This window comes from Parasteatoda tepidariorum, chromosome 12 (genome assembly GCF_982258835.1).
Source record: "Parasteatoda tepidariorum strain Cologne lab strain chromosome 12, Ptep-v5.0, whole genome shotgun sequence".
In the NCBI taxonomy this organism is placed as follows: domain Eukaryota; kingdom Metazoa; phylum Arthropoda; class Arachnida; order Araneae; family Theridiidae; genus Parasteatoda; species Parasteatoda tepidariorum.
The window spans coordinates 1,139,214-1,283,392 of record NC_141766.1 but is presented as its reverse complement, the minus strand read 5'-3'; the positions used below and the strand labels follow the sequence as shown (position 1 = coordinate 1,283,392).

Genomic DNA, 144,179 nt, shown 5'->3' with positions numbered 1-144,179 from the left:
AGATAAACAAAAATTATTGCAAGATAGTATTTGTAAGAACAAATGATTCACCGCCAGTTATTTTAATTTTTCATATCTTGTCTGTATTTTTATTTATTTATTTTTTGTATGATTGCATTAAGAAAACAATTTTAGCTTTTAGTAACAATGTTAACATTTCCCCTCTACATTTCTATAATTTAGATTAATGTGAGAATCTCTTGTATTTATATCTTGATACATTATGTAAATGTAAGAATAATTATATTAATGTTATTCATGAAAAAGTATTGTTTGTATGAAGAATGAAAAAAAAATTTTTTAAGGTATTCTGTACATGCAAAGTTTATGTAACTCATTTAAATTCACCTACACATTTGACGAAATATGTCTGCTTTTTTTCCTATATTAATTTTAAGAAAATTTTTTTTGAAGTTTTAATTTCGTTATATACATTTTTTTTATCCTCTTAAATTCATTCTTTAGTATCTTATAAAATATGAATCTTATGCCTTTTAAACACTATTTTAATAGTCCTGTTTTGTTAAATGTTCAACACGAAATATTTTTACAATATAAGAATTAATTCTTATTAATTTTGTTTTTATGTGACTAGTCTCCTACCTGAAAGTATTCCAATTATTTGGTTCAAAACTTCTTACTAGTAAATATCAATAGATTGAATAAAGATTTAGTTGAATCATAAAAAGTGTAGTTGGTTGTTCAACTTATGTGGATTTAAAATATAATTTGCAATAAATAATTGTTAAGCAACATCATAGCTAAATCACATTTTTATTTTGTTGAATTTGAAAAAAAGGTAATTTGGAGAAGAAATATTTACCATCCGTAATTAAAATGCTTTAACGGAACTCATAACATTTATAAATTGACTAGTTATCTCTCTATACATTCAGATTCAACTTTTCTTATGGATGATAATTTCATATGAACTAAATTTTATAAGGTTAAAGGTTTGGTAATTTAAGATGCAAAAGAAGCTGGAATACATGTATAAAATAAATTATGTTTAATTAGAATAAATTAAATTCTAATTAATGTCACGTAATTTAGGCAGAAGAGAAATTTTTAAAAATTACTTGAAATTCGTTTTAAGTCAACTTAACTGATAACTTATAAATATGCAGATGGATGGTTATTTTTCTGCACTATTTCGCATAAAAATAACTAAAATAATATTCTTTTGAAATTATTACTCAGTAAAAACAATGTTTTCGTTAAAACGAAGATTCCCTTTCTAGCAGAGCTTGAAATTTTATGAATAAAGCTATCTCTTTTTGACAACATTCAAGCTACTAAAGAGAAAGTGAAGAAACGTATCTGGATCGTAATGCGTGACGTCAAAAAACGAGTGCCGTGGTCCCCTGAACTGTAACTCCTCCTTCTTTCTAGGCGGCCCTGCCTAAGCACGTGCTTAATGGTTAATCCGGCCTTGTGGGGTGGGGCGGAAGAACAAAGGTATAACGGATTGCCCTGGGAGTGGACATTCCTTTTCTAAGAAGATGATCAGATTCCCCATCCTGCTTTATTGTTACAGCTAGTAAAGGACATTCTTTCCTTATCAGTGCACTACTGCTACAGATCGTTCTTTATTTTTTTTTCTCATTCTTCGCAGTACATACTGTTTCGTTCACATCTTTTTTCAGACATGTCTCGAAAACGTAAGTCTATCTCGGTGAAAGAAAAAAATTGAAATTTTGAAGGAATTCGATAAAGGTTTACCGGGAAGATCAAAAGCTGACTTGGCTAAAATGATGGGCATTCTAGTTTCTACCTTAAAAACTATTATTCATGATCGTCTGAAAATTGAGGAACATGCTAAAGCCTGCGGATCTTCTTCATCAAAGAAAATGCGAGTGCAAGAGGGTAAATTTCCTGAAATGGAGAAGGTTTTGATCCAATTTTTCAATCAGTGTAGTGCGTCAAATATTCCAGTAAGTGGTCCAATGTTGATGGAAAAAGCTAAAGAAGTCGCCATGAAATTGAATCTCACAGATGGCGGCTTTACAGCAGGATGGTTGTAGAAATTCAAAGCTCGGAACGGGATCACGCGTCAAGTTGTAAGTGGTGAATTAAAAAAGGTTCCTGCTGATTCTGTCGCAGAATGGCACGAAAATTTGCCAAGCATAATAAGTGAGTACTTACCTAAAGATATTTTTAATGCCGACGAGACGGGTCTTTTTTATCATCTAATGCCGAATCGGACATTAGCTTATAAAGGCGAGAAATGTAAGGGAGGAAAAAAGAGCAAAGATCGCCTTACTGTGCTGCTTTGTGCAAACTCTGATGGAAGTGAAAAGAGTACTCCTTTGGTGATAGGAAAATCAAAAAATCCCAGATGTCTAAAGAATATCAGAACGCTTCCGATGGATTATGATGCAAATAAGAATGCTTGGATGACGACCGCAATTTTTACTAAATGGCTGAAAAAACTAGACAATGTTATGAAGAGGCAAAAACGAAAGATTTTGCTATTCATCGACCAATGTCCAGCTCACCCACCCGATACTAATTTTTTGGAAAATGTAAAAGTTCAATTTTTTCTTGCAAACTACACAAGTGTGCTTCAGCCATTAGATTTGGGCGTGATTAAGAATCTAAAATTGCAGTATAGAAAGCAGTTAGTTCAACTCGCTATTCAAAGCATTGCAGAGCCTAATCCCAAGAAAATAACTGTTTTCCAGGCAATGAATATGATTTCGTTGGCATGGTCTCAGGTAACTACCACAACAATAAAGAACTTTTTTAAAAAAGCCAGATTTGTCCATCGAACAACCGATGATAATGGGGGAGAGGACGTAAGCGATGATGATACAATAATCCTTGGCGAACAATAATCTATGATGAGGATTGGAACTTGCTCGCAACAGAGACAACTTTTGATGAATACATAGATTGCGATGAAGATGTAGTAACGTCAACGATTTTCTCTGTTGATGCGCTTATACAGAACACACAGTCCGAGCCACATAGTGACAGCGAGGATGACGAGGAATTTCAACAAGTTGTTCCGCCTACTTTTCAAGATGCAATGAATTCCATTGAAACACTAAGAACTTATTTTCTTTACCACAATACAAGCGAAAAAACTTTTCAGGACCTTGATTCATTATCATTGCACAGGTCATTAATTAAAGCTCAACGTCAATCATCATCTCAAACAACCGTAGATAATTTTTTCTGTAAACTTAACGTGAAATGATTAAAGTAAAAAAAAACAAATTTGGAGAATCAAATAAATAAAGGTAACGCAAATTCAAATTGCTTACTGTAATTTTTCTTCTTTTTTTCTATGGTTATCTGTTTGTTTCGCTTTGTCCAATTTAGAAATTTGTGTAAATCAACACATTAAACATTAAAAATAACTGAAAACAGAGTTAGTTTCTAGTTTTGGAAGTTGAAATCGATTATACGACGTTATCATTTATACGACGTTTTTCGGTGGTCCCTTCAACGTCGTATAAACGATGCTCCACTATATATGATCTTGGGTGCCTTATTTCCTTAGTTTTTTCAAAGCAAAATATATTACCCGGCATTAGTGGCAAATCCACTTCGACATTAGAAATATGAATTTGTTTTCAAATCAAATATCTTTTTTCAGAAGTATTGTCAGGAATTTTCGAGTTAAAAAAAATTGAAATTGTGACTAATTTCAGCTATGTCAAAAATGGTCATATTTTTGTGTTAGGGAATATCACTCGCTTGAAAAATTGATTTTTAATTCGCGAAATGCGCTTTAAATACCCATAAGGAAGCAGAAATTCCTCCTCAGGAAGTTGAAATGAAACTCATTCATTTGTAAATTCGGTACAATTTGTAAGTAGTTGCTGATTTAGCTAGTTGTGCTATCCAAGCAATTCAGAACTCACCGCGCACAGGTACAATTTGCCTATGTAAAGAACTCCCCTAGCCATTTGTCTGGAGTGGTGGCGGTTACTATGGTTAAAAGGTTTAACTAATTCAAGTCGGTGTGTTAGGTCATTGTTTAAGATAGGTTTTGACTCTGGTCAGGGAGTGAGGGAATCAAGGGAAAAAGAAGCTTGAAATGTGCTATTTCTTATTTCCATAGCAGTAGACGGCTTTAGACTTCGTGGCGAGGGGAGTTTTTTCTGTAGACAAACTATAGTTGCACTTAGGTATCCACAACTATCCCTACCAAACAAACTAACTGCATATAGGACCGGCTTAACTAATATGTATAGCAGTATTTAGTGAATTTAGCAGAGCTAGCCGAGAGATTTCCCTGAAAGCATGCAACCTTACGACAACTGTATATCTAAATTTTCTTTTTATTTTCAAAAAAAGGTTTGCGGTAAAAACTTTTTTTCAATAAAGCAGAAATATTGCAATTTTAAACCTTCCATCTTAAAAAGGATTAATAAATGATTTGCCAAGCTTTTTTATTTAAAAAAAATATTGTTTTTTGTAAAAAGAATTGCTTGTACTTTTTTTCGTAAAAATATATATATTTTTTAAATATTTTGTTCATTGTCATTATAAAGTAAACAGAAATACTAACCCTTTTCCGAGAAAACAAAATAAGGCAAATATAAACTTTTTTCGAAAAAATTTTAATAAATATAAAACGATCATTCAAAAAACATATTCCTGGGAAAGTAAACGAACATAAAACCTTGTGTTTTTCTAAGGCCCTGCGAAACTTCTCGTGGAAAAAAAATTTTTGACACAATAAATACGAGTAAATCGGATTTTTTTTAAATATAAAAATGCATTCTCGCAGCAGATCATTGTGAGACCGGGGGAGGTCATGGAAATTAAGGTTTTATGACTTCGCGCTGTCGTGCCACAGGTCCCTGGTTCGATCCTCGGGCCGGGCAGGGTTGACTCAGCCTTTCATCCCTTCAGTGGGTCGATAAATGAGTACCAAGCATGCTTGGGAACTAAACACTGGGGGTTCCGCGTTTGGCAGACCACCTAACCGGAACATCTGCTCCTGCACCCCAGAGCCCAAGGTCAAGAAAACTGAGATGGGCACAGTAGGCCTTGGCCCTCTACGGGCTGTCGCGCCACTGAGTTTAGTTTAGTTTAGACTTCATGACCAGCTGCGTGACGATGGCAATAGGGTCAGCTTTGCGAACCTACCACTTTTACTTACAACCCATAGCCTTTTTCATCTTCTCTCTAAAATTAATAGCGTGAATTCAAAAACATTTTTCACACAATTATAAAACTCACTTTACATAATTTCAATGAAAAATTTTTGAAGTCAATTTTACGTATATGGCGGAAAATACATATCAAACGTATTGCGACCAAAACATTTGGGCCATATCTTACAGACTGCGGGCACCTCCCTCGATCTTATAAGTAGAGCTGGGTCACGCACCCAGCTCTATATATATATATATATATATATATATATATATATATATATATATATATATATATATATATATATATATATATATATATATATATATATATATATATATATATATATATACAGGGTGGTCCCGAATTCATGGTACAAACTTTAATGGTAGGTACAAGACATTGCAACAATGATTTATTGTATAGGAATGTATAGTCGCAAGTGACGCTGTGAGGCGTAAACAGGGGAAATAAAAGGAAAGAGAAATGGAGTGATCGGTTGGTATCATTGCCGGTAGAGGGCAGTAGATGTCTAGCCGCCGTTGAAAATGATGCATCGCAGTAGGGAAAAGCGCCATTCACAATTGTGCTGCCGTAGACGATGGATGACTTTACGTATGCAGAAAAAGCAGACATGGCCGCAGTACGGCCGTGCAAATGGATCGCGCGGAGTATCCTGATCGACGAATGCCGGATCATAGAATTTTTCAACGGTTACATCGTCAACTTTGTAAAACAGGTGCGTTCGACGTCAACAGACATGACGCTGGTCGATTAAGAGCTGTACACACTCCAAGGCTGGAAGAAAGCATCTTGAACATTGTAGCTGATAGACCCGAGTCAAGCACAAGAACTGTTGCGCGTGACGTAGGTGTGAGTCATCAGACTGTATGGAGAGTGTTAAACGAAAATCGCTTACACCCCTTCCATTTTCAGAAAGTACAAGCATTGAATCCGGCAGATTATCCTCTCCGCGTGAACTTCTGCCTGTGGGTGATGCAGCAATGTGCGTTGCAGCCGGATTTCGTAGGTAATGTGCTATTTACAGATGAAGCGACATTTTCACGCGAGGGTGTCTTTAATGAGCACAATTCCCATGTGTGGGCAACCGATAATTCACATGCAACGCGTCCACATGCGTTTCTGTATTAATGTATGGGCTGGTATTGTGAACGACTTTTTGATTGGCCCATACTTACTACCCACGCGACTCAGTGGCGGAAGCTATCTTATTTTTCTGAAAGAAGTGTTACAACAACTGCTGCATGATGTTCCGATCGCCATTCGTAACCGCATGTGGTTTCAGCTCGATGGGGCGCCAGCACACTTCAGCATTGATGTACGGAATTACCTGAATGCCACGTTTGGTGCTCGATGGATTGGGCGTGGTGGACCAATCCCTTGGCCACCCCGATCTCCCGATTTATCGAGCCTCGATTACTTTTTATGGGGACATCTAAAGCATCTTGTTTATGAGACTCCAGTTGACTCAGATGAGGATCTCGTCGCTCGCATATCTGTAGCTGCTGCAGGTGTGCGTGAAATACCAGGCATCTTTGAACGTGTACGCCAATCGCTCCACCGACGTTGTCAAGCACGTATCGCTTCTGGTGGACGCAATTTTGAACACTTACTGTAAACATGACACTTGTCAACAACGCTTTCAATAAAATCTTTGTTTTTCCTTTCGGCCGTTATTTCTCCTGATTACGCCTCACCGCGTCACTTGCGACTATACATTCCTATACAATAAATCATTGTTACAATGTCCTGTACCTACCATTAAAGTTTGTACCATGAATTCGGGACCACCCTGTATATATATATATATATATATATATATATATATGGAAGTTAGTTTAGTGCAGCATTAGATGAAATAACGATGATAATTTAACAATCATAACAATTTAATAGAAATAAAGAGGATAGAAGGATATAACAGTTTACGTTGACATGGATGGTGAGAGCTGGCTTCGCTCAGTATCGACCAAATGCATGTGAATAAGAATTAGATTATTCTATGATATAAAATTAAGAGTTAATTATAAATTCGGGACTTCCCCAACTGGACTCGTTGGCGCCTTTCAATGACAAAGAGGATGATGCAACTTCTTTTAGTATTTCATGATTATGGATGACGCAATGTTCGCAGTTATTCCACTATGGAGCTGAAACTCTACAATATTCGGCCATCCTGCAGTAAAATGTCCTCATTTTCAATCAGAACATCTTCTAGACACAGTTACCTGAAAAAAAGAAAAAGAACGAGAAAGCAAAGTATAAAAAATAAAAAAACATTTTTTTTAAAAAAATTAACTGACCACGGTTTCATGTGGTCAGCGGAAGATGAAGTGTTTATTGGTCCATCATGATTCCCGACTTTTAGCACATCATATCTATCATTCTTCTTCCCTTTTGTGATTTGGTATGGACCGAAGAACTTGGGCCTTAATTTGAGACCAGATCCAAACTGAGTTCTCTGGATTGCAACCAAGTCTCCTACTCGATATTCGTTGGCTTTCTTCCTTCTTTTATTGTACTGCCTGCGGTTCTCTTCTTGGATCTTCAAAATATTCTTTTTAGCTTCTTCTCGAATGTTCTCTCTATCTTGGATAAATGATTCTATATGTTCTTTCTCCAACATTTACAGAATTTGTAAGTCCTCTTTTGTTTTTATTTTCACTCCGGTTAAAAGTTGGAATGGAGTCATCTGAGTACTCCGAGAAACTGTAGGTACGCTGCACTGCTGGAACAAACTTGTACCACTTTGTAGGATCTCTAATCGATAGTTTTGCCAGTATAGGTAAATGTGTCTTATGCATTATTTCCACTTGTCCATTACCACGAGGAATACCTGTTGTTATTTTCACATATTCGATACCCTCATCTTGGCAATAAGTCTCAAAATCTGTTGAAGTAAACGCAGTACCTCTGTCAGTAATTATACGTGAAGGATTCCCAAAAGTTATCTGTCGAGCTTTTAACTTATCTATTATCTCTTGACTTGACGTAGATTTGGTTGGGTAGAACCAAACAAACTTGGTAAACGCATCTACCACTGTAAAAATATGTTTAAAGTTTTTATTAGTTGAAGGCATGGAACCAATGAAATCAATATGGTAAGTATCTAAGGGAATATTATTTCTAGGAATCGGGTTCAAAAACCCTTCTCTTTTTCCTGCCTTCCTATTTACTAATATACATTCAACACAATTACTTACAACAGTTTCAACACATTTTTTCATATCTGGAAAATAATAGTTTTGTTTAAATACATCAAGAGTTTTAGTTATATCAAAATAACCCTTAGCATGTGTAGATTTGATAATGTCAGTTTGCATTTGTTGTGGGACCACTAACAAATAATTATCATGCTCAAGTTTATATAAAACATTATTTTTTACCACAAAATCGTCAATTGATTTATGTTCCAAAAGCTGTTTAATAGAGTTAATATATTCATCATTTTCCTGGTTAGTAACAATTTTAGAGGTTAATTCGTCACAAGTAATATGCATAATAGGATATCTACTTAAACAATCAACATGTTTCATTTGTTTACCTGGGCGATGTACAATTTCATAGTCAAAGTCTTCCAAAAATAATGCCCACCTAGCAATTTTAGGAGTTAATTGTTTTTTACTCATAGTCTTTTGGAAAGCTGAACAGTCTGATACTAGTTTAAATTCATTTCCCACCAAATAATTTCGAAATTTTTTCAAAGCCTCATTTATAGCCAATACTTCAAGTTCATAACTTGAATAATTCTCCGTTTGAGGAGTCGTTTTTTTACTCATATAGTGTATTGGGTGTAATTTGTTATCATCAGATTGCTGAAAAAGAATAGCACCATACCCAAATTTACTTGCATCGGTACGCAACTCAAGCTTTCCTCCTCGTTTAAAAATGAGTAGTACAGGATTTTCAGAAAGTTTTTGTTTTAAAGTTTGAAATGCTGCTTGTTGCTCTGGGCCAAAATAAAATACACTGTTATCCCGAAGTAAATCACTTAATGGTTTAGCAATTAAAGCATAGTTAAGAATAAACTTCCTAAAATATCCGGTTAAACCAAGAAAACTCTGCACCTGTTTAGTAGATTTAGGTGCAGGAAAATTTTGAATAGCTAATGTTTTTTCGGAAGAAGGTTTAATGGTACCGTTATCAATAATATAACCCAAAAATTTAATCTTAGACATCAAAAATTGGCATTTCTTTAAATTAAGTTCTAATTCATATTCGGATGCAGTTTCTAATACTCTCGTTAACTTGTTCAGTGCGTCTATTTCACTTTCTGTAGGTATAAAAATTTCATCTATGAAGATGACAACAACACCTTCTCTAAGAAGATCACGCAACACATAATTAATGTACCTCTGGAATGTACTAGGTCTATTACACAACTCAAAGGGTACTTTTTTAAACTCATACTGTCCATCAGGTGTCACAAATGAGATATATTTTTTACTATCCACGTGTACGTCTCTATGGAAAAAATTGTTACGTAAATGAAGTTTACTATATACTTTGCCACCCTGCAACTTGTCTTACACATCTTCAATTTGAGGTAAGGTGTATTTATCTTTAATTGTTTTAGAATTTAATTTCCGGCAATCAATGCATTATCTTAGGCTGTTATATTTCTTTTTGCAAGGAACTATTGGGGAACAATAATCAGAACAACTCTCTTTAATTATGTCTGTTTTTAACCATTCTGATATCTGATCATTTACTTTTTGTTTCTCGGAAAAAGATAAACGTCTAGCTCTTTGACAAACTGGGATTTCATCTTTTAAAATAATTTTCGTTGTTAACTCAGTGTCTTTAATTTTGTTTGGCCGATAATTATTAATCAACACTGGCAGTTCATTTCTAATACAAGAGTCATTAACAAGTGATAAATCAAGTTCATCATTACTAGACACATTGTTGATATTAAATAAGAAACATTCACAAGAGCAAGAATCATTAATATTGAAACAAGAACACTCATAAAAACCTTCACTCTTAGAAGTTTCGATTTGAATATTTACACTTGAAGAAAGCTGACTTAGTTTTATTAGTTGGTCGTAAATCGTTGGAGTAATTATTGCATCTACTTTAAGATCATCCGAAACAGCGGCGCTGACCTTCAACCCTGACGCATAAGGATCTATAGACATTTGGATCTCTGCAAGTATCGCTTCTTATCTATCCCCAAAACACGATGTTAATATTATGTTAGACACCGGCGGCTCACTTAGTTTTATTTTATTTGAATTAATCACCGATAATTGAGCTCCAGAATCAATTATGGCTTGAACTGGGAAATTTTTTCAAATAAATCTGAGCATATTTCAACTCGTGCTTAAAATTATTTTCTCCAGATGGCTTGCATGTATTTACACTAAAGCTTTTATTTTTTAAGTTTTCTCTGGGAGAGGTATTTTTTCTTTCTGATTTATCGCTTCTGGAATCATATGTTTTATTCGATCTCTTTGGGCAGTGACGTGCAAAATGATTAATTTCCCCGCATACATAGCATTGTGTCTCCTCTCTATTTTGTTTATTTATCGTTTGAGAAAAACAATCCGGCTGGTTTTTTCTGAAATATTTTTTCTCGCTTCGAAAGAAAGTGCTCTCCCCATATTTATGGGTATTGGAAACTTCTCTGTGAGGCATATTTTTAGATGTAATGTGAATGTCTAATTCTCGTGCTAACTCGACAGGATTAAACCAATTTTCTCCCTGACGGATTAAAATATGACTGGTCATCTCTTTATTTAATGTCTCAATTATGTTATTGGATATGATTAAGTTGCATAATGACTTAAATGTTTCAACTTTATGTAATTTGCAATAGTACTCGAAATGTGAATTTAAGCTAGTAGCAAATTGAATATTTGTTTCTTCTTTAAATTTTAAGGCATTTTTAAAGTTATTCAAGCATTCTTGGGGAGTTTGTTGAAAATCACGCATTATTAAAGCTTTTAATTTTTCATAGTTTTTTAAATCATCATCTTCAATGTATAACAAGACGCTGTTTGCTTTTTCACCCAGCATATTAATTAAGATTTCGGTTTTAAGCCCCTCATTTATGTTTTTCGTAGCGAAAGCTCTTTCAAACGATGAAAAAAATTGATTAAAATTTTCAGGTTTCGATGGAACTGGAGATAGAGTTTTAATGCTATGAATTAGATTCTCAATGTTTGTTTCGGGTGTATCATTTATTGTTTTTTTTTTGGGGGGGGGGGTAATTTTCAAATGCTTTGTTTTTCGCCTCTAATAAAAGCATTTCTTTCTCGAGTCTTTCTAATTTTAGTTTTTCACACTCAACTTGAATTTCCCTTTAAGTTCCCTGTCCGCTGTTTGTACTCTTTCTTCTACGGCGTTAGTTATCAAATTTTTGACAAATTCAGAATCATTTTTAAATATTTCGGTGGATTAAATTTTTTCTTTTAATTTAACGATATTATCGCTGCTGTTTGCGATGCCTCCTATTTCCTCTAATACTTTTACTAGGTCTTCTTTCTTTGAATTTTCATACATTTTTAAAATTAAAAATTTCCTCCCTTGATTTCTCTTCAATCATCCAATGGTAATCCAATGTTTCGTTGATTCAAACCAGTTTCGTATCCCTTTTCGTTTCCAAGGATTTCACAGCTGCACTTTCAGGAAAAGTTGACTGCCCTTCTGATTTGCACAAAATATTCCAATAGTTCCGGAAAGTTTCTGGATCAGTTCTGCTCTTCACGATAGATTCAGTTATTGCTGCTGTCCTTCGCGACAGATTCAGTTATGGCTGCTGTCCTTCGCGACAGATTCAGTTATGGCTGCTGTCCTTCGCGACATATTCAGTTATGGCTGCTGTCCTTCGCGACAGATTCAGTTATTGCTGATTTAGGAGTGTTCAGAGGTCTCTGCTGCTGCTTTTCTCCACTCGTTGATTTTTTGGCTGCACTTCTCCGCTCTTGATCAGTATGACTCCAGAAAATTCGTGGATTCCAATTGCCCTACTCGGCAGATTCATGACGGAATTTCACACAGGAACAACATTCGAGTGAATGTTACTTTGATAAACCGCTCCTCCACGAGCGTTGAATTTCAGTGATTCGGTGAACAATTCGGTGATTCCCCTACTCGGGATTTGAAACAGGAACAAAATCTACACCTCGTACACGAGAGTAGAATTTCACTTTTCTTTTTTCAATTTTCGGTGAATATCCCCTTCTCCGGATTTCAAAAGTTATTTCGCTGAAAAATCCCCTGCTCGGGATTTCGAAGTTGTTTGGTTAAAATCCCCTTCGCGGGATTTCAAAGTTCATAAATAGTTACGGCTCGTTGTTCATATTCCGGAAGCAAGCCCCCATTATTTGTGGGAGTTAGCGCAGCATTAGATGAAATAACGACGATAATTTAACGAACATAACAATTTAATAGAAATAAAAAGGATAGCAGGATATAACAGTTAACGTTGACATGGCTGGTGAGAGCTGGCTTCGCGCAGTATCGACCAAATGCATGTGAATAAGAATTAGATTGTTCTATGGTTTAAAGTTAAGAGTTAATTATAAATTCGGGACTTCCCCAGCTGGACTCGTTGGCGCCTTTCAATGACAAAGAGGATGATGCAACTTCTTTTAGTATTTCATGATGGTGGATGATGCAATGTTCGCAGTTATTACACTATGGAGTTGAAACTCTACATATATATTTATTTATTTAGTTTAACAAGGGAACACATTTTATGTTGTAATTAGGCAAATACTTGATCCTGTTTAATTCAGTTGTGAGGTTTTTAAATCTGAATATAGTTTTGCTCCTAAAGCTACAGATTTTTTTAAAATTTTTTTTTTGTCGAACTGTTCAAGTTTAAAAAACGTCATATATTACAAGGGGTCGCATAAATGTTGCGATAAACTTCTAAGGGAGCTAGGGTATTTCATCAAGATTAAAATTGCATAGTAACCTATGCCTGCCCGAAAATGACGTCTTACGTAGCTAGGGGTGCCTCCCTGCTTGACATTTCGGTAAAAAAAATTCCTAAAAAAGCGTATAAACATATAAGTTTGTAGGACCGAATGTTGTTGTTATTGTTGCCGTAGGCTATTAAGTCAAGGGATGCGATTGTTCCTTTTCTTCAGTGGTGCCATCTATGGTCAAGAATTCGACTTCTGACACACCAATACGTCACATCCGTTTATAGGACGGACCCATTTATGCATCCATTCATTCATTCACAAATCGTAGTTTTGACCTGAACCAGAGAACGATCAATTTCCTATTCAGTACAATCAGAGGTATAATTTGTTATGGGAAGATGGAAGACTTTGTGATCTCACAGATTTAACGTGCACTAGTCACAATGCACTATACGGGGAGTCTTCAGCCGGCTGGATTCGAACTCCCGTCCTCACGAACGAAGGTCCTGCCCAGCACCCTGCCACACAGGCTATCCCGGCCTAAGGACTAAATGAAAGAATAAATTAAACAAAGAGCTCTTAGACAAACTATAATTTCCCGACAATTTCCCGAAAACTAGAATTAAATCGGTGTAATTAATAAAAGTTTCAGTCTTGTACTACTTTTCGAAAAAGAGTTTTTTTAATAAAATGAAAAACCTTTTTTTTTCTGTTTCTTCAAAAAATTTAAAACAATGGTGCTTAAAAGCATAATTGACAGTGGAATTTGTTGTAGAAGCAGGCTTCGGGTATGCGTTTGAGTGTATATGCAATATCATGTGAGACCGACTTGTGATAAATTTGCCTGTTTATATTAGGAAAGCAGTACCTGGTTTTTGGTTACGTTGGTTTTTTCGGTAGGGACAGTTAAGGATCCTTAAGTGCAACCACATGTAAGTGGAGTGTTCTGAACAGCTTTGACAAATGACCAAATACCTCCGATTGTACTGAATCTGCGATCCATTTCATCTTCCAGGAAAAACATCGCTGTTCTCTTAAGAGAACGCTATACATACATACCACTGGGGAAACTTTTCGTCACAATTTCCCTTTCTCCTCCCTTTCTCCTAATTTATCAAACAAATCCGGAGCAAGCCAAGAGGTTTCAATTGCTGAAAAAAATTTCAAATATCAAAATGCAAACAAATTATTGGAAAAGAACTTCTCTATTCCAAAATTCTAAGTTATCTTCTCATAATTTATTTTTATTTTGATATTTTAAAATTTTCTTTTCAGTATTTAAGACTTCATGGCTTGCACTAAGTTTGCTTGAACTCACTTTTTCTATACTTTAAATTTCAAATTAGTTATGGAGGTGAGAGACAATTTGCGTCGAAAAGTTTCTCACGTGGTATGGCATCCCCTTAAGGATATCAAACTTGCATTTTGACGATTAAAAGTAGCCCAAAAGTATGACCTTTTTAACTTAACTAAATGACAATTTTGGAGTTTTTACTCGAAAATTCGAAATATTGAGATAATACTCACAAAAGATATTACTTGATAAAAAAAAAAAACTTTATATCTGTAAACTTTAATCTTTATATCTATATGGATTAGCCACTTTTAAAAAGCATTACGTATTGCTTTTATAAAAAAGTTGAAAAACGAAGCACCCTAATATATACAACAGTGGAAGCCGCACTCGTATATTTTACTTTTTTTTCAATTCTCTCGAGAAATAATAAGAGTTATATTACTTTAGGGGTACTTTGGACTTGTAATTTCACATACTTATCGATGAGATTGAATGCTTTCAGAGGTTTAAGGGACCGGCAATAAATTGTGAACGGAAAAAGGTGTTTTTTGACACCCTATGCAAGAAAATATAGCCATAAGCTTGTGACTTCTATCGATAACTTTTACAAGGAGTGATCAAATGAAAAGGTACGAAACGACGTAAAAACGTAACAGTTAAATATTTGCATATTCCGCTGTGGGAGAACGTAACGAGACATCTCGGGATGCGATTGGAGTCTCTGACTGGGATCGGAGCGTGCACGGGTGCCCGCATGCGCAGGAGAGAGCTGAAGCTCTTATCAAAAGCGGCGTCCAAATGATGCGGCAGTCCGTATGAGGACTGGATGGCGCTCGCGTTGCAAAATTCGATGATGGAGGAGCAGCGAGGTGATATCCAATTTACTCGAGCACAGAAAAACCATTAACTCCAATGTGTACTGTGAGACACTCTGACGCCTACGCAGGTCCATCAAGAACAAAAGACCGGGGCTGCTGTCGGAGGATGTGGTTCTGCTCCATGATAACGCACGTCCACAAGTCTCCAGAGTCACACACATGGAACTGGCCAAGTTCAAGCTGGAGACGTTGGACCATCCGCCCTACAATCCGGACTAGTCGCCCTGCGATTTCCATGTGTTTGGTCCATTGAAGAAACACCTGAAATGGAAGCTCTTCAACTCGGACTACGTACTCAAGGACGCTGTGAAGGACTGGTCTCGTCACGGCCACTGGGAACAAGGAATCCTGCGGCTTGTTCATCAGTGGGATCGTTATGCTCAGGCCTATGGTGTACATTTTGAATAAAATCTACATTTGTACCCACCGTGTCGTTTCGTACCTTTTCATTTGATCACCCCTTGTATATATTATATGCAATAGTTGCTTAAAATTTCGGAAGTTTAGCTTCAATATTTATGGAGATACGGACATTTTTATAAGGACTAATATTTTTGTCTTACTTTTTTATTGCCATAACTTTAAAAATATTCAATAAAATTTAAAAAAAAAATTGGAGCTATTTTTAATTAATAACAAAGTTATGAATTTTCGTTAAGAAAATTGAGCAGGATAAAGAAGTATTTTAAGTATTTGTTTCATACTGAGCACGAGCGGAAAACATGAAAAAAAAGCTTTTGTTTCTTCATAATTTTGCTGTGAATGGTATTTGATAACTAATAAAAGTCGAACTTGAATACTTCAAAACTGTAGAAAATTTTCTGAGTAGTGTTTGTAAATTTTGAAAGAAAATTTAAAGAAATTTTGAAATGAAAGTTAAGGGGTTTCCCACCTTTAAGGTAAGGAGTTTGTATCATAAGACAAAATTTAGTAACAGAATCTACCTTGAATCTACCTAATACCCTGCAACAATCGTCCGTACTCCAAAATGTCATGGTAAAAGGAAAGAAGACACACGTTAAAGGGGGATGATCCCCCATAATGCAAGTGTCATTTGTTATAAATTTTGTTTGATAGTACAAATTGACATTTGTGCAATAACCTTTATTATTCAGAACTTTAAAAAAGCAAAAAAAAAAAAAAACTCTTCAGAAATTTGTTGAAACGTTTTAAACTTACAAGGCATTCAAATCGGACTTTTTTTATTAGCTACTAAAAACGATTCACTAAAAAATTATGAAAACATTTTTTTTAATGTTTTCCACGCAGCATTGATGAATTACTTTAAATATTCATATTTTGCACTTTTTTTTAAAAGCATTTCTTTCAAATTTTGAAAAGATAATTTTGTCAGTAATTAAAAATATAAAAAATACGCTCTAAACAAAAGTTATTATCTGTTTCTTATTATTTTTTTAGTAAAAGCGTACAAGTTACCGACTTTTTAAAAATGAATTTTTTTTTTCTTTTAATAAAAAGGCGTGCTCACTATAAAATATGTCTAAACTAGTGTAAACTCACTCGAAGATAAAAAAAAAGTATGAAAAAAAGGGCAAGAAAGAAAACTTGTAAAGAAAAGAACCACGAAAAAAGTATAAATATTTCAGAAAATTATACATTCTAACTGATATTTTAGAAAGAAAAGAAATCAGCTTTAATTAGAGCATCGAATAAGTAAAAAATAAAAGGGGCTTAAAAACTGAAATGAAAAGTGTCTTTGAGGAAAATAAGAGTAAAAAGTTAAAGTAGAGTTGGTAAATTAAAGCCTATAAGTTTGAATGATTATAAAGGAAAATTTAAACAAATCCATAGTTATGACAGATATCAATCATAGTTGTTCCTGGTGTGTCAATCATAGATTCAGACAATGTCAGCTGCCTTCGAAAAAAAGAGAATAAAAGAAAAAAAGTGAGGTTGTGCTTATTTTTTTGTCACACTATATTAGAGAGTACGACTTTTTAAAGCCAAGAAAACTTTTTTTAATATGAAATGGCGGTGAACAGAAACAAATACAACAAAGAAAGAACGAAAAACATCAAAACACAAAAAGATGAAGAAATCGCTTCAGGAGCTCTTTCGCAAGGTTTAATCCGCGAAGTGTTTAGTTGCAATGGAGGTGTTTTCGACTTCGTGTTATCGTCATAGTCTCATCTCATGGTGTCTCCAACAACCGGTCCGCTGACCGTACAGTAGTTATAACGGTACCGGGTCGCTATTCTTTGGCTAAAGGGACATTAAATTATTTCCATTTCACAAACAGTCATGCACGACTTTCCATGGAGGAGAGATTAACCACGTCGCCTAAAGCCGCATCAATACTGCGTATGTAATTGCATTTCATTTTAAAGGCATGCTTAAATAAAATTAAATTACAATTTAATTAAAATTAATAAATCAAAACAATTTGAAGTCTAAACAATGAACGTCCCTTCAGCGGGTCGCAGTAGAATTATCAAACGTTGACCGGTCCGTGGCTATAAAAAGTTTGGGGATCACTGACATACGTAGACGATAGTATCAGGATGAGGATAGTACTTACGCTTTAGACGAGGAGGTCTACAATCTGCGGCGCTATTCGTGCACAAGAAACACAAAATTAGAACTCTAACAGTATTTCTGATATTACATTTGAAATTAATTCATCCAAGTGTTTTTAATTAATTAATTATAGTAGTTACGCCTTACGAGGCGGTCTACAAACCGCGGCCCTTTTCGTACACAAGAAACATAAAATTAGAAATTCTAGCAGTATCCGATATTTCTAATATTATATTTAAAATTAACGCATTTGTTAATTAACGTGTTTTTAATTTATTAATTATGGTACTTACAATTTACGAAGGGGTCTACAACTCGCTGCCCTATTCGTAAACAAGAAAAATAAAATTAAAACTCTAACAGTATCCAATATTTCTGATATTAGATTTAAAATTAAAGTATCCAAGTGTTTTTAATTTATTAAATATGGTAGTTACGCTTTACGAGGCGATCTACAACTTGCGGCTCTATTCGTAAACAAGAAACATAAAGTTAGAACTCTAACAGTATCCGATATTTCTGATATTATATTTGAAATTAACACATCCAAGTGTTTCAAATTTCCTGCAGCAAATGATAAATATTTATATGATAAATATTGTCTTTCAGATTTCTTGATTTTAGTTCTAAACTTTTTCGATAAATAGAACTGTACCGTTTTTTCCTCCCGCTCTAAATGCAGAAAAAATAGTAACGAAATTTAAAATTTCTATTGAAGAAGACAGGTCTAAAAACATAAAAACTGAAAACAGTTTGATTGCTTGGAGACACGTGTTTTAAACAATAGTCTTTCAACTAATCACTGTTTCATCCGAGAATGAAACAAATTTTGATTTTTTGTCTTGCTTTTTTTAGACTAAAGTTTGAGACGTTTGATTTCGAAATATTTTAAGCCTTTTCCTCTCATGAAAATCAATTTGCCATTCTTAATACTATATGTCATTCTTCATGAGTTATATATTTTTTACTCCTCTTTGGCAAGGATTCTGACAATATATATATATGAAAGACAGTCATTACGGAACAGCGCGTATAATCAAAGTAAGAGACTAAGAGGTTTTCGACCACTTTTTTCATTTTTTTTTTTTTTTTTTGCTTCAATTTAGTTTCATATTTTGCTTTGTTTCTTGTCCCTAATATCCATCATCAATGTCTATTTTTAAAATTCTAAAAATGAAATAGAACATTAAGGGTCAAAAATTAATATTTAATCGATCAAGAAAAACGTTACATAATCTGAGAGACAACAATTAAGAAAGGCGGTTGAGAATACCATCAAAACCTGCTTAATTATCGTTGATTTTGTAAATTGTCTTTTAATTCATTCCAGTCTTCTCGCGCAATCCAACAAGTTCTTGTCTTTCGTACACCCGCCTTCATTAACTGCGATTTGTCAGATTTAAGCACATTTTTTTTCCCTCGCTTAAATATTTATTGTGAGCCTTAATACACTTTAGATGTATTTGGGGTACTTAAAGGGAGACTTAATGTATACACTTTAAGTCTCTCTTTTTGACAAGGAATTTAAACTTATAAATTAAGAGTAGTCAATACGAAACATCTTGTATTATCACTGTAAATAAATAAGTAATCGCTGTTCTTATTGTATGGATGAAATTTAGTTAATTATATTTTAAAGAGGATTTATAACACTTTTGTTATTTTCAATTTTTTGTCACGTTTTTCGTCTTTTTTTTCTTCGAACATGTTAGTTCACTTTTTATTCACAAATTTATTTAATAAACATTTGCACTCTTTTCTAATTACTTTTTTAAAATAGTTCTTCTTACTTTATAATTTTCATATAAAAATAAACAAAAAACTTTGTTTTCTACTTCTATTATTACTTTTTACTATTTTTTTAAGAACTATATTTTTTACTTCAAAATCCATTATTTTCATCAGCAAAGCCGGAATGCTCCACAAATTTTAATGGGTATATATAGAGATTTATTTGAATCATAGGGAATGACTAATAAAACATTGATCACGAATTTCTAACGACATAATATAACCTCAAAAAAAAGTTCAGTTTTACTGCTTGTAATTTCAATTGTTCAATGATTTTTGTTTTTAAGAACTGGTTTAAAGTTTGGGATGTTTTAGAAAATGATGTGTTGAAAAAGAACGAACTTGAATAACTTTTGATCTAATCTTGACATTCTAAGACTCATTCTTAATGGTTCGAGGGGGTGCCCTAAAATATGTTATTAATTAGCGCAAACGATATTTTAAGTTACGAAATCAGACACAGAAACGTACTCTCGCTCTCTCCCTCCGTCTCTCTCTCTCTGTCTACCCTCTCTCTCTGAATAAACATACCTTTTTTTCAACGGATTCGGATTCCTAACGCCTAAAATATAGGGGATAGCCGCAGTATGGAAAACATGGTCCCCTTAGTTTGGCGAAGAGAGCAGTCCAAAGTTTGAACCCCTTAATATTAATTTTACTTTTTGCGTATTTCGCCTTATCTCAAGATTTTTTCAAGCGTGTTAAAAAAATTTTTGTACGCAATTGTAAAATTCGTCTTTTATCATTTTTATTGATCGTTTTATGTCCTTTATTATTTCATTTTATAACAGTCGAAAAGTTTTGAAATGTAAGGTATTCAATTTGTTGCATCATTTTTAAGGTACATAATTTAACATGGCAAAATATAAAATTTGAGCAAAACCGGTTGAATAATTCACTAGAAACTGAATTTTAAAGACACGACTTTTTTAAAATTTAATTTCTTAGAAATTAATTGAATGATTTTGCTCAAATTTTGTGATTTGCCAAGTAAAATTGGATACTTTAAAATTATATAAAAATTATCTCCCTTACAATTCAAAATTTTTTCGACTATTAATAAATAAGATAGTAAAAATAAATTAGTTAAAATTTATTTCTTGCATGGAATTATTTTTGGATAAACGAATTTTATAATTCTGTGCAAACATTTTTCAATCCATTTAAGAAATTCTCGAGATATGGCGGAAAACGCAGAAAGGGAAATTGACATTAAGGGGTCCAAAATTTGGACCTCTCTCATGACCAAACTATTGTGACTACATTCCCCAGATTGCGACTACCCCCTATATATATATTTTTTTTTTTGGAAAGGGAATCAAATCCGTCGAAAAAAAGGTTTGTTTATTCAGAGAATGTATTTTTGTGTCTGATTTCGTAACTTAAAATATCGTCTACCCTAATTAATTAACACAACATATTTAAGGTTACCCACTCAAACTATTAAGATTAAGTCCTAGAACGTGAAGATCCGATCATTAGATCAAAAGTTACTCAGTGTAGTCTGCTTTTTGTTTTTTTTTTGTTTTTTTTTTGTGCACACATTTACATTAATGTCTACATCTGTAGCATTATTACGAAAAAAAAAGTTTAACAGTTGTAAGACTAGTTTTTCGTCTTATTTCTGACTCCATTGGTTATTGACATTTTCTGAAACTAGCAATACTTCAAGCGATTTATTTGCTTCGTGATAAATAAAAACAAATATAAACTGAGTAGATATGGCTTTTTTTCATCATATATTTTAAACTCCTCGGTATATTATCCTTGTCTGGACTCCTGAAATTGGCAATACTTCAAACGATTACTAATAAATGAAGTAAAAATTAAAATAGGACTTGTATTTTTGACTCAATTTGTATTTTCTGACTCTATTTGTTCTTTGTATTCCTTCGTCGTGTATTTTTGACTCTATAGATTATTAAAATTTTCTGGGTTCTTTAAACTAGCAATACATCTCACGAGTTATTTGTTTCATAATGAATGAATCAAACAAAAACTAAATAAGTGTAATTGATAGAGGACGGCAAAGCAAAAGGTAGATTAAAGAAAACGTAATAACGCTTCTCTGCGCAAATGATAGTGCGCAAAAAATGATTTCAAAAGACATTCCGGTCAATAAGGAAGTAATAAGTAGCTTTGAGGTTAATTTGATGCTCTTTCAAATGCAAAATTCTTACCTAAATGTAACGAGGGCGTTCTCTATTTTTTTCTGGTAATGGAAAAAAAGATCTTTATGAACGCCTTTTCAAAAATCTGTAGCGGATATTTTTTCTACTACTTACTAGTTTGAGTGAAAAAAATTTCACTCAAACTTGAGTGATTTTCATCATTACTTGAGTGGTTCGTTTTCACTCAAACTTGAATGATTTTCAATCGAGTTTGAGTGATTATATATATCACTTGATTGGGTCCTTTTAACTTGAATTTGATTCTTTTATACATGGCATGCGCGGAAAAATAATTTAAAACAATTTTCATAATTTTAGAGGAAATCGTCTAAATATTTAAATTTAATGAGAAAGAGAGTACTCTTTGATTTGACAAAAATTAATTTATCATACTACAAATTTCAAAGTTAGTATTATTAACATTCAGGTTTTTTTCTTGATTCGCCTTGAATTTAAAACCTTTTTCAGTTATCGAAATAAATTTAAAAAAGGAAATCTCTGTTGTCTCAATCATATGTAGCATATGATATAACCGTAGTGGTAATCCTTCGGTCATGAAATATTTCATTTCTATGTATAGTCGAAATAACTATACTATTAACCCTTTGCACTCGAGAGGTGACTGTCAGTCACCACTGTCGCCTTTAAATTACCCACCACTCTAATTGTGAAATTTTATTCATCTTAATATTTAGTTACCTTTTCATTCAGTGATCTCCGAGTATTATGAGGTAAGTTTGTGAAAACACTTTAAAAATGTTAGAGGTTGTTTCCATTTTTTTTACTGTTAAAGGGACTTCGAGTGCAAAGGGTTAAAAACCTAGAGAAGTGGCACATTTACAGTTTCACTCCTTCACTTTCATATAATTAATAGGAAAATCTATTAAATATGCTTACACCAGGAAATCTTACTACGCATTCTGGAGAGAACTTGTTCTGAATCAGAATACTGTGTAAGAACTGGAATATAAGAGCAAAATTATTTTTTAAATGATATTAAATACAGGGAATCTATAAATGGAGTTTACCGGCCTGGTGGCGTAGCTACCTGACTGTGAACCAGTTGCCGCGGGATCAAATCCTGCTCAGGGCATGAATGTTTTCCTCTCTGTATGTACTGTTCTCTGTTGTGTGCTGTGTGAATGTTGCTCACCCTACGAACGGGTATCTATGACACTGAGGCATGGGTAATGTTGCTCGCCTCCGAGACTTAGGTTCACTGCTCCTTCTGCCGTTAAAGGAAAAAAATTAGTTATTTTGTTAATAGTTATTTGGAGCTATTAAAAATTAGTTAATAGTTATTTGGAGTTATTTTGCACGTGGTTAAATAGCGTGGTTAAAAATGGCTTTAAAATAGCTTACATGCATTAATTCATACCAAATTTTATAATAAAGCTAAAAACAGAATAAAAACAGAAAAATTCAAAATACTATTTAATTTTTTTTTAAATATAATATTTTTCACTTTTTTTGAATAATATATTTATAATAAAATGCATAAAACATCTGAAAATACAGATTTTAATGAATGGATCTTGCAAATGTGAAAGACAGTCAACTTTATTAATAGAAAGCAATTTAAATAACATCAATTATAGGCTGTATGAACAATAAATTATTTCATAAATATCTTTTACAAAAGAAGTATAGAATGATACGAAAAAATTATCCACAAATGTTTTTTACCAAAATTACACATCAAAAAAACTGAAGCATGGATATAAATTTATCATATTAAAATAAAATTTTAAAACTTTAATATGAGATCTGAAAAAATTCTAAAGCTCTTTGCAGATATAGTATATAGTATATCATAAACATTTAACACTTTCAATTTTAATAAATTTTTTGTGACAAATAATTTAAATGAATAGTATTTTATTTAAAAACGCTGAAAAACAGTGAATTTAAATGAAATGTGCAAATAACGCATTCTAAATAAAAGTATTTAAAAGAAGTATTTTGGAAATAAAAACAACAAAGTATATCTACTTACCAAAAAGTAAAAGAGTCTTCTTCAGAAATACCACTCTTAACTAGTTGTTTTAATTCTTCTAGCTGTTTTAATTCTTCTTAATTCAAAATAAAAAGTGGCATATTCATCAGAAGAAAATTAAACTTAAAATAGAAGCGAGAATATAACTAATTTAGATTGCCGAACAAAACAGTTTCATTTAGGTTTATTATCGTTTGCTTTTTAAAATAAATCTATAGAAATTTCAGCATATATCTCGAACATAATTAAATAAGAAATAAATCACTCAAGTTTGAGCGAAAACCACTCAAATATTGCTTAAATAAATATCACTCAAGTTCGAGTGAACGCAAAGCAAGAATTTCGCCTAAATATGAGGGTATTTCACTCAAGTTGAGTTTAAAAAAAATTCAAATTCACTCTTTCATTTTAAGAGAGTATATATGTATATATATATATATATATATATATATATATATATATATATATATATATATATATATATATATATATATATATATATATATATATATATATATATATATATATATATATATATATATACAATATATATATATATATATATATATATATATATATATATATATATATATATATATATATATATATATATATATATATATATATATATATATATATATATATATGGTGTTTTGGAGAGGAACGACAGTTTTTTTAGATGATGGAAACATTTAATAACTAAATGAATTAATTACATATATTATTAGATATGAATAGTTTACGAAAAAAGTATTAAATTTCAAAAACATGGGCCCTCAACCCCGTTCACTCAAACATAATCCCCGTCTGGGCTATGCAGTTCAGAAAATAAGGGCCGTGTGCTCTGTTATCCCAACCATAAGCCCCGTCTGGGCTATTGAAGTTGATTGTTCAGCAACAAAACGAAGAGTGAGTCTCTGGGTTTTAAAAAAATGAGAGGCGGTGGTGCGGGAAAGTGGTGATGATGGTGAGGCGGGGAAGTTGTGACGCTGGAGTCATGGCGGCACAAGAAGGGATGAGAGGGAGTTCTTTTCCTCATCCTCCATATATATATATATATATATATATATATATATATATATATATATATATATATATATATATATATATATATATATATATATATATATATATATATATACACTGGTTATCATAAATTAAGGAAAAATCACAAAAATAGCGATAACTCTTTCAAAAGTAAGCCAAACCGTGCAAAATTTGCATATGTTGTCCACTAAGAGTAGCTGAGTAAAATTGCAGTATGCAAATTAGTGGCGCTGCACTCGGCTTACGTCATCTGCCTGGAGCATAAAAGTCCAAGTTTGAGAGAAAGCACACAAATTTTACTGTGATTGCGACATTGAAAATCTGAGATAGCCAATTCGTAATAATGACCTCTAGGCATCATTTGCCTGAAGAACTACGATGGAGAGCCATCGGGAGACTAGAGGCAGGGCAGAGTCAATCAGAAGTGGTCAGATGGCTAAATGTGAGTCCATCTGTGGTTCATAGACTTTGGAGGCAATTTCAAACCACAGATTCGGCATCTAGGAGGTTCAGTCAAGGACGGCCAACTGTTACGACCAGTGCCGATGACCGATATTTGACATTAAGTGCACGCAGGAATAGAACCGCTACTCCGACACATCTTAGATCCTCTCTTGCTGCAGCCACCGGAAGGTTGGTGTCAACGTCAACTGTGCGCAGAAGGCTCCACGAAGGTGGTCTGTATGCGAGACGACCAGCCATTTGCGTGCCGCTCACATCACGCCATAGGAGAGACCGTTTGCAGTGGGCCCGACAACATGTCCACTGGACGTCAGATCAATGGAGGCCTGTTCTCTTTACGGATGAGTCCAGGTTTAGTCTAGAAAGTGACAGTAGACGTTATTTGATATGGAGAGAACCTGGGACCCGTTATCATCCATCAAACATCCGTGAAAGAGATGCATACGGAAGAGGCAGTGTCTGTGTTTGGGGAGGCATATCCTTAGGAGGGCGCACATACCTCCATGTCTTTCCAAGGGGAACCGTGAATGCTCAGGTTTATCGAGACAACATCCTTGATGCTTATGTGCGCCCATATGCCGGGGCAATTGGTGATTGCTTCCTGTTACAGGACGATAATGCAAGACCACACAGAGCTCGCATTGTTGATGATTATCTTCAACAGGAAACAATTACTCGCATGGAGTGGCCAGCTCGATCCCCGGACTTGAATCCTATCGAGCACGTTTGGGATGCTCTAGGGAGGCGTGTATCTGCCATCAATCCGCCCCCTCAGACCCTTGCCACGCTTGCAACTGCTTTACAAGAGCAATGGCTCTCACTTCCTATTGAACTGATAGACCGCATAATTGAAAGCATCAAACATCGCTGTTTGTGCTGTATTGCTTCTAGAGGCAATCATATTCCATATTAAAGGTACTTTTTCTATTGCAAACCGATACTTCCAATTTGTTTATTTTATACATGTGCTAATTTCTATACTACTATTAATGTCTGATAATTTCTTTTTATGTTGTTTAATACCTTACTATGTGTTGTATATTGTGGGTAAGTTTCATAAAATTCCATGTGTAATTTCTTGAGTTATCGCGATTTTTGTGAATTTTCCTTAATTTATGATAACCAGTGTATATATATATATATATATATGTATATATATATATATATATATATATATATATATATATATATATATATATATAAATATTATATAAATATATATATATATATATATATATATATATATATATATATATATATATATATATATATATATATATATATCCGTATATATATATCCGTAGAGTTACAATGGTATGTACGGCTTGAGCCTGTTTACATCATTCTCTGTTTGTATTTAATGCGGGAGTGATTGTTTTCGCGTGTCTCTTGCTGATTAACGTGTTTCATAAAAGATCTGTCGGAACCAACCGGAGTTTTGTCCACACCCCATCCCTTGTGGAGCGTGTATGTGAACTATTATAACCACCAACCTACCTTTAAATAAACCTTTTGATATATCATAATAAATAAAAACAAAAAAACACGAAGAAAATTAAGAAAACAATAAGTTTTATGCAGTAATGCAGCAAGAACGTACTTTAATACAAAACTCCCCTAGTTACGCTTTTAGCTCAATTTACGCTTTTGTTTTAATTTTTTGAAATCTGGCAATCTCGTTACGAAAATATTTTAAATCATTGTTGAAAAATTTCCCGCTCATGTAAGTTCATCTGAATTCGCTGCTCGCTTTATAGATTTCATCTCATGTTTTATTCTGTTTTTTCTTCATACTTTATTTTCTGTTTTTACGTGAGATATTTTTACTTATTGTGTTCTATTTTACTTGTAATTTTTTTGTAAAATTGTTGACTGCTCCTCACAATATTGTATTGATATATTTTGCTTTAGCTATATTGATGCAATATTAGAAAGCACTCTTTTTTGCGGATATAATCATGTGAGCTGATAAAATGATTATATCTTTTATTTTCCGGGTTTTCATAATTTAAAAAAAAAATTTTTTTTTTTTTTAATTTTTGTCCTTTTTTCCGGTTTTTTGTTATTTATATTATTATTTTTCCTTTTCCCCCTTTTCTCATTGTTCTGTAATTTTTACCTTGTTTTCTCTCTCTCTCTCTTTATATATATATATATATATATATATATATATATATATATATATATATGTGTGTGTGTGTGTGTGTGTGTGTAGTGCTTCTTCTCGTGTTTTCTCGTAAACTCTTGAGCCGTGGCGCTTAATTGCTTAATTTATCATAAAATTGCAGTTATTAATATTTGCAGTCATATTTTAATATTCTTAATATCCTTTCCTACAAGGATGACAACATAATGAATGTTCTATGCTTTTACTGAGGAAAAGAATAAGGAAATCTATTTACAATTGATGTACAAGTGGAGCAGAGCTCCTGGATAGATGCTTACAGCTTCATTTCCAAAAGATAAGTGTACCTTTTTTAAGGGTAACATATTATTTCGTTCATGTCTCGCGATCTGTAATATCCAGACACATAATATCCAGACACTTCTTTGTTAGAAGCGGCGCTGTACGATCTTAAGACCAGATGGAGATGAACTAATATCTCAATATAGTTCTTGACTTTTATGGGAATTCGGCTTCATTTAAGATATTTTACTTTCGCGGTGTGGATTCATTTTATAAATAAAGATTTCATCGCTATTCAAGGAAACTTAAGATATACGCGAAGGGCTAAGTTAAGTATGTGAAAGAGAAATTTAATGTTCTCATAAACCAGATAAGCTTATCTGCAGATAAGATATAATTCTTTTTTAGTTTAGACTCAAAAGATCCTTTTAATTTTATTAAGCTAGTATTTTAGATATATAAATATCGCCCCTCTCAAAGGCGTTGACCCGGAGGTGATCAAGCTCCACATCACATCTCATTGAGGAAAGATCAAAATCCTTACTTACCATCTTCTATTTAAACTATTTAAAATGAGTATTAATCTGAATGATTCAGATGACATGATCTGAATTACAAAAACAATCTAAAAATAAAAACAATATTCAAACATTATGTTAACAAAACATTTGAAGCTACCTCAATTGCAATGGTTTCATACTAACTCTTAAAAATTTTAAAAATAGATTACATAAAAACATTTATAAAAATACTCAATATTCCACTTCTTAAGATGTTAAAATAACATCTAATATAAAAATATTAAAATAAAATATAGTTGCAACTAAGCAACAGGCCTTAAAAATTGCTACGTACGTTTAAGTCCTTGTGACATTGGTCACTTGATTGAGGATCCATTAGCATGCTTATAAAACTTTATTATCCTAAATCTCTTACAAAAATCTGTTAAATATTCATCTCACAAAGCTTTAAAATACTCATATATTTTCTCTCTCTGATACATTTTAAAATAGTCATCCAAAATATTCTCTTTAACTAACTCCTTAAAATACTTCAAGTGAAAAAACTAACTCTCCTCTTCATTTCTATAAATCTCAAATACACTTCTTAATCTCAGTAATCACTATTCTTTCTAGTACATACCATACAACACTTTTCTTATTTTCACAAAATAATCAATTTTAGTACTCATTCCACATCCAATATTCAATTTTTTAGTACTCATTTTCACTAGCAATATTCATTTAGTACTAAAATTTAAAACTATTTTTCTTAAACATTTTTGGCATCGTTTCCACTTCTCATTCTTTGTGACTACTTGTCACTATAACCTTAATAAAGTATAGACACCTTTATAAAACACAAACATCAAAATATAAAGTAAAGAAAAATACTATTTAAAATCATAAATTCCACTTCACTTCATTCTACTTCAATACAATTCAAAAACATAAATTCCACTTCACTTCATTCTACTTCACCTTCGACACATTTGTATCTTTAATTTGGAATTTAAGATTCCAATATTTTTAAAGGGAATTTGCTTGATAAGGGACTCAGTTCCTCAAGAGGAGGAAAACAGCCCGGAATCACTGTAATCAGTGTAATGGAAGATCCTGGCAACCTTAAGTGTGTCATCATCAAGTATATGCATTTGTGGTTTAATATTTTCACAAAAACAAAAGTCCCGCAGTGGACTGATCGTTAAGACACGGTTCCCACCAGATCACCGAAGTCAAGCATCACTGGCTGCGGTCAGTGTGCGGGTGGGTGACCACTTGGATCAGCCTGCCTAGGGACCGAGGGTGTGCGGTATTGGTCCTCGTTAAACTGTTCTACCGTAAAGTGCTCGACTTCGCGTGCAGGTCGTCGGACTACCGAACCGGGGGTGTCATCCCCTCCGCAGAGGATCAAAATTGTGATGGCATGTCTTCGGATCATCCTCAGGGATGTTTCCCAGACCGTCGCCAATAGCCCATTGTGCAGCTCTAGTGCGACGTAAATGAACAACAACAACAAAAACAAAAGAAGAAAAGAATAAAGCTTCGCCCGCATAACCTGTTATCTCAGGTATGGGTAAACACTACGCTAGTTCTCACAAATTAAGGGTCGAATCTTCCAAAAAAGGGGGCAATATTTCTTCTCATCGTCATCAATATTTATGACAGTCCAAACTCATTCTTAATGTATAGCAAAATTCATAATTTTTCCTTGAATAATTCTTCTTATTAATATTATTGATAATAGTTCAGTATCATTTTTAATAAATTACAAAATTCTAATTTTCTTTATAATAAAATTATAAAAATATCACAACAGAAATTGATTAAAATTTGCATGAAATGTACTCTTAATTTTCACTTTCTGGTGCTAAATGAAATTCTTCAGCTGGATAAAAATATCTTAATTTGTAAGAGTGAACGATTTCAGTTTGATTATTATATTTATCTATCTCAAAGTTTACATTAGAAAGTTTCCTTAATATTGTGTAAGGGCCAAAGTAAGGAGAAGTTAATTTTCTAGTGTTAGGGTATTTATATTCTTCCATTATTACCAAATCTCCTTCTTTAATATCTGCATTTTTAAATTTTAAATCATATCTAAGTTTATTTTTCAAATGATGTTCCTTGGTTTTTTCAAAAGCTATTTCTCTGGCTTTTTCTACTGGGGATATAAAGGTTGATCAATAGGGGAATCTAAAGGCAAGGAGCCAAACATTAAATAAGCAGGTGGAATAGTTGTAACAGCATGAGGAGTATTATTATATCCTGACAAAACCTTTTCAAGAATTTTAGTCCAAGGAATTTTTTTAGAAAAGTTATTTACTTTAAATTTTAATCTAGTAACTATTGATTGTCCTGCCCTTTCTGATTTTCCATTACATTGTGGGTGGTGACTAGTTGTCAACAACTGTTTTACATTATGATTTCTCAAAAATTTCTTAAATCGACTAGAAGTAAAGGCTGGGTTCCTATCAGTTAATAAAGCCTTTGGGGCATAGGATGTAAATATAGGCTTCAACAAATTCGAGTACACTTCTGATGTAATATTTTTGCTACAAAAAGCCCAGATATATCTGGTACAATGATCAATTACAATGTTCAAATATTTTTTAGAAGAGTTATAATAGTTAAAACCACCTACAGAATCTAGTGATATTAACTCAAAAGGTTCCTTACAGGGTGGCATTGACTGTAACAAACCGTATTTTTTCAAGTGTGAGATCTTATTCAACCGACAAGTTTTACAGTGCTTAACATAATTACTAATGTCCTTAATAATCATCAGCAGCATTGGCACGACAGCCCTTTGTGAGCCTGGGCCTTCCTCAGAAGCTTTTCCCATTCTGCCCTTCTCCCAGCAATTGCTTTCCAGTTCTTTACTTTTAGGATGGCAAAATCCTCATCTACACAGTCTGTTTAATTCTACAGTCCACAGATGGCGCTTTGCGCATCCTAATTAATTATTCATTGAGCTTGAGAAAATAAATAGTGTATGTGTATCGATTCCTGTGTGTGGAGTGTTTCAATGGTTTCGATGTATATTTCAATATTCTAAGTCATCTCCGATTCCAGTAAATTGTGACAAATTCTAACTGATTTGTGAGATGTCTAAACGTTCCACCTTTAATTTTATAATTCCAAGTCCATACAACAACCGAGTCAGGTAAAAATTTATGAAACATTCTTTTTCCCGCTATTTGCTAATTCACAGTCCTTCCATCTCTTTTTGGGCCTTCCTCTTGGCCTTTTATTGGAGAGGGTTGCATTAGAGACTCTCAATGCTGTTCGTTCTGGGCTCATTCTCACTACATGCCCGGCCCATCTCATTCTACTTAATTTAATAGATTTAATGATATCATCGCCATCAAAGATCCTATATATTTCAAAATTATATCTTTTCCTTCAGTTGTCGTTATCGAGTGTAGGGCCAAAGATGGTTCGTAGGACCTTCCTTTCGAAGGTTGCTAATAACTTTTCTTCCCTTTTTGTTAAAGTCCATGTCTCTGAAGCATAAGTCAAAACTGACTTGATTAATACCTTATAAAGTAAGATCTTAGTCTTTCTTTTTATTAAGTGAGATTTCAATAATGATCTTAAACCATAGAAGCAGCGATTGGCTGCGACTATTCTTTTTCTAATTTCAGGATTGATGTCATTTTGATAGTTTATTTTGTCCTTAATAATATCTGACCAATAATAGCATGGGGAAATAATGCTTAACATTTTCTTTACACCTGGGTGACCATATTCTTCATGTACTTTTGAAATTAATTCTTCTCTTAAGGAGAAAGGGACTACAATTTTAATTAAACCCTTTTTACTTACAGTTAAAATATCATTAATTTTCTTAAAGTTAGGATTATTTACATTATCAAGCCTTTGATGCTCAATTAATTTTTCTTTTTGAATTAAATGTGTTGAATAGCAGTTATGGTGAGAAATTTTATTTCTAGAGAGCATATCTGCCTCATAATTAGTACTTCCTTTTTTATATTTTATCTCATATTCATACATTGATAACTTAAAAGACCATCTAAATAATCTACCGGTCAGACAACCAAATTAGAACTGCGTGGTCTGTATGTATGGTGAAAGGTGTTCCATGAAGATAATGTTGATATTTATCAAGAGCATCTACTATTGCTAAACATTCTAACTCAGTAATTGAATAATTTTTCTCATAAGTACTTAATTGCCTCGAATGGAGAGATATTGGATGTTGTGTTCCATCCGGGTGCTCTTGTTTAAGGACTGCACCTATAGCCTCACCAGAAGCATCTACATACAAATGACATTTTCTTTGTGGGTTGAAAAGACATAAAACTGGTTTGGAAATTAACGCGTTTTTTAACTCTTCAAATGATTTTTGACAGTCTTCAGACCAAACAAACTTAGCATCTTTTTTAAGTAATTTATTTAACGGCAATCTTAACTTTGCTTAATTTTGAATAAAACGATGATAAACATTAATCGAACCTAAAAACCTCTGCAATGACTTGACATTATGAGGGGGAAGAAGTTTTTTAATTGTCTTTATATTTGCAATATTAGGAGAACATTTACCTTCGGAAATTTCATAACCCAAAAACTTAATACTTGTTTTACAAAAATCACACTTAGAACCTTTTAGTTTGATATTTTCTAACCTACAAATTTCGAAAATTTTTCCCAAATGAGTTAAATGTTCTTCAAGAGAGTTACTATAAATTATAATATCATCAAAGAAGTTTTTAGCAAATTTAATGTTATGTTTTTGCAGTATTTGGCGAATAGCACGCTGAAATATGCTTGGGCTGTTCTTCCAGCCAAAAGGGAGTCTTAACCACTCATATATGCCAAAATTAGTGGTCATCGCAAATTTTTCAGTGTCACAATCTCTAATTTTTAAATGCCAAAAACCTGAACATAAATCAACTTTAGAATAATATTTTGCATTCGTTAAGTCATCAAGAACAGAATCGTTTTCAACGCCATTTCCAACGTTTTTGTTACATTTGTTTTGAGAGGGATTATAATTAGCATTTTCATTCTTTTTGTCATATTTGTTTCGGGAAGATTTATCCGAAACAGTTCCACGGTGAGTTTTTTCAGTTGATCGTTTCATTTCATTACTATTATATTTAAAATGATTACTATACTGATTGAAACCAGCTCTATATGGGTAATTATAATTTCTTCCCATATAATGCTGTTGATCAGTCTGATATCGGAACTGTCCTGGACCACTCTGATAATTATTTGAAAAATTTCTTTTTACTTGTGGTGCATTATATGCAGCGCGTCTCTGCAAAGTAGGAGAAAATTGTTTTGGTTTAGTACCTGTCTGTTTATTAATACCGATTCTTGAAGATTCAAATTCATCTAGTTTCTCTGCCAAATTTAAAGAACTATTCATAGAATTCCATGTATCAAGAAAATGTTGCTTTACTTCATTTGGTACTCTAGTTTTGATTTGGTTAGCAATAATTAATTCCTTCAATTCTTCAAATGATTCTATCTTAAGCTCAGCTAACCAATCATTAAAGTAAGCAGATATTTCATTGCAAAAATCGCGCCAAGAATTATGAGATTTTTTATGAGTTGAAAAGAATTTAAATTTTAATTGCTCTGGATTAAGTTTATACCTTTTTAATAATAAGGTTTTTATACGTGAATAATCATGAGCCAATTCACCCCGTTCCCTTGCAAGTTGGTTAACAATATCATGGGGTAACAGATTCAATAAATAAATAACATATTCAGTTTCGGGAATATTAGCTAATTTGGCCTTAGTTTCGAAATTTTTTAAATACAAAAATATCTCATCTTTATGGGGATCAAACGGTTGTGACAATCTCATTAAGGAAATGTTTACATTAGATGAATTTACACTTGAACATTTTTCCTTATCATTACTTTGAAAACTTAATTCATAGAGTTCAAGTTCTTGATTTTTAGTTTTTAAAATTTGTAGTTCTTGCATTTCTTTCTTTTCTTCTAACATACGACTTACAATTTCTTTGGTTAACTTCTCATTGTAATTCTCATCTGATGTTATTTTTTTCCTGATTTTGGAAACTGGTGATCAAGTGTGTACGTATGTATATATATATATATATATATATATATGTACAGTCCGGAAAAAAAAAACGAATCACCCTGAATAACTTTCGTTCTAATGATCGGATTTTCACGAACTAAGTGTCAATCTTAATGGTTCTTGGGGGTGACCTCAAATATGCTAATTAATTAGTGCTAACTATTAATTAAGTTACGAAATCAGACACAAAACGTACTTTCTCTGAATAAACATATATTTTTTTTTACATATTTGGAATCTAGACACTTGAATTAGGGGGGGGTAGACAAAATTTTAAAAAAATTGGGTGGTAAATTGGGTTGCAATAAAGGCTTATATATTTGGCGATAGTCCAGAAAACGGCCAAAAAAAGTCGCCTGCGCAAATGAATATATTAAGATAACCCATTGACTAATTCAAAAGAGGAATGCGTAATTTTACTAGGTTGCTAGGCAACCACGCTCTGACTGTAAAAAAAAATTGAAATAATGTTTGTGACTGATGGGAGAGGTTTAATTATTTATTAATAGTAAATATCTCGAAGTTTCTAGGCAATAGACAATTTTTAAGCTGATCTCTGTCCAAAAAGCAGAAAAAAAAAAAAAAATATTTTAATCCCCTTTGAAAAGAAAATTTGTATCGATTTATAAATTATTTATGATTTTCTAAGTTTTTAGAATTTAAATACATGAACTTTTTATCTGATATTATATAGATTATGCTGTTTTTGCTATATTTATTCGAGGATTTCATACTAAAATTAAATTAACATAACTTATTATAGCTGAATACAAAATTTTAGGGATAATCATTTTTACAGCTTTAATCGAGTCTTCTAAGCAAGAAAGTTTGAAGAAAAAAAAAGTACTTGAAAAATAAAATTAAAGATTGTATAGTAATTCTAATGCACATTTACAAGGTTTTCTATAATTTACGATGTTTCTTTTTTCTGTAACTCAAGGAATTGCTGAATGTTTAGTGCCATTTTAAAAACATTGAAATACGTTGTGTTTAAGAATAAGATATTGAAATAATATGTTGCACATTGTATGATTCATTTTTTAAAAAAATCGCTTCATTCTGCTAGATATTTAGTTTACATGGTTTTCTTTGGATAAAAATGATTAGCAAATAGCATCCTTACGTTTCGATACATTCTGAAACTTACGTTCGCAAATTCACCATAAAATGTCGCACAGCATATTCTTCAATTACGATACGTTACATTTACCACCAAATACTGCTACTATGATTAATTTGTTTTCTTATATATATCTGATACTTTCTTTTTAAACAGAGCTCGTACAAGATACTGAAATGGGGGCACAAAAACTTAAAAGATAAAATATTTAATTTTAACTCAAAATATCTGGTCTCAAAATTTTAACTTTTAAGTTAAATATAACTTTTACAATATTGATGCTCTTACATTTTTAAAGACCACATAAATCCTGTTAAAATATTAAAATGCATATGTTTACTTTAGCGAGTGTAAAATCCTTATCAAAATAATGATCAAGACCCAAATGTAAAACAGTATAATTGACGATAAAAACTCAACTGGCTTCAAAACATATGAAGAGGGAAGCAAAAGTCAACATGTTTCGAGCGTTTAAATATAATCGCCCATACTCAAGACTTGTCAGGCTTGAATAACTTGTGACTTTTATTATTGGACGCTCAAAACATGCCTATTTTTATTATCATCCATTATTTTTTTAAGGCGATGACGTTATTATATTTTCGATTCCGTTTCTTGGGATTATCCATTTAGTTACACAACATATTAAATTATTTCACTCTATATTAAAATAAGTCTCAAATAAGTTATAGACACAGGTTCTTAGATCGAAAAAATAACAATTCACTACTTTGTAAAAAAAATCAATGCAGTATTTTTTTTTTATTGCTACAAGCCTTAACATTTTAATTTAAGGACATCAAAAAATTCCGTTTAAAATTGAAATTTATCTTTATATTATTTATTATCTTTGTAAATATAGTGAATAATTATTACATCATACCTTAGACACCTTAATAAACTATGTTTACTGACTAAAAATAATAATAAAAACTTGAATGGAAAATTTCTTTGCAGGCTTTTGTGCCAATAATTAGCCAAATTTTTATCTTATTTCGGTCTTTAATGTCCAAACGGGAACTGGTAGGAAAAATCCATTTAAGGACAATCATCCAGGTAAAGGGTTTTTAAGGCGACATCCACCGATGACTCAGTGCAATGCGAAGATAATTTCAAAAAGCAAAACTTCCCTTAGAGAATAATATTCGAAATACTGATTTTAAGAACTTTAGAAGAATCTTTAGGAGGGAAGTAGCCCTGGCATCCTTTTAGAAAGTGATTGCATTTACAATGCGGACGAAGTAAGAGTTGAATACTGCCCTTAAACGGGAAAAATTTTTGGCCCTAAAAATTATAAGGATTTATATTCTAAAGTACCCAGAAAAAAAAAAGTACCTCCCTTGGTAGTTTGTCCTTACTGAAGAGTTCTTTGAGATATTACAGAATCAGTCCCTGCTATATATTTCATTGGAAAAAGCGATTCATGAAATGAAACGATGATGGCAGCAACATTTTACAAATATATTGCAAATGCTTCTACCCATGGCTAATTAAAAATGCTATCAAATTCCCTATTTCGCTTGTTCTGGCTAGGTATAAATCTCACATCAATTTGAAACTGAGCAGGTTTTGTTTATCAAAACAAATTTTCTGGTTCAATTTTCTACCTAATTCATTGAAATCTCCCGTTAGATCTTGAAAACAAAAGAATTGTAAAACAATATGTCGAGAAAATTTTTACATCCATTTTTAAATAAGATTTTGAGGCATCAACTGATGAAGTTAAAATGCTTTTATGAAATGTGATATTTTTCCATTTGATCTAGAAAACGTTGAGTTTAACGAATGCATGCAAAACAAACACCAAGAGTTAATGAGCGAGACAGCTTATCAACAAAACACATGCTTCGAGAGTAACGATGCACTATTTCTTCAGAAGCTTGAGATGGAAATCTCACAAGTTATGTGGCAAATTTTTAAAGGAACACTGACAGAAAAGTTTAATCTCCCAAATATCCAATAGCCTGTGCTTTTCTCAATATTGAAGAATTTATTTCTAAAAGAACATTTGGTTAATCAAATTTTGGCACTGAAGCTGAGACAACTAACATTGATAATGAAAGTATCTTGAAAATTGATTTTGAGATAAGTACTCTTGAGGCATTGTTAGTTTGCAAAAACAATCGGTTCCACAAGTAAATGGTAAGTACTGCTGATGACCCACTAGATATAAGTCAATGAGAGATGGATTTTACACAAACTTCGAAACTCCTTTTTCTAATTTATTATCCAGTGAGAAATTCTAGAAATGGTACTGGAAAATCAAAAGAAATTTGGAAGATACATTTACAGTGGCCAAAAATTTGGAAAAAAGAGGAAGGTTAAATCAAAAGAAAAATAAATAAATTACTTTTTTGCATTAACTTCAGAAAAAGAACGAAAATTTAAAGAGATTGAAAGAGCTGAAAAAAGTTAAAGCAGAAAGTATGAGGAAGAGAAAAAAAATACTTAAGATAAAAATGAAGTTCAAAAAATATGGGGAAAAGAGTAAACAAAAAAGTGATCTAATTATAATAATAATAAAAGCTTTTTCGGATTACACAATAATAAACATTCATAATTTAGAATTGACTATTAAACTGTGAGGGAAAAAATGAAAAAAAAAAATTTTAAATTGTGTATTCAAACATATTTTACTTTCCATTCCATGACTGAAAAAAAGGAACATTTTCCAAGTTAACTGTGGTTATATGTTGCAATGCCAAGAAAAATCTTGTTTTTAGACATTTCTGTGGCCTATGGATTCCTAACGAGCATCAAACATTCTCAAAATTAAGTATTCATTCACTTGAAAATTTAGTGTTTATTCACTGGTAAGAACTGTTCCTTCACTTGGTTATCTTACTACTTATTATTTAAACCACCAAAAGCTTAAAACAATTGCATTTAATAACAAATTTAGAAATTTTTATGATTTTTTTAAAGGCAAGCTAAGCTTAAGTGTTTCTTCATTGGTTAGTTTACCCTATAAGATGTTGAGAAATTTACGATGTTGTGAGAGATGCTAAAAAATGTTGACTACGTATTTTTATTAATATTTATGAAATATATATTCACAAAATTGATAAATATATTACTCCAAATCTAGGCATACGTATGTATATTATTGAAATTGTATCAGTTATTGAAAAACAAAATAAAAAAATAAAAAATAATCACATTAAATTAGCACAATCTGGTGTATAATCATATTCTATCAGAAGCACGCTTATATAAAACTAGACATTCGTTGAATAAAGTGTTTTTTATTCAAAGTTCTTTACTAAATAGAAAAATAAAATATTAAACGACTAAAAAAGAAATATCCTATTTTATAGTTTGAAAGAAATAAAAATAAAAAGATTAGCAAACGATTATTAGCGAAAAAAATATGAATGAAATTTTACGCTACGCGCGCGAAGTCAAGTTCCTCGCAAGTTTATCACATTTTAATATTAATCGCCCCATTTAATTATTTCTTTATTGTCGCCAAATTATTTTTTTAAAAATAATTAGTTTTAATTTTTCTCAGCTTCTAATAAATAAAAACGGTTGAAACTTTAGATTTTTCAATTGAAAAACATGTAGATTAATATGGTATAAAAAAATTCATACCTTATAATTCAAAATTTTTTCATCCTCAATTCAATTAAATAATAAAAAATAATTAATAATTATTAAAAATTATTTTTTTCATGAAATTATCTTTGGGTAATCGAGTTTTATGAGTGGGTGCAATTTTCTTTGAATTGCTTTAATAGTTTTAAAAATATGACTAAAAACGTAAAAAGTGAAATTAACATTAAGGGGTACGAACTTTGGATCGCTTTCCTGACCAAACTATGGGGACCATATTTCCCAGATTGCGGCTACCCCCTATATTTTGAAGGTTAGTAATCCAAATATGTAAAAAAAATATATGTTTATTCAGAGAAAGTACGTTTTTGTGTCTGATTTCGTAACTTAATTAATAGTTAGCACTAATTAATTAGTATATTTGAGGTCACCCCCCGGAACCATTAAGATTGACACTTAGTTCGTGAAAATCCGATCATTAGAACGAAAGTTATTCAGGGTGATTCGTTTTTTTTTTTTTTTTTTTGCGGACTGTACATAGTCAGAAGGCATAACCCGTTCCAAACATACAATAAAACTACGTCACTGCGCAAGGGCTTGCAGAAGTTTGCGAATACCAGAGGTTAAGTCTTTGGTCAGATGCCCCTGAAACAGAGGTCAGTGATCGAAAAACTACATTTTCTGTTCTATAACTACTTTGTTAATAATGTAGTTAACTACAACCACTTTTTTTTTAAATGTAATGATTACAAACTACTTTCAAATTGTAGTTTTGACAGACGAATTTTGCTTGAGGATCCAATTTGCACTGAAGCAAAGAAAGAAAAAATGTGTTGAAAAGAAATTCAAAAAAATAAATAAGTAAATTTATTTCTCGGATTCTTCCCTTTAATCTTCAACTTTTTATGTCAATCATGACACCGAATATTCATTTCAGGAAACGCTAAAAAATTATATAATATTTGCGTTTTTGATAAGCGTTAACTGAAAAAAAAAAAAAACTTTCATTGACTCCGTAAATGGACTCGCGTATGATATCCACCAATCAGGCTTGAAAAATTAGTTGCGTTTGAACTTTAACTAAACTAACGTTAAACTCGCTACCAGCTAAATAAAAAAAAAATTTTTTTTAGCAAGTAAAAAAAAAAAAAAAAAAATTTGTTCTTTTTCTTTTTTTTCTTTTTTTTTTTTGTTTTAAAAAACTTTTAATACTCACTACACTACGTTTTTCAAAAAGTAACAAATACACTATAGACTACGAAAAAACTAGTAACTTCAATAATTTCATTAATTTTAGTGCGTTACACTGTAAAAAATTACGGTAAATGCCAGTACTTTTTACCGTAAAATCTATTTTTACTTTAAAATTTCACTGAATTAAAAAATTTTATCTGCCATAATATTTACTGTAATTAATTACTGTAATTAAATAAATATTACTGTAAAAATTACGGTATAAAATTTTACGACAAAAATGGATTTTACGGTAAAATGGATATTATTGATGCTGCCCTCAGGGTGCCAGGGCTTTTTACCGTAATTTTATCCGGAAATTTTTTAAAGCTTAGGAAATTTTTTACTCCAAGGGGTAAAAAATGTATTTATATAAAGATACAGACGTTATAAATATATATATTTATAAATATCTGAATCCATATTGTGAACTCGTTTTTTGTGTAAATTCAAGCAAAAATAATTCTGCGGTAAAATTATAATTATATTTATTAAAACTTTTTTATTTTTATAAATTAAGCAAATTAATAACTAATTATTAAAAAGGACTTTTTAAGGAAAAGGCTAAACTTATTTTTTTTTATAAATGAGTTTCAGAAATGAGTGCAATGTGTGATTGAAAGAAATTGGAGATTCATCCATATAGCTCTACAACGTATCACAAAATTATGCCCTACTCAAATTTTCTTTAATTTCAAATAAATAAAAAACTATTTTCGTATTTTCTCCTTTAGAATTTTAAATTACACTGTTAAGCACTACATTTAACAATATTTGCTTCTTAATAACTTTATTTTATGACAAAAACAATAAAAGTGGAAAGAAGGGATCCATTGTATCTATATCCTCACAGTAAGTACGTTTATGAATTTTAAAAAAGGTAAAAGAAAAAGTTTAATTTAAGACTCATTGTCATATTACCTTTTTATGACTAAATTTCAAAAAGCCAAACTGACATACAATTGACAAAATAAATTTTGTTTTCTTTATGTAAGAAGTTTCTAGTTTCATTATTGGATTTGTTGTGAAGATTTCGCTATAACAATTAGCGAACGAAAATGTCCGAAATATTTTTTATAGCCTAAAGAACACATAATAGGGTTGAGTAGTCCATATCTACAGTTGATTGGTCCTTTTATGGTGCTGATAATTTTGGGTTTTGATTCATTGTTATCAACGAATAACAGTGTTTTATTTCCTAACGAAATCTTCAAAAAGATATCCGAAAACTATCTAGAATATTTTTTTCAAATATCCTAATATTGATGTTCTTCGACATGAATGAGGTTTTTAAAACCACCCTTTGTTAATAATATATGGATGCACATCCTGCTAATATTATTACCAGAATCATCAACATTACATTCTCATAAATGGTTTTAAAACAAACGCTACAGCAAAAAGAAAATTTGATTATTTTTACTTGAAAGTTCTTCGGGACTCCTTTAGCCATCTTAGACTAATTCAGTTAAATTTATCATTTATAGACATTTTCTTTCACAATATCTTTTGATTAGAGATATCTTCTCAATGATCATTTGTAGTGTAAGATATTTGCTTGTATGATGTCATTTAAACAATTAAAAATTGTCCACCAATAGAAAGTTTAAGTTTTTATTCAAAATTATTGTCTTATTCTTTATAGTTTTTTGAATTGATAGACATTTATAGACATCTATAGACATTTTCTTTCTCAATATCTTTTGATTAGAGATTGTATTCAAAATTATTGCCTTATTCTTTATAGTTTTTTGAATTGAGAGACATTTATAGACATCTATAGACATTTTCTTTCTCAATATCTTTTGATTAGAGATTAAAAGATCTTCTCAATGATCATTTGTAGTGAAAGATATTTGTTTATATGATGTCTTTTAAACAATTAAAAATTGTCCATCGAAAGAAAGTTTAAGTTTGTATTAAAAATTATCACCTTATTCTTTATGGTTTTTTGAATTGATAGACATTTACAGACATCTATAGACATTTATTGACATTTTCTTTCTCAATACTTTTGATTAGAGATTAAAAGATCTTCTCAATGATCATTTGTAGTGAAGGATATTTGTTTATATAATGTCATTTAAACAACTAAAAATTGTCCACCAATAGAAAGTTTAAGTTTGTATTCAAAATTATTGCCTTATTCTCATGGTTTTTTGAATTATTAATAGAATATTAATAAAAATTTAAAATACACAAACGCCTTTTTCCCTTTTAAAAAAATTTTATTTTTGATTTTTTTTTCATTCAGCATATATCATTTTCTCTTATCGGTTAAACATATTCTTACTTCTTATCAAAATTATAGAGTTCAATAAAATAATTCACATAGAGGTTACGCGTGAAGTTAAAATTTTTCAGCTCAGCATTTCATGTTTTTCCTCTTTCTTTTTTTTTATTGGGGTTCTGGTTTTAGATGTAGATTTAAATGCAAAATAATTAGACGCACATAATTCTCCTTTCTGTCTACAGTCCCTATATAGCCAAATTATTAGACGCTCTATAAGATTCTACGTAAAATCTTAATTATCAGATACTATACAGCAGTGGTTCCCAACCTTTTGTGGACCATCGCCCCCCTCTTGGGGTTGGCTGACACCTATCGCCCCTTTCTCTTTTTGCTCAAAAACCATTCATTGCTGCTTGTGAGTGACCAAACACTGAAGATATTCTAAGTTATATTTGATTTTAATTTAAATTGAAATGCAAATAAGGAGGCAATTTTATTCTGCCATTTTTATTAATTAAAAAAATTGTGTATCCTTTTTTCCAAAAGAAATGACACTTAAAATGGAATAACGAAAACTAAAGTATATTTCTTAAAATTCATATATTAATGTAATCAAGAAAAAGTTAAAACGTTAAAAACTAAAATTTGAGGAAAAAAATGAAGGGTGAGAAAGTATATTTTTATCACTTCAAATACTGCCCTGTGCTTGGCGTATTTCAGTTAAAGCTTGAATGTCAGGTTTTATGTTCTTCAGATTTAAAAGCAGGTCTCCTTTGAAGCAAATGTCCAACCTATTTCTTTGCTTTGTGAGCAGCCGGGCGGCAGAACTAAGTCCTCTCTCTACTCAATATGTTGACGGGAACGAGATAAGAAGCGGCCCAGTTTGTTTCGACAATTGTAGATAAGTGTCTGTAAGCTTTACCCAAGCTAACTCGTAACTCTATTTTTTATAGACTACTTTAGCCTCACAGTCATACTTCAAATCTAAAAACTCAGTCTGCAAAGAGAAAGGGAGCTTATCCCCAACTTCAAAAGAGAAAGGATCGAAAATCCAATCCGGAATTTATAATTTCATCAAATCTTTAAATCTTGATTCCATATCAGTTTTTAACTGATCAAGGTGATCAGTAAAAATTAAGATTTTATTTTCGAGAATCTCGATATCTGCCATTGGACACTTTTTAAGAGTTGGAAATTGCATTAGCTCTTTGCGACTAATGTCAAATTTGGCGATGAATGAAGATATGATTCCCTTAGCCTTGATAGTGTTGAGTTTATTTACTTGAAGTTTTATGTTGATTTCGTTCATTTTTTCAAAAATATCCGTCAGGTACAGTTTCTAACTTGCGTTGCTTCAAACTCGCACTTAAAACAGGATCAGTGGTGTCAAGAAACTCAATAACAGAGTCTAATAATTCGAAGAAACGGCACAAACAGTTTCCTTTTGAAAGCCATCTCACAACTGTATGTACGGAGCAAGCGTTCGAAATCTTCATCATTTTCAAGGCAAAGTTCTCTGATCAAACGGTCATTGAGAGAATTAGCTTTGATTTTATTGATGCCAGAAATAACGAATTGTAAAGTGTCATGCAAGGCACCACTCAACTTTTTTGCAGCCAAATGTTGACGATGAATGGCACAATGAATGGTGATGACCTCCGGTACTTCTTTTTTATTAAAGTGTGCCAGAAACCCAGTGTGACGACCAGACAAGGCAGGAGCACCATCTGTAGCCTAAGTACTTACATTTGTAAAGAGAATTTCTTTTTTCTGAAAATAATCTTTGACTAATTTAAAAATCTACGATCCTTTTATATCAGTGATCAAAGTTCTTGTAAACAATATTTCCTCGTTAGTCTCTTTACTCTCATTTATGAACTCACATAAGCTAATACAATAGCTTTGTTATCTATCGCAGTTGATTCATCAATCTGCAACGCAAATTTACCTTCTTTCAAAAATTTGAGTTTTGATTCTACGTCTGCGGCCATCTCATCAATACGCCTGGACACAGTATTATTGCTCAGAGGAACAGAGTGAATTATCTTATTGCTCAATCCCTCACCCAACATTATTTCATCATTTTTTTAGTAGTAGATAAAGTTTCGCCAATCGTGTGAGGTTTACCACATTTAGCAATCAATAAAGAAACTTCGTAGGAAGCAAGAAAATCTTCGTCAAGATCAGTTGTTTCTTTTGCAAATAGTTCATTTAAATTAGGCCATTTTTCAAATTTAGATTTCAGACCTTGAAAATAGTTTAGGTGTTTGCTAACTTTATCACTATTATGGGATTGTGGTGTGTAGGTATGAGGGGAGTTTAATCTTAGACTATGCCAACCTTCATCGATCAAAAGGTACCTCGTGATAGAACCAAGTTAACATGTCTTATATACTAGTGATTTGGTATTTAATATTTGTAGTGGTAGTTACGCCGCATTACTCCCCTTCCAGAATTTTATCTGTGATAGAATTCGATGAACAGATACCACTAGTTGATTAATGCTGTTTTATTTATTAACTTCAATTTTTTGCTCATTATATTTATTTTTTTCTTCCAAGCATTTCGCTCGTTTTCTTTTTTTTTTTTTTTTAATAGCTTTTCGCTACTTTTTCCCATCATTTTCTTACAGCTTTTCGCTATTTTTTCCCATCATTTTCTTACAGCTTTTCGCTATTTTTTCCCATCATTTTCTTACAGCTTTTCGCTATTTTTTTCTAGCATTTCGCTCATTATTATTTATTAACCGGGAGACTTTATTTACTTCACCGGATTTCTTTTTTTTTTTTTTTTTAGCAGTATATTTTTTTAAGCAAATGAACTGTTTAATGTGTATTCATCCATCAATATTCACAATTTCTTATCACGTCCGTAGGTCACCAATGAGGGGAGTTTAATCTTAGACTATGCCAACCTTCATCTATCAAAAGGTACCTCGTGATAGAATCAAGTTAACATGTCTTATATACTAGTGATTTGGTATTTAATATTTGTAGTGGTAGTTACGCCACAGGTACACTTAAAGTATCAGAAGGTTTACAGGTTAAACATTAAGTTTTCATTAACCACATCACAGACATATACGCTACATGTAAAATAATAAAATTAATGGAGAGTTAGGACTGCACGTCCATTGGCAATGAGTTTAAGCAAGCGAAAAGATGTTGTGTTCGGTTCGGATCTCACCAGAGAAATGAATTAGCCACACCTTTAATGTGCAATGATTGGCTAGATTTAATTTGAGAAATTATATTATTGCATTAGAATTTTGATAGACAGATTTTAGTTTCAGTTCCCAATTTTGGGTTTCAGTTTCAAATTAGAAGTTTCACTTCGTGAAAATTGTGATTGAAGGAAAAGGGAAAATAGTTATGGGTCACCACACTATGCTATCTCGATAAATGGTCTCTCATTCGTGAGGGTTTCAACGCCTCATTACTAGTAAATGTTTTAGCACACAAAAGACAATATGGAAACTGCACATTTTGCATTGACACGATAAAACTGCATTTTAAATATTCGGATGAATACTGAAGGCACTTCCTTTTCGAATCCATTGACATTTCAATATACAAGCATTGTAGCTATAACTATAAAAAATAAGCTAACAATTTATGGCTGTGGAAAACAAGCTAACAATTATTAACGGTGAGAAACAAGTAGCAATTAATAACGATATAAAACAACCTAACAATTAACAGTCACTAACTAATAACAAAATTTATAAAAGGTATATAAAAGACGTTCAACAAAAGGGAATTCTTGAAGGTCAGATTTCCGCCTGCGATACCAAAGCGTATGACGAAAGCGATAATGAACTTGAAATTTTTTAATTTTTAAATATCATAATTCTTTGTCTACACCAGAACCATAAGTTTCATATATTTTTTCGATTTCGATCTTAAATAGCTTTTGTTATTAATATTAACAATTTTTATCTTTTGATTACTCGTCGCCCCCTGATTGGCCCCCAAAGAATTATCGCCCCCTTGTGGGACTCTATCTCCCCCTTTGGGGCAATCTCCCCCAGGTTGGGAACCACTGCTATACAGCTATATTGTTTTTTCGCAGCTGAAATCGGTTTGCACTTGTTTACGTTCGTGTATCAATTGGTTACCATTTTAATGCAATAAGTTAAAAATAAATACAAATAGTAAGTACGTAAAAAATCTCCTGTATAAAAACACATTACATGTACGTTTAAATGTAAAAGTATTGCATTTAAACTCGTGCAAGACATGTAATTATTAAAAAACTACAATGCGTCTAATAATTTGGTCTAATTATTATAATTTACTAATGTAATACCTGATATAATAAATATTTTATAGTTATATAATATATCATCTAATTTATATTATATATCGTCTAATTTAACCAATTGATACACGAACGTAAACAAGTGCAAGCCGGTTTCAGTCGCGTAAAAACAATAAAGCTGTATAGTATCACCTAATAATTAAGATTTTACATAGAATCTCATAGTGCATCTAATAATTTCGCCAGGGACTATACATTAAATAATAAGTAAAAGTTTCCAGTAATTTACATAATTGATCCAAAAATGTAGTGAGACTATAATTTTGAATAGAGCAGGGATGCACACCTTTTTTCTAATAGTGGGCCACAAAAACAAGAAAATATCATGTTGGAGTCAACATGCATTACGATAAATGCAAAGTATATTCGATCCTTCACTACTAACACGTGCAAAGCTAATTCTTTTCCTCAAATTCAAACAATGAAAATAAAAAATGAAAGAAATTAGAGCATTGTATGCAATTAAATCTGAACAAATATAGGTTCAAGGTTACATAGAAATTTATTATGGCGCATTCATAGACTTATGAAAGAGAAAAACCAGAAAAATATATTTCCATTCACCACAAAAGTTAACTTTATTATTACTCAAAAGACAATTTTTTTTATTTTTATAAAAGCTAATAATACTGTATATGATAATCGTAATTGGAATTTTAAAATTATATCTTTCTTTTATCTTATCCTTATCTTTTTCCTTGTCTTTTCCTTATCTTTCTAATACGAAAGTGTTTTGAAGATAATTAAAATTTTGAAAATTTGTAAAATATAAGAGGAAATTTGACTTAGTTGTTTTGAACAGTCAATTTTTTGGATTGCTTTTTTTTAAAAAAAATTCATAGAAAATAAAATGTTTGACAAATTCTTATAATATTATATATAACTCTTAATCGTATGTATTTTTGGAAATTATAAACACCTAAGCCAACAGGCTATTAAATTTTATAATAATAAGTATTCTTTTGTCGGACATCAAAAACGCCTCAAATTTGAAATCCATTAGGCCAAATCATAAACTTTGGTAGCCACTATTGACTCGTGGGCCATACAGTGGCGTATAGAAGTTGTGAAGCAAAAGCTCCAGACATACAGCCAGAGCGATCATGTAATCAACGACTGAGATAAAATTATATTTCGAAAAATTTTAAAATTCTACCCATCACAAATAATTATAATTTTGACTTACTTTTATACGTCTTTATTTTAGCAGAACTTCGTATTATCATACTTCTTTATACCTTCACTCCCCCCCCTACCCCTTGGTAAAAAACTGATATAACTTCACAAACCCACTTTTAAACTTAGAATTGTGATATCATTTGTGGACGGTCTCTAAATCTAAATTTCTGCAGCATTATTATGCATTCTAGATTTTTTTTTGAGGGGGGGGGTCTTCCTTTTCATTTGCAATGCATTTTTTTTTTTTGTTAAAATAAATTTTAGTTTTCAAAAAAAAATTTACTGCTCATTTCTTACGATTATGAATTTTTTTTTTAGAATTTGATTCCCATTTTTCCTGCCAAACAACTTATATTTAATGAAATTATGATCTTTAAAAACATATTTAGCCTTGGGATCTGAAGTTTGTTTAGACTCTTTTTAAAATGCCTTATCATTGCCCGTATTTGTTTGCTTGATCGATAGCAGATATTACTGATTATCTTACACCTTTGTTGTAAGTTTATCAATATTATCTGTTATTAAACAATATTGGCGAAGAGTTATCTTTTGTTTTACAAAACTTGTTATGAAATTATCATGATATCTACGATTGCGTCAAAAGAATTATAAAATAATACTCTAAAACCTTTGCATGTACGTCAAATACTTCATTAAACATCTTTATTGATTGTTACAGTTTTTAATCTAAAAATACAATTTATTGAGCTGCACTGTTATTCAAATAGCTGCTTCAAACAAAGAACGACCTTTTACTTATACTTCATTTTACTCAATTTAGCATTTGATTTGCATAGAAAATATTCAAATGAATCATTGAAGAATTCTAATGCTACTAAGCACTAAATGGACAAAAGATGATGTGGTTTAAGGGCTATAAACACTAGAGGCTTGATTATCAGCGAAATTCGGTAGCTACGGCACCACGTACAACAAAAATCGCAGATAATCCGAAAAAACTCAAAAAGTAATATGGGAACACAAAAAAATATTTTTTAAATGCAGTCATGCATTTGTAAGTATTTTAAACACACAATAGAAATCTTTGTTCTACGTCTAAATCACGGAAACAATGAATGGCTAAGAAAAAAAATATTATATACATATTTCATAAAAGTGTTCAGTTATAATTTTTTTAAAAAACGAAATTAGTCACTAAAATAAGTTGTTTTTGCATTATGCTTTCAAAACATATATATATATATATACAAATTAATCGTATATTTTTGTGGATATATTTACTAAATAATTTCTTTGTTAATTTGTATAATATTTCCATGTGCAAGTCCATTTCGGGCAAATCCGTGGTCAAAATTATTTACTAAAAAATTCCTTTACTAAGAGAAATTCCTTTGTTAATTTATATAATTTTTCCATGTGCAAATCCATTTCGGGCCAATCCGTGGCTAAAATTATGTGCAAAACAGGTAATTCATGTTTCTCTTTTCTATTTTATATTTTTTTCTTAAATAAATATTAATTTTCTAAAATTATTTATGGTCAACTTCTTTAAAGTATCTAGTATAATATTACCTTGCGCACATCCATTTCGGGCCCATCCTTGGTAACTAACAAATCAAACGCACTTCAGCAATGTAATAAGAACGGCACTTTAAAACAAAACACCTCTAGTTACGCACAATTTGCGCTTTTGTTTTCATATTTTGCAATCTGGCAATCTTGTGACGAAAATATTTTTTAAATCATTCTTGAAAAATTTCCCGTTCATGTAAGTACATTTGAATTCGCTACTCGCTTTATAGATTATGTTTTATTCTGTTTTTTCTTTTTATTTTATTTTCTGTTTTTACGTGCTATTCTTACTTATTGTGTTCTATTTTATTTGTTCTAATTTTCGTAAAAAAATTTTTGAGTGCTCCTCACACTATTGTATTAATATATTTTGCTTTGGCTATATTGGTACAATAACAGAAAGCACTCTTTTTTGCGGATATAATCGTGTTGGCTGATGAAAAGATTATATCTTTTATTTTACGGATTTTTTAAAAAAATTTTATCCATTTTTTTCCAGTTGTTTGTAATTTTTTTTATTATTATTATTTTTCTTCCCCCCCCCCCTTTTTTCCTATGTCTATAATTTTCTTTTGTTTTATCTTCATTTTGAACTTATATATATATATATATATATATATATATATATATATATTTATATCAATATAATTTTCTATCCCTTCGCACTTAATCGAGGCTTAACTGCATTTATATAACAATAATATACACTGAAGTGACAAAAGTCACCTCTTAATATCGTGTCGAACTACCTCTATCTCTACGAAGTGCAGCAATTCAACGTAGCATGGACTCAACAAGTAGTTGGAACTGGAACAAATTGTCTATGGAAAATAAATTAATGAGAGCAAGTTTCATGTAAAGTCATAATGTCTTTAAAAATGCTTGACCACCAGCAGCTCTGTTTAGCATTTAAAATTAGTTAAATAAAGAAAAAATTGAAAGAGTTTAGAATTACACAGCACTATCGGTCAGCAACTTTCAAACTGGTTACGTCTGATGTACATTGAAAGATGTTTTAATAACTGTCAAGTTTGATAAAATAATTATTACCCTTTAAATTTTTTTTGCGATACCTTCATATTTTTCCTTAACATTTAATTATTTTAATTAGCTTCTATGTTTAGAAAATTATTTTATTACTTGAGGATTGAAACAATCTCAATTTGTTTTAAATTATGCTTAGTTTAAAAATGTTTTATTTAATATGCATTGAGTTTTTCGAGTAATCAAAATATGTTTAAGTTTGCTAAAATTATTGCTTGTCTTAAAAATATTTTATTTTATGTGATTGAAATCTTTTTGCCTCGATTTTAAACAGTTTTACTGTTATAGGTGACCAAAAATTTCTGTGCCCGAGGGCTCTGCATGCTATTTAGGCGTCCCTGAGCATTTAGTTGGAATCTTTTTACCATCGAACAATCTGATGGACATTTTCGTGGTTTCCCTATACGTGTAACGCAAAATATGTTTATTTTCTTTAAAAAAAAAAACATTCATATAGGAAACAATGTTTCAATATTTACATAAATTATGAGTTATTTTATCTTTCTGCCTTTTTAAAACTACAAGAGAGCATTTGATTAATTGCAATTGGTTAGCAGGGTAGACAGCTATTTGCGGATAAAAATAAATAAGAATAAATGATTTGACTGTTGTTGCTGTAGTTCATTAACATTGCAATTGAGCTGCATAATGGGCTATTGGAAATGGTCTGGGAAACATCACTGAGGATGATCCAAAGGCATGCCAACACAATTTTGATCCTCTGCAGTGGCATCCCCGCTTCGGTAGCCCGACGACCTGGGAAAGGAAGTCGAGCACTTTACTGTAGAACAGTTTAACTAGAACCAATACCGCACACCCTCAGACCCTTCACAGACAGCTTCAAGTGGTCACCTGACAGCAGCCAGTGATCCCTGACTTCGGTGATCTTCTAGGACCCGTGACTTAAGAGGACGCAATACCTACCCTCTCAATGCCAGCTGCTAATGCTTTTTCTATGGGAGCTTCATTTGCTAATAACTTTTTTGCATTTTGATATTTTGAAAAATTCTTTCAGCATTTGAAAGTTCATAGTTTACTCTAAGGTCTTATGAAATCACTTTTTGTTTTACCATAAATTTTAAATTATTAATGGAGTTTAAATATCGGTAATAGAGACATCTTCTTGAAATCCGTTTTTTATCAAAATTCATTTAGTAAATCCTTATTTTTGAGTTCACTTACTCGAACTATACATTTCAAGCTACCAGAAGAAATAACTAGTAATTATTTTCTTCAATTATGAAATGTGTTATTAGGAAAGAAAGATGAAAAAATTCTTAAAAAAATTGGGAAAAGAGCCTAAACCACGCCTCCCATCTGTCCTCCCTTCATTTACCAATACGAGTAAAAGTTCTAGTGGGGAGATCTTTTGGGGGGTTAGGAGAAAAGCCTCTTTACTTTCTTTGAATAGTTGAGGGGTTAAATAGCCTTGGGGTCTTCTGTTGTGGTTGAAAACAGTTTTTATTTCATTCTCTTTCTTTAAAATGAGTTAGGATGGAAGACTTTCTTTCGAATTTTCTTATGTTATTTATTATTATTTTTTCTTCTTAATTTTGGCAATAACAACTTATCAAAACATTGTAGGATAAATACATTTAATTAGTTAATTATATATATCAATTAAGCTAACAATAATTATGCAATCTTCTGTAAAAAATTTTATGTAGCACTTTTAAATACGGAGTTAAAAAATAGTAAAAATTTTAAACTTCGTAATTTAAATTATAATATTGTCATTAAATTTTTTTTAGCTTTATATAAAAGGTTAAAAATTGAAACTAGCAATATGAAATTTCTTTACTTAAATATCAGTCCTAAATTTCATAAAATTACAATAAATTTCAGAACAGTCACATGTGGGTCTAATACTTTCCTAATTAAACTTGGCACCTTTTTCTTTAACTACTTAAATAAAATTATCAACAATATTATTAAAGAGGATTTTTCTTGGATTATCACTAATAATCCACCGATTTTAGAATTTATTAAACATAATAAAATTAATTCTATTGCCACTTATGATTTCCAAGATCTTTTCAATAGCATTCCCCTTTCTAAACTAAAAGATGTTCTTTTGAATTATTACTATGTTTTGAAAAAATCTTTAATTGCGATTTTGATTATTGGGAAATTCCAATTAATTTTTGTCTTTTCAATAATTATCTTTAAAATGGAAAAGATATTTTTTTTTCCCTAGTTGATGGAATACCGGAAGGACCTAACGTTTCATCTCTCTTAGCTAAATTTGTTTTTACATTTATTGATGATTTAATTATCTTCAATTTTCATGAATATACTCTTTTATTTAATAATATTTACCCCTAGGAATTAACCTCGCTTCGTAATCATAATGATAGCTTTAATTTTTTGGATTTGGGTATTATAAAAGGAGAAAATATCTGCTTTGTTGGTCTATTTTATAAAAGAAATTATTTTTATTTTAAGGCAAATAAATTATTTGGAATTCTAATGTTCTTAAAAATATCTATTTTAATACCATTTTTAATCAAATGTGTAGAATTAAAAGATTATGTAGTAATGTTTAGTTATCCAAAAAACAAATAGACAAAATTTGATTAAAAAAAAAACAATGGTTACCCAAATAAAGTAATTAAATTCTATATAAAAACATTAAGTTAATTGTATGTTATTGTGAATAAATTTACTAAAAAACTTCTTCGTTAATTTATACAATTTTTACCGTGTGCAAATCCATTTCGGGCAAATCCTTGGCTGAAATTATGTGCATAACAGGCAATTCATATTTCCTTCTCTCTCTCTCTCTTCTGTTTTATTTATTTTTTTCTTAAATAAAAGTTAATTTTCTAAAATTATTAATTGGCAATTTCTTTAAATTATCCGATATAATAACCGATATGCGATTTATATTTTAATTTCTTCACTAGCAAATGCTAACTATTTCTGAGCATCATATAATGTTACTCAGGTTTTTATGGTCGTAAATATAGATTGCTAGTTTTAAATATGAATATTATATTTTCCCATTTCGTAAATTTTCCTAACTGTTCAATAATAATGAGTTTTTCTGAAAATACGTTTCATTTTCTTTACAGTGCTAACAGAGTTAAATGAACATATTTCATTTTAGTATTTTCAAATCTAATTTTTATTACTGTGCAGAGTCATGTATATTTTTGAAAAGGAAATTTTTTTCCCTGTATAATTTGTTTTATTCCCGTTTTATTTTCCCATTTTCAAATCTCTGCCACTATTTAGCATTATGTGTTTATTCGAAAAGATACTTCTTGACTGTGTCAATAAATTTTATGATCCTTGTAGTATTCCACATTTGCAAATTCTAATTATTTTTTAGTATTATGGTATTCTAAAGAAATGTTGCGTTCACAGTGTTTACTGATTTATAGTTCATATTTTAACTGCATATTTGCATGTTTTTCTTATTTTTTAGCATCATATGTATTTTCCAAAAAACGTTATTTTAGTAGAAGCAATAATAGGTTTAACATGTTATTCTTATAGTTGCAAACTTTCACAGCTGTTATGCTTTAGTTTAATTGTAAAAAAGGGTTTTTTCACGGTGCGACCAGACATAAATAAATTTTTCCGTTATATTTTTACTTTTGTTGTAATTTAATTTTCTGTAATGCATGTATGCTATATTTATTTTTGTCTAAAATTGTATTTCAGTTCTTTATTTTAGTATAATTTTCTCCTTTTATTATGTTTTCGGTCTGAATTATTCACAGTTAATGAATCAGGATCGCTATTCTGTAAAAATAAGTAAAACCCAGATACAGTGAGCAGGTAGAAAATTAGCAATTCGTTTAAAGTAAGCTCAAATTCTTTTTTCGCAGATATTTAAATTTTTTTATATGTTTCAAACTATCTCATACTTTTAAAAGTATATAACTTCAACTTTTTTTTACAAATGGAGTAATACACATTTAAAGGCGTGTTTAAAATTAGTTATTTTGTTGAAATGAATAATACGTGTGGGTTACGTTAGATATTTATACTATAATTATCTGTCATCATTAATACGTTTATTTAATGAACCTCATCGGAAAATATCTGGTATGGCAAGGGCACAAAGCACACACACAAAAAAAAAAAAAAAAAAAAATCCATTAATGTGCATGAAGAAAGCATAACAAGAAACAAGAGAGAATCGGTTTTCCCTGTTTCTTTTCTTTTTAGACATGAACAGAGAAAACCAATAAGTTTTGGCAAGTTCCAAAATATACATCATCTTCTTGGATGCCGCTTTACGTCAGTGTGAAATGCAACATTTACCCTTTCATATCATGCACCTGGATCATTGTTACTACTTGCAAAGACATTTGCGGAATATATGACAGAAACCGTTCACACAAAACATTTTTTAAGCCTCTCACTTTTCACATAGACAAAGCCAGAATGCGAAGTGCTTGTTGAAAGGGCCTTTAGGCTTTCAACTTGGCATTGATTAATAAATGTAGCCTAGTGCAATACCAGAAAATGCTGTTTCGGCAAGCAACCTAAAACCATATCTAATAATGCAGGTGAAACTCTATGGGCAGATGAAATTTGTTACCCTGTTTCCTTTATTTTTAAGTACATTGACATGGGCAAAGAAAACCAATAAATTTTGACAAGTTCCATTGTAGATACGATCTTTTGCTGAAGTGCGGTTTGTCTGTTATTCAGTTTTCTAAAATTACCGCATTTACCCTTTCAGTGTTGTCGGTAACAAAGAAGTTTTACTGAATACTTGTCAACAATACTTTACTATTTACACAAAACATTTTTTGAGCCCCTCGGTCCTCATGAAGGACATTCCAGAATGCTATTGATGTTGTTCACTGCGGTTTTTGTCTTTCAGTTAGGCATTGACTAACGAATGTAGCTAAGTATCATACTAGAAAGAACAGTTACAGTAAACGACTGAAGATCATATCCAAAAATGCAGTTGAAAGTCTTCCGCGAGATAGATTCCAATGTAAAAAAAATTTGTTTTTTTCACCGAATATCGTCTCAAAGAGCATACATTTAGCTCGTATCGTATATAATCAAAAATCGCAGTATAATTTTCGTAATTTTAAATTTATAATTAATAATGCCACCAATATATATATATATATATATATATATATATATATATATATATATATATATATATATATATATATATATATATATATATATATATATATATATGTATATGTATATATATATATATGTATATATATATATATATATATATATATATATATATATATATATATATATATATATATATATATATATATATATATATACATATATATATATATACATATACATATATATATATATGCATATACATACATACATATACATGCATATACATACATTTTAATTTTCCCTTCCCTTTAGCAAGTGCTTCTTATGTCTCAGCATCCAGATTTTTATTTTGTATAGTATTTCCAGATTTTATTAATAATGTTATATTTTCTTCACATTGCTGACAGTGCTAAATGTACATATATATATTATTATTATTATTATTTTCAAATTTAATGTTTGCAACTGTACATCATAGTGTATATTCTTGAAAAGAATTTTTTTTTTCACTATTATTTGTTTTAGTTACTCATATTTTATCTTCAAAATTTCCACATTTATTTAGCACCATGAGTTTGCCCGAAAAAATACTTGTGCTAGTTTACAGAATTGCCTAGTATCATGAGTTTTCTCACTAAAATTTTGCTTTCACAGTGTCAAAGATTGTATATTATAATTTTCCTTCTCGCAAATGCTCTATATTTCTCAGCAACACATGTTGTTGCTCAGATTTTTATTTATTTTGTTTTATATACTAATGCTAGATTTAAACATGAATATTATATTTTAACATTTCTTAAAATTTTTATTGCCTGCTCATCATAATGCCTATTTGCTTTATTTATTCTTGCCTGACTTTATATTTTAATTCTATATTTTAGTATTCTTTTCTTTTCTTTTGTTTTTTTGTCAGCATTATTTGCAATTATTGAATCAGAATTATTATTCTCTAAAATAAGTAGTTATAGCAATTTGACAGACTTGCTATTAAAAGTCGTTACTTTATATGTATTCAAATAATCATCGCTAAAACTACATTTTGGATAAATCAATTTTTCATTTATGTCACAATTAATTTATTTTAATCCATTAAGACATACCATAAATTTAATAACATACAATGTATTCAGATTAATTTAATCATGAGACAATGGGGATAGGGGAGTATGTAGGTGATATTAGCGAGTTGCATTAAAATTTTTAGAAAAAAAAATATAACACCAATTTTTAGTATTTTATTGCAAAATAGCTTTTATCTTTAAAAACTTTTTTAAAGAAAATTATATTAAAAATCTTTTGTTGAGAAACACGTTTTTATATCTTGCAGGATATTTCGATGGCTATTTAAAATTAACAGAAAAATGTTCACTTTAAGAAAATAAATGTTTACTTCGACTTTTAACTACTACAAAATGCCCATAATTAGCATTGTATTATTTACTTTGCCAATTTTACCTTTAATTAACTTTTTGATATTACATTCCTTTTTTCCATCTGTGATAAAGTAAGAGTTGTGTTCTTGCTTTTAGCCCTCATTTTGTCACCATATGTAAACATAATAAATCTATTGCAATTATACATTTCTTGTGACTCAAGTTATACTGTTTGTAATGCACACATGTAAACTATTTATATTTGCTCTATTTTGTAATTTAAATTTTTTATTTTTTCCTTTTTATGTTTTTATCTTGATTATACGGAAGTAAAAGATCAGGATGGTTATAAATAAAGATTTTTTATGCTTTTAATTAGAGAGTTTTTTTAATTGCATGCTTCGCCCACAAAATTAGAGTTTTTTGTAATATTACAGTCATTTTCTCTATTTTTGATTTATTATTTATTTTTGTGTTTGCGAAGTTCTGACATATGTCTGCAAACTTATCTGCGTTATAAATAAGTTTATATTTCATTACGTAAATAACAACAAAAAAGTAACATATGTTTCAAACATATGTTACAAAACATATGTTTCATACATCAAAAAAGTAGTTCGAGAAAATTTTCTTCACTGAATTTAAACACCCAAAATAACAAAATGACCATTTTTTTTTTTAAATATAGTGTCTCTTAGCTTTTATATGTATCTGTATGAACAGGTGTGTGCTCATAGATACACAATTAAAATGAAAGTAAAGAATTCAAGATGTGATCAAAACAAAATTTTAAAACTTTAGAGAACAAAGTAGAATAACAGAAAAATAAAAATCGAGGGGAAATTTTTTTTTAATTCGTTGATTATCAAACTATACGCTAACAGATGTTTCATCTGAATTCCATCTTTCTGAGGCTGAAGTAATATGGAACATGTGGTGAGAATTCGCTTTAAAAAAGGAGAGTAAATGAATAATACTAAAATACAAAAATAAATAATACTCAAACAGAAATTTTAATAATTCAAATGGAGATTGAAATGTATGAAACAGAAAAGAATATAAAATTATTGAAACGGAAAAAAATAAAAAATTATTTTTGTGTAGAAATATTTATTTTTAAATTTTCTTTTTCCTTTGCACAAACACACACCCATATTCTAATATACGTATGTGTCTTAAACTATTGAAAATGAAAGGAGAAAAATTCTCAGACAAATACAAAACAATGTAATTTGTAATTCAGCAAAATTACAAAGCAATATAAATAAATTAAAAAATTTATTGAGAAATTATTATACTTATTTACAGAAAATAAAATTTTCCCGGATGGTGAATGTAAGTTTGAAAAAGATACATCAAAACAAAAATTTTCTTTGATGCAATTTAAAAAGCGTTTGATTTTTCTTTTATCATATTTTATAATTAATTCTTATTTTTTTATTTTTATAACTTTTTATTATATTAGTATAAGTTTTAATAATTTTTTCAATTCTGTATTATGACTTAATAAATTGCCTACGTTTCAATAAATTATGTATTTTTCAGAATTTTTATAATTATATTTCTTCATATATTTACAGCTCAATATAATTAGCAGTTCTAGCTCCGATTATTAAAACTAAGTTACTTTAATTAATTCCACACACATTAATAAAAATTTATATTCTTCTTGGTGTTTTAATTTGAAACGAATTAATTGTAAGATATAAGTAATCCCCATTATCTTGTAAACACCTATTTACATACAAATAAATAGTTAGAATGTCTATTCTGGATATTTCACAACGAAACTAAGAATGGGTTTAAAAATAAAAGACCGCGTACCCAGAATCACTTTTCGAAACTAATGCTTATATTGTTCAGTTTTGCTAAGGGAAAGATGGGATAGTTTAACTGACCCTCTATCATATATCACTGTCACTGTACCAATTCACTCCTCCCTCAAAGCGACGCCCCCAAAGGGTGACTATTACAACTCTGATTTTGCCAATTCCGGTTTTTTATCTGGGTATCGCGTCCTCTTAACGATTAGTTCACTGCGGGACGAATTGACGAATTCTATATATATATATATATATATATATATATATATATATATATATATATATATATATATATATATATATATATATATATATATATATATATATATATATATATATATATATATATATATATATATATATATATATATATATATACTATGCTGTTCGAATTAATTGGGACAAATGAAAAAAAAGTGATTTATTGAAACTTGAGCTTTTAATCATTACATACTTTAAGTTACATTGATACATGTCTGTATTAATATGAAGTATGTCCTCCTTTAGCAGATACGACTTCCAGAACACGTTTTGGCATTGATTCAACTAGTGTAGCGCACATGTTCTTGACTTCATCGTCGTGGAACCATACTTGAATAGCACTTTTTATCATTTGTTCTGCTGTCGTGCAATTCATCTTGGCTAAGCGATTCTTTAGAATATGCCTCAGGTTCTCAATGGGATTTAGGTCTGGTGAATTACCAGGCCAATCAAGCACTTTTATTTTGTTTTCTCGCATAAAATTCTGGACCTGTTTGGAATTGTGACAAGGGGCCAAATAATGTTGAAATGTTCCGTCGAATGTTTCCATGAATGGAACAATCCTACTATGTAATATATCAATGTATTTGGCTGAATTCATCATGCCTTTTAGAGGGACTAAGCTTCCAGTACTATTTGTTGTGAAGAAACCCCAAAACATTTGTTTAGATGGGTGTTTTACAGTCTGTTGGATATGATCTGGTCTCAGACTTTCGCCTTCACTTCGTCTAACTACACTTGATTTGTATCCCTGCACAAATAAATGTGTTTCATCACTGAAAACCACTTTCTTCCAGTCATTTACAGTCCATTTTTGGTATTTTCTGCCCATGCTAAACGTTTTTTCATCATTTTCTGAGTTAGAAATTGTTTTTTCCTTGGTCTTTTTGCCTTATGTCCAATTTCTAGAAGCCTATTTTGTACAGTTGAAGCATTCAGATCAACACCACAATCCAATAAATCCCTTCGGAGGTCTGTGCTCGTCTTTCAGGGATTAATTTTACTATTTCTTACTAGACTTTTATCAGTTCTTGGAGTAGTTTTCTGTTTGCGTCCACATATTCCTTTTCTTTTTGGAGAGGATGTTGGAGGAATGTTCTAAGAATTCTGGAAACACTAGATTTCCATACACAACTGCTGTAGCGATGTCACTTACAGCCATAGAAGTGTGTTCATTAAGAACGATAATTTTGGAGCTCTTCCTCGGACTAATATCCATCTCTTATAAGCACATAACTTGTGTTAGACTAAACTCAAAATTATAACCACCAGTTTCCACACTAAAATGCTCACAACTGAACTACAAATACTAAAAAACCAGTCAGACGAGTAAATTATAGTGAAGGTCTATCCGTCACCGTAGCTCAAGGCAGATATAACTGGTTTGAAGCGGTTCGGGACATCTTGCTTGTCCAAATCTTGCTTGTCCCAATTAATTCGAACACTATAGTATATATATATATATATATATATATATATATATATATATATATATATATATATATATATATATATATATATATATATATATATATATATATATATATATATATATGAAAGGGTAGCAGTCATGGTGAGTGATGTTAGGCCACGCAGTGGAAGGCAAAAAATATTTTATTAACTTCACATAGTATATTTAAGACATTTTCTAGCAAAGGCGGAGCTCAAAATCGCACTCAAAAACTGTATGCTTAAGTTTTTATCTTAGGGAAAGTAGCAAAGGAATTTCCCTCTATTTTGTTATATTTGAGGGGAAAAGGGAAGTGATAAGGATTACTATTGGTTTATGAAAGAAATCTAGCTTTTCCCACACAGAGCATAGGGAGATATGTCCTGCTCTTAATTAAATGCATACTTGAGCCAAAAATAGATTTAAGAACAGGATGTGGCTTTTAAAAGTGTGAGAAAGAATTTGGAGTAGAATAATTAATTAGTAATAAAGTAGGAGTTGTTTTATAGCAAAGAAACTAACGTAAAAAGATTAATAGAAGCTTTTTATGTTACGAAATCCATTGGGGTTTCCCCGCACAGGTTTGTATCCTGCCGGCTTGAAAGGGTAGCAGTCATGGTGAGTGATGTTAGGCCACGCAGATAGCAGTTGGAAGGCAAAAAATATTTTATTAACTTCACATAGTATATTTAAGACATTTTCTAGCAAAGGCGGAGCTCAAAATCGCACTCAAAAACTGTGTGCTTAAGTTTTAATCTTAGGGAAAGTAGCAAAGGAATTTCCCTCTATTTTGTTATATTTGAGGGGAAAAGGGAAGTGATAAGGATTACTATTGGTTTATGAAAGAAATCTAGCTTTTCCCACACAGAGCATAGGGAGATATGTCCTGCTCTTAATTAAATGCATAGTTGAGCCAAAAATAGATTTAAGAACAGGATGTGGCTTTTAAAAGTGTGAGAAAGAATTTGGAATAGAATAATTAATTAGTAATAAAGTAGGAGTTGTTTTATAGCAAAGAAACTAACGTAAAAAGATTAATCGAAGCTTTTTATGTTACATATATATATATATATATATATATATATATATATATATATATATATATATATATATATATATATATATATATATATATATATATATATATATATATATATATATATATATATATATATATATATATATATGTTGCGGTGAAACACCGAAATCTTGAGAATGACAACATTCACGTAGTCGCTTGGTGTATGTCCGAAATATTTGCTAAAAACCCTTACTTCTGACTCTCACCGGTGAATGTCAAAAATCACATAGTCGCTTTGGTGAATGTCCGAAATATTTGTTATATCCAATTTTATATTAATTTATTCGTTAATATTATTATACTTATTTGATATATTTATTCTATATTTTAATACTTACTGACGATAGATTAGAAGAAGCATCAGTGTTTGGAGTATCGGGCACTTGACCTTAAAAAAACATCAGTGTAGGATATACAGGGAAAATATATACCGGGCAGGGGCACTTAACCTTAAAAAACATCAGTGTAGGGTATACCGGGCAGTGGCACTTAACCTTAAAAAAGCATCAGTGTAGGGTAAAAATATCGAATAAATATAATTATATCCACGAATAAATTCATATCAAATCGAATGTAATAAATATTTCGGACATTCACTCAAGCATATCTGTGATTGTCGACATACACCGGTGAGGGTCCGAATGTACAAGAATATAATGGAATATTCGATCTTTCACCGACGTATTTCGTGTTTGTCGACATTCACCGGTGAAAGTCAACAACCACCGATTTCGGTCTTTCGCCGTGACATATATATATACTATATAATATAATTCACTTAATCGTTCGTGGGCTTGTTGCTGGCAAATTAATTCATCATGACTTAAACTCCTAAAGGAGTTTAATAGCATTTATAAAGAGAGGAAATTGATAGACGCTCAATACGATCAAATTCATAATAAATGCTATGAATAATTGTTTTGATGAAAATTATTTATATTTTTAATTCTCATTAAAAAATTTAACAAATTTATGATTGCATTGCTTTTTTTTTAATGTGTCTCTTATAGCATTTTTAATTATAACAATTTTAAAACAACAATCGTAAACTAATAAAACTCAAAGGGTTTTAGTTTAGATAAGTAAGAAGGGTACGCCATATGCTTAAATATTTAAAAAATACTAAAATAAGCATTTATACATAAGTTACTATCGAAACAGACGCGACAAACTAGTAACAATAATTGAATAAGCAAATAAGCTTCCTTCGCTGTTAATTAGCGCAAGTTTTGAAAATCGAAACTAAACAATACCGAAACTTAAGTATATAATTGCGCGTAATCTAAATGATCTCTGGTTTCAAAACTTCAATAAACAAACAAATATACACAAACAAGCATTATATAGACGCTTTTAGGCAATGTACAAAATAATCAACTAGTTTTTAGAAATAAAAAATATATAATTTAAATTAAACTGCTTTTTAATGATTAACACTGATTGCACGCAAAGCTTACGAACGGCGGAGGGATGTCAGAAAATAATAACCGATAAAGTTGCGAGTTCTGCTTTTTGTGCGTGAAACAGGCCGGTCTGTCAATGGCCTGTTGCTTTTCAAGATCCCACTCCCCGGGAAAAGTGAGAAGTCCCCCTGTATTAGTCCCTGGTTATTCCCCTAGGCCTAGAACCATGAACTAGTAAAGAGATGCCGAGGGATGAAAGCCAAAGTCTTAAGGAATTAGTTCTGAGTAACGTCTAACTTCCCTTTCTTCTCAAACTTTTTCTTTAGATTCTATACGTTATCTCCCCTTGGTGGAGGTTTTCATTACATTTTCAGGAAGTTTAGGACCCATTGAACCCTCTCTCCTCTTTAAAAATTGAAACAAATTTCTGTTCTCAAAGAATAATGGACGGTGTTTTCAATATAAATGTAAACAATAACAATCCCGAGCTCTATACCTGCTCTAGTCCCGGTTAGAAAGTTTGCAACTGCTTACTACAGCTTATTCTGCGAGGAGATATTTTCAAACGGATAATTTTGTTTTCAATAATAGAAGTAAATTCGATAATTTCTGAGCTCAAATCTGCCATATTTCATAAGATATTAATGTTATTATGTAATTCTGGTGAGTTTGAAGGGAAAATTTGTTTTAGTTATTTATAGATATAATGTTAAAAAAGGTGGTATGGTTGCTAGATTTTGAATAACTCGTTTTTTTGGCAGTCCTGATGTGCAGGGGCCCCCATCAGGGGGGAAAGTGGGTGCACGATGCGCCCTCTTAAAGCTTGGGGGGGATTTTTACACTAAATAAAACGAATAGTTTTGGGGGGAATTTAGACGAGAGAACTTTTTTAATACATAAATAAAGGAAGCAACGTAGCACTATTTCGAACAAGCTAGCATGGAAGGGGGAAGTAAGCAAATTTTTTTTGGGGGGGAGGGGGATGAATGCGCCCAAGAGCTTGGGGGGGGATGGAGGCCACTGCTGATGTGGCATCTTTCCATTTGTTTATTACTGTTTGTTCTTGTTGCAAGCTGTTCACCATCTTACGTTAGTATTAGCAGTGTAAACACAAGTATTGTTATCATTGTAAATACAAGTAATAAGTAATCAAATACCACGTTTGCAAGAATCTCAAAGCACAATGATCACGTTGTGAGCCAAATGGCTTTAACATACACCGGAGACAGTAACCCGGAAGTATAGGCGGTATGGAGCCAGCAGCGTGCCCTAGTGTAGAAAACAGCATCCATAGTTCCCTTAGTTTTAAGTACAATCTCCCACATTTCTTGAAGTTACATCATGACCCCATCTAGCTATGTAAACTCCATTTCCCAGTTGGTCATCCTTATTTATTTGTTTCACATGTGATTTTTTTTTTAATGTTTTTAACTTAAAAGTAACTTTTTAAAACTTATATTGAAACCATGTTTAAACGAAGTGAACATATTTTTCTTATAACTACCAGTTTAAATTTGAAACGAAATCACAATTGTTTCATTACAAATGTAAACATAGACTGAATTGGGAACTTCTGGATTACGCTGTATGGGTGATCGTGTAAAGCTAAGGGTGGTGGCGCTAGTGATAAAATTGCTCTTTCAAGACTTCCGGGTTACTGCTTCCGATATATTTTTACGCCGCAGATTGAAAAAACGCGCCACCATATTATTGCATCATATCTTTTGCAGTATTTCACATGTACCGAGTTCTTTCTTTCAGCCTTTAAACTTCAGCATTAACATATTAATATTATAATCATTAGAATATTTTCTAATTAATCTAACTTAAAAAGAAATTTTTAAAGATATTTTTGGCGACATTTTATTCAAATGTAGCCAAATAAGGGATAAAATACAAAACATGGCAAACCTTAATAATTATTCACAATGAGATATTAACTTTCCAAAATGTTTTTTGGCCTTACGACCTCTGAGAATCAATACATTTCTGAAAGCTCTTATGAATGGTACAATTATGTTTAGATTTGAGCCCAAATTACAATAACAAAACTGCATAGAATATTTGGCTTGTTCACACATCGTATCGTAGTCATAACCTAAGCGGAGGGATACACCGGAAATTTTCTAAATTTCTTCCGGTTTAAGGACGCTTGTTATTGTTTACATTAGACCACCCATCCATAGAACCATGACTGAGGTTTAAAAGGTAAGGTAAGAAATATACGTAAACGAAAGTTTGGTTATTTTAAGCAATACACTCTGTATTTAAACATGTTCCAACTTTATCTTAGCAACAAAATAATCAGAAATCACAACACAGGAGTAATTAAATGAATTACATATCGAAAACTAAGCACAATAGCGCTCAAGAAATCCAGACTTATCTTTTGTTCTTAAAAAGTTACGCGTTGGTTTAATTCTTTTCATTTCCTCTCGAAGGTACGCTCTTTGACTACCCCTTTGTGCCCCGCGTTCCCTAAAGCGGCCTTAATTTATTAATGTCCTATCTGTACTTTTTGTTGAAAAGTTGTGTCGTAGGTATAAGCCTTCTGTTTTTATTGTTCCACCGTATCAATTTACTTATTGGCAAAACTGACGATAAAAAATTGAAAAATCAACTGTAAATTTTTGAAAGACTTAAAAGTATTTTATCCAAAAATACTTTTATCCAAAATTTAACTTGATTTGAAATAAATAGTTAATGTCATTATTGGATCTAACATATTTTTTCCATCTTGAACTGGGATTTCAAATTCAATTGATTCACGATAAGACAAATTAGTTTTCAAACACTTTCGGAAGAAAGGAGAACACTGCGTCATCATAGAACCCCGCAGTCGTTTGTTTTAGGCAACCTTTGACCATGAGACGTGAGTGTGTAACGTCAGATAATCATCTTCCACCCTTCTCCTTTGCTCACATCGCCATCAAGCGGATGAACTTGAAACTAGATAATTTCAATAAAAAAGTTTATAGATTGGGATTATCAAGTGTAGAAAGTGTAATTTATTTCAGTTCAGTCGTAGTTGCCGTCGTAATCATATGTGTTTTACATAGTTGTGTTGTTCTTGCGTTTTATTCATGAAGTTTTAAATTTTCTTAATGCCTTTTGTGTTGAAACTATGCCTTAAATTTTAACGAATAATTGTGGTATTGAAAACTCACCGTGTGTTATAGAGCTACTGCTTTTAGAAGTAAGTGAATCATGAAAAATTTATTGCTATTTATTGTCTTGTTGGTAAAAAAAAACATATATTGTTTCTACTTAATAAAGTATTAGCATGTCAACATCGGGTTCATTCGACTCACTTATTTAAAAGAATTGGGCAATGTAAATGTATAATTTATACAAAATTAATTTTGTTTTGTAAACAATATTTCAGGATGGTAACGTAATCAACATTTTGTAAAAATGCTGTAAATATATTATCTACACTTTTAAAGTTAATTGAGTAATTTAACTCTTTAACTAATTGATATTAAAATTGTTTTACTAAATTGACTAGATTCAAAAAGTGAATCGCCTCATTGTTAAAAATACTGCTACGCAAGAATTATAAGTTTGCCTTCTAAAGGATGCTATTTCATCTAGATTAATGAGGAATTTTTAATCAATCTCTTAATTTTAAAACAATACTGTTTTTTCCTGGTTAACGTAGTATTTTTAAAAAAATATTTGAAAGTATTATAAATAAAACTGTCTTGAGATGAAATTTCATTATTTTATCTATAGTTAAATTTTTCTAAATTATTCATTAAATATATTAACAAAATTGTTTATATTGAAGCAGTAAATTGTAATTGATGAGGATATTGCTACGCAAGAATTTTTATGTTTAATCCTCTAAGAAAATGAAACGTCTAAGCTGTAAAATCTCACAAAAATTCACTTTAGTTCTTCGAAGAGCATGACATGAGAATTATTTCCACATCTTGATCAGTCACGCTAATTACAATCATCAAAGTGCCAATTGAATTTTGGTTAAGCAGTGGCTTATTTTAATGGAAATTTTTAAGAAAGCATGCAACATATAAATAAAGCTATATCAAAGCTGCTATCTTTTGTAATAAGAAGTCTGCTACTTGCTGATGGTTGAAAAAATACATCAGTGTTATGCATGCATGATTATAAATCAGTGTAATGCATGTATGATTATAAATCTGTAATGCATGCATGATTATAATTCAGTGTTATGCATGCATGATTATAATTCAGTGTTATGCATGCATGATTATAATTCAGTGTTATGCATGCATGATTATAATTCAGTGTTATGCATGCATGATTATAATTCAGTGTTATGCATGCATGATTATAATTCAGTGTTATGCATGATTATAAATCAGTGATATGCATGATTATAAATCAGTGATATGCATGATTATAAATCAGTGATATGCATACATGATTATAAATTAGTGATATGCATGATTTATCTAAAAGATAAATGTTTTATTCAAGATCTTTACAACAGCATCTTTAAAAAAGCTAGCATTATATAGCAAAATAGAAGTGATCATTTTTTAACCAGACAATACATTAAGTGATTAACAAAATTGATTAAACCTATATTTTACTATGAGAGCATTTAGAGCTATGTAATTGATAAAAAAATTACTACTTTAAACTACTGTATACATAATATTGATATATAAATGAAATAAATATTTTAATTTTTCTAGTGATGAAAAAAAAAAAATGGGTGAGAATTTCTCTTTAATTATAATACATTTTTAACATCTATTTTTTAAAGCATTGAATATTTTTGGTGCATCATCATAAAAGATTTTGCCTTTTCAAGGTATTTGTCCATCTTGCATTAGCACATAAAAAATTTGAACGTCTTCAATGAAGAAACCTTACCTACGGTAAACACGTGGTTACAAAGAAATGTGTTCTGAAAGGGGTTCCGTGGTTGTGTTCTGTTGTTCGAAAAGGTTCTGAACAATACTGGTAAATAGGGAAGCTAGATAACGGGACAGATGTTGAAAATAATGAAAGATCTAGGAAGAAAAGTTAAACGGATTTTACTATAAATGGCGTAATTCGAAGCTTTTTCCAAAATGCGAGGAATTCGCGAATTTCTCTCGGTAATCATTTTTTAATGCGGGAAAAGAAACAAATATGCGAGATTCTCGCGCTGTAGTGAAAACACTGGACTCCTCTATTGATTGCTGCTGATTAGTTTCTTAATTTATTGTGTGACATCTGAATTAGAGCATTTGGGAACTACATCAAACATGTGCTATAGTATAAAAATAGGAACTTGAAAATTGGCAATTTAATTTGCTTTCTGCTGGAACAAAAGTTTCGAAGAATACAACCAAAAAGAAATATTCAACTTTAAACTGCAAAGAATATTTATCGATGAAAGCTGTTTTACAATTATACAGAAGCTACCAAGTATTGGAAAGAAACAGGGATGAGATTTTTCCGCTTTTGTCTCTCTAATTTCAGCTTTCTATTGTGACGCTTATCGTCACTTAATTCAGAATCACAGTAAAACATTTAAAATACATTTATCGTAAATTGCAAAATAATTGATTATATTTAAAATACTGTGGAAACTTCCATTAGTACATAGAACCTTAGCAAATACAAATAATCACTCTTGATTAAAGTTAAGAAATACGTGTCGAAAAGGGTTAATCGCAAGTCTATAGTTCAAGTTTGGTCTCTTATGTGACCTTTCCAGAATTTAGTAATATTTTTATCGAACAAAAAATATATTATAAAAGATAAAAAAAAAGACATCAAATGAGAGAGTAGAACCGAGTCATTAAGAGGCTCACCAGCTTTTACGAGGCCTGTCTAAAAAGTATCCGACCTTAATTTTTCCCGCTCAAAGTAGTGATTCTAAGGCGGTGCACGGTGGAAGGAGGAACCTTAATGCACATGCTTGAATGCAACCGCGTTCGCTTGTGCAAGTCGCTGGCTGGTGGTCACCAAGTAAGGTGCTGAACACCATTCCAAAAGAAGACTTCCTGATTTGTTTCCAGCAGTGGAAGGATCAGTGGGCTAAGTGTGTGCAAGCACAAGGGGCCTACTTTGAAAGGGATTAGGGTCCCAACTCCGTCAGGTATTCTAAATATTTTTTCTGGCCAATGGTCGGATACTTTTTAGACAGGCCTCGTATAATGAACATCAGTATGGATAAGTTCTCTCCATGCCAATTAGTTTGTTATTAATCAAAGTATTTTAAATTAATTTAATTTGTTGTTTTAATTTGTTATTGATTAAAGTATTATTAATTTGAGTATTTTAAATAGTTGAAGTATGTAAATTAATTCGACAAGATATGCATAAAATAAACGATCACTGGTTAAAATGATAAGTAGTAGTTTGTGTCTTTAAACCACCGTAACATTATCCAAAAATCAGATTCTCTAAAAGTTGCATTTTTGTTTTTTTAATAAATATTCCGCTTTTATCTGAAAATTCAGTCGTTGAAATAAAATAATTATATTTATTTGAGATTTCCAAAGATAGACAGAAAATTCAAACTACGTCACGTTGTTGTTGTTTCTTATTGAGGCTCTTAACAAGTTTCCAAAGTTTAGTGTCAGATGATTTCGAGTCTAGCTTGGAGCAAAGTTCCAACCATTTCAATCTTTTGTTTTCAGCGTAAGATCTTCTGATGTCTGCATTGACCCTGTTTAGCTCAATTCTAGAATGGACATTAGTAGAGTTGGTTAGCTCTGTGATCAGTTGATTCCTCTTGTCCAGGGTTGGCAGGTTTTTGACATGTGACAGTTTTTGACGGTTTAAACCGTCCCATCAAAAACCTCACTGTCAAAAATGTCACAAAACCTATATTCATATGTGAAATTTAATTAATACATCTGAAATTAATTAATACTGTGAAATTTAATTCCCATCTGAGTCGGAAAAAATGCTTTTTCCATTCTCATTTGAGAACACTGAAAAACAAAGATTAATGAAGTAAAGAATTTGGTTTGCTTTTGTGCAGAAACTTTCGTTGTAACTTTTTAATGCGGTTATTACTATTGATTTCCACATAGTTTTAAAATCCGATATTTTAAATTTAATATTATTTAATACAAAAACTGAATCTCGAAATGAAAACGCACAATTAGTAACCCTTTTGCAGGGTTGGCAGGTTTTTGACATGTGACAGTTTTTGACGGTTTAAACCATGGTATAAACCGTCACATCAAAAACCTCACTGTCAAAAACCTATATTCATATGTGACATTTAATTAATACATAAAATTTATATATTTTTTATAAAGGATAGTGTTTCTAAATATGTTCTAGAAAAAATAAATTTAAAATTTTGAAGAAACACTTATATTTTGAATAGTAACCGAAATCTTGTACTTTTGAAAGCTCACATCTTTTGTAATATTATGTATTCATTTTCATGTGTTATTGAAAATCTGCAGTGATATTATTAAGAAATTTATTTATAACCAAATTTAGTGTATAGTATAGATTATACTAAAAATTAGACATTTTTAAAGATAAACATTAGCAGTTTTGTACATTAGACATCTTTTAAAGAAAAATCTTTTTAATATTCTTTTAAATCTTCTTAATAATCTTTTTAACATAAGACTATACAAATTTAAGTGCTTTCTGTTAAATACACAGAGTAGTTAGTGTCGATTTACAGTATATTCAGCCTATTCATTTACTATGCTGAAAATTTAGTTTATCCAAATACTTGTGAATTTCATTTTGCTGAATACTATATAGTTTTGTTGAATATCTAAATATTCAGCTGTTGAATAATTACTTCTTGCTTTCAAGATATGCATTATTTGTATTCTTAATACAAGTGGAGAAAAAAAAATTAAGAGGTAAAGTGTGATATGTGTAATAAGTATAAATAAATATAATAAACAGTATGAATTATATTTAACATTATTCACAAATATAACTACTTTTAAATTCAAATTAACATACTGGATAATAAAGATATGCGGTATAACATTAAAAAATTTTTTTATACACTTGTATCAAGTTTGTATTTATACAACATAACTTGTAAGTTCCTTATAAATATTAGTTATATGTTCCTTATATGTCAAAAATGCATAGTAAAAACTTTTAATTTTCTTAAGTATCAAAAAAATTTTTTTTATTTCAAAATATAAATACTTAAAAAAATTTTGTGCAAAATTTTTCTGCATTTGAATATAAATTTCTGAGATTTTAAATCTGTTATTTTACCTTAATTTTAATTAAAAAATATTTTAAAACCTGCTGATTATCTATAGTATAATTAAATTTCAATATAATGCATGGCAACTGTTGCTAGTTTTGAAGTTTATATATTTTCTTGGCAAACTTCAGTTTTTGACGGTTTAAACCAGTATTATACCCTTGACATGTCAAAAACCACTTTTTGACGTCAAAAACCCAACCCTGCTCTTGTCCAACAGCGGTTTTAACTGAGGGGAATTATGATTGAAAAATGGAATATAATTCTTCACATTACCTCTTGGAATTGTCCTTCGAGCTGTCTGTAATATGGCATATTTGAAAGATTTCCAATTGCAATTTATATCCTCTTTAAGCGGTGTAGTTGTTTCATTATCTAGCATTGTAGTGTAACTGCTCCAATCAGCTTTTTTGAAATTCCAATACCTTCTGCTTGTTTTTTGTAGTCATTGTCGCTTGCAGAATTCAATCAGAATAGGTAGGTGGCCACTACCAATGTTCTCCAGCACTGACCATTTGCAGCCAGGAGAAATATCAGGGGTAACTAAGGCGATATCAAGTGCCTCGGAAGTGTTGTAACTGTAAGAGAAGTGCGTTGCGGCGCCATCATTGAGTAAAGTAAAGCCGTTATCATCCAGTAAGTTTAGGAGGTCATTACCTCTCTGATTTTGATCTGAGCAACCCCAAATTGGGTGCTTTGCGTTAAGGTCCCCTATGAAAATAGTGTTTTCAACAAAGCCATCGCAGAAATTAGTTGGAAGATCTTTGTTATTTGGTGGATGATAAAGATTGATAATGTTAAGCAACTTACCTCTCCAGGCTACCTGGATTCCCCGTGTCTCAAGGTCAGAATTTGATCCCAATGAGCTATATTGGTGTCTAAGCTCCTATAATTAATGTCTCTGATGAGAAACGTAAGGCTACCTCCATTACCTTGTCTATCACAACGGAAGATGTTATATCCGCATACCCTCCAACTTATGAGGATTTTGAAAATAATTCTTTCTAGTGGTAGCGAACCAAAGTAGAAATTTTTAAAGTAAATGGATCTCCCATAAAACTTTTTTCAGAACTTAAGAATCTAGCCATATGGCCTGCACTTTTATAAGTAATAGTGGACAAGTTACGCTAAAATTAATTTTTTTTAAATATTAAGACATTAATTTTGCTACCGTCTGAAAAGAAGATTTCTGAAACTACGGAAATTCCGTAGCAGTTGGAGGGTATGTATCCCTTTACTTTAAGTGACACATTTTTATTTAATTTGGTTTCTTGGAGGGCAACAATCTGTAATCTGTAAACAATCTGTAAGAAACAACAATCAATGGGTGTTTGCAAGTTCCAACACCTGGTCTAGTTTGACTCTTGAGGCTGCGGTTGAGATCCCATTGATGTTACATTGAAGGATTTTCAAAGTTCCATTAGAAGTACTTGAGTAAGGTAGTATATTTTTCGAGCGTGGTCCGCTTCCAAAGCCACAAACGCGATCCTTTTTATCCTGCGCGACGGTCGAGGCAGTATGAGAGTTAGAACAAGACATGAATTTCATGGTTGAGGTAATAATGCAGCTTCTGAAGTCCTATGACTGGAGCACCATGCTGGCAGAAGTCTGACTTGGCTCCTTCGCCTGTTGACTTTAGCTGAGTGTAATGGAACGGCCTTCTCGCCATGGGTGACCCTTCCAGGAGTAAAACTCCAGACGCCCATCGCCCGTTTCACTCAGGGTCACCCTATCGCCACGATGAGGCAGCCAACAGGACTTGAGGGAGGCAAATTACTAAAACTAATATATTTTAATATAAATGTATAATTCAAACATATTTTAACCGATATATTGCAATGTATATTTTATAAATTAAGATATATCACAATTCTAAGGCTATTTAAAATCTTGAGCAGAAGCACAATAAATAATTGTACAGTAGAGAACCATTTATCCGGAACGATCGGGACCATCGCGATTCCGGATAACTGATTTTTCCGGTTTTCTGAATCGCTACAAAATGCCGTTTTTTTAATGTTTATAAAGCAAAACTAAAAAATTATTTTGAAATAGTTTTAGAAATAATAAAAAATGATAAATAATAATACACTTAAGTTTAAATAAGGAAAGAAATTTTGAAATAAAAATTATATACAGGCTTATATATGTTATTATTAACATTAATAACATATATAAGCTATTTATGCTTACGTGAGATTCGTCTACAAACGGCTTTTGATCCGTCCTCTAAATCAGTTCTTTCGTCAACTCGATACGCCGTACGCTCTAAATAACAAAATGGGCTCAAAATCTTGCAAGAAAAAAAAAATTTTTTTAATGGAAGAAAATTAATTTCCGGTTCCAAATTTCATTCCGTTTATCTGGTTTTCCGGTTTTCTGATTTACGAATAAGAGGTTCTGCACTGTACTAACAATTTCTATGCCCATTTCAATCTCTTAGTTTCATTTCTAGATGTTTTATCTCATGAATTATGAATAAAAAATGCAATTGAATGCTTTTGTAATTTTATATTTGAATACTAATTAAGTTATTTCATAATTCAAATGGAATTAGATCAGATAACACATATAAACACATTAAAGACTCAAATAATGTGACAGAACATAATAGCAATTAAACAGGGATGAGATTCTTCCGCGGATTCGCGGATTTCCGCTTTTTTTCAGGTTTTTCCATTTTTCCCGCTAATTTCCGCTGAAATTTTTTTTTGCCCAAGTTAAAATGTTTTATGAGGAATTTAATTTTCCGCGGAGGGAAATTGTTGAAGTCCCTTTTCCTCCCTCTGAAGTTTCTCTAAAAATCATTTCCTTGGGATAAAACTGGTTGACCTTTATACAGGGATGAGATTTTTTTTGTCTCTCGAATTTCAGCCTTTTTATCAAAAACTCCGATTCTCTAAAAGTTACGTTTTTTTTAAATAAATATCCCGTTTTTTTTAAATTCAGTCATTGAAGTAAAATAATTATATTTATTTACGATTTTCAAAGATAAACAGAAAATTCAATCTACGCCCTAGCTGCTAACCCTTCCGCATTTTTACTTATTTTAGCTATTTTCTCCGATTTCAAGCACAGAAAATAAGATTTTCCGTATTTTTTATCCGTCGGCTGGATAGCTCGTATTTTCGTAATTCAGATGTCGATTTTTATTCACGCGATTTTAATATCAATAATCGATTTTCGTATTTACCTGATTTAAAAGTTGCACATTGCGATTCTTATTTACGCTATTTAAATATCGTATATTATGATTCTTATTTACGACATTTAAAAATCCAATATCGTGTTTTGTATTTATGCATTTTTAAAATCTCGATTTTATTATCAAATCTCGATTTTCGTATTTACCTGATTTAAAAGTTGAACGTTGCGATTCTTATTCAGGCGATTTAAATATTGTACAGTGCGATTCTTACTTACGAGATTTAAAAAATCAATATCGCGATTTGTAATTACGAGCTTTTAAAGCCCTATGTAGCAATTCGTATTCACGTGAGCTTAAAATCCAATATCATGATTCGTTTTTGTGGTTGTAATATCGCGCGATTTAAAAATTATGCATCGTGATCAAAAAATTAAAAAATCATGATTTGTATTTTCGCATTTTTTAAATTCGATGTAGAGTTTCATATTTACGTGATTTAAAAGTCTCATATCGGGATTTATATTCACATGGTTTACAAGTTTAAAAATCGCACTTTTTTGTCAAATTTTTGTTTATATATATATATATATATATATATATATATATATATATATATATTTTTTTTTTTTCTTTTCTTTTTTTTTTTTTTTTTTTTTTTGGATTTCCTCTTTTTTACTTTCTGACTACTCTCATCCCTGAATTAAAGTTAAATAAAATATGTGCTTTCAATCTGAATTTACAACATATTAGAGAAAAACCTATTGAAATCAAACATAACACTTAAGTAAAATAAAAATAGTATCTTTTACTTACTTCGATATCTCTTTAATCAAACCTTAAATATATTAGTTGACAACATTCATTGTAATGGTGTTTACGTCCACGAATGGCGTTCTTACCGAGGAGCTTCCCGCCTACAGTTACTACCTCCTGATCATGACGTCACAGGGTTGAAATCGCTCAGCCAGTAGACCTTGACCTTCTAGTAGGTGTTGGTTAAGAGCATGTACGCTTGAATTTAAAGTTTGTAATGAGGTTTCTACTCTACTTGAAATTTCAATAGCTTCGTCAAATGATAGGGGATTTACGTGAATCACTTGTGCTTTCAGAGCTGGCTTTAAGCCATTAATATATTGCGACAATTTTACCTTTTCTTTAAAAAATGTGGCCAATTTTGCTAATCCCTCAATCTGCATAGCAAAATCCCTAGCTGTTTCACTTGTCTTCTGCTCAGCTGTGTGGAGAAAGCAGCAAACTTTTGAGCAAAAGATGTATTAGGAATAAAATAGCTTTTAATTCCTTTCTTCAGAGATTCATAATCCATAGCTTTCCCCGCTAAAGAGTTATTGTAAAGCTTCCTAACTGCTCCTTCCATTTTTAATTTTGTTATAACCATTAGTTGTTCTTTTGACCATTCAGCTAATTTTGCTGTGGTTTCCAAGGATTCAAAAAAATCATTATAATTTTCGTCATTGAAGAGACAACAAAAATGGAGACTTTAAACCTCAGCCATTTTTTTTTTTTTTTTTGCTTTAAAATAGATAATAGAACCATCTTATGACACTGTTAAGTTAAAGTATATGTGTGCACTGAATTGGGTTTAACAAATATTTACCACATGGTCCATAAATTTGGTGATAAACTTACTATTCCCTCAATAGCCAAATGAATGTGGAAATAATATTTAAATATATTAATCTACAAACTTGGAAATTATATTTTCCACAAATAATTGCCAGAACTTGCTAGCCTGGTCACGGCACCAAAATACATGTGGTGACAATTTGGGTAAAGTATAGTGGGATAATTGCCAAATTTAGTACTAATGCATTTTACAACTAAGGCCTATCCCAATTCATCACCAACACATACAAATAAAGTAAGATAAAAATATCTGTCTAGAAATAATGATCACAGGGGAGATAATTTACTTAAGCAATTTTAATGATGATTAACTCAATTATCAAGATTTACTCATTAAAATAAATTTGACCATGTAGCATAATAAAATAAGGTCATAACAAATTATACTAAACTAAATCAACATGTGACAAACAGATTTGGAGAACATTTTAAGGAAAAGGAATTACGCAGCTAGAGTCAATTGAATTTAAAGTCACTTATCTTGCACATGTGCTAGACTTGGTTTGGAATCTTAAGGAGATGATAAACTATGTGTAGGTATCAGGTTATTGTTCTCTGGATATATAGTATATCACTTGTTCAGTCCTGTTGCAGGACTGTATATTTTGCTTCAGAATTTCAATCAAAAACATCTTTTTCTAATCACCTTCCACTCAGCTCACCAGGTCTTTGACCTCTCTTCTTCACCTCCGCCCTACCCCTCTTCTCAGGTTTTCTCTCCTTACCCAAAAATTGGCAGACCAAAACTGCTTATTTTATTCATAGAGAGGCTATCTCAAACAGTCAGTTTGGGCAGAAATAGGATGACTGATACTCATAAAAAGGAAAGAGAGTTGTAGCAACATTACAATTCTTTTATGCAGTTGTAATATCAAACATCGATTTTCGTATTTATTCGTGATTTAAAAATTAGACATTGAAAATCGTATTCACACGATCTAAGAATTATGCATCATGATTTGTATTTTCGCATTTTTTAAAATTCGATATAGAGTTTCATATTCATGTGATTTAAAAGCCACACATCGGGATTCATATTCTCTCAATTTAAGATCGAATATTGTAATACTTTATTCACATGATTTTAAAATCATGCATGCAATTCAAATTTATGTGATTCATATTCATACAATTTTAAAATTAATCATCGTGATTTATAATCACATGGTTTAAAAGTTTAAAAATCACACTTTTTATTTCAAATTTTTGGATATCATTGCTTATACATATTATATATGTATATATACAAAGTGTTTTCATTACAGTGCGAGAATCTCGCATATTTTTTTCTTTTCTCACATTAAAAAATTATTACCATGAGAAATTCGCTCACTCTATAAATCAATTTCAAAATTCGAGAATTTCTCGCATTACGCCATTTAGAATAAAATCTGTTTCACTTTTCTTCCTGGATCTTTCATTATTTTCATATTGCCCCATTATCTATCTTCCCTATTTACCAGTATTGTTCAGAACCTTTTCAAACAACAGAACACTACCCCTCCGAACCACGGAACCCCTTCCAGAACACATTTCTCTTCAATCACATGTTTACCGTGGGTAAGGTTTCTTCATTTAAGACGTTCAAATTTTTTATGCACTAATATAAGATGGACAAATACCTTGTAAAGGCAAAATCTTCTATGATGAGGCAGCAAAAATCATAATGATGATGCAGCAAAAATATTAAATGCTTTAAAAATGTATTATAACTGAAGAAATTATTTTTTTCTCAAGTCTATTTGTGTTTTCTTAATTTTTAGAAATCTCACTTAACTTTTTGAAATCTCACCGAATTTTTAAGAAAGGGTAAGAAACTCTCACCCATTTTTTTCTATGATGAAAACACTGATATATATATATATATATATATATATATATATATATATATATATATATATATATATATATATATATATATATATATATATATATATATATATATATATATATATATATATACACAACGAAGAGCCATTACATCATGACCACCCTCCATCTATGACAATGGGCTCGCCCAGGTTTTCATGGTTTCTCGTTCTTCGTTTTCATGGTTTTCAAAATATTTTTGGAAAATAAAGTTTAAAAGAGAGAGTTTTTGAATTGCAGACCTTTGAGAATTTTCAGCACTCCTGCTAAAACAAAACTGAGGGAAAGACTGAGACAAAAGAAGTCTCCAAGATGGAATAACAGAGGATGAAAGTGATGACAAAGTAGTCGAATTCAATTAGGCTGGAGAGAAAAAAAATCATAGCTTTTTTTGGTTTAAGCCCCTTAAAAAGACCTCTATTATAAGTTTTATTTTTCTTATATTTTAAAAGTGTTATTAATTTATTTTTAGGAAGAAAACTTGAAAGTCAATTCATTAGTTTCTATAATAGATTGCAGGTTTGTATGTTCTTTGTTTTTAGTTTTTTTCCTCTTTAAGAATAATTAAATCAGTGTGATATATTTGTTTTCCTGATTGTTTTAAATTTGGTTTAAGTAAAATTGAATGGAGTGTGGTGTTATTTGCACATGCACAAATTCTGTTGTAAATACACATGGTTTATAACATCTTTATTTTTTAATACAGTAGGGAACCGATTATCCGGAACGATCGGGACTATCGCTATTCCGGATAACTGATTTTTCCGGTTTTCTGAATCACTACAAAAAGCAGTTTTTTTTTATTGTTAAACCCAACTAAAAAAAATTTTTTTGGCAATAATCTTAAAAAGAAGAAAAAACAATGGAGTAATACACTAATGATTATTTACAAAATGATGGTAAGGTAAACATCTTTCAAAAAAGAAAGAAAAATCCTAAAATCTTATGAGGAAAAAAAATTTTTTTTTTTAAAATGGCGGGATAATTTATCGAATTTCGCTCCGGTTTTCTGATTTCCGGATAACGGGTTCTGTACTGTACTATATTGCACACAAATTCTGAATTGCATTGAGTCTATTTTAAATTCAATTTTCAAGCTTTTTATTAGCAATTATTTCTGCCAATTTGAACACTGTTAATAAAGTCCAGTTATTTTTTAATATGCTCTTATTACAATGCGGGAATTTCAAATCTTGCGTATGTGATGTGAAATCACTTTTTCACCTGTTCAATTAGCAGCAATTCCTTGTATTTTAAGTGGTCTTGTGTTTTGGCAGTTATTACTATAGATTTCTTCACAATTTTTAAAAATGTTAATTTATTTCAATTTTATTATGACACAAATTTCAAAGTTTCTATGGTATTATATTTTTAATACATTTGTTTCACTCTGCTGATTCCATTGTATTTAACAAGATATGTCTATTGTTTCACAGCAGTTATTGCTGCAGACTTCTTCATGATTTTTAGAATTCAATTGTTAATATACATTATTAATATGAAGTGCATGTTTTCATTTTAGCATAAACTTTTTAGCATGTTAAATTCCCACCTCTTCATATTCCACATTTGTTTTATTTATTGTAATTTAAGTAGTTATCACAATGGAGACCTACACGGTTTTTCAAATCCTGTTTTTAATTCGATTTTATAATGACATGTACATTTCAGAACCTTATTTTTTCACATGCTTTGTTCATGCAGATTCTATTCATTCCATGTGGTTCTGTATATTGTTTTTCCACCATATTTTGCACCTGATTTCTAATGTGCTATAACATGCATTAAAGTAATCACAAAAACTGAAAGATATGCATTTATGGATTTCTGAAATGTAGAAAATATGGGTTGCACTATTATAATCCTGTTCGGTGTAGAAAAGCAGAAATTGGAACTATGAAAATAGTTATAGCCTATGTTATGTTAAATTGATATGTAGATCTGCTGAATTAGTTTTTTTATGGCACTAATACAACACATATATTTTTTCTTCTTTTTTATAATGTTAACTAAAAATAAAGACGACAAAGCTAACAAAATTACTCTATGAATTTGGAAATTGACATTGAAAGTCATATATTTTTGTTATAAAAATTTTATTTTATAGACAATTTCCCCCAAAAATTAGACAAATACCAAAAATGTCCAGTTTAGTTTTCTTAGTACTTATAACCAGGGTTCGTGATTTTTTTTATAAAAATCTGATTTTTTAAAATTTTATTTAAATCGGATTTTTTTAAATTCAAATACACTGTAAGAGCCTTGATTTATGACTAAAAAACTTAATAAATGTTTAATCAAAATTAAATTAATATTAAAACTATATTATAGGAATATTTTGGAAACTCTTAACTACCTAAAAAAATTTTTCATTATAATACATACATAGCTTTGAATGCATAGCAACCATTTTGAAACAAATGCATGATTGAAATTTAAAGACTAGATGAAATAGAGAATTTAAAGAATACTTTAACTATTAAAACAAAATTTCAATTACCAAACCATAATTTAAATAAAAACTGATTTCTTTTTTTTTCCCTCTTGATTTTTAAAATGACAAAATAAATGTAACAGATTGTGTTTATAAATGTAGTCATTCATCAAAAAATAAATCAATTTTTAATCTATATATTTTTATATTAAAATATTCATTTTTAATCCTATATCAAAATGGATAAGTTTAGCTGAACTAAAAAAAAATCTATGTACTCATTGAAATTTTTTTTCACAAAATTTCTTTATAGAAAACTGATAATGTCAAAGATACTGTTAACATATTATAAGAAAAAAATCCTTAAATGTTTACTTTAATCTGTGCTTTCAATCTCAAGAATCAAAAGATTTTTAAAAATGTCATTTCAAATGTGTTGGAATTTAACACATACCAAGAAAGTAATTTCGTTAACTAAAATTAATTAATGCAGCAATAATAAATTTTAAAACTAATACAGCAATTTATTTGAAATAAATTTTAAAACTAAGAAAATAAATAATAAAATTATCAATAATTTGAAACACTGTTTTTTAACTTTTTAAATCAATATATATATTAAAAAAATCAGTTGATTTAAATCAAGCTGATTTAAATCAACAAAATCTGCTTATAACTAAAAATTATAAAGAATAGATCAATTTAATTTAGAAAAAAATTCTTCCACTATGTCCTACTTTCCATGGAATTGCCCAATTAGATTTTTAAAAATTTCTAATTCTGGTGTCTTGGAGAAATTTTTTTTTCTTATTTCGTAGATACGATAGCCAGTATCAAATTTAAATATGCATATATCTATTACATTTCTCCCAACTAGAAGGGACTATTATTTTGACTTTCTATTGGATAACAAGCATTCACTCTTAATGTGACAATATCTTTAAAAAAAAATTATTTTATGTTCTTTGGATTTTAATTTTTGATTTTTACTCATTAAATTATAACTCCTTCATTTTAGACTGGGTGATTCAAAATTATCTTACCAACTTAAGAACTCAATAAAATATTTAAGATAAGATCTGTTTGTACAAAAATAATTTTTCCTTCCATTTTTAGTTTTGCTTATTTTTTTCTTGTAAGTTGTGGAATTTTTCAATGATATTTGGACATGAAACTTATCTTTTTCTCTCACAGTTGATGATGATAAAAAACACAGTTGAACTTGCTAGTAGTTAAATTATAAAATTACTAAGTGAATTAAAAAGATGTATGAGAATAGTGAGCTATAGTTGTATATATTAGTGCTCTGACACAATATATTGTGACTTAGTTTTTCAATCCTTAAATATCACTAATTTTGAGAAATCACTTTTTCATTTATTTTCGTGTGAAAACTATGGTAGAAGAATTTTTTATTTAAAAATTTTTTTTTTTAACTCTGTGATACAGACTCCTAAAATTTTCTTTACTTTATAGCATGGATATTTCACCTGATGAGATACTGCCACCTCCTGATGTTTCTCTTCCCGATCCTCTTAATAGTGAAATTTTTGATGATCTATCCTTTTCTGATTCTTCTGAATTTTTGGAAGCAGATGAAGAAATTAATGTTAGGAAGCGATTGTTTCCTAAAGTATTGCAAGAAAGGCTGTTGAGTAAAAATTTAGTAAGTACTCAATTTTAAAAAATTGAACAAAAATATATTGCAAAGCAATGAGCTGCTGGCAATATAGAGAGCATCATACTGAGCACAAATAAAAACAGTAAAGTTATTCAACTATTTATGACTTTACTGCTTTTTCACCCATAATAAACAGTGAAGGCGCAATATGTTTTTAAAATATTTGTGCTGACTATTTTGTTTATGCATTAAAGATTCTTTGGGTTGTTATTCACATTAATTTTTATTTCTTACATGTATAGTGGTATATCTTAGATAAAAAGGCACTCAAAAGGTAATTAAAAATTGGGGTTAATATTCATTGAAAATAAACATTTAAACTTACAGTCAGGGACAATTTTTCTACACTTTGAAATTCCAGTGTGAAATTCCAATTAGGCTCATAGATTATGTCTTTGTTTTACATTTTAAAAAATATTTATAATTATGTAAACAAAAATATTATTCAAATAAATATAATGACAATTACTTAAATTCGAGGTCTTCAACCTTTTCTGCCTGAAGACTTACATTAATAAGTTTGGGAAATTTCTTAGGCCATGCATATGCTAGACAATATAGGCATAACCATTGCCTATATTGTCAAAATCCCCGTGGCGACATTGTTGCAGAATGCTACAGAGTTCCTGCAGAAAGATTTTTCCTTTGAGAATTAAAAAATTTTGATTTTCTTTTCTGTAGAAATTTTTGAAAGATTTTATCTTTTCTTCTGAATTATATTCAAAAGATGCCTTTTTCGCGCATTGTAAAGGGAAAAAAATGCTTATGATTTTTCTTTTCTCATTTGAGAATAATAAAGTAAAAAATTTGGGGTTTTTTTTTTCATGGAAATTTTCTTTCAATTTTTTGATGCAGTTATTACTACTGATTTCAACATAGCTTTTAAAATCCGATATTTCTAATACGATATTACTAATTACAACAACTGAATCTCAAAATTAAAACATGCATTTAGTAACCCCTTTTTGAAGAGTCCTATTCCCGTGATTTTGTCATCGATCTTTTTTTTCTCGGTAGTTACTGCTACAGATTTGACGTTTTTTTTAATGTGATGATGAATTACAAATTGCGAAAAAGGAAATAATTAGCGTGTTAACTTTTTACAAAATGCGAGAATATTGCCCATAATATTAGAATTAAAAAAAAAAAGACATATGAGTGATTCACAGTATTGTGTACGTTGCGGACATGACGTTTTCAAAGTTCGATACTTCATATTTGAATTTTGAAGTGAATTTTTTTAGTGAATTTTATTAGTTTAGTGAATTAGTGAATTTTTTTTTCAAGAGCTTTATATATTGTTCTTTCTTAAATAAAGAAGATTTTTGGATAAAATTTGAATTAAAGTATTTTAATAAAAAAAATTGAAGTGTTGCAGACATGACGCAGAAAAACTTTATTTTTCACTAGTCTTCAATATATACCTCAACTTCTGTGAATTTTACAAAATAAGTAAACACATTTGGCATGAAAAGGTTAAAATATATGTAGATATAAAGGAAATTAAAATTTTTTTTCAGAATTTAAAATGATTTAATGAAAATTTACATAATTTAAAATATAAGTGGTGCGGACATGACGTTGCAGACATGACGAAAAGTTTACATCTCTATTTGTTAGAATTACTGTTATTTGAAATTTATGCATATTATTTTTCATATGTACAGCTTAAATATTTATTAAGTAAAAATTTTACATATTTTATTTAATTTTTATTAATAATTAAATAAATAAATTTATTAGACAAATTGCAATGCAATTTTGCTTTATAATTTATTGATTATATTTTTGACATGCAATGCAACCTTAGAATCATATAAAAAATAGTGTGCAGATGGATCAGGTGCTGGGTCACCTGGTAAAGAAGATAAATATGTATTAATTGAAATGGTTTCAAATATTGGTTTCTCCGAATACTTGAATTTATTAGTTGCTACAGGCTTGAAATGGTGGTTTAGTGTCATAGTGTGTTTATCAATTGAAATAACTAGGCCAGGCCACCAGTTATCGTCAAACAGTACAGCAATCCACGGCCCTTCTAATTTATTTTCTGTTCTTGATGTGGCAGCTAACTGAAGTGATGATGATGATGGAATCGTTGATTTTGATTCAGGAAATAATGTTGCCTGGTACATAGTTTGTGCACTTGAAAAAGGAGAATTTATAGAATATTCTACTGAGTTGGATGATATAGGGCGAATGAAATGCAAACCTCTTGTATTTGCTATTGATTTACATTGACTGAAACGGTCTGTAAGCATCATTGCCTTACGATCAACAGGTTTTTTGCTTATAAAAATTAGTTTGATTTTACCATCCATAATTCTAGAAGCAACCTCGTAAAAGGACTTTGCATCAACAACAACTTCTTTACCTTGTAGTACTGCTCGCTAGACCTTATTCTTTACAGATCCCCCTACGCCATCTACAGTACCTTTTCCGTGTGCCGTTTCAAAAAATGACCAATCTGCTTCTATTTTAACATCATCTTTGTGACAAACTAAATTGGAAAACATGAATCTGTTTTTGAATTGGCTTTCAGCCCCATCAGACCAATAGTGCACTTTTTTTATCATATCACATTTAATTTCTTTTAAATGGGCCACAATTTCTTCATTGAAAATTTTTACAGAATTTTTGTTATGTGATAAATCATCAGACACTATAGCATAAGCAGGCCTCGCAGCGCTCCTATATTTCCTATTTTTCCTATTAATCTGGAAAAATTGCTATATTTCCTATTTTTTCCTATATTTTCTGTATTTTTTTCCTTAATTTTCCCTTATAATCCTTTCTCAACGTCCGAGGTCCCGATTTGCGCTAGTCTGATGTCAATCATCAAACCACACCTAAAAATTCTTTAACCAATCATCCGTTTGCAATGTCTCTACCCAGCTGCACCAAGTACAAGTAAAAGGGAATCGTCAGCAAGTGAAGGAAATATATGTTAGGTTTCTGGAATAAGATATAGAATAGAAAGGGTGTGAAAAGAAGGAACCCAGAACGAAGCAATATATTTTAGTGTAGTCATGCGGATTCTATAAAGTGATTTTCGTTTTCAAGGTAAGTTCTTCTGTTTATATTATTATTCTTTTTTTCTTTTAAAAGTTTTTTTTTTATTATTTTAATGTGATTAAGTGATTTTTTTCTCTTTCTCGAGTTTAATTTGGAAACATATCACGCGACGAACAATCATTACATGAATTACGAATCCGAAATCGTTAGCATTTAAGAGATTTGGTTTTCAAGAACATGATTTACGAATGTCACACTTAATGATTTTGGACTATGAATCGCGATTCCTATGTAGGTAACTTACTTACAAATCATGATTTGCAAAATAATTTGCGAGCTATACTCGTATTATATATAATTCGGTCTGCAAATCGCTATTCATTTTTATGCAATTTAAAAATTCAATTACTTGATTAATATCCAAACAGGTAAATAAAAAAAAATGCATTCATTTTAAAGCATTTATGATAGTTATTCTGTAGTCTAATTTTAAAGTCCACACAGGTGCAATAAAATGTTTGGGAGTTAAAATTAAACAATTTGCAGCCTACATAGGTGAAAATAAATAAATTTGAAAATTAATATTATTTCATTTTCATAAATCTTTTTTTTTTTTTAAATAAATGTGAAACTGAAGCTTGCATTAAAAATTCTGTTCTGAAATGTAGATAATTTTTCTTCTAAAAAATATTGTTTAACATAATTTAAAAAAAATAGGGTATCTGGCTTAAAAATATCTGATATGCTTATACAAGTACAGTACAGAACCACTTATTCGGTATCCAGAACATCGGGATAAATTTTGCTTAATTTTCCCCCAGTTTTGAATTATGTCGATGTGCGGAAATTCTGATTTTTGAAGTTCAGTGAAATAAAAACTTGTGTGTGTGGGAGGGGGGTTCCTCCTGTTTGTTGAAAGAGAAAACTTCAATAAATTTCTTCTGTAACCCTGAAGTTCTTCAGGGGTGGAAAGAAACAGTGTTTTTCTGATAAGCTGCCGTCAATCAAACATAAAGGAGCGGCTTTCTGGTTTCGTTTTCTCTCTGATTTACGAGGAGGAGGGGTATTGCTCATGCATATTAGTGAACATAAGTTTTTTATTTTCTTAATTTGGCAGTTTTACTATCATAATTTATATACAGTAGAGAACCATTTATCCGGTATCCAGAAAACCGGGAAAAATTTTGTCCGATTTTCCCGCCATTTTAAACTAGAACGAAAAAAGCGGTAATTGGACTCATCCTTGAAGTTGAGTAGAGGAAAATGTAAGGAAGGGGAAATTTTTTTCCCCCGTTTACCCAGAGAAACCTCATTTCCTCCGTGACCTTGAACGCAGGGAAGGGAGGAATGTTTTATTTTTTCCTTTAGGCCGTCAATCAAACTCAAGGGTGTGGTATGCTGATTTCGGTTTCTGTTTGATTTACGAGGGGGATGGGGAAAATGCATTGCATGCATATCAGTGAACAGAAAAAGAAAAGAGAAAAATATATTTATTTGACATCGACTAATAAAAATAAAATCTTTTTCTTTTGAATAAATTCTCATTCTTTGGAAGTGCGGTATCAATTGCAACTTTTTCTTGGTCAACAAAAAAAATAAAATAAAAGGAGAATTGTTTATTAATTTAAACATAGGATTATTTTATGAAGCAGATTGCAGTTTTGTTTTTCTGATTCCACTACGTTTGATTTTTCTTTTCTTTTCACGATAAATTTCGCACTCAATAAATTAATTCTTTTTATTCATAAATTTTATCATTAGGTTTTTTTTTTTTTTTTAAATTCCGTTGATCTTGCCTTGTTCCGGGTTTTAATATTTATGCTAGTGCCTTTTTTTTACTGCGTTATTTGATCATTGGTTTTGTTTATATTAGTTAATTTAGGAATTGTAATTATTTTTAAAAAATAAATATGAGAATTTTGTATTTTTTAAACTTGTTTTTCTTGTCTAAACTTGCAAATTTTTTATTCTTTTAAATGTTATATTTCTACCATTTTTTCTTTTTAAAGTTAGGAGTACCTTTTTTTCTCTCTTACTTTATGCATTATTCCTTGTAATTCGGGTCGATAAAAGATCGATTAACGACACTTTTTGGTCGATCCAGAAAACCGGGAAATTCAGACATCCGGGATAGCGATGGTCCCGAGCATCCCGGATAATTGGTTCTCTACTCTTTTATTTTTAAAAACTCTCGCAGTTGATACGATTCTTTTCTATTTTCTTTTATTTTTAAATACGATTTATTTATTATTTTTTTAAAAATTTTTTTTTAATCTTAATTTGTAAATGTTTTTATTGATTTAAATGTTGTTTTCTTTCGATTTGTTTAACTAAGGAGAACTTTCCTTATTTATTTTTCATATTTTAAACTATGTTAGTATTTTTCATTGTAATTTGGGTTCGCTGAAACATCGATCTATAATGTTTTTTAGCATATCCCGAAAGCATGCAAATTCAGACATCTGGGATAGCGATGGTCCCGAACATGCCGGGTTCTCTACTGTATTTCATTCCTAATAATTTTAAGCAACCCTTTGTTCTGTTAAATGTTTTTGAGTTAAAAGAAAATTTGAAGCTCACTCTTGAAAACATTAAACTTAAGAATTAAAATGGGTATAAATAAATTTTCATTAACTTTTTTTTTCCTTATTCCTACTAAATTTTTCAAATCTGTCAAATGCTAAAGTTTATTTTAAAATATTGATTTGAAATGCAAGTAGTTTTATTTCTAAAAAAATATGGTACGTAAGTTTAAAAAACTTGTGCAGATGGCTTTAAAAAATAAATTTAATTATATTTCCTAAGGTTATTATAACTGGTTTATAATTAGTCACCCCTTAAGTCAGTAAAGAAATTTCCTTTTTATATAGAAATCAGTTTAAATAGATTTTGCTTTTTAAAACTTTTTAATATGTTTGAATAGGCAATAATTTTCTGTACTTCTCTTTCAGAAAAATGCCTGCTGGAAAAACTAAATTTCAGCTCTCATGGCTTGAAGTTCTCGACAAAAATGGGGATTTATTAAGTAATTGGTGTCAAGAAGGTAAAGATGGGGATACTGCATACTGTAGTCTCTGTAACAGTTGTGTTCAATTTTCGAATAGTGGAATTTCCCAACTACTGCAACATTCTAATGGGAAAAAGCATCAGCAGGCCGCCAAAGAAGCTAAAGGGCAGAGTAAATTGTTTGGAAAAAAAGATAGCTCTAGTACCACAACTGGAACCAATTCAAAAGTTGTGATGATGCAGTTGAGCCAAAACCAAAAAGTTGCTAAGGCTGAAGCTTTGTGGGCAATGAAAGTCGCGGTGTCCAATTATTCATTTGCTTCAAGTCAGGATATTGTGCCGTTATTTCAGGCTATGTTTGAAGGTAACTCTATCATTAATCAAATGCAGTTTAGTGACCGGAAAGTTTCCTACATATTGTCTCATGGCCTTGGGCCATACTTTCAAAATGAAGTAATCATCCAGTTAAAAAAGTCTCCTAGTTTGTTTACTTTGGCTTTCGACGAAACCACAACAAGCCAAATTAAGAAGCAACTGGACATATATATCAGATTTTGGAGCGAAGAGTGCGATAAAGTTGTTAGTTCTTATCTAAATTCAGTCTTTTTGGGGCATGCAGATGCTAATAAAATCTGTTGTAATTTAGTAGAGACTTTAAATAATCATAAATTGCCGCTAAGTAAACTTTTAATGCTTAGTATGGATGGACCAAATGTAAATAAATCAGTTGCTAAAAAATTAAACAAGAGACTGGCCCTGGAAAATTCACCAGAACTTGTCGATTTTGGGACATGTTCCCTTCACAAAGTTCATAACTCATTTTCCAAAGCCGTATCTTCTCTTTCACTTGATTTAGATCAGTTTGCAAATGACCTTTTTGGTTTTTTTAAATTAAGTGCAGCAAGAAGAGAAGATTTGAAAGAACTGCAAAGCCTCCTCAATTTAGAACAAAAATTTCTTTTGAGACACGTTAATTCTCGATGGCTTACACTTGGTCCTGTACTAAACAGGATTATTTTAGCGTATCCTGCATTGAAGGAGTATTTTATAAATTTTTTGCCAAAGCAAAAAAACTTTTCAACAATTCAAGGTATCTGAGAATTGTTAAGGAGTTAAAAGATCCTGCATCTTTAGCGACTATTGAATTTGTTTCTGATATGATTCCAATTATGGATTCGTATTTAGCAATTTTTCAAACAGAAGGACCTCTGGTGCATCTTTTGTACAACAAAACCAATGAATTGTTACGAAATATTATGATCAAATTTGTAAAAGAAAGCTTAGTTGCTGTGAAAGAAGGCGTGCCTTTATGCAACATTAATATTGATGACACGGCAAACTTAAAACCGATTCACGACATTAACATAGGAGTAGCTGCCAAAAGGACTGTTTTAAAGCTTAAGGAACCAGACCGTAAACATCTCAGATTTGAATTTAAAAAATTCCTTGTAATATTGACAAATTCTATGCAACAAAATCTCCCCATTTGTAATAATTTCTTAAAGGATATGGAAGTGTTGCACCCGATCATGAGGAAAGACTCCTCTGATAATGCTGTAACGAGACTGTGCAAAAAAAATGAAACCTCTTCATCTTACAGATAAAGAAGTTGACACAATCGTCAGAGAATGGCAAATGTATCGTTTGGATGGAGATATCAACAAACTCTGTGATCAGTTCACTTCTCTCATTCATTCTGAAAATTCTGCTGTTAAGTATGAAAGAGTGGACAGTTATTGGGCCAAAGTGCTCAAACTAACTGACAAATACACCGGTGTACTAAAGTACAAAAACTTATCTTTGTTGGTAAAATCCTGCCTCTCTCTTTCACATGGCAATGCAGATGTTGAGAGAGGATTCTCAGTCAACAATGCTATTTTATCACCAGAAAGATCCTGTTTGTCTGAAAAATCAATTATTGGCCTAAGATTAGTTAAAGATGCAGTTCGGAGGCATGATAATAACATTTTAAATATACCTATAACTTTCTCATTATTGAACTCTGTAACTAAAGCACATTCAGCATATAAAGAAGATAAAGAAAAAGAAGCTTCCCAAGCTAAGATAGACACAGAAAAACGATCTCTATCAGAATCGGAGCAATTGCGGAAAAAACAAAAGACAGATGCAAAAGAAAAGTTGCGTGATTTAGAAAATCATGTGAAATCCTTAAAAGATGAATTAAGTCTTTCCCAGAATTTACTGCAGGAGAGTAATGCCCGCCTACAAAAAGCATTAAAAACTAAAGACTTCAATGAAATGAGAATTGCATCTGCAATCATAGAATCCGCAACTAATCAGGTTAAAATATTAACTGAAAAGCTTGCTGAAGCTAATAAAAAATAATAATTCTACGTATATGTTTTGATTCTAACTGAGTTGTTCACTCTTAGTACATTCTAGTGTATTATATTCGTATTTGTATACACTTTGTTCTAAATTTTAATTCCAGTTGCACTTATTGTTTTCGATTGTATATATTGTTTCGATTATGTTCATGTGTTGCAAAGATGAGGAGATAGATTTTCATATAATATTAATTAGTGTTACCAACATTATTACTAATTAACTTTTTTTCTTAACTCTAATGCTGTGTATTAATGAACTTAATAGTTTTTATTCAGATTTTCTATTTGAAACTTTTTGCTCAAAAAATTTTAAAAATATAATTACTTTATTAATCATTCTTTTATAAATGTATAACATTATATTCTGTTATAAGTCTACGCTTTACTCAAATATATTAAGAAATATATTCCAACCTAGTCCTGGACAAGAAAGCTAAAATTTGTCTACAATCAGTGTTCCTTTTTTTCTCCAGTTAGATTATGTAATAAAACATTTAGTTTTAAAGTCAAGATAGAGTTTTGTAGAAATGTTTTTTCATAACATTAGTTTTGAATAACACATAAATAAAAGTTGTACATGTTCTATGCAAATTTTGAATCTATATTTTTTAAACAAAATATTAGGGTTTCTTATATTATTTTCAAAACATTCCTATAAAATTCCTATAATTTCTTAAATGAATTCCTATATTTCCTATTATATTTTTGCTTTGAGTCACTTCTAGGCCTGCATAAGACTGATGAGCCAAAGAATTTGTTTCATCTTTGTAATATGTGACACAAGTGTATAGGGTAACACTATCAGTTGCCCAATGAGCACTCATGATCTCACGATCATGCTTTATGGAATAATTTTCGGCAAAATCTGCATGCATGATAACTTCATCATTAGAAAGATTTTCTTTTAAATACCTAAATTCAAAATGTTGCTTAGAAGCATTGTAAGTATGTCTAGAAAATAGGTGCAATCGCGAACCAATTTCTTTAGCAGATCCTAAAACCGTAACTATTTCCCTTTTAAAAGTGAATCCCACTTCATTCTGTTGCCACTGATAGTACTTCACTGTGCAATCCAGATTTTCAAATTATACTTTATCATCCAAGTATTTTTCAACACCACATATTGAACACAGTCTATCAATGCAGCTAATATGTTTTTCATCAAAACCACAAACAGTTTCTTTTGCGATTGCTTCTGAATTACTTGGAAGATCTGGACAGTGAGCTCCTATTCCCGAAAGAATCATGTCAACATTTTCGTGGTATACACACATGCATACTTCTTGATCCTTTTTTCCAGATGGTAACACAAGTTTTGGTCGCATTTCATAAAATTTTGATTTTTCAATACTAAAATCGAGATTTTCACTTAAGAAAAGCTGATGTGCTTCTCCAGTACTCATTATAAGAAAACGTTTTTGGTGTATTTCTCGCCCTACATCTGTTTTTAAGGATATTACATCCTTTTTTCCAGGACACATTCGGCTTATATCATCTCTTATGAAAAATTCATTTACTTTTTTCTGTTTCTTCAGAAAGTTTGTCACATCTTTTTTTTCTCGATCAATTTCAGATAGCTGCAGCCTTTTAATTTTGATTGAATTTTTAATTATTTGTTTTCTTTTCAAAGGGGATATTTTGGCTATAACATCTGTCAATGCATGAATTTTCTTATTTGGTGATCTTGGTAGTGAATTAGTGATTTTTTTAACAGCTTTACCCAATGATTGTCTGCTTGTGTAGCCAGGTGAATCTGTTATTATTTCTGCATCTTTCTTTTTTTCCCTGCATCTTTTTTGTGCTTCCTTATTTTTTGCCCTTATGTTGATTTTCTGCTATTCAGTGAGTATTTTGGAATGTCTGTATTCCTTCTTTTTTCTGCTTGCTTCAGTTTGCATTGCTTCATATTTTTGTGGATCAGCTTTCAATTTTTGTCTTATAATATGAGATCTTTCAGTACTAGTTAAAGGCATGGCTTATGCTTACCTTGTTTTAAGTTGCAAAAATTTTTACACAACAACTTTAATTTATACAAATGCTAAAATAAAGTAAACAATTTTAATTTAAAATATTTTTCTTAAAGCTAGGAGAAGGTAAACTTTGCATAATAAAACGAGAATATGCAAGTAAACAATAGACATGTGCTTAAAATATACAAAACTGTCTACAAACACAAATTAAAAGATATTTAAGTGTTGCTATTTAAACTTTTATTTTAAATATTTTTTTACATTGGTAACTATTTTGTTACATCAGTTAGGTACTAATAAACAGTCATGTCTGCAGCGTTGCAGACATGACAAATTTAATTTTTTTTAAAAAAGATATTAAATAATAAAATCATCAGTTTTTTTTTACTGATATAGATTAAGCATAGTAAATAAACAGAGGAAAATAAAATTTTAAATTAAACTTGTAAATAAAATCTGTATAAAAAAAAATTTGAAATTTTTTTATAAAAAAACTGCATTTTAAACCTATAAACACCTTTAATAATCTATCAAAGGCAAAAATGAAGTTTTTTTTATCTCCTAAATTGTTTGAATCTTATATGGGTTTAAAAACTTCATGTTAAATTAAAAATTTTGAATGGTTTAGTAACCTAAAAAACTAACTTTTTGTTTGTCATGTCCGCAACTTTCAAACTCATTTTTTTAACATATTTCTTGAATTTTTTTAAAAAAATATCAAATTTTAGTTAAAAAGAATTTTATATTCATAAACTATGTTTAATTATCTTTAATTTGATATACAACACATTGTATCAAATAAAAAAAAAATTTTGACACATCAGGCTACAAATACTGTGGAATCGCCCATACTCAATTTTTAAAAAAAAATTTTATCCGATTTTTTTTCATAGATTTAATTTTTTTAAATATTTTTTTTTGAAATTAACGCTTCTGTAACTTTAAATTAGAAGCATGTGTATTTGTTATTTTTAAGTATCTTGCAGAAAGATAGAAAGGTATGTCACAGAAAGCCCGAAAAAATTCAGCCATAGGGATCAAAATCTTTACTGCAAAGAATCTCTATGGATAAGTTATAGTACATGCTATTAAATTTTATGATTTCTAACATATTGTTATTTTATTAAAAATTTGAATTTATATATATTAATTTTATAAATTTTGTTATTGTCTCAAATAATAAAATATGTGATTATATTAATATGCTAAATATGAGTAAACTAAACATTATTACAACATAAGTAAAATATTTGTTACCAAAAGGATGAATGCAATCTCTGTCATATGTAGTTTGACATAGTTTTTTGCATAACTAAGGGATAACATGTGAAGTATTTGTTATTGCAATTCTTAAGGTATCCTTGAAATGATGATGGGATTAAAAATTTTTTTTTTTCAATCTTGTATTCTATGAGGAATTAGTCTGTTTAGTTTATCAATCTTAGTAAAGCACTAAAGAGATTAGTTTGTCCATATATTTTATAAGAACTATCATAGAATTTTGCCCAACTCTCATTTGAAACAATCCTCATTATCATTATATGGCTTTTTTCAATTTCTTATCAATTTATTTTTTTAAACTGAATAAACCTAAAATGCCCTCGCTATGTACATTGATTATTACGCTTCATTTTAATTTTAACTTAATAAAAATTTAACATTTAATTAAAATTATTTGATTGAAATAATTAAAAGAGAACACAGAAAATTATCGAAGCTATTTAAAAATCAAATTTTTGAAGTATTGTAAGGGTAAAACTAGTTGATTGAGTAAATGGAAAATGTATGAAAGCAAGAAAAAAATGCACACCTCTGTAAATAATAAACAAATACAGGGGTCTGCCTAGGCCTAATTTACTACCGTTTAGCGGTACCTTAACAAATTCAACTTTAAGAAAAACGGTAGTTTCACAAATTCAACTTTAGGAAAAACTGTAGTTTCACAAATTCAAGTTTACCAAAAACGATAGTTTCACAAAATACTTTTTCTTAAAATTTTATTTTTGTGTTGATTTTTCAATATAATTTTTAATTTTTCACAAATTATGTCTAAATTTTCACAGAACAGGTACCTCTCAGAAAAAACCCTAACCTGACCCCTGAAATATAAATTATTCAGCTTTATATATCTTTTGATTCATGAATTGCTAAACAAATTTTGTTCAGTATTAAATGTATCGTAGTAGTTTCTTATCCCATAAATAATTTTTTTAGACTAAAAAATGTTTTGATTTGTTTTCAGTTTGTTACCAAAACTGATTTTTGACCACATCGTAGTGAATTTCTAGTTAAGAATTTTCAGTTAGTTTCGTTTAGTGAACATGGAAATTTATATTTCCCTTTGAATATTTAAATGAAGTTATTCTACATTTAATTATACTATTGTTTATTTTTTAAAACCATTTCATGAATTATGATCATATTTTTTTTAAAACTATTTTAATTGACCTGAGTTTAAAATTTTCATTGAAAAGTTTTAAGGCTTCAATATTTATTTTAGAAAAACAGTTAACTGAGGGCAAATTTCGTTTTCAATTTTTAATATACTTTTTACAAAATTTACTTTTAAAATTATATCTGTTATTAAAGCTAATTTATAACTATTAACTTATTACCTTTTCAATATTAAAGCTCATTAATAATTCAATATTCATACCTTTTAAATTGATACAGATTCCAGTTGACTCTGAAGAATTTGGCTTAGACTTGTCTTTGCCTGCAAGAGCAGCAGAGCAAGCTGAAAATATTGTTAGGAAAGTGTTAGAAGAAGCAGAAAATGCTGAGCAGTTAGTCAGAAATATTTGGGCAGGAGCCTGGAAGGTTTGTAAAAAACCTTTTTCTTTCTATTTTTTACTTGAATGTTAATGTTTTAATATAAGTGAATTTATCTGCTTAAAAGTACTACCATTCTTAGTTGTTAAGGTAATAAAACCTGGTTTAAATAAATAAATAAAATAAAATAAACTCTTTTTCCAACCATGACTGTAAAAAAAAATTTCATATTGTCAACCAGACAGCAGGCACTGGGTTATAACAGCATCTGCAGATTATTTTTAATCTGAGATTTCGAAAAAAAATGGAGATTAAATGAATATGATTGAGCACTAAGGAATCATTTAAACAATAAATCAAGTGGATGCAATACTTGGTTAAACACAAGATTTCTCAGAAGGATTTCAATTTTCCATCAGAAAATCTGTGCAAGCATCAGGCTGCAATTTGTCTGCAATGGAGCTATGGTGACTAGGATAAAGCAGAAATTTTTCTGCAAAGGAGCTATGCTGTATACTTTGATAGAATGATAAACATATTTTAGCGACGTGGTGTAACATTTTTTTTCCTTCTAACACTTCAACCTAAAACAATTAAACACTACTGAGATGATCAATTATTTGAACTTACCCTTGTTCCTTCACAAGGCTATGGGGCATATAGATTTCTTCCATCTTCTTTTGTAAGTATAATTTCATGTGTTTCATATTAAATTTAAATGATGTTATATTTAAATTTATCTACCTTCAATTTACAATTTTAAATTTTACAATACACATTGTTATGAATTTGTAAATATGTGTATAATTTTGTGAATATTCTTTTGTTATTAGGCTAAATATCTCAGACGGGCTTTAACAGTTTAATTAAAAAATTTGCAAGAAAATCGTTTATTTCAAACATGGTGGAGAGAAAATAACGCCTAATGTATTTCTTATAAAAAAATTCAGCTAAGCAGCATTTTTGCCTACATGGTGATAATTTTGGTGACAAAATTATAGTTCTGAAAAATTAAGAGTTTCAAAGTGATAAGACTTAAATGGTTTCAAAATACACCGGAAACAGTTACCCGGAATTACACAGGGATGAGATTCTTCCGTGGATTTCCGCTTTTTTTTTTCAGATTTTTCCATTTTTCCCGCTAATTTCCGCTGAAATTTTTTTTTGCACAAGTTAAAATGTTTTATGAGGAATTTAATTCTCCGCGGAGGGAAATTATTGAAGTCCCTTTTCCTCCCTCTGAAGTTTCTCTAAAAATCATTTCCTTGGGATAAAACTGGTTGACCTTTATCCAGGGATGAGATTTTTTTTGTCTCTCGAATTTCAGCCTTTTTATCAAAAACTCCGATTCTCTAAAAGTTTCGTTTTTTTAATAAATATCCCGTTTTTTTTTAAAATTCAGTCATTGAAGTAAAATAATTATATTTATTTACGATTTTCAAAGATAAACAGAAAATTCAATCTAGGCCCTAGCTGCTAACCCTTCCCCATTTTTACTTATTTATTAAATATCGTATATTATTATGATTCTTATTTACGTCATTTATAAATCCAATATTGTGTTTTGTATTTATACATTTTTAAAATCACGATTTTATTATCAAATCTTGATTTTCGTATTTACCTGATTTAAAAGATGAATGTTGCGATTCTTATTCAGGCGATTTAAATATTGTACATTGCGATTCTTACTTACGAGATTTAAAAAATCAATATCGCGATTTGTATTTACGAGCTTTTAAAGCCCTATGTAGCAATTCGTTTTCACGCGAGCTTAAAATCCAATATCGTGATTCGTTTTTGTGGTTGTAATATCGCGCTACTCTCATCCCTGATTACAGGCTACGCACCCTAGTGTAGAACACACCATCCATAAAATCACAGGCGAAGATAATGTTCTTAACATCCCCGCACTTGCAAAGTTCTAGTTAATCGAACCTAATGGAGCCGTGGTGGCTCAAGAAATAGAATATTTATGGAGTTATACAAGAATTGCCTGGAATCATGCCAAAATTTTTGGGTTCCAATGCCAAGCCTAAATAAATAGGAGTGTGCTGCACAGAAAATGGTACATAACATAAGTCTGTTTGTGACTGCAATAGTGTTATGATTTGCGTGTCTCTTGTGAACCGTCTGAGGTTTCAAAGCGTGTGGTTTGTTGTGTACTAACTGGTTATTTGTGCATTGATTGAGTTCTGAAAATTGCTGAATATTCTGAAAGATTTTACTAATAAATTTCTGAAGTCTTAAGGATTGTTTTATTCATCTCCAATTGACATGAACCCCTGTGCTCTGTACATTTCTGGTGGCGAAAGTGGGATTAGAGTGAGTACTTATTACAAGAGTAATGGCTGCAGATTGGTTGGAGGAGATGCTTCAGAAGATGGAGGAATAAATGAAAGCCAGCCAAGAGAAGGTGGAGGTCAAGTTAAACGCCAATAGGGAACAGCCCAAAGCTTATAAATTTCTGATTTATAATACATGTAATCTAACTTGTATCTCATCATTAAAATAAGTAATTTTAAGATAAGTTCATTTCTTATTAAATATTTTACATACAGTTTGGTGTCCATCCTCTATGGTTATTTTTTGTTGCTTTGATTTTTTACCTACCTGTTTGGATTACTGAGAAGCATATATTTTTAAAACTGTTTTTCTATTTTTATTAGACATAAATCTTTTTAATAATGTATTACAGGTGTGTCATTTTAGCACTCTTCCAAAATGGCTACAAGATAATGATTTTCTACATAAAGGACATCGTCCTCCTCTTAGATCTTTCAGTGCATGTTTTCGCTCTATATTTAGAATTCATACAGAGACTGGTAATATATGGACACATTTACTTGGTAAGAAAACCATTTATTAAATGAATTTATCTAAAATAAAAATTTCTGAACAAATTAACCATGTCTAATATGAACATTTCTAAATGAATTGACCATTTAGAAATGATCAATAGAATGGTCAAATGAGTGTACTAATTCAAGAATAAGGTTTAACTATTTCATTGAAACTCCAATTCCTAAAAATGGACCCTTCACAAAACTCTTGATTTCTAAAAACATCCTTCACGAATTTCCTATCTACTGAAACAAGCCTTTCACAAAAATCAATAAATAATGATCTGTTTAATTCTAAAATGCATTCTATTACAATTGAAAAGTAATTTTCTTCAACATAATAATGTGTATTTTTTGTGAATTGACGCAAAATTAGTCTGCTAAGAAATTGATTTAAAAAAAAAGAAAGAAAAGGGATAATTAATATAACTGAATGATGTCATCATATTGTATTCAGAAGATAATAGAGAAAATTAAAGATTGAGTTAGATGATATCTATGTAAACATTGTGTTTAGAAATATCTGCAGAAATTAAATTCTGCAGATAATTTTTTAAAATTTACTTGCGTGATTGTGTTTTTGTAAAATATTGAAATTGCAATTTTTTTTTTTAAATCATTAATTCAGCTTTCTCTAAAAAAAAGTTCTGATCTTTTTCTTGTCTTTGACAGCGCAAAATATTTGACGCCTTGATGAGCAATGATTAGGGCTGCAAGTTTGTCGCGGAAAAAAAGACCCCAAATTTGCGGAAAAATCGCGGGAAATTTTGAAAATTACACAAATTCTAAACATAAAAAAATTTATTATTTCAATGATGCGATAGACAGAAATTGCGCAAATAATAAAAAACGCTTAGAAATACACAACAAAAGTATTTCTTTGAATTTCAAGCAATATTAATATTTTTATTTAAATGAACAGAATTTTGGTACAAAGTATTGTACATTGTCAGATTATTCTCATTTATCCTTCGTCTTTCATCACTTAATGCATTTTTATACATAGAAAACGATATTTCTGTGTCAATGCTGTTTTTAGGCACCGACAAAATTCGAATTGCCACTTTTGGATAGTTCGGTCTTTGATTTCCAAAACTCGATCAATTTTCCTTCACCAGCGCGCAATTTCTTGACCGTTGCTCTGTAAGAAGTAATTGCTATGAAAACTCAAACATTCTACATTCAAACTACTGGTTACATGTCCCTACTAACTACTAGTCCCCCCCCCCTTAATCTAAGAAACTGATCCATATTTAAGAAATCAGAAGCCGCCTAGGAAAAATTAACTGGGTATGTAGAAAGGCAGTAGAAATTTCATTGCCCAGTGCAATAGCATGTATAACAATTTTTTTGTCAAAGATTTGATTTATATCATTTTCCTTCTTTTGTGATTCCAATTTTATTTGTACTCTTACTGACTTCAGGAAAGTAATTACCCTCCCTAAGTGTAGAAAGACCACCTTAGTTGACAAGATTGTGATTATCTCTGAACTATTTTCATGTCATTTTGCTATTGATTCACTCCCCTAAATATCTAATCAATTTTACGTGTTCAATTTAAGGTTCAGGAAAATAAAAAATTCTGTTTAATAAAAATAATAAATAAAACATGAAAAAAATCAAATTTTAAGCAATTTTCGCGCAAGTCAAGACATATTGAAAAATTTGTGGATTTTAGGAAAAAGGATGACAATTTCACAGAAATTCGCGCCACGACAAACTTGCAGCCCTAGTAATGATGTAGTAAAGCAATTCATAAAATAGACTTCGCAATTTGTGTTAAAGTGGTCTATGAATCACATATGATTCACGTTAATGTGATTTATTTCCATCACGATCTTTGATTAATATTCTTGTAATTCTTATATCAGATGTTTTTTCAATCATATTTTTTGCTATCTATATTGAACTGATTTGCAGTTCATAAATTAGTAGCTGTTTGCAAGTCAAGATTTATCAAATGTTGTTATTTGTATCTCCTTGATTTAAAAATTACGCATCGCAATTCAATTTCACTTTATTTCAAATTTAAACATTGAGACTCATACTCAAGCGGTTTATAAATCTTTAATTCTGATTAGTATGAACACTATTATAAAAAATAATTTCATGATTTGTATTCACATATTTTCAAAATCTTATAACTCGCTTCAGATTCACCAGGTTTTTATATCAAATATCGATTGTGGGAATTGCCTGACCAAAGTTAACCATTGCATTTTATATTCACATGATGGAAACTGGCATATTACAATTCACATGATTTAAAAAATTGAACATTGCGTTTCACATGTTTTTGAAACCCAATATAGCGATTCCTATGCACACATTTTTTAAATCCAATATTGAGATTTGTATTTATGCTATTTTTAAATCAAACATCACCAATCATATTCATATGATTTATTTTAGAGTTTACATAACTGATTTTATGAATAAAATTCAAAGAAAAAATAAGTACTTATAATTCAAATTCCGTGTCCTACTTATAATTTAAAACAAATTAGTAACATTAAAATTCTATGTTCACGTAGATAATCATAAAATATCCTTCATTCAATTTCTTTATAACAAAGATATAAAATTAAGCCTCTCTCATGTGGGTCTGTTGTGCAATAACATTATTTTGAAATTATACAATATGCATTATTACAATTATTCTATAAATAAAAGCAAGACAAATTTTTGAATAAAATGATGACAGCAATAAATGAGAGAATAAGATGCATAACTTTGTGTGTTTAATATTTCTTTCTTATCTATTATAAATGGTAATGGTCACATGAAGTAACTATCTAAAAGCTAAGCTCCATTCTTGTTTTATGTTATTCAAATAAGTATTTGCAAAATATGTGGATTTTAGTTATTGATAGTGAAGAAAAAGTGATAAGGAAATTGTTGCAGGACACTTACTTATAGATCCAAAAATAAATCTCAATTGAATCTCAGAAATGTCTTCTAAAAGTTAGAACACGCCATTTGAATGGGGGGGGGGGAAGGTTCTCATCCATTTCAGAATAGACACATTTACATCCTAATTAGATATCAAACTGTCATTTAATTCCTATTGCTAACTCAAAATTTATCATTCCCTCTTTCCACTGTAAGCACCAGTGTTTATCAATTTTGAATTTAAAACATTTTAAATGTGTTATTTTCATTGAAATGTTTAAATTCCATCCATTAAAAAGAACTATGTGCATGAAAAATATTTTTTTTAAAAAAATTAAATAATATGAATTCATGTATACCATTGACCAAATCAATGGGCAATTCATTTAGTTAAACACTAGTTTTTTTTGACATTTTTTTTTAATTCCACATAAAAACACATGATTAATCTCAAATGAAATAATTATACATTCTCAAATGTATAATCAATTCAAATCAAATGTATCATTTGTCAATAACCATTTCAAGTTTTTAAAAAAACTAGCGTAGTTTTGAAACTTCTTAACAGAAAATTTACTCTGATATTTTATTAAGAACTTTCTATTTTTAAATTAATTTAAAATCATGTTACTATCATACATGAATAAAATTTCTGTCACAAAGTTATGAATTGAAAGTATAAGCTTTATCGAAATATTTTGCAAAAAAAAAAAAAATACATAAATAAATTCTATGTTTGCAGCTACATACGCTATTTTAAGATGCTTAAAAATTTTGAAATAAATATTTTTAAAAAAAAAGTTTACTGTATAAAACTTCTATTTTTGGCAACAGAAAACTTTGATTCCATTTTAAAATTAAAAAATTGGTTACATTTGTATTCTGTTGTGGCAAGATTGTTCTAAAATAAAGTTATTAGTGTTTTTTCATGTGACATAACCCCAGATATTTCTATATGTATCTATTAAATTTTCTTTGTAATCAAGAAATTAAAACTCATACTACAAAAATGATTCTAAAACTGTGGTTTTTAAATAAATTGTTTGCTTAAAAAATATGTTATTTTCTTATTTAAACTATTTTTTTAACATTAAAGTTAATTTTAACTGGCAGAAGATTGAACAGGTCTGATGCAAATCAAAAACATGGTAATATAGTAACCACAAAATAATTCAGTGCAGCATGTTTGTTTACACTTTGAAAAATTTTTATGTTCACTTTGCTGGTACAAAATGTGTATTTAAATGGACAATTTCGGCAAATGTTAATTTATTTAGTTATTAAACATTTAAATTGCCCCAAAAGGCCTCCGTAAGTGATGCAGTCGAAAACGACCCCTGATTGGTTATGACGTCAAATGTGCCGAAGGGAAACGTGCCGTCTTCATCCGCTAAGGCTATTTCAATGCTCTTTTAGTTTTGATATCACGTATATCGCATGAACATCCTTTGTAAATTATCAGTAAAAATTTTGTGAATTAAATTTACGGTTCTGAGAGCGTGTGCAAAATGAAAGAAAGATTTTAAAACTTCAAACAATGTTATTTATCATTAAAATATCTGAAGAAATGATTATGTAGCTCTTTTCAGCGAATCAACATTTCTTTTCGGCTGAAATCAGTGGTGTTAAAGTTCATAGAAAATACTATTTTATTCCACTTACTTTAAAATTAAAATAATGCTTCATAACAACCTAATTACTTAATTAAACTAAGTCGCAGATTGGATAGAAATTTTATACATTTTGATATAGGACGGATGATTTTATAATTCGTTATTGCATTAAAACAAATCAGTATTTTCATAAATCTAGTCCATTGAAAAATATCAGTCCATAATCGTTACAATCTATGTGCTAATGATCAAAAATTCAAATAATGTAATTTAATGTTGCTTCTTTAATTTATTTATTACTACAGTTGAAGGATTTTCTTTTTAAGTAAATATTTACTAATGCAGTTTATGTCATCTTTTTTTTTTTGTTTCACTATGTATTAAATATTTAAATACGCATTAACGCTTATATTTATTATTCCTAGCTTAAATAGGAATTCTGTTACAGTTCGAAATTATTTTTATTTTTAAATTTATAAATTTTAATTCCTATTTCTGCAATATAGTATTAATAAAGTATGGTTATTGTTAATTTCTCTCCTTATTTGTGCAAGCTATTTGTCAGTGCTTGCAATGAAGACTTCTAATATAGTAAAATTAAAACATTATACATTTTTAATTAAAAAAAATTTAATAAAATAGTTTTAAAAAAATCTCAGGTTCTGCATACGGTATAGCCGAAAATGTATCAACACTTTCAAGAATCTAGTCCATTGAAATATATCTGACCATCATCATCTAGTTATACTTAAAGTTTCACTTAATTTCTCATTTATCCATATCTAATTAACTTATTTATCCTCAAAATTTCAGCGAATATCATTAAGCTGGAAATTTTTGTTTCACTAAAACTAGGGAACAAAAATAAAAAATTAACTTATGCAAAATGGAAAGAAATTCTAATGCACATTCTTTATTATTTATTAAATAATTAAAAAATAAACAGTAATGTTGATATTTTTTCTCAATATTTTTATTCTTTGAGTAAATAGGAACTTTGCTATGGCGAAAAATTATTTTTATATGCATTTATAAAATTTTATTCCTATTTCTGCAATAAAGAACTAAATAAATGCATATGCTTGATTTCAAATACTCTTATAACATAGATTAAGGCTATTAAAGTAAAGTTAATAAAATCTGCAGGAATATATATATATATATACATACATACATACACGCATATATACATATATATATACACACACACACACACACACACACATATATATATATATATATATATATATATATATATATATATATATATATATATATATATATATATATGAATTTAAATATATATTTATATATGAATTTGCTGGGATCACAAGTTTTTTAAGAGGCTATTGCTATGAGGACAATTACATGCTTTGAATTCACGCTAGAATAAATAGATAAAAATTATCAATAACTTAAGCTGTCCTACATTTTAAAATTAAAACTATTTATTCTACATAAGAAATTGATCCAACATTTCTTTCACTTAAGATGAAAATAAATCTTCCAAATGAACTTGAAGAATACATTAAAATTAAGATTATAGTTAAAAAATGAAAAAACGAAGTTATTTTGTATTTATAACGCATCATTCATAAGCAATACCATGCACTTTTTTATTAAACTAAAAAATCTTAAATATTCCGAGCTAGAAAATTTCATCAAGTATTAACAATGTTTCAGTGGGTACCACTGAAATTTAACATTGTAAAAATACGTTATATGAAATCCACATTTTTATTAAGCGATATTAAGAAGCAATTTTTTATACGGATAGATTTAGACCATCTAAAGTGGTTGGATTTAATTAGAAAATTTAAACGAAAGCAAGAACATATTGGTTTTCACAGCACAGCTATTGTAAGTGAGCGGCAGATGGACACGTGTGACGTCAGTTCATGAATAATCACGTGACTCCCCGTTTCGGGCGAAAACGAAAGTAAGCTTTTTTTGATTGAAAAAAACTAAATAAATAGCCTTCTTAGAAAAGTAATAAAATGTTTCTGGGAGTTTTGAGAGATTCTGAATGCATTAAAATTAAAAAAAATTTTGACTGTAATTGTCCATTGTTGTTATTACATAAAAAATGTTTGTTCATGAATGCAGAAATATATTAATGGTTAGAGAGAAGCTGAATTCATGGAAATTGATACAGCCAAATTGAATTTATTTTTTTGGTAACTTATAAAATCAAATATTCAGAAAAAATATAGATGGGAATGAAGATACAAATATTCTACACTGATTAAATTATTTTTCTGATACAAATCTGTATTTTCCTTTGCATCCCTAATTGATGTCAGTCTTCTGTCAAACGAAATTTAGCCTTATATCATATTTTATTTTTTTAAAAATAGTTAAAAGTGAGAAAAAGAATACCATTTTAAAAAATCTTGATTTTAAAATCATTTATTAAAGTTAAATTTTTAACAGTTGTTTAAATTTGGTAGTTTCTAACCACAGTGGTTGGAGATTCTAGCATTAGTCTTTAGAAAGATTAAAAAATTGAAATCTGAATATCCTTGTTCCTTGCATCATGCAAAAAGTAATTTTTAACCATACATAGAGTGGAACTTATTTTCAGAAATTACTATATTTAAAAATAGACTTTTTGAGCTATTAATAGGGGTGATTAAAAAAGCTGAACAATCTTAACTATATTAGCATTAGCGTGGAAAAATTAGCTTCTGCAATAAGGAAGTATGCGAAAGATATTTGATATTTTCTTTGCAAAAGAAAATTGTTATTTTCTGCTTAACAAATAGTTATGTTCAAAATTTTAGAATTTGAAGGTAATATTTTTATCGCCTCAACGCCACTTAATGTTGATTATTAAATGTGAATTTTTTAATTATGAATTTATCACATTTAATTTGTTTTAATGCTATTCAAATACAATGGTTTAGAGTTCAAAGTTTGTTACTGTAGGGGTGATATTTTAACTTGTAATTCTAAAAGCTTGTACAACTATTTTTAGGAAATATCTTGGAAAGTATTACTAAGCAATCAACAAAACTGATATTTGTTTTTAATTTCTTGAATTTTAAAAATTCTTAGCAAACTCACATTTTTTTGGCCCATTGATGTTAAAAAAATATCAATTCAAGAGTTATAAGATTTTGCATACTTTTTAATTCTGATAATTGATAATTTGTCAACCTATCTTATTAACAGTTGAATCAAAGTACGTTATCTATATTCTAAATAATTTAAAATGAAATCTCATTAAAGGCTGTCTTCTATTTGTTGGAATTGCCACATACTTTCTGTCACGACCATCAGCTCTAATTCCATGGGAAGAGAAAGCAGTATTTGCTACGTTCTTTGCAAGTGCAATAATATGTCTTGGGATGTCATCTATGTTTCATACTGTAAGTTGTCATTCAGAACATGTTGGAAGACTGTTTAGCAAGTAAGTGTATAAAGTATTTTTATGGTTATGTTAGTTGTGAAGTTCTGTTTATATACTTTTTATTTCAATTTTTGTTACATTAGGAGACTTGTCAACAAATGTAGTTTATATTGCTTAAGTCATTAGTTATTTCAAATGATACATGACTCATATTCAGAATGCCTGAGAATCAGTAAGCTTAGGATAAATGAAAATTAATGGTAGTTTAGTGCAAAAAGTGTGAATTTTCCATGTTTTTTAGAATAAACAATGCCCCATATTAAAAACACCAATGAAAGCAAACGTGTACCCAAAGCTCCTCTAGAAAAGCATTAAAAAAAATTTTATCTGAAAATATCCTCAAGTTTATATTAGCCTTTTTAGAATTGAAATTTAAAGTTTCAAAAAATAGTAACAAGCAAAACTTTTTTTTTCTAATCAGGCTATGAATATCATTCACTTTCATTTTTATTACTGTAGGATACAAAGAATTTTTATGTTAAGGGACATATTATTAGTACAGTAAATTATTAATCAGATGTTAGAAATTAAATCAAAACTAAGTTATTTTGAAAATTAAATATGTGCTTGAAATGTAGTTATTAGTGTAACGAAAAAGATACTCATGCTTTTCATACACTATTTGACTATACTTGTCATGTAAGCATTCATTAAAGTTGATTCATTGTAAGCTATTGATGAAATAATCCAGTATCTGTTTAAAAAAAAAGCCATATGTCTATTGTATCTGTAAGCCAAATATAATAGAGAACAATTACGAAGTACAGCTCATTGTCTATTCCTTGGAGCTATGGAACTAGAATTTGGAAGGAGGTATTTGAAAACTTTAACAAAGCTCTATAAAGCAATGAAATTAAATGTCTTTGTAGGCACTCTTGTGAAGTCCCTCTTTTTGAATCACAACAATGAACTAAGCAAAAAAATGACTTCTGGAGTTCAAATGGAAAGTCTGTTTTAAATGTACGCTCAATTTTGTGGCATGTGTACACATTTGATTTAAACAATAGTGAATGGTCTTTTACAAGCTTGGCATTGTTGTCATCTTTTGTCACAGTGAGATAAATGCTTAAACAATTGTTTAACAATACTTTTGAGTTTCTATAAATAGTATAAAGTATCTTCTGACTTGTTATTTATTGATTCTACTCAATGTTGAAACTTCTTGATTTAAGATTCGTTAATGACTCCATGAAATAATCAAAGCCTCCTCATTGTGATATTTCTTAAAACTAGTTTAACTTAGCTGGGAAGTTGTGAATAGTTAGAAATGTTATAATCTGAGTCTGCAATCTTTGATATTAATATCAAGAAACGCTTTGTTTGGACTTAACATTTCCATTCTTTCATTTTGTAATGTTTTTATTTTGATATGTTGGATATTATTAATTATAAAATTAGAATTTAAATTGTCTCACAATTAAACAAATAAACTGATATTCACAAATAAAATTGTGGTTCACAAATAAAATTGAGATTGAAGCCTCTAGTTCACATTTATTTACTTTTATACAGAAACCATCATTGAATCATTTTGAAATGTTATATTTCATTATGTGAATTTTGCTTATTCAGAACCAATATTTTTGAATTTACATTACCTTTAGACATTTTGTTGATGTTTACACTTTTTGTAATTGCAGTTTATTTGCTTCTTTGGGTGTTGTGAAATCAAAATAGCACAATTTAATTTATAAATATTATAAACCACTGTATATAACTTATCATTAAAAAACTAATTATCATTAATCAGAAGATGTATTTTATTTTAAGCACCTGAAATAGTTTTAAACTGTTTTAAGAGTAATATTAAAATTGATAATCCTATTTAAAAATTGTTTGACAAACTAAAGGCTGAATTGTCAGAACGCAGTCTAAATTCGGTAGTTTAAACCCCAGTTCCGTGGTTTACGTAAACCCGGTCTAAACGAAAAACTAGTCTTCGTTGCTCGAACGTGGTTTTGCCGAGGTTTAACGAGACTGGAGCAAGACCAAGCTTATCGGATGTATTTGCACTACAATTTTGCCTAGTTGATAAATTCACCCAATCAGGTTGAAGGAATCGTATCTGTCACTATTTGGAAAAGTCTTGGGATGTTTTGTTTACATTTTGTAGATACGATCATAATGAAAATAAAGTTAGTTATGTTAGAATCATAGCATAGTTAATCAAAAAAGAAATGTTTTTTATAAGATAGAATTCGGTTTTGTTAAATGTTGTTGTGTGTTTGTATATGAAAAGTTCTCATGCGGAACATTATATTTTAAATATTGAACAATGAACATTGGTCTATATTCTATTGCAAATAAAATAATACTTATCTGACTTATTTTAGAAAGAAAATTCTAAGAAATAATGGATTTTTAAATAAAAACTTTACATGGCAAATGAAAATCTGAATTAAAAAGTGCTTTATAAATAAAATTTATGTATAATAACATGTATACTTGTTTTTATTACTTTATTTCTCTATATGTGTTATACAAAAATACATTTAATAAAATAATCTGATTTTTTTTTCATTCTATATAAATGAAAATGAGTGAAAAATAATTTTTCTATCATGCATGGAACATTTTATTATTATGATTGATTTTGCTATGATTTTTGTTGTAACTTAACAGTTACCAATTAAGTGAAGGTAAGTAATATAGATATAATCAACATTGGTATTCTAGACATAAAATTAACTTGTTTATAAAATTGGTTTTAAAATAAAATTTCTTAAAGAAAATTTACTAATAATTAAGTTTTTCCAATAAATATACAAAGTAAAATTTTTATAGGACTCACACACAGCACGAGACACACAATCTTAGAACCTCATTTTAGTATATTTGTTGATCACATATTTTTATAAATTTTCTTATGTGCGTTTCCTTTCAATGCACAACATTAAGGAATCTGCATAATTTCTATATAACAAGAATATATATATTTTGAATATATGTATTTAATTATATATATATATATTATTTCTATTTGTGTAAGCAACATTAATACTTGATTATGAGACTTAGTATTAAGTAGATAAACTATTTTACAATGATGTTTTGTAAGTCACTCAAGCAACCATTGTTCCTTATAGACCTCAGGTTTTTCAATATTTAAAAAAGAATATGTTTGTCCATTAGCAGAAAAGATTTATAGATTGCTCCGTGTACCTAAATCAAATTTTTGCCCACAACCAGGCAGTAGCTTACAAGAAAGAAAGAAAAAAACATCATGAAAGAGTATGAAATTCAAGGGCTAACTTGTAATTTCTCCCGGGTAAACAACTGTATATTTTTTAAAGATAATTTTGTTTCTTTTGACAATTGTTGTTGACACAAACATATTCCGATATAGAAGTATTACCTATATATAAATTTTTGCTCACATAGTTTTTGATAAAAGAGCACAGTACATGATATAGCATAAAAGATTTATAGATTGCTACCTGTGTACCTTTATCAAATTTCAGCCCTCAACCAGGCAACAGCTTACGAGAAAGAAAAAAAAACCCATCATGACAGAGTATGAAATTTAAGGGCTAACTCGTAATCTCTCCCGGGTAAACAACTGCATATTTTTTTAAGGTAATTTTGTTTCTTTTGGCAATTGTTGTTGACACAAACAATTGTTATTGACTACTAGTTAGATTAGTACTGTTTGCCATAACTTTGGCACCAATCAGTGAAAGGTATTGTGTCAGGTTGCTTTATTTACTTTGGTGATTCGAAGACATGCCATCACAATTTTGATCATCTGCAGAAGGAATGGCTCCCCTGATTTGGTAACCCGACGTCCTGCATGCGAAGTCTAGCACTTCATGGTAAAACAGTTTTAGGAGAACCGGTACAGCACACCCTTAGTCCCTACGCAGGCTGATCAAAGTGGTTACTCACCCACTTATTGACTGCAGCCAGTGGTGCTTGACTTCAGAGTTCTACAGGTAACAGTGTCTTAACGATCAGTCCACTGCAGGACTAATAGAGATGAAAAAATGAACTTCAGAATTTAAATTTGTATTAAGGAAAAATTCTACTGTATTAGATTTTATTCTTGCAATTCAAGGGCATGCACATTCTAGAAAATTTACTTAAAAGCATAATTGAAAACTATTAATAAGAGAGGAAAATCATTTGTATGTATTTAAAAATGAAGTAAGCTTTTATGAACTTCAAAAGTTTTTTTTTCTTTCAAACAGCACTTTTTATTACTCACATGCTTAATAACTTCTTAAACTTTCTTTCGGGCTTACTAACTTGATTTAGTGCTAAATTTATCACCATGCTGATATCTGTAATTTTTTATAACATATAAGATGTTATATATTATATACATACTATTTAGATAACACAGATTTTTTTTAACTTTTTTTACTTTTTAAATTGCATTATAGTTTTTAATTATTAAACAATAAAACATAAGCATTATTTGATCTATAAAATTTTTTTTAACAAATCATATTTTTACTGTAACATAAACCAACATGAATGATAATATTATGGTGTTTAATTTTTAATTCCATGGAATGAATGGCCTACCAATGTCACATATTTGTTGTCTTTTATCATTGACTACATACGCAAAGTTTGTTTCTCATATTTTTTCTTTAAATATATCAAAAATGTAGAATAATAAAAACATGAGTATGTCTTCATTTATTAAGGATTCAATAAAATTATACTTAGTGAAAACAAGCTCTCTTCAAAGAATCATGTTGTGGTGTTCACTTGCTCAGTTGCAAAAGTCTAGAAAAATAGCAATTTTACAATCTATTTGGCACATCACTCATTTTAGTTGGCCCGATAGATGATGTTACGGAAATATCCCTGAATTGTGTTAGCTCATTTAATAGTCTATTTTCCCTTAAGAGACAACTGCTTTCTGCCACTCTTACAGGGCAAAAATCACTAATTTCCATAGCATTAAAAGTTTATCTCCTGGTTATTGACAATATGCACAGAAAAAAAATATTTAAATGCAACCTATTTGTCGAACTTAGTTAATAGTGCCAAGACGAACCAGTTTTCAGCATCTTAAATGACTTTCAGTCAATTAAATATAAAAAATTTAAATGTGATTTTACATAGCTCATAAAGCAGTTCAAAGAAAAATTTTGGTATGGCCTATCTCATTTTACAGTAATGAAAAATTCTTTTTCATCTAGTCTATTTGAGCTGTGCTAGAGACATGCAAATAAAAATTTAAGAAAGTTCAACTAAGTTAGTCTATTCAAGTAAATATCTCTGCACTTAGTGTTACAAAAACAGAGATCTTTAACAAATTAATTTTCGCTTTTATTTTTCTTATAATTTAGTTGAAGTAAAAAATGTTTTCACCAATTCACACTAAAACTTCATCAATAGTAACAAAATAAAATGAAAAGTGGCTGTGAATTTTTTTTCTTCTAAATTAAGTTTTAAAAACACAATTTCTTTCAACTTCCAGCTACTAGCATTTTATTTATGTAGTTGAGATTTATAAAAAGGAGAATTATAACATGCACTGTAACTTTTATTCATGGCATGAAGTTGTTATTCTCTGATTTAGAACATTTTACTAGGTGATGTTTTTTTTTAATACTTTAGAAAATGTAGCAAACAAATCAAAAAAGATAAATTAATGTATGTGCTTTGAAAATCTGTTGACTGCTACTAAAAAACATATGTTAAGAGATAAGAAATTTTATAAATAAATGAAACTCCCCTCTTTAAAAAAGTCTAATCAATGTTTGAAACTATCAAATGAAGTAAATAGTAATAATTATTGTCAAATTGTAAAGAATCCAATACTTTTTATTGACAATAGCACTATTTTAAGATCAGTAATTAGTCTATTCAAACATTCATGATTTTTAATTTAAAAAAAAGTAATCTCACTCTTTTTAATCCTTAAATTTGTAATTTCGTATCCCTCACGTTTTATTCCGAAAAGGTCTATCTTCTGTGTGGTTGAATATAATATACAAAATCACTCAAAAAGAAAGCCCCATTCAGCAAGTGAGATATTAAATTATCTCAATGTTTATTTTCAAGAAAACAAGAATTACTGAATAGTATACTGTTAATTCAGAAAATAAAAGAGGCATTCTTTCATAAGATTTTATAAACACTTTAAAAGATACAGAAAAAATATACGATATTAACACTAAATTATATTATGGTTTCTCAATAACACGTGCGTATTTATGTTTTGAAACTGATAAAACAATACAGAACTAAACATCTAGGAAAGCGAGATTGACGTTCTCCAATTGTAAGAAGACGATTGAGGTTTAAAACTCGTCTGCCTGGTTTAAACCTACCTCATACTAGGTTTAACTTAGACAAGGCTGAACTAGATCTTCAGAACCGCGTTTTTCCTTAAACTTCGTTTCTGCAATGCAGCTTGGTTTAACTTCGCGGTTTAGACCAGGTTTAAAGTTAAACCTCGTTCTGACAATTCAGCCAGAGTGTTCAGTTTTCTTGTTTGTTGGTGTAGTAATTTTATAAACAACAGGACTTCAAAGAGTTTTATGTATAAAAATTTTAAGTTTGACTTTCATTTCTCAAAACTTGTTTTGTTAAACTCTTTTTAATTATAAATTAATTCTGCCAATTGTTTCAAACTGGATTCTACTATCTATTTTAACTTGGTATTCAAAAACCAGCTCATTGTTTTATATATATATATTCAATTTCATTTTCCATCATTTGATCATCATCCACCATTCACTTTTAAGTTAATTTACCATTTGCTGACTTGTCAACTGATCTTGTTTAGTTAAAGGTTCTTTGGAAATATGTTATTATGTTTAATCTGTTAATGACCTTCATAATTTTTTAACATTCTTCACGTTGTATGTTTGAAGCTATGTTTTGAGAATAAAGCTTTTTCTTACCCTGAGTTTTTATTGAAAGAACTGTAGAGAAAAAATTATTAGTATTTATCTGATTCAGAGCTTCTTAAATTGTTGGTCCTCAAATTACTTATGGCATTATTAAACGTAACTAATTCAAAAAAATTTATGACTTAAATTATGGGGTCATAAGAAATTTTTTTTTTGTACTGTTAAATTCACTGAAAGGGCTAAAGTCAAGGGATAGCAGCATGCAAATATGTCGCTGAGTATTAGCATGATGTAAAAAAGTATTACTAGGCAGTGCGATATTAGGTTTATTTAAATGGCCTGAAAAATGTAGGTTTGGAGTTGGAACTTTAAATTGTAGAGTCTGCAAGCCTTAATTTTCGTCATATAACCTCTATAAACTTGTGGATTCTATGACTCACTGGGCAAGATAAGGTCTTTTTTGATATCATGTTTCCTCTTTTTTTTGGCATTTTAGTTTGATAATAGAATTTTTTAAGTTTCAAAATCTATTTTCAATGAAACATTCTAACTTTCTCCGCACAAATTTTTCAGGTGAAATCTGTTTACAAAGAAAAGATTCAACCAACTGAGTTGTTGAAATTTCTTTTCAAAGTGTGTCTTTATGTTTTTCTGTATTCAAATTTAATTTTGTAACAAAGTTCTTCATGTCCACTATAATTAAATGAGTGTTATTCTGTCAGGGTTTGAAAAAAACCCGGGTATTTTAGAAAAAACCCAACCCGTCTGGGTTTTATTGAAAAAACCTGGGGAAAATTGGTTTTTTTCATTTAGTGCTCATAAGCTTTAAGTTTTACTGTGTAAATATTTTTATTTACACAGTATTGTACAGTGTTGTATAAGCAAGCTTAAAAATAGAAATAAATCCAAAAAATTGTTTTAATTTTGTTACATGTATTTTAAATTTAAATAACGCATTATCACTAATATATATTTCAATCTTCTTTAGTGTTAGGTACATAACATTTCACAATTTTTAACCCACGCATTATAAAATATAAATGCAGTAATATAAAAAGAACAAGTTTATTAATCTTTTTGTTTTCACACACATTTATTTACTATATTTATTAAACATATATATATATAACCCATTATAAAATTACCAGTAAATATTTATTATCAGTATAAACTGAAATTTCACCTGATTTTTGACTTTAATAAAAAACTGAAATAAATGTTTAATGGTCTTCCATGTTTTTATAATAAGATTAATAGAAAGTGAAATTAAAATTAAGTATAATTATAGAGTATCAGTCACTTCTCCATTTTTTTCAAATAATTAACCCTAGGAAAATGATTTTATTTTTAGATAAATAATTTTAAAAAGTTTAAGCTTATTTTTTTAAAGCCAGAAAATAAAACTGTTTAAATTTGTTAATGTATCACTTAGTAAAAAAAGATTCTTTTTAATTTTTTTAAACATATGAATTAATAATTATAACCGGTTTATTAATATATGAAGCCTGCTTTTATATTGATCTTTTGAAAAATTGATCTTTTCAGACTATATTATTTAAATTTCTATTTGATTTAATTTCATTAAAATATTTTTTTTTTGAAAAAACCCACCTAAAGTTTTCAATAGTACTTTAAAATTATAGATTCGAGTTTCTTTTACTTTACAAATATTAAAAACTTAATCATATAAATCCTGCAACTCTATTTGACAGACTTATGCTGCACAATAAATTATATAAAATTAAATGTGCAACAATAAGTTTTAATAAAAAATTTTTTGAAGAAACCCACTTATCGTTTCAAGTGGGTTTTTTCAAAGTGGGCCCGCCCAATAAAACCCGGGCAGGTTTTTTCAAAGTGGACCCACTTGGCGAACCCTGTATTCTGTACTAATCATTTATCTCATAGACTACAATTTAAAAATGTGCTTATTTTTTGTATATTATTTATTTCTATTAAACAATGTAGTGTATATTAAGAAGAGAAACACTTTTAAAAAAAAATTTTAAGTATATATATATAGGTTAGATTTTAATATTTTGCAACCTCTGAAGATGTAACAGTAGTGACTTGAATTACCTAAACTGGCATTAAATGGTAGTCTTTATGACAAATGTTTATTTAACTCTGGTTGAGAGTAGTTAAAGGGTTAATTAAATTCAAGAAAAGCCTGCAAGAGGTATCACGGAAGGGATAAAAACTTTAAGAAGCCTTGATCTAAGTGATGTAATTCAACATTCATACTTCATCATCCATCATAATTCATCACCCACTTTACTTCATTATTTGTTTTTTAAGTCTATAAAAATTGTAACAAATATATATTCTTTACATCAAAGTGGAAGCTAACTGAATAAAATATTCACTCAGCCTTTGACATATACTTACTATCATTTATTACTGTTTTAGAATGAATTATTACTTCATATTAATGATCTCATCTTTGAAGTACAGTTGGTGTTCTGACATATATTTTTCACCATCACTAATTATTAAATAATGTAACTGTACAAAGAGAAGAACAGATGTTGGCAAATCTGATATTGCATTTAAATACATTTGTTAAAATATATCATTCTTATAAAGTGTTTAATTTTCTCTAGGCTTGACTACTGTGGAATAGCTGTTTTAATTATAGGATCATTTGTTCCGTGGCTTTACTATGGTTTCTACTGTGATTATCAGCCCAAAGTTTTTTATTTTGTTCTTGTTAGTGTACTTGGTGCGGCTTCCATTATTGTTTCAATGTGGGATAAATTTAGCGAACCACAATTCCGTTGGTTGAGAGCTGGTTAGTAAATTTTAATTTGGCACTTTTTTCCCTCTTTATAGTATTTCAGCATATTAACAGAGAAATTCAAAACAATACAAAGGGGTCAAAAGACATCCCCTTTAATTTCAAAATGTAACTCAAGTATATTTTTTTTATGTAATCTTTTGAGTTTCATTTGTATTTTAAGCCTACAGGAAAATATAGAATAGTGCTGAAAAGTATTTTGACAGCATTTTTTTACACAGTTAAGGTTGCTTAAAATGTTTTGCACTAATCGAAAAAAAAATTCGATTGGAGCTTAATGGGACTAGTGTTCCTTGACTTTACTGTCAATTATAAATTAATGTTACACAAATGTATAATAGTCACAAATCAAGTGTTATTCCATTTCATTACTAAACACTTGTCCAATATGCAGTAACCAATATTCAGCATATTTTTTATTCGACATCGATCTAAGTTCTTGTGCTCATCACATATATACAGTCAAACCCCACTATAGTGAACAATGTTTATAGTGAACTCCCGGATATAGTGAACAAAATGTTCGGTCTCGTGCCTTGCTATACACATATGTTATTTTTTGTGGATATAGTAAACCAAAAAAGTGAGGAAGTTAGATATAATGAACCTTTTTTTGTCTTCAACTGATTTTTTTTATTTTTTAACAATTTTGAAATTTGTACTTCAAAATAAATACATATACCGATTTTTAAAATAATCTATAGAGGGGAATGTAGCGATAAGCATTTTTTCTTGTTTGCTTCTTTTATCTCACTTTCCCATCCTTAAACAAACCAAGCAGATGTTTCTAATCCAGGCACCTGTAAGGTGTCAGTGGGCTCAATATGTATTTTCTGTCAAAAGAAAATTCATTATTGGTTAGTGTTGATAAGGCCCTCATTTCACCTCCTTTTTGCTCTCAGTTCAGTTAAAAAAATCCTGCAACCAAGTCTCTCAAATTTAACTATGGCGAGCAATAAACGTAAAACATTCTCCATTGATGATAAAATTTGCATAATCAGAAAAATTTAAAATGGACGCAATCAAGCTAATATTTGCAAGGAATATAAACTATCCAAATCTGCAGTTTGTAACATATGGAAAAATAGGCGATTAATAATTTCTACGCATAAAAAAAATTTAGATGGCAGAAAAAAGTTGAGAAAAGCAGATCACAAGGATGCTGAAGAAGCATTACTGAAGTGGTTCACTAATCGAAGAAGACTCAATCTTCCTGTATCTGGACAAATGTTGATGAATTTCCTAAGCGATTTTATGAGACTTCTTTTATGTGCTCGAATGGCAGGTTAAACAGGTTTAAAAAGCGGAATGACAGAAATTCAGGAAAAATTATCAGAGTCGGGAAGTGTTTCCCTTTCTGATGTTGAGGATTGCTCATCTGCTAAATATTACTAATTTTTTTTTTTTTACGCAGGACGAATAGTAATGAAAAATAACACATTTTTTGCTACTACATAATATTTTTGTCATTTATTTGAATAATGTGTAATAAAAGGGAGTTTAGGAACCATTAGTTAAGTTGCCTGTGTAACAGATATAGTGAACTCCCGGTTATAGAGAACCGAAATTTCGGTCCCTTGAAGGTTCACTATAGTAGGGCTTGACTGTATATATAAGATCTTACCATCATATTTTTTCAAACAAGTAAATTTGGATTAAATTTTTTTATAACTTTATTGTTCTAGATTCTTTTTGAGACCTGAGTTTCAATTTTTTATACTGCTCTTCTAGGAAAAGTATCTTTGTGTAATTGCTTTTTCTGCTTTCTCAGATCTTTATATGCTTCTGGATCACTAATTTGTAGGCATTATTTTTCTTGGTTGTTGCCAAAATGTACTCTAGATCGAACCAATCCATTTTCTTGTTCTTATTTTCCTCTGGTAAGGTTTCATTTACAGTGTCGCTTATTATATTCTTAAGTATTTCCTAGTCATTTTTGTACCATAATTTATGGAAGAAACACCGCACCTATTGTAAAGGCTGCACCCGCGATAAAGAGACTTAAAAGAAAAAAATCATGGTAAATGCCGCACATGTTATAAACGCTGCACCCATAATAACGATATAGTGGCAAAAGTGAATACAGTATAGGATCCAAAATCCGGCACTCACGGGACCGACAAAATCCCGCGTTTCGGAATTTGCCGAATTTCGGATCTCTTCCGGATATTCCAATGTGGCGCCCATATATTACGATAATTCAATTACGCTGTTAATTTCAGAAAAACCAATAAATTTAGCTAAGTTTCAATTGTAGATTATGATGGGGTGAATTTAAAACTGTCCCATCTTTAGAAATTTCATTAATTAAAATAATAAATTTCATTATTTAAAATAATAATCTATATGATATAATCAAGAAATAATTCAAGATGAAGTAATCAGAATTCTCCGAAAAAGAAATAATCGTTTCTTCTTCGGCGCAAGATCATTCTCATTTTTTCTTTTACATAACATTTTGTTTTAGCAGGAGACGTTCACCTCTCCAAGAAAAAAAAATAATAAATCTAGCAAGGAACTACAAAAAAAGTAACAATTAATGCTAAGAAACTAACAATGAATAACTACAAAAAAGAAGCAAACAAATAAGAAAAAAACAAGTTAACAAGTAACAAAAAAAAGTAACAGTTAATAACTAATAAAAAGATAAATAAATCAAATTTTAAAAAAAAGCAGCAAGCGGGATAGAATTCATTTTGTACACCAAGTGAAAAAGAAGTTTCAATGTCAAAAGGGTGTGGCTAATTTATGGTCAAACAGGAGAGGGAAATGTGGGGACAAACCAGTACACTTGCACAGCTGTCAAGATTGATTGATCAGTTTCTCCCAACTTGCATTTCTTTATTTTGTTCATTGGAAATGCAGATGTTTTTACTTTTCAATTTCAACTGCTTTAGGAATAGATGTTTTGTTTGACACAGATTTATTATTATTTCATGTTTTTGTTTTTAAAAGATAAAATATAGTTACTTACTTCAAGGGGAAAAAAATATTCCAAAAAAGAGAAAATATGACTGTTTTTTTTTCTCTCTCTTATCAATAAAAATTTATTTAAAAAAAAAAGCACCTTGTAACAAAGTGAGAAAAAATGGGAAAGAGCTATCAACCATGCGGTTTGACCGGAATTAGAGCGAGATCAACCCACTTTCTTTAAGGGGTGGTGGGTTAGCAATAATGGTGCCATCTTTTGCCATAATTCGCAACTATTTTGATTAAAATTTTTATTTTCTCTTTGAAAAATGTAAAATTTATTTTTAAAATATCGTAAACGCTGCACTTAAAATTTTGAAGCTTTTAAACTCGTAAACGCCGCGGCATTTCTTCCATAAATTACGGTACTCCTGTTCCATAGGATCTGCTTGTTACCTCTATTTAACTCTTATAAAGGTTCAAAATGTCTGGGTTTTGGAGTTCAGAAACAATATACATCTAATTTTTGACAAAAGCAAAGTGATCTGAATCCATTTTTCTCTTCTATAGCATTTTGTACCCAGTAGGTTAATTTGGTGTCTAAGATCTATAAGAATATGGTTGATTTAGTTGTATGTCTTCCCATCGGGTAACCTTCACTTGGGCTTTATAAATATTCTTATTCATGGAATATTATGCCATCAATCAGTAATTCATTTGCAGCAGCTAAGTTGGTCAAAAATTCCTTATTCTCATTAATGACTTGATGTAAGCTTTGTTCTCCAATATTAAGCTTTAGCACATTGTCATTTCCAATTTTTGCATTGAAATCCTCAATCAAAAGATTAGTGTTTAATTTGTAGGCAATTCTCATATGTATTTTCTGAAAAATCTTAAAAACTTTCCTTACCAGTTTTTTTTCCTTTAGTGGGTGCACGCTCACAAATTATACTGATATAGTGTCTCCTATGAATCCTGTAGCTAAGTGATGTTTTTCTCTTGACAGCTATATAATAAACGTGTTTCTTCTCAAAGATGTCCTGACCTGTCCAGTATATTTCTTGCAATGCCAGGATATCAATGTCATATTTGTCAAAAACATCAGATTTCTCACTGTTATAAAAGATTTAGATATTCTATGTACCAGTAAATAATGTCCCATTTCTTGCCATGTCGTTTGGGTTGGCTTCGTCCAATTTTAACTCTTTGGGATTTCTGAACAAGATAGTTTTACAAGGTAGGTCTGTCAACCACACACCTAACCCCTAACCTGGCGGACCAAGGAGGTACTCTTCTTCTGTTTCCTTATTAATTTCTTTTCTGGCTTTGCTTGAAAGGCCCTTCCAGTAGCTAAGCTTACGTCGACATAGCTCAATGGGCCCTAAACTCACGCAAGCTCATCCACCACGGCAAGGTGGTAACTCCCATCTTCCAAGTTCAAGGTGGTAACTCCAGATTTCTTCTTAGAAGCAATATATGAAGCCAAACTACTTTTTTATGAGACTAAATATTCTTGTCTTTTCCAAACTGGCTGATGATAGATCTCTTACATTTTTTAAAACAAGTTATGGTTTGTTTTTGGACAGATTTTTAATTCGTGTGGTTTTAAACCTTAGTGTTATACATCTTTTCAATGTTCGTCCATATATTTCTTTCATTTTTACATGTTGTGTATAACAAAAGAGAAGATTGGTTGCTGTCAAAATACTTTTCAGATAGTATTCAATATTGTTTTCTTTACTATTTAAGACATTTTTTAATTTAATAAAAATGGATTTTTGCGAAAGTAAAACAATTGTAAAATCCTTATTTATAATGTAAATGTTATTTAAAAGATCCCTTACTGTTAAAATATTTCTTTTATTAATGGTTATAGTAATTTACCTGAATAGAATTTTTTTTGGTAGTTATTGTTGTTTAATTTTATTTTGTTTAAATCATTTGGCAACATGCACAATTTGCAAGCATCTACCTTTTCAGTACAAATGTACGATGTTAAACTTAATATGTAGTTTCATAATGGAAGCTCATTTAGAAAAATTCTAGTAGCATGAATTTCAATTCCTAATGTAATGTTGTAAATATATTAGCTATGGTTTGAACAATGTTAAATGATTCCATTGTGTTTGGGCCCACTGGGCTTGAAATCACTTCACACAAAAAAACACAGCAATGGACTGTATAAATAAAACACTAATTTATTATAACTTCTCATGGTGTTCACCGACACGCACATAACGATCTCTCAGAGCTCTTCAAGGAACACATTTCTACAGCTCGTATAGATGGCGCCTTAACATACAGCCACCCATTGAAATGTTAATTCAATAATTGTCACACAAATTATATTTTCACAACAGTTCAATATCAATTCAAATTACATATAATTAATATACAATGATTAACAACAAATATAGATTTTTTTTACACACTTAGTTAACATTTTTAGTTTATACTCTTTAAGAAATTCACTACATAAATTATATAAATAATCCTTAAAGTATTTAAATAATCCTACATAAATCCGTGATTGGCAAAACACAAATTTTAGAGATGACTCTTTTTAAAATGCCATATTGTGTTTTAACTTGCACTACTTATTTTTTTATCATTTCCTTTATAAACATTAATAATTCTACCCATAAGCCATTTGTGAGTAGGAAAATTATCCTCCACTAACAATACTAAATCACCAATTTTTGCATTATCTTTCTCAAATTGCCCATTATAACACTGTTGCAATTCATTTAAATAACTTTTATGCCATTTTTTCCACACTAGCTACACTATCTTAGTTAATCTCTGCCATTTTTTAAGATTATTTTCTTTTAGATTTGTAAAATCTGGTTCAATTATGGAATTTAATGGTCTATGAATTAAAAAATGGGCAGGTGTTAAAACCTCAAAATCGTCTGTATTAGCAGATAATGGACAGAGTGGACGTGAATTAAGAATTCCTTCTATTTGAGTTATTACTGTAAGAAATTCTTCAAAAGTTAAAGTCGCTTCTCTGACCACTTGTTTAAAATGGTACTAAAAGGATTTTATTGAGGCTTCCCACAAACCTCCGAAATTCAGTGATCGGGGAGGAATAAATTTCCACTCTATTGTTTCTTCGCACAAAAAATTTGCCAAATTTTTATCAGATTTTTTAACTAAATCATAAAGATTTTTGATTTCTCTATTAGCACCTACAAAATTTTTCGCATTATCTGCAGGGTGGCCAGCCACCAGGAATTATCAGGGAATTTTTTTTACACTGGAAAAATCGGGGAAATTTGTATAAAACCTGGAAAAATCAGGGAATTTTAAAAAAAAGCTGGAAATTTTTTCTTTGTTAATTTTTTTAATTTCACAAGTTTAAATTATTTACTAATTTTCTTAATTTAAATTATTTCATCCATTATACCAACTTTTTTGAGACTGAAATGTATCGCCAAACAGTTGAAATGTTATCAACTTAGTGATACTTTGCTTGCATCGAAATTTGCTCCATTACAGCTCTGTTAAACTAGAATGCCGCTTAAAATTCTCCCACGGTTGCTAAATGAATGTAGAAACCTTTGATCGCTATGGGACTGTGCAATTTAGGGAAGATTCTGGTGGAGATGGAAGAAGGGATTAGGATATTAGCTTCTGTTTTTAAATTCTGTCTTTGGGCTGAATCCATTTATGACTCAAGTTTGTTCCAATGCTATGGTGGTAATTTTTTTCTATTTTGACAAAATGTTTTTGTATTTTTAACTTTATAAATTTCTCTAAAAATTAGTTGATTATAATTTAATAATAATAGATTTTATATTGCACTCTTTTTCTGAAACCTTTTCTACTCCCATTCAAATAAATCTGTGAATTATTTTTTCTCAGCAAACCAACCAATCACACATTTTTTTACAATCGCTAACAGCAATGTTTGTCAACAAATTTTTACAATTGTTGCATTAATGCTAATTTTTTCTATTTCATTTTAGCCTTCGATAACAAATTTTAATTTTAAAAAAAAGTTTTTTTTAAGAACTAACTATATATTAATAATTAATTTTACTCTTCTGTTGGTCAATATATGATTTTGATTCAAAATTTTGTACCAAAACATTAAAAAATAAATAAAAAATCTTGCCAAATTGTCAAAATAAATTTTTTATTCAAGATCATATGTTAAAAAAATAACATTTTGAATGAAATATTTTATTATATAGACACTTTTCTTGTACACATTCATCTTACATTTTATAAGAAAAAAGAAAGAAAAACCTGGAAATTTTAAGATTTTTATCTGGAAAAATCAGGGAAATTTGAAATCTGATTTGAGTGGCCACCCTGTATCTGAATACAGTCTAGCAGGTTTCCCTTTACATGAAATAAATCTCTTTAAAATGGCAATAAAGGCATTAGATGTCAAATCTGATACTAATTCAATATGCACGACTTTAGAAACAAAACAAACAAATATGCACACATAAATTTTAAGAAGGATACTTTTTCTTAAATTATTTGCCTTTACCATAAACGGACCACAAAGATCCACTCCACTCCAATTAAACGGATATTCAGCTCTAGTTCTTTCTTTCGGTAAATTACCTATTAACTGCTTTGATATGATAGGCTTTACCTTAAAGCATGTTATACACTCATTAACAATTTTTCGACACGATGAACGACCATTAATTGGCCAAAATTTTAACCTTACATGACACAATTATGATGTAGCATTCAAATGAGAATATTTTAGATGATAATAGTATACAATAATATGAGTTTATGGTTTTTAGGAAGAATAATTTGAAATTTCTTACCAAATGTTAAATCCGAGGATGAAAGTCTTCGTCCTACTCCATCAGAGTCAAGAAAGGGGTTTTTTAAGCTTTTAACTTTTTACCTCCACACTTCAACTTTTTTTCAGCAATTATATGTCTTCTGCAAACTCCTCATGTTGGACCATCTTCGCTAAAGCAGTTTCAACTTCATTTATCTCCGATACACTTAAAGGTCCGGAAATCCTTAGGTTGTTGATGAATCTAGAAATATAACTAAGAATACTAATAACTAAGGCCCGGATTTTGATGACATTTGCATTTTTATGCATTTTTGGACATTTTTTGTCTTTTAGAGCATTTTTTTTAGATTTATAGGGCATTTTTCTTTAAATTTTGGGGCATATTTTGCATTTTAATGCATTTTTTAAAGTTTTTTGTTAATTTTTTCCAATTTTTACTATTTTTTATCAATTTTCATTATTACACTGGCTTCCAAACAATGAAGAAAATCTATAGAATATTAACAGGTGAAGCAAAATCTTTTCTAATTGAAGAAGAATTGTAAGTAAGTGAGACCGTATTTTTCAAGTACGCACCTATAACATCAGTAGACGTTGAAAGAAGCTTCTGCAGGAATGAAAATTTACTTTCAGACAAGAGACGCTCGCTTACATTTCAAATTATCAAAAGACATTTAATAATCCAATGTAATTCTGATATTTAGTAATATTATGAGATGGAAGTTGTTATATCCATTAAAGTTTCTATACAAAATAAAAATATTTTGGTGTCAATATATTTTCCTTTTTTTGTTATTTTAGGATATAGAACATATTTTTCAAACTTTAATGAACATAGAACAAGTATTGCATTGCTTTATATGTTTTAAATGACTCCTAATAATTTTAAAGACCAAAATATTTTTTTGATTCAATATTTTTACTTTAAGGCATTTTTTGCGCAATTTTTGCATTTTTAAGGGCATTAGTTGAGGTTTTTTAGGTCATCAAAATCCGGGCTCTACTAATAACAGTTATGTAATTATTACTCAAATTAATTAGGTCACTAACAAAATTATTAGTGTTTAAATTCAACTAAGTTCGGAATTAAATTCCTCACAAGAATTAGTCACTGTTATTGATCTGTTAGGATAAACACTGTCTGCTAGAAATTTAGGACCCTTGAACCATAAGTCATGAGTTTATCCGGTTCCATACCTCTTGACAGGATATCTGCAGGATTTTGGTCTGAAATCAGATGACCCCACTGTTGAATCTATGTGTATTCCTGGATTGTAGCCACTCGGTTCTGAACAAAAGTCTTTAAGTCAATTGAGTCTTTTGTATCCATGCCAACACAATCACAGAATCTGACCGTAAATAGATTGTAGACTCTATTTTGATAGCTGTAAGAACTCTCTTTACTAACTTGGATAAAAGCACTGCCACGGAAAGTTCAAGTTTAGGTATTGTAAGGCTTTTGATTGGTGCAACCCTGGACTTGCTTGTAATTAGCCTTATCATTGTTTCGCCAGATAAATTCGTAGATTTAAGATAAATTTGCAGCTCCATAACAACGTTCTGAAGCATCAGAAAAACCATGGATCTCAATCCTAATTGATTTCGCAATAACTATTAGTCTCTCAATCTTAATATAGTTCACATTTTCCAGTTTACACAAAAACTGATGCCATTCCTCAAATTCTGCTGTTGGTAGAGGATCTGATCAGTCTATATTCAATCTCAACAGTCTTTGCATGAAGATTTTGGCTTTAGCAACCACTGGTCCAATTAGTCCCAATGGGTCAAATAAACGGGCAATGGTGGACAAAACACTTCTCTTAGTATAAGAAATGTCTAATTTCACTTGAACTCTGAAGGCAAAACAGTCTTCCATTGGAATCCAAATCACTCCCAACGTTTTGATCTCACTGGAATTTGAAAAGTTATAATTTTCACCAACACTAGATGACAGTTCACTACGATTGCTGCACCACTTGTGGAGTTCCATTCCAGCCTCTTCCATAATCGAAATAGGTTGCCATTTCAACTCTTTTGCCTCTTCTAAGGTTTCTGCTCCATTTACTACATCGTCCATATACATATTGTTACGAAGTACAGGTGATGCGATCGGATAACGATTTTTTTCATCAATCAATAATTGTCTCAATGTTCATGTAGCAAGAAAAGGTGCACTCGCAGTACCATACGTCACTGTAACCAGTTTGTAAGTCTTTGGAGGCTTATTTGGCTCATTATTCCACAATATTCGAAGCAGCTTTTGTTGATCTTGATGTATGAGAATCATTCTGTACATCATTTTTACATCCACGGTAAACGCAAAGCAAACACATATTTTCGGAATCCAATCATCATAGCATAAAGGTCCTCTTGTAACAATCCTCCATTGTACTGTATAGAGTTTAGTGAAGTACCGTTATTTGTAACATTAGAACAGTTAAACACAACTCTGAGTTTTGTATTTGTTTTCTCAAGTCTCAGAATACCGTGGTGTGTAGCGTAATAAGCTACATCAGGCTCTCTTTCCTCATTCACTTCTTTCATATGTCCAAGCTTAAGATATTCTGCTAAAAATTCGTTGTAAAGTTTCAAATATTCATGGTCCTTAGACAGCCGCATATTTAAAGAATTTAATCTCTTGAGAGCAATTTCCCTAGATTTACCAAGCACGAGGGATCCTCTTTAAGGGGCATCGTCACTACGTTCCTGCCTTCATCATTTCTGAAATGAGTATCTGCCTAGTGTTTCTCACAAATTAAATTTTCTTTATTTTTCGTTACTGTTTCACCAACACTCTCTATTTTCCAGAATTTTTCTAATATTTGGTTTAAGTCCTCATCTTGAATTAAACCGCAGTGAATCTTTGCTTCATTTACTGAATCTAAATTTCCAGTTATTATGTACCGAAATACACTATTAACCAAAAGCAATTGCGAATTTTTAATTTTAATTCTTTCTGGTTTTAATAACTCATAAAATATATTTTCCCCCAATAACATAAGAACATTAAAGGTATCATCAGCCAAATCCATGAAATTTGAAAAATCAACATTTATTTATAAAGTTTTATTTGGAATAAATCTGATATTTTTTTTACCATTAGTATATCTAATTCTCTTTCACATGATTTGTTTTTACTCGTTACACATGATTCGTTTAACACACCCACTAACCATCATAGAATTATCATTCAAACAGGAAATTAATGTGTTTATTTTTTTACTCTTTAGTTGTAATTTATTCGCACACTCATTTGAAATAAGGCAGGTTTCACTGCCAGAATCCAGTAACGCTCTACATGTCTGCCATTCTGAATATTTATTCTTTACGAGAATTAATGCAGTTCATAATAAACATCTTTTAACTTTGTTTTGAGAAAAAGCAGTTGCCACAATCTGCACATTTTCATTTGGCGCCTGATCGAAAGCCGAATCATTATTTAATGAGGTTTGCGGTTTTTGATCAACATTTGAAGCTAAAGAATTATATTTCATTTCTCTGGGAAAGTGTAAAGATTTATGGTGAGGCCTTGAACAAAAACAATTTCTTGCCTTACACTGTTTAACGCTGCACTCAGGGGATAAGCATTTAAAACACACATTTTTATTTTTTCCACTTCAATTCTCTCATGTACAGATAACTTTAAATAATCTGGGCACTTAAATAATGGATGGGTTTGACTACATAAAATACACTTTGAATCTTTTACATCAGAAAAAACACTTTTGAAAAGGATTCATTATTATTACTCTTAGGATTATATTTATTCCGTTGAAAAGAGTTACTTTCACTTTCGAGGCGGGACTTCCCCCCTTGCTATGATAAATATAGGTCAGCCTCACTTGCTAACTTTTGTGGTTCAAACCAACTATCCGCTTGTTTTATATTTATGTGTGCAGCTGTTTCTCGATCTAGAGTTGAAAATAATTTATCGGAAACTATCAATTTCTTCAAGGTCTCAAAATCATTCACTTTTCTTAACTTTAAATAATACTCAAAATTGGTTGTTAAGCGAGATGCAAATTGCACATTAGACTCATTTAAGCGTTGAGCTTTTCCAAAATTATTTAGGCACATTTGAGGGGATAGACTTTAGTTAGTTAGACTTAGAGGTTGGGCAGCTCTGACGAGCAGGGCACATCGACCAGAGGTCTATTGTACCCAAACCCTAAAATCATGATTAGCATAAAAGCCCTATGGCTGAAATAAAATTCAGCAAGCACCTTACAGGAACATCTTGCAGTTCCCAGGCATTGACGATATGCTGCCCTAAATGCTCAAATCTTTGAGCAGAATAGACCTCACAATCACAGAGTATGTGTCGTGATGTCTCTTCTTCTAGATGACATCCCCGACAAAGAGAATTGGATTCTATTCCCATAATGTTTAGGTGTCTCCTGAGGATACAGTGGCCAGTAAGAAGACCTATGATCTTCCTTATACTGTTTCTATTAAGCTTTAAGAGCTCCTTTTGACGTACACTGGGACAGTCTTGATTCAGCTCCTTAGCTTGTCTCTGACCGTCAGCAGCGATCATGGGCGATCTTGCCGTAGAGCTTGAATATGGTTGCCCTAAATGAGGAGGGAGAAATTCCCAGCGCAGGTTCAGGGCCCCAGAAAATTGCATTAGAGCCAGCCCGTGCTGCTTCGTCAGCTAGCTCATTTCCACCGATACCCATATGTCCTGGTACCCAATGCAGGGATACCTTGTTATGAGCGGACAGGTCACAGAGGACCGAGAAGCATTCCCACACTAACAAAGAGTTTGAGGGGATGGTTCGAATTCTATTAACAGGATTGATTTAATTGTTTGGTAGTTCGAAATATCCTTATCACTTAGGTATATTATTATATTAGATGCTCTTTCTCCCAATAAATTTAACAGTATCCCAGCTTTATGAATTTCAGGCACTTGTTTACTATTAAATGCTCTCTCCAACGACGCAAAGAAAAAACTCCACTCTTCGGGTCGCGTTGGTAGTTTTACTGTTCAAGTTCGAAAACTTATTATTAATTGATCTATAGATTATGGATTTGACTCACTTACACTAACTTCGGTTTTATTTTCAGCTCTGAACTTAGCGAGTTCCAGTTCATTTTTAGATCTCACTAATTTAATTTTTTCAATCTCAATTAATCTTTGTTCTTCTAACTTACGATTTTCGATTACGGAATTTGTTAATTTTTTTCACAAAATCTGGATTATTTTTGAAGATATCACTTTTCTCAATAGAATTTATTAAATCAAATCTTCTTTTTTAGCACTTTGAAGCATCTTTTTAGCTTAACACAAAAACACTCTTATTTAGGGAAACAATTAATTCACAATGAAAACAATAAGGACAATATTAACTCTCAAAGTAATTTTCACTCTAACTCAATGTAATTGAAATTTATCTAAATTCAAAAATTATTTATAATTATCCAAAACAAACAAACAAAAAAATATTGCTCTCACCCTTCGGCTAGTTGAAAATGCTGTCAACAAGACCATGAACTAATTTCTCGAATTAGTAATCTTTATTAATCACGAAACGAGATATCCCCTTGTTCACAAATAATTATATGAATTTCACGACATTTTCCACAGGTAGCATAATCGAGCTCCAGCGCTGTTGGACCAATGTTTGGGCCTGCTGGGTTTGAAATCACTTCACACAAAAAAACACAGCAAAAAGACTAAATAAAACACTAATTTATTATCACTTCTCATGGTGTTCACCGACACGCACACAACAATGATCTCTCAGAGCTCTTCAAGGAACATATTTCCACATCTCGTATAGATAGCGCTTTAACTCATTGTTTTAACATTTTCATTTATTTTATTTTTTGGCAGTGAGCAACAATGTTATTTTACATTGTCCACTGGAATCTATGGATATTTTAACTGATGGTACTCATATTTTTGAATTGTAATTATTCAAAATAAGTTTAATATTTCATTCCTATTTTATTTCAAAATATTATGCAAGTTGTTTTGCTTAATAGTGATTTATTGTATCTCCTGAGTTGTACATAATTTTAACAGGAAAGAAATATTAATTTAGCTTTTAAAAACTAGTATGAATACCAAAACATAATATGATGTGTGAAATTAAACTGCATTCATTTAAATTAATTGTTATTATAATAGTTTGAGAATATTCTGTAATCTTAATTTTATTAAAAAAAAATATTTGAATGTAGGAGTGTTTGCTGGCTTTGGATTAAGTGGTGTCATTCCTGCTGTGCACTATCTAATTGTTAAAGGTTTCTTCCAAGCGGTATATCATGCTTCCTTTGGATGGTTGTGTCTGATGGGATCACTCTATCTTCTTGGTGCTGCTTTTTATGCATTAAGAGTTCCTGAGCGCTTTTTTCCTGGAAAATGTGACATTTGGGTTAGTATCATTCCTTTAAATTATTAAAATGATGATAAACCTCAATAATAAGGTTGACAAAAAAAATCTAAGTATATCTTAAATCTTTTAGCTGTAATGCGGAAAAGTTGCTAAGTACAATCATTACAAAAATGTGAAATCTGACACATTCTTTTGCCTTAATCTGCCAAGAGTTGTGAAAACTAGACTAAAAATTCTTATAATTCAAAAGAATAATTATTTTTAAAGAAAAATATTTTCTTCCACTATATTGTCTCTAATTTATTAATTTCATGTTGTTCTCATCCCCATGACCAGCAGAGCTAGATCAGGTCCATGAGCTCGTTCACTCTAGGAAAGTTTAGTACCAGCAGGGGAGTCCTGGGCAGTAAAACACTTAGTGCACATTTCGAAGTGTTTATTACCATCGTTATAAGTCATTGGTGACAGATGTCCACTGAGGAAACCAGTAATGGCAGTTTGTTCTCATCTATTGCTGCCCCGAGCCAAGGAGCCCCCTGGGCACCTACTCTGATACCATGTGTGTACCGGCGGGACCGCCCAAATGGCCATATTCTTTGCCTTACATTTAGAAAAATGCTCCAAGTAAGTAAGAGGAGCGACAGTCGTAATCGCCTCTTCAGCACCTGCTTTGGCCAAACTGTCAGCAATCTCATTTCCAGCTATATCAACATGTGACGGAATCCACTGAAAGTGAATCCGATGAGAAAGGGAAAGATGTTTTAGTTTCCTGAGAATGTCAGCACCAACACTGTCCCTGACATTATGCCATTCGGCCAGGTGCTGGATAGCACTTTTACGATCTGAAAAGATCCAGATATCAATAAACTGCGAAAGCGACATGGAGTCCAGACCCTCAAGAATTGCAATACGTTCGCTTCGGAATACTGAGCAGAAGTCCGGATTTCTTCTCTTGAATTAGTTTTAAGGTAACCCTCTAGGCGTCTCCCCTCTCTCTAAGTTTCTTACTTCAAGCGGCAGGCACATTTAGAAAGATGCTACCTAAAATGTCGAGGGTCGCACAAAAGGTTTGCTTTCTCCCTTCTGTTTCAATTTGTGGTTAAAAGGGGTGATTATCGGTCTAGGTGGTCAAGGAGGGTCAAGGCAGTTTGATGGATGAATGTGATTCACTTTTCTGAAAGTGATTGTTGAACTGTATACAATCTTACATTTTTCTCTGAAATATCAAGCAATTCTTTCGTTCTGATAAGATAATTACTTTCAGGTTATTTTACATTCCTTCTTGTCCTTTGCTTTTTGACAATGATATAGTTTAAATATAACACCAAATGGGTTTTACGAATGTTCCCTCAGATGGTGCTGAATAGATTCTTGTGATTAATAATTTTTCCTTCCTGTTTCCTGTGATTTATTTTTCTTCCCAGATACATTTGCAACTACCTTCTAAGTTTTTTACTTTAAAAAATGTGTATATATTTTAAATCGCCTCATTTTCGAATTAAAGTACAAGTTCGTTGATATACATGTTAGTAATAAGTCATATTTATCTTTTAAGTACATTAATGATAATTTTAAATTAATTAATGAGCATAGTAAAACAAAAAGCATTTGCTGAACGCTACTGTTCTAAAGATGGAATATTGTTAAAAAGGTACTTAAAACGTTTCAATGTACGTTAAAACTTTTTGAACAGTGCTCATACTGAATTTCAAGTTATTTGGATATAATTCATCTTTTAAACATTTGAGTAAAAATCCATTCGCTGCTCTTTTGATAATTTATACAAAAGCCTAAAAATATAAATTTCTATTTACACTACTTAAGCAAAACTGAATTTTCTATTATAAAATTTCTTATTTTATTTTACAGGATAAAATCAATAAGGCTGAAAATAATTCGAAATCTTATGAAATTTAACATACCAAGAATAAATATCAGTACAAGAATCGTTACGAGAATATTATTTCACAACTCAATATAATGATTCTTTGTAGTTTTGTCTATTGCTGTTAAATTCAGAGTAGTGATTTTTACAATATAGATCATGGAATGATATACACAGTATGTGACCCAAAATCCGGCACTCACGGGACCAACGAAATTCCGTATTTCGGAATTTTCCGAATTTTGGATCTCTTTCGGAAATTCCAATATGGCGCCCATGTATTACGATAATTCAATTATGCTGTTAATTTCAGAAAAACCCATAAATTTAACTAAGTTTCAATTGTAAATTATGATGGGGTGAATTTAAAACTGTCCCATCTTTAGAAATTTCATTAATTAAAATAATAATCTATATGATATAATCAAGAAGAAATAATCCGAAGAAATAATTCAAGATGAAATAATCCGAATCTTCCGAAAAAGAAATAATCTTCAGTGCAAGATCATTGTTCTCGTTTTTTCTTTTACATAACATTTTGTTTTAACAAAAGAAGCTCACCTCGCTTAAAAATAAATAAAAAAAGCTAACAAGGAACTACAAAAAGAGTAACAATTAATGCTAAAAAACTAACAATGAATAACTACAAAAAAGAAGCAAACAACTAATAACGATAAAAAAAAAACAAGTAACAGAAAAAAGCAACGGTTAATAACTAATAAAAAGATAAATAAATCGAGTTTAAAAAAAAGCAGCAAAAGGGATAGAATTCATTTTGTACACCACCTGAGAAAGAAGTTTCAATGTCAAAGGAGTGTGGCTAATTTATGGTCAAACAGGAGAGGAAAATGTGGGAACAAACCAGTAAAGCACTTGCACAGCTGTCAAGATTGATTGATCAGTTTCTCCCAACTTGCATTTCTTTATTTTATTCATTAGAAATGCAGATGTTTTTACTTTTCAATTTCACTTTATTTTAAACTGCTTTTGGAATAGATGGTTTGTTTGACACAGATTTATTATTTTTTTTCTTCATGTTTTTATTTTTAAAAGAGTTACTTAATGGTTACTTACTTCAGGAGAAAAAAAATTCCAAATAAAAAGAGAATATGACTGATTTTTTTTTCTCTTATCAATAAAAATTTCTTAAAAAAAAAACAAAAAATAATTAGGTCGGATTAAGTGACGAATTTCGGGTCCTGCCGGATTAGGGGTCCCATACTGTATTTGGAAAAAATATCAAGTGGTAGTAACAGAATTTAAATATACGAAAATAAACATATTTTTACAAAAATTTTGGTAGTATTGATTTAAAATATTTAATATTGAACATTTTTTTTTAAAATTATAATCATTGCACCATGTTGGTTCACAGTATCGGCATTTGTAAAAAAATGGTGTCTCATAAACACAATGGTAAATAACAAACAACAATAATTTTTTTCGATCTATAGAATATAGTTCGTGAAAAATTGGAAAAATTTGTTAAAAGGACTTTATCACTTTCTCTCCCTATCTGTTAGATACAAAACGTTGTTCTGCTTTTATTTTTCCTCGAAACAAACTGACAAGAATTAGAACTAATCATTATGACATAAAAATACTTTGACATAAGAAAAAGTACTACGATTATGCACACCTTTTGTATGCAATAAAATAACATCGAAAATACTTTTTAAAAAAATAAAATTTTTCAAAATTGGAAATAGTATATTAAATAAATATAGGATATTTTTTTAGGTTTTTTTCTTTATAGTGCGCAGCTTAGAGTCTAGATTACATTTGCATCATAGTAAAGGCTTGTTTATCTCTTTGTGTACCCATTTAAATGAAACTTCTGAAAACTATTTTAATAACTTAGCAAAAACATCATGTAATCATCTACTTTAGATTTCAGACAATCAATCGATGCATATTCTAGTACCGTTTGAATAGAACAACTTTAAAATTCTTGAAATATTAGGGGGGTCTGAAAGTAATGTCGTTTCCGTGTACTTGACATTTGTTACCAAGATTCTATTTTTAATCAAAAATGTATTCGCCCTCGTTATTAACAACCTATAATTCCGAATCATAAAAAAAATTGATTTTTAAGACTATCGAATATTAAATGCGCCGAAGCGTCATTACTTTCATACATCATTTCCCTAAATACTTACTAACATTATAATTACTACACAACTAGAGTTTACAGCCTTGAGTTTACACAGACTTTTACTTGGATTTCGAATGATATGATAGCAGTAAAAATTATCCTTTGAATAAAATTAATGATGAATTTAATTAAAAATAAAACATCTTTTTGAAAGAAAAAAAATCTTGTTTGCAAGTGTTCCATTAACTGAAATATATAAAATGTGCAATGATTTTAACATTTTATTTTAGTTACAGGAATTATAACAACGATTACTTAAATATTTTATATATAATCAGTTATACTTTAAAAAAATCATTTTCTTTAAAATGTATATCGTAATTTGAGTGGCATAAAATATTTACAATTATTTGTTTGGTTTGAAAAAAATATTTGGTTCTTAAAACTCACTTAGTTATTTGGCGGTTTAATAACTTGTAAAGTTTTTTATGTAATTTATTAAAGAAATTTGAATTTATTAAACTTATTTGTCATTACTGAAACATGCTGCATTTATGTATTCACATGTATGAGAAATGTATTTACTAACGAAATGAATTTCAATTTCTTCTCTATCCATGAAAATGGTTTAATATCGTTAAACTAAAGTACAAATAAGACTAGTGTTTTGAGTGATGGGATTTTTAGAAAAATATCGAGAAAGTCCTTAACATTACAGAAAGAGGAGATAGTTTTTTTAGAGTTAACTTCAATTGCCAGATAAAAAAATTTTTAACTTTTTTGTAAACAAAATAATACTTTATAAAAAACAATTAACTAATTTAATAAATTAGTTAAATAATGTGGAAAATTAGTAATATTAAAAATTCATTAATTAGTTCATTAAATATTTCATTAGTATTTAGGCACGAAATAATTTGCTACTATTAACACTAAACTGAAAATGCTTTTTCGAAAATTATTTGAAATTTAAAAGTACGAAACAATTTAAATTATTCAAAAATTATATATAATAAATTCAGCAATAAATATTTTTAAAAAATTCTATATTTCGAAAATGTGGGAGAAAATAAAAGCAATCTGTTTATTAAAGGTAAACTTTTGATTTGGTTGTGTTCAAACATCAAAGAGAACGCAAACTATTCACATCTATTTGAACAGAAATACTCTAGCTCAGTGAGTGATTTACGATGACAGCTTATACGCCTCTCAATTTGTGAGCAGTAGGAGGTAGAGGGAGAAGGAAATATTCTGCTTGAGAAAAACTCTGGTTCGCCGCTCAAGGTGAACCCAAAAATGCTCAGGCAAGCCGCTTTTAGTATAGAAGCATGCCCGAGATATGCCAGGCTTGACGTCAGAAGGGTTAAGTAAAGCATTCCATCAACAACCCATTGTGAACCAAAAAAGTTATAGTGGTTAAAGCTCCACAATTACGTGGCAATGCTGACCATCATTGTGCTTTTACTGCCAAGGCAAGCTGGTACCTATCGATCTGAAGCTGCGTTTGCTTTAAACCAGGGTTTGTGATTTTTTTTTTAAAAAATCAAAAAAATCAGATTTTTCTTATTTAAATCGGATTTTTTTTATTTTAATCAGATTTTTTTTTTTTTATTCAAACACATTGTAAGAACTTTAATTTATGATTAAAAATACTTTATAAATGTTTAATCAAAATTAAATTAATATTAAGACAATATTATTAACAATATTATAGAAGCTCTAACTTACTAATATAATTTTTCCTTATAATACATAGCTTTGAATGCGTATCAACCATTTTGAAACAAATGCATGATTGAAATTTGAAGACTAGATAAAATAGAGAATTTAATGAAAGGGGTCTGTCTAGCTTTTTCTGAGAGGTATTTATTTTGTGAAAATTTAGACATAATTTGTGAAAAATTTAAAATATTAAAAAATCAACATAAAAATACGGATTTATTCGTTTCTTACGAAACACAAAAATAAAATTTTAAAACAAGTTTTTTTTCCTGAAGTTGAATTTGTGAAGGTACCCTAAGCATTAGCAAATTTGGGCTTGGACAGACTCTTTATTTATTAAATTAAAGTTTCAATTAGCAAACCATAATTTTAATTTAAAATTGTGCTTTTTTTTCTCTTGATTTTTAATCTGACAAAATAAATGCAAGAGATTGTGTTTATAAATGTAGTAATTTATCAAAAAATAAATAAATATTTAATCTATATATTTTTATATTAAAATATTCATTTTTAATTCTATATCATAATAGATCAGCTAAAAAAATTTTTAAAAAAATCCATGCACTCATTGGAATTTTTTTTCACAAAATTTCTTTATAGAAAATCTGATAATGTCAAAGATTCTGTAAACATATTATGAGAAAAAAGCACAAGTTACCAGTTAATAACTCTACTGCCTCAAATAAACTTTGAAAGGGAAGAATGACTACATATCAGGAAAAAATATCTGAAGTCATTAGCCTTTTTTTTCTATTTTTGGCATATTAGGGTAATTTCTTTTTGATATAACCTCAAGCTTTAAAAATATACATTTTCCACCAATAAAATATAATGTAGATTTTTAATTCCATGCTATTTCAATCAAAAAGTAGAATTTTAATTAAGATTATTTGTAATTTTTTTTCTCGAATTTCATGTCTATTAATTACTTTCTATAGCTATGCAAGTCTATATTAAGACAGCATTAAATGTGTACTTTCAATCTCAAGAATCGAAAGATTTTTTAAAATGTAATTTCAAGTATGTTGGAATTTAAAACAACACTAAGGAAGAAAGTAATCTCGTTAACTAAAATTAATTAACGCAGCAATTTATTTAAAATAAATTTTAAAACTAAGAAAAGAAAACACTAAAAGTATCAATAATTTAAAACACTGTTTTTTAACTTTTAAAATCAATATATATATTTGAAAAAATCATTTGATTTAAATCAACAAACCCTGCTTTAAACAGCCACTTGGGATTGAATCCCGTTTTTCACAATGACAACTCAGCGTCTAAACGACTGAGCAATCACTGTTCAATTTTATAATTAATGTGATTAATTTTTATTTTCCTGGGATGGCGCAATTCCAGGTTTTATGTATGATACTTCCGGATCAGGTAAAGCATATGATTTTTCTAGAAATATTGCACAATTCCACATTTCTGGAAAGCATTGGTCCTCTTACTTTCAGTAATCAAAAACTATTACGATGAAATTTTCACGGGATTCAGCAATCTGAAACTCAAATTTTGAATATTTCGCTAATCCTGTTAGCAAGATTCTACATACTCATGCAGGGTGCGTAGCATTTGTAAAAAGTACTTAAAGGTGCTTTTTTTGGGATTTCATTTTTAAAAGCTTTTAAAGGTGCTTTTTTCAGCTGGCGTTTTTAAAAAGTGCTTTTTTTTCGAATAACTTTTTTTCTCCCTTCAGTGATATCTGGTGAATCCCATGCATTTCACGAAAAATGGGGAGTTTGCTACGTAATCATTCCCACGTTATGACTTGCGCATGCGCGCACAGTTGAAACCGAAACCCGAGTGCTCAAATTCGGATAGAGAATATCAGATCCTTATGAAATGTTTTTCTTTTTAATTTATTTTAATTTTGTTCTTGCTTATTTTATTTTACTTCTAACACTTTTTTTGACGTAGGGGGTATTGATACTTTTGTTCTGAGTTCAGGGTCAAGTTGAATTCAATCGGTGATGTGGGAAAGTACTGATTGTTTCGATTTACTCCCGTTTCTTTTCTTTTTTTTTAACGCTAAAACTGTTTATAAAAAGTTTTTGTTTTTCATTCACATCATTGATTGAATATGAATTTTTTGAGTGCTTAAAAATTTTTGTAAAGTGCTTGAAAAGTTTTTAAAAAGTGCTTATTTTTTATTCAAAGATTTGGCTACGCACCCTGTCATGATTCTTCCGATAATCGGTAGAAATCCATTCAGATTCTTCTAGTTTGGCAGATTTTCGCCGTTTAGAATATTTGAAACTGTGCTGAAATCCGCTAATATTTTTATTCACACGATTTGAATGTCAAACATTGATTTTCATATTTACCTAATTTAAAAGTCACGTTGTGTTTCATATTCATGTGATTTAAAAATTCAACGTTGCTGTTCATTTTTAAAAGTTTTTAAAATCAAGTTATGAGATTCGTATTCACTCAAATTTCAAACCTAGTGTCACAACTCATATTTGTTGGCAACTAGTATGTCAATCCCATCCCCAATATTAGGTAATTCCCAATTATTTAATACTAAGTAATTTTTCTATTAAGAATATTTTAATTCAATAGAATATTGAATTTAGTTCAACAACTTACGTTGCGAATGTTTGTTTTCGTTTAACTGTCATGGATATAGAGTGACATAACTCTAGACGTAGTCGTGATGCCGGATGGCAGTCATTCAACTTATAGCCTATCAGTGATCGACAATTGTCCAGAGCTTCGAGGAGGTTCGCTGCTCAGTTTATAAGAAAGTGTTACTAAAGCAATCTTCTCTTTTTCCCTTTTTACATTGGCTATTGGCGACATAAAGTACCTACCTACCAATTTTAGTTTTTTTTAATAATAGAATCCAATAAAAAATTTCATTTAGAATAAAATAGTATGAAAGTAAATTGCTTATTTTTCTCTAACTTCTATTTTAGTTTCACAGTCATCAAATATTTCATGTGTTAGTTATTGCTGCAGCATTTGTGCATTATCATGGCATTTCAGAGATGGCTATTTACCGATTATCTATGGGAACCTGTTCTGCTGAAGAGCCACCTATTGATTTTGAATACTAAATCACCCAAGTCATTTGCCTTATTTCTATGTAAACTATTTGTAAAACAATTTCATACACGAAGATGCAGAGGGCTAGAATATTTTTTTAGCATGCAATAAAATTTACATATATTCTTTATAGCCTCTGATTTATGAAGATTCTGTGATAGCCATTTTTTTCATTAAGAGAATCTGTAGTACCTAAGAAAAATTAAAATAATTTGATTGGGGCATGGCTAACTAGTTAGAAGGAAGGCTGAAGAATGACTAGATTTTCTCTGTGTGCTGTCCTCATCTGTCTATTCATTCAATAACGCGGGAACATAGTAGCAGCGTATGCAGAAATTTGGGGGGGGTCTGCATTCAGCAAAACACACACTTATATGAATGTGCATAAATATTACACTATTTTGGACTAAGTGTAATATTTTAACTTCCACATTAAAATTTTCTCAGTAGACCAGTGTACAATGTATTAGTTAAGAATTATCAGTTAGTTAAAATGTACTTGTAAAAACTTAGCTATAACAATGAAAAATTAAAATATATATATATATAAGATTGTATTAAAAATAACAGCTGATCACTGCAAAAATAAGAAGTAACTACACATTTTTACTGGTGTCCTATGGTGGATTCTGTTTTCTTAAATGTTGAGGGTCTCTGACCCTCCTTCAGGCTGCTACGCCCATGCATTATTTAAAATTTTAACAGAAATATTTTCTAGATTAAAAAATTATTGAAAGATTTTAAGTTTGGAGTAATTCAGTTTTCATAAATTTTATTTTAAGAAGTACCTATGTTTATGGTCTAATAATTTCATTCGAGGTGTTACGTGTATTAGCTTTTTTTTTTTAAACCTATTTTTCCCTTTGCTCTATTTCTACGATATATGTAATAGTTCTAAAAATATTAGTTCCATGGTCATTTTTTTTTTAATATTTATTCTGTTTATTAGTTGGCCATGGTTTGGGTGCTGTATATCTGGTATGACACTTTTTCCAAGATTGAAAAAATTCTTTATTGATATCTATAATGAAATTTATTTAGAAGTGTTCTTTTTTTTTCTTTTGATTTTTCTACTGGCAATTGATAATAATTTTATTTTTTAAAAGCAATTTGCTAATTTCTTGTGCACAATTTCATGAAACATATTTGTTAATGTTGCATTTTTATCTTTTTTAACTGTTTGTGTGTATGTGAAATTCACTTAGAAAAGTCTGTGGAAAATTTATTTTAAAAATGAAAGATAAATCATGAAAGAACTATCTAATATTTTAACTTTCAGGTCAGAAAGTAGATGTATATTTGTTTGTCCGAATTATTTTAAACTGCTCTCCTTTGAATATTTCTAATTTAAAAGTAATTTTTTTTTTTAAGAAGAGCTAGTGAAAAAAATTTGCAATCTTTTTTAACTTTCTTTTACTGCTCCATTTTAATATTTTATTTGTAACATTAAAACAAAATTAATAGTGAACTTTTAATTATAACCTTTTAATTAATGAACATCGAGAGAAAATTGAAAAATGTATTCTCATATAAAAAAATACTCATATTTTCATAGAAATCATCTTTTAAAACTGGTTTTTGTGTTTATCATGTTTTTCCTTGATCTGTTAAAGGGTTATTTTTAGCTTTATCACTTTACACCCTATGACAATTACTTCACTTTAAATGCCAATGTTCATATTGAACAATATCATTCATGTCTAACAGTTTTAATCATAAATCACTTTTTGAACTCTTAATCAGATCTTAATTTATCTACATAACTCTCTTATAATCACACTAAATCTTTGCTTTTGATAATTTGGTTAGAAATAACTGAGCTTGTGATAAATGCCTTTGGGATATTTTGTTTTTAAGTTAAGCATAATTTTTCCTAGAGGCACAATCCAAATTTGTTCGTTTAACTTAATGTTTTAGGTTGGTGAAAAATGCCATTTTCAAGTTAAAAATAATGCATCAGAACATGCAGTTTACATTGTGTTGAAAACGTAATTTCTATCTAAATTACTTTAGGAAAGTACATCACTATTGGAAATTCCTATTTGATTAAAAATTTGATATTAATTTTTCAGGATTTATTGAAACTAACAGTACAACTAAAATGTGCAAATAATGTATAAAATGTCCAATCAAAATAATGGTTTGATAATATATTTATAATGAAACTTTAAATACAGTTTTCTATAAAATAAAAAAAAGCTTTTAATAGACTTTTCGAATAAATACTTATATATTTTGAAATTTAATTCATTTGTATTAATTTTTAATAAAATCTGGGAAAGGCTTTGTACTCATTTAGAATTTTCACCAACTCTACAAAATTGTATCTATCTTTTGAGTTCTCTTTGAAGGAAAAAATCTTTATTCTGTGTCATCTCTCTAAATAACTTTTCTAACTTATGGATACTACCTAAGTAGGCTTTTTGAAAGACTCAGCTATGCCAATTTTATCACTACGGACAACTAAGGAAGGGATGGAATGTTAAAACATGAAAGTTCTCCATATTTTTTGGATGAAAACTTGATTTTCAACATTTTGTCAATTCATACTCTAGTATTAAGCCACAATTGTATATATTTGTCTATTCGCTAACATATTTAGATTTTCAATTTTATTTATTTACAATGTATCATTTCCTCCCATTTAAATCAGTTTACATTTGTTAAATGCACTGCTCATTTATAAATTACCATTATAAATTATTTATAAATTTCCATTACTCTTAATTTTAAATTACTCAACTTTAAATTTTAATCAATCACAATTAAGAGCTTGTTAAACAATTTTGAAAGTACTCTTTATAAGTAGATGTATGATAATGTAAATTGCTGTATGTTTATGAACTTAGAAAACATTTTAAAAATAAATTCAAACCTTCATTATCTGAATCTATTATATTTTTGTAAAATTTCAGTTTAAACTTTGTAATTAGGCTGGGATGCAGTGTGTATTTAGTGATTATTATACAGTCCAACCTCATTAATGTGGATCTCTCAACATAAACTAATTTTAAATACTTATTATTATAAAAACTTTTAACATAAAATATGTTTAAGGGTAAACTCTAATTTCATTACCATTTTTTTAAAATATAATTTTATTATTTATCTTTGCAACTTAAAAGCTTAAGAAAACAAAGAAGATAGTAAAGCTTTAACTATAATATTTTTTTCAATTATAGTGATAATTTTTATTATTTTTATTTCTTATGGAAATATAAAAATTATAAATGAAAATTAAACAGGCATAAAATAAATATTACTCTGCATATTTACTATAAGAATTTGTTTTGAGAAACCATGCTTTATGCATAGTTAATACGAAATGTCTTTGTATTATGTCATTTTTGTTAAAATAAATTTCTTAACTGATAAAGTGAACAAATTTGCTGTGCACTTTTGGGTTCATATTAACAAGGTTTGATGGTATAAATGAATTATAATGGATATTTTTTGTTATTCCTTGTGTTATTTTCTTTAAAAAGTAATTTATTACTAAAATTAAAATTAAACAGGCATAAAATAAATATTACTCTGCATATTTACTATAAGAATTTGTTTTGAGAAACCATGCTTTATGCATAGTTAATACGAAATGTCTTTGTATTATGTCATTTTTGTTAAAATAAATTTCTTAACTGATAAAGTGAACAAATTTGCTGTGCACTTTTGGGTTCATATTAACAAGGTTTGATGGTATAAATGAATTATAATGGATATTTTTTGTTATACCTTGTGTTATTTTCTTTAAAAAGTAATTTATTTTCTTTTTATTTATCCTACTTGTAACAATTATGATGGTTTAAATTATCTAATATGTATGGTGAATAACTGTCTGATGTTTAGTATTGCTGGAATATCCACTGTTATTGAAGTAGAATTTTTATATAGCATCTTATATGGGGCTGTTAAATAAAAGTGTTGAATATTTAATGTGTTGGCTTATTTTTCTTGGTATAATGAAAGAAGATTATGACGTTTTTGTAAGAAAAAGCTTGATATCTGAGTAAAAGATTTTATTTTGTGAGTCCTAAAACCTTGACTTTGATTAATTTTGGTTGTCAGAAGTAGCATGCTACAAATAAACTCATATTTGTGAAAATTGCAACACCATGAAGGACTTACGCGAGTGGGCTGAAATTTTCAGGAAATGCAAAGTAGAGCATAATATGCAAATGATTAGAATTTCAGACCCGTAGCGTATGCGTATGCTGAGCAGCGCCCTCTGAACGGCGGATGGATCCGAATAAATAGACAGCTGTAGCGAGGCGTTTATGGTTATCGGTGGTTATCTGCTAGTGATAAACGATACCTCAGACGTTACTTATGCCTCTTCGACTAAAGAGAGCGAGATTTCAACAACTTACGGAGTTCAACAATTCGGATAGAGAAAATCAGATCCTTATCAAATGTTTTTCTTTTTAATTTTGTTCTTGTTTATTTTATTTTACTTTTAACACTTTTTTTGACGTAGGGGGTAAGGGTATTTTTGTTCAGGGTCAAGTTGAATTCACTCGGTGATGTGGGAAAGTACTGATTGTTTCGATTTATGCCCGTTTCTTTTTTTTTTTTTTTTTTAACGCTTAAACTGTTTATAAAAAGTTTTTGTTTTTCAATAATATCATTGATTGAATATTAATTTTTTGAGTGCTTGAAAAGTTTTTAAAAAGTGCTTATTTTTGATTCAAAGATTTGGCTACGCACCCTGAATACTTTTTGAGTTATTAGTGCTGTTGTGCAATATATTAAATTACTAATTTTCAGTGACTGAATCCTGTCTGAAGATCAAATGTGCATTGCTAATGCTAAAAAATAAGAAAACTAAATTACATGCGTGGAAAATGTGGTTATTTTAAAACAGACAAATAGTCTTTGATTTATAAATCACAGTTGAGCTTAAAATAATTATCATGCCTTACATTAATATTCACTTCTTATATTCCATCTACAGTGCTCACACTTATTCCTATTCACCTAGGTGAATAATTAATTTAAAAATCAAGTGTAGAATAGCTATTTTACACTTGATTTTTAAATTAATTACTGAGCAAATCCTAATTATATATATAATATTTGGAAACAGATTAAAAATATTTTTGAGTGCTTATTTTTTGTTGAAAAATTGTACTACAATTAGCGAAATAAAATCTGAAGTGCAAAACATTATAAAATAATTAACACAAATTTACCTATATCCTACAATACTCAGTGAAAATTTGTTCTTGAATAACGTATCAAAATTATCGATCGGTGCTCTGCCGCATCTTTAAATGCTTATTAATATTTGTTGTATGAATAACATGATGAAAATATTCATCGACCTCCTACTGTATCCGTAAACGCCGTGGAATATGGTTTTTTCAAACTCGACATTCTACGGCGTTATGGAGATATCGATCTATATCAAATTTCACAATGTCGTACAATATAAAAAAATCTGACGTTTTTACATAGATCGATGTTTCGGAACAACATCGATCGAAGTCGTAAGCGAAGTTTTTTCGAGATCATTCGATATTGAGTGCTACTTGGGTAGTTTGGTCGAGAGGTCCAAAATTTTAACTTCTTAAAGTTAATTTTACTTTTTGTTATTTCGTCATAGCTCAATAACCAAATTGATAAATTTTTGCTCACAATTAAGAAAATCATTTTTACGAAAATAATTCCTTGCAAAATGAAAAACCTTTTAGTTAGTATTATATATATTTTTTTATTTACTAATAGTCGAAAAACTTTTAAATTGTAAGGTACACAATTATTTATATTATTTCAAAAAAACATAATTTTACACCTCAAAATACAACATTTGAGCGAAATCAGTTGAATGGCTCATGAGAAATCGAATTGTTAAAATTTTATTTCTCAGGAACTGTTTGACTGATTTTGTTCATATTTTGTCGTGTAAAATTACATTCTTTAAAATGATGTAAGAATTGCATATCTTACAATTGAAACTTTTCACTATAATTAACAGACGTGCCAACTCTCCCGCATTTTGCGGGAGTCTCCCGAATTTTGAGTTATTCTCCCGCCCTCCGGAATTGATTTGAAAAACTCCCGAATTTTACTGCGATCGACGGCCAAATTC

At 30.0% G+C, this 144,179-nt stretch overlaps 3 protein-coding genes and 1 long non-coding RNA gene across 6 annotated transcripts; 2 read left to right on the top strand and 2 right to left on the bottom strand.

Moving 5' to 3' along the window:
• Nucleotides 1–65,762: 65,762 nt before the first annotated feature.
• LOC107439801 (adiponectin receptor protein) lies at nucleotides 65,763–139,389 on the top strand. Of its 3 annotated transcripts, none has more exons than XM_016052506.4 (9): nucleotides 65,763–66,053; nucleotides 78,182–78,228; nucleotides 81,620–81,809; nucleotides 94,837–94,983; nucleotides 97,634–97,784; nucleotides 105,515–105,695; nucleotides 115,114–115,301; nucleotides 129,184–129,377; nucleotides 137,962–139,389. In XM_016052506.4, exons 3-9 carry the CDS (start codon nucleotides 81,621–81,623, stop codon nucleotides 138,100–138,102), a joined length of 1,191 nt encoding a protein of 396 aa, XP_015907992.1. In that variant the 5' UTR covers nucleotides 65,763–66,053; nucleotides 78,182–78,228; nucleotide 81,620; the 3' UTR covers nucleotides 138,103–139,389. The 3 variants fall into 3 exon arrangements, with proteins under 3 accessions (XP_015907992.1, XP_015907994.1, XP_042910654.1); XM_016052508.5 differs by lacking the exon at nucleotides 137,962–139,389 and adding an exon at nucleotides 131,208–132,517; XM_043054720.3 differs by lacking the exon at nucleotides 78,182–78,228 and having other exon boundaries at nucleotides 65,848–66,053; nucleotides 137,962–138,620.
• LOC147800887 (uncharacterized) lies at nucleotides 69,390–71,560 on the bottom strand. Its single transcript, XR_015430762.1, has 2 exons — nucleotides 71,325–71,560; nucleotides 69,390–69,670 (listed from the first exon to the last, which is right to left on the bottom strand). It is a non-coding gene; the product is annotated as an uncharacterized LOC147800887 (long non-coding RNA).
• Nucleotides 83,591–84,290, bottom strand: LOC147800886 (uncharacterized). Its single transcript, XM_087155849.1, has one exon. It carries the CDS (start codon nucleotides 84,143–84,145, stop codon nucleotides 83,591–83,593), a length of 555 nt encoding a protein of 184 aa, XP_087011975.1. The 5' UTR covers nucleotides 84,146–84,290.
• LOC147800885 (uncharacterized) lies at nucleotides 84,750–89,722 on the top strand. The gene is made up of 2 exons (XM_087155787.1): nucleotides 84,750–84,887; nucleotides 87,791–89,722. The coding sequence occupies exon 2, from the start codon at nucleotides 87,795–87,797 to the stop codon at nucleotides 88,941–88,943; it is 1,149 nt and encodes a 382-aa protein (XP_087011913.1). The 5' UTR covers nucleotides 84,750–84,887; nucleotides 87,791–87,794; the 3' UTR covers nucleotides 88,944–89,722.
• Nucleotides 139,390–144,179: the final 4,790 nt, after the last annotated feature.

What these genes read in the sequence shown, in the direction of transcription:
- LOC107439801 (XM_016052506.4), top strand. Translation starts at nt 81,621, where the DNA reads ATGGATATTTCACCTGATGAGATACTGCCACCTCCTGATGTTTCTCTT. An exon ending in GGCTGTTGAGTAAAAATTTA is followed by an intron (nt 81,810 to 94,836) that starts GTAAGTACTCAA and finishes AAATTGATACAG; the next exon opens with ATTCCAGTTGACTCTGAAGA. An exon ending in CTGGAAAATGTGACATTTGG is followed by an intron (nt 129,378 to 137,961) that starts GTTAGTATCATT and finishes CTTCTATTTTAG; the next exon opens with TTTCACAGTCATCAAATATT.
- LOC147800886 (XM_087155849.1), bottom strand. Translation starts at nt 84,145, where the DNA reads ATGGATGGTAAAATCAAACTAATTTTTATAAGCAAAAAACCTGTTGAT.
- LOC147800885 (XM_087155787.1), top strand. Translation starts at nt 87,795, where the DNA reads ATGCCTGCTGGAAAAACTAAATTTCAGCTCTCATGGCTTGAAGTTCTC.